General features: G+C 35.5%; 2 protein-coding genes across 2 annotated transcripts; one reads left to right on the forward strand and one right to left on the reverse strand.

Moving 5' to 3' along the window:
- Positions 1-1,318: 1,318 nt before the first annotated feature.
- Positions 1,319-43,802, reverse strand: LOC134686914 (uncharacterized). The gene is made up of 15 exons (XM_063546764.1): positions 43,613-43,802; positions 39,059-39,148; positions 38,097-38,150; positions 37,222-37,446; positions 36,538-36,600; positions 35,798-35,936; positions 33,465-33,565; positions 32,792-32,991; positions 30,570-30,684; positions 29,139-29,278; positions 28,165-28,326; positions 16,352-16,504; positions 6,478-6,648; positions 5,621-5,798; positions 1,319-2,462 (listed from the first exon to the last, which is right to left on the reverse strand). Exons 1-15 carry the CDS (start codon positions 43,632-43,634, stop codon positions 2,329-2,331), a joined length of 1,947 nt encoding a protein of 648 aa, XP_063402834.1. The 5' UTR covers positions 43,635-43,802; the 3' UTR covers positions 1,319-2,328.
- Positions 43,803-43,951: 149 nt separating this feature from the next.
- Positions 43,952-70,959, forward strand: LOC134686915 (uncharacterized). The gene is made up of 6 exons (XM_063546765.1): positions 43,952-44,061; positions 52,366-52,469; positions 57,413-57,728; positions 58,425-58,610; positions 62,682-63,036; positions 70,622-70,959. The coding sequence occupies exons 1-6, from the start codon at positions 44,046-44,048 to the stop codon at positions 70,701-70,703; spliced, it is 1,059 nt and encodes a 352-aa protein (XP_063402835.1). The 5' UTR covers positions 43,952-44,045; the 3' UTR covers positions 70,704-70,959.
- The last annotated feature ends 73,220 nt before the right edge of the window (positions 70,960-144,179 follow it).

Consider the following 144,179-nt stretch of genomic DNA (forward strand, 5'->3'; position numbering starts at 1 on the left):
TCCTAACAAGCCTTTATACATTTTCTTCTGGCAACAAGTTTGTTAATTCTGCCTAAAAACCCTAGGGATTTGGATAATTTGTATGTCAAAATAACAAAAACAAACCTAACTTAGAAATAAAAGTCCCAAATCTCAGTCCAGGGACGATATTAACATTGCACTCAAAATAAATCTTTATTCAGCAGTCAAACTGAAATGCATATGAATGACCAGTAATTGTCCCAACATTAAGTATAATGGACATGAAATTGATTTTTAGACTTAATACAATTAAAAAGCACTAAAGGAGTTAGTATGTGAATTCTGTAGGGACGTAATATGTCCAGCCTGATTGTCTGTGAACTCGATTACTATCACCTTCCATAATGGTTGCTGTATAATATGATTACAATCAAAGCATAGACACTTTGAACAGATTGATACAATTATTCTTGTCAAATCATCAAGTTTAGAATGTAAGTTGAAACTATAAATTGATATTAAATTTTATGGTTGATTATGAAAAAAATTATAAATGACAGCAGAGGTGGAGTAATCATTACTTAGACAGCAACTCAACAACACAAAAATAAAATAAAAACATCTGGAGGGCAACATACAGTCTCCCCTAATACACGACTATACCATGTACAAAATATCAAACTCTATACAATTGAAATGGACCAGGTTTCAAGGAGAAATCTTCTATTGTACACCCATGTGCTAAATATCAAGATATAAAATCAATCATTTAACCTGAAGGTCAAAGATCAAGGTCACATAATGGTCTTGATAAAACAGGATACTGTCTAATGGTTTAACACCTAAGGTCCTTCATGCCAAATAAAGTGGCAATGTCAAAAGATAAATAAATGGGGAATGTGTTTATGCAACAAATACAGTTGTAATAACTCAGAAACTGTAAAAGTGATGCTACCGAACTGTATACTTGATCTGAATTTTGTGGTAATAATTTGTGTATAAGTTTCATAAGATTTGGTTGAAGCAAACTTAAATAAGAAGAACAGAAATAAAAAAAATTAGCAATTTTTCCATTTAAATAGGCATTACTCTTGAAAATTTAGTGACAACCCCAAAATTCGGACTTGATCTGTGTTTTGTGGTTATAAGCCTTGTGTATCAGTTTCATAACATTTGGTTGAGGCAAACTGAAATTAGAGAATGGAAACAAACTTTGGGACGTACTGACGGACAAGGGTAAAACTTAATAAGTGTATCAAAAAAATGTATACTAAGAGTCAAAAGTCGTTAAGATTAAATACTCATTTAAAGCCTTCACACTTTTCTCTGAAATAGGTAGGCCAATAAACAAACGGTATATTCTAAAATTTACATTTAATGACAATGTTTTTATATGCTAAATTCATTTTACACATTTCAATTAATACATAATAACAACATATCTTTTAATAAAAAGTTAACAAGGTATTAAAATATGTCAGTGTACATTATCATAAAAATATCATGGTTCCTCCTCTCTAACATGGACAGACTTTCCCCAATAAATTATTTTCATTAAAGGGTAAGGGTTTTCTAACTTGGACAAACACAATTTGAACTTTGACATGTTAGTTAATATATTAAATGGTACCGTAAAATGTATTTGGATGAGTGGAGATTGTAGAAGAGTAAAATTTACATACATTTACTGCTTACACACTATCAAATCTATAGAAGTATGCAAAATTTATCAAAAATTTATCAAAATGGAAATCACTGTCTGCCCAAGTGCATATATTATCCTAGGCATATCTCTTATAGATTACATAATATCAGAGTTCTAAACTAACATTTGGTTGTGGACATTTTTGCCCTAATATTCATACCCAAATTTCAAAAAAATATCTTTAATATTCGATTTTCTTGCCGTATCTATGTTTGCTTAAGATTGTTATATTCAACTTATATTGTAGATAAAAACATTTCACATCTTAATGTGAGGATCAATCTAACATACTTTCATAACTTGTGCTGTATTGGAAGTTATTTTTTTCTAACATTGATTTCTAATATATGTAATTTCTTTCTACTATAACTCAGTAAACCTGAAACATTTAGCATAGTTTGTTATTTGACTTATATGTATTTTTTTCAACTTTACAATCATTACACCATAAAACTTGTTTTTATAATTAAAAACTGTGAAAGAAATGTTTTGATTGTTAAATCAGTTTATTAGCTGTCTTCTCTTCCAGTTGCTAACTTATTCAATTCCAGGGTTTCTTCTGAGAAAATCAATAAGTCTTGAGCTTATCATTTGATAGCATAAAGCTGGTAATTTCCATCTTATATTGCAAAACTCCCATCTCAATGTCTGATATTGTCTGATCATCTGGTGAACTTTTTATTGCCCACTTGTTTGTAAATTTTACTTTTATTGTGCTGTTTGTTCCTGTTAAACCCTCCTGGTCCTCCACCCCCTCCTCGTCGGCCCATCTTTTCACTCCTGCTACCATGTACATCTTTATACAGTTAAGGCAAATATCAGTGCTTTATTCAGTGTTGAAAACTAAAATCAGTCTGTTGGCTAAGTTTTACTTTGTTGAAATCTATATAAATTAACAAATCTGAACAATCTCAAATGAGAACATAGTGTGAAAATATGTGTACATGTATTTTCAAATGGTTTTAAAAGAGGGGCGAAAGATACCAGAGGAACAGTCAAACTCATAAATCGAAAATAAACTGACAACACCATGGCTAACCAGGTGCCCTGCAGGGCACAGCTTTATACGACCGCAGAAGTCGAACCCTGAACAGTTGGGGCAAGTATGGACACAACATTCAAGCTTGATACAGCTCTGAATTTGGATTGCGATCAAATTTTTGACATAATATGAGTTTCTGATACAAAACAAATGTCAAGATCTTACAAATCTATTGCGCAATATTGTGCAATTAAAGATTTCTTCTTTTAACTTTTCAAAAATTTGGAATTAGAGAAATTTGAAAAAAAAAAAAATTGAAAACAACTACCCCCCCCCCCCCCCCCCCCCCCCCTTTTTTTTGCAATTACAAAACCTGACATTTCTTTATACATAATATACAAGTAGTGTCAGGGAGGTAAATCCAAAACATACCCAACATTTTATGTTAAGTGTTTTAGAATTACCTCCCTTACACTGCTTTTAAATTGTCTTAATTGTCCATTGACCAGAAATACCTAGTTTTTCCCCTTTTTTGCCCCTGATTCCAAAACTTTTTGAGCCATAACCCTCCTAGGTCATTACTAACCATCCCTTCATGGTATGGAAACTTGTTATTTAATTTCAGAGAGATTCATACACTTAAACATAAGTTATTGTTTGAAAACTACAAAATTGATTATTTTGGGCTCCCTTTTTGGCCCCTAATTCCTATACTATTAGGACCATAACCCCCAAAATCAATCCAAACCTTCCTTTAGTAGTATTGAACCTTCTTGTAAAAATTTATAGAGATCCATACACTTAAACAAAAGTTATTGTCTGTAAACTAGAAAAATGCTTCTTTTTGGCCCCTTATTCCTACATATTCAGGAAAATTAAACCCAAACTGAATCCAAGTCTTCCCTGTGTTATATGGAGACTTGTGGTACAAAGTCAGAGAGATCCATACAGTTACACACACGTTATTGTCTTGAAACTAGAAAAATGCTTATTTTTGGCCCTTTTTTCATAGACTAAAATTGAGAATAGAAATGGGGAATGTGTCAAAGAGACAACAACCCGACCAAATAAAAAAACAACAGCAGAAGGTCACCAACAGGTAATGTAGCGAGAATTTCCCGCACCCGGAGGTGTCCTTCAGCTGGCCCCTAAACAAATATATCTAGTTCAGTGATAATGAACTCCATACTAATTTCCAAATTGTACACAAGAAACTAAAATTGAAATAATACAAGACTAACAAAGGCCAGAGGCTCCTGACTTGGGACAGGCGCAAAAAAGCGGTGGGGTTAAACATGTTTGTGAGATCTCAACCCTCCCCCTATACCTATAACCAATGTAGAAAAGTAAACGCATAACAATACACACATTAAAATTCAGTTCAAGAGAAGTCCGAGTCTGATGTCAGAAGATGTAACCAAAGAAAATAAACAAAATGACAATAATACATAAATAACAACAGACTACTAGCAGTTAACTGACATGCCAGCTCCAGACTTCAATTAAACTGACTGAAAGATTATGATTTCATCATATGAACATCAGGCACAATCCTTCCCGTTAGGAGTTTAGTATCATACCATCATAACATATATGAGAAGAACATAACCCGTGTCATGCCAACAACTGTTTTTAGAATAAATGTGTTTAGTTCCGACGCAAAGACCTTATCAGTGACTCAATATTAACGCCAAAATATGCAATCTTTAATGACTTGACAACAGTATCGTAATTATATCCCTTCTTAATAAGTCTATTCAAAGGTTTTGTAAGTTTCTGAGGTGCATACTGACACCTTTGTGCTTTATAAAGAATATTTCCATAAAAAATTGGATGTGAAATACCTGAACGTATAAGAAGTCTGCATGTTGAGCTAAATTTACGAATGATGTCTTTATACCGATGATAAAATTTAGTAAATGTTTTGACTAGTTTGTGATATCGAAAACCCTGGTGTAATAGTTTTTCAGTAATACATAAATTTCTGTTTGCCCAATAACCCTTCAAATAAATTCCAACCTTCTTCTCATGGTATTAAACATTGTGGTACAATTTCAGAACAATTAAAATACTAATACACAACTTTTTTGTCCTGGAACTAGATAAATGCCCTTTTTGGCCCCTTTGGGACCCTTATTCCTTAACCTTTAGGACCATAACCCCCAAAATCAATCCCAAGCTTCCTTTTGTGGTTATAAACATTGTGTTAAAATTTTATTGATTTCTTTTCACTTATTCAAAAGTTATTATCCGGAAACTATCCGTCTTCAGACGGTGCTGACGACGTGATACCAATATACAACCCATTTTAAAAAAAAAAAAATTCGTACAAAAAAAAATTTACTTCTTGATACTATCTTATGAAATATAAACTAGCTTCTGTCCAAGTTTGGTAGAAATCCAGGATAGTTTTAGAAAAATATTAAAATTTCAAAAACTTCAACCACAGAGTGAATATTTGTGGACGCCGCCGCCACCGATGGAATGCAAGATCGCTATGTCACTCTTTTCGACAAAAATGTCCATTCTGGGTACAAAACTGTAGCTTGATTTAATCAAATATAATAGGTACCCATTTCTTCTATCAGTATTGGCACCTCTTAATTTTCCAACCAATACAATCAACTGTATTATTAGTGAAAAACTTGCATTAAGAAAATATGCCCCTTTTTTAAAGTAAACTGATTGAATCAGTATAATAACAAGCTGCACCTCTATTAATCTTGATACAGTTTCTGGACCATGACAGCAAACATGATGTCATTCGCCTTTTCAGAATCTAAAGAAATATGGGTAATCTCATTGTTGGTACACCAAAATGAAAATTATGTTACGTCATTAGGTCAATTTCAATTATTTAGAACGTTTTAACCAATCACAAAGTTTTGGTGTATGCTTTTGAAAATATTACCCAGAATGCATTAGATTCTGAAACAGTGAATTAAACTAGTGAATTCAGTATAAAAGGATACTCAGATCAACAAATGGAGGAACTTGGAAACCAAAAGACAGAGCCACTTTATTCAGGTCTAAGCTGTTTACTTCATAGATGTTCTTCAGACTGTGAGAGGCATAAGCTCTAATGTAGGATTTGTAAGCCTCTTGTGCTGACTTGTGCAAGAAGTAGTTCTTTTCAATTAGCTTCTCTAACTGAAAAAAAAATAAAAATGATGAAATGTAGTGGACAACATTTCTTTCTATGAGAAAAATATCATGAATTATATCTAAGAATACAATATTAGGTCAACAAATTATTTGGCAAATAAGTAGGAAGCATTCCCCTTTGGAAGGACATCAAAGAGTGAATCAAATCGAATGCATATGAATGTGTTGTAGGGTTGCTGTTTCATTGAAGTTGACTGTGATTAAAGTGCTCTCTAGGAATGAACACCTACCAGTATATAAACAAAGTTGAAAAAGGTCAAAGATGTATAAATTTAGGAGTAACAATATAACCAAAAGAGGTCTGTAAATAATGAGCAGTAGTAATTTTTGCTTTAACTAATCAGCACCCATTTTGTACCTGCGGAACCAAACAGATTAAACTTTTACATTTTAATACTTGCAATGATATCAAATATTAGTCTTTTAACTTTTATAGATTTGGTAACTGACAAAAATTGAGAATGGAATGGGGAATGTGTCAAAGAGACAACAGTCCGACCAAAGAGAATAAAACAGCTGAAGGCCACCAATGGGGCTTCTATACAAAGAGAAAATCCCACACCCAGAGGCATGCTTCAGATGGCCCCTAAACAAAAATGTGTATTAGTTCAGTGACAATGGACGTCATACTAAACTCCGAAATATATATATAGTAGTTTTTTACCTGCGGTTGAATATTTGATATTTTACTCCATGAAAATTCAAATTCATTTAGTGGTACTCTGGCCTGCTTGAGGTACCTTAGAAATCCTAACTCCTCTGGTCGGAGACATAACAAAGCATGTCCAATACCACCTTCTCCTCGAGCTGTTCTACCTACTCTGTGGATATACTCCTGCAAAGAAAGTATGTAAGTCAGTAAAATAGGATGATGCAAAAACCTTAATGATCAGGCTCATATTAAAATTGAAGGGAATTTGACAAAGAAAGAATGATCTAGATAACAACATGAGGCTCCTATAAGAGCCTGAATTGCTTTCCAGGCTAAAATAAATCTTGTTTTGCTGATAACTTATGCTGATTACAGTTTCTTTTCAGTTCATATTTGGTCGAAATTGGTCCAGTGGTTTCAAATGAAAATATCTTTTTTAAGTTTAGGACACTACTACATTGTATTGACAATATACAGAAAGTTATGATAATAGCTCACATGGCCTAAAGGGTCAACTTAAAACAAATTTATTGTGCAAAATATGTAACTGCTTATTACAAAAAATATATCTAGTAAATCAGCTTAATATTGCACATTTAGAAATAAAAAAATATAAATATGTCTGTTTTACATCTAATATCAAATTATTTCACTGCTTATCTTGACTTTGCCCAATTTAGAGCTGATATGAATAAGAAGATGTGGTATGAGTGCTAATGAGACAACTCTCCATCAAAAGTCACAATGTATAAAAAGTAAACAATAATGGGTCAAACTACGGCCTTCAACACAGAGCCTTGGCTCACACTGAACAGCAAGTTATAAAGGGCCCCAAAATGACAAGTTTAAAACAATTCAAACGGGAACACCTATGGTCTAATCTATGTGGAAAACAAGAAACGAGAAACACTAATTATTAACCACATAAACAGAAAACAACCACTGAACAATAGGCTCCTGACTGGAGCAGGACAGGTGCAAACAAATGCAGCCGGTTATAAATACATTTTAAAGAAGCATCTATTGAAGACAGTATATTGACTTCCAGTTTTCTTTTAGATTTTGCTGATGTTGGGTTGCTGTCTTATACCAAACATCTCATAGGATAATTACAGTCAAGTATATAATAGATCTTTGATGACGTATCTGTAAGTCTGAGACAGATCACTGATACAAAGTGATGGAAGAAATTAACAATGTTCCAATGTACCATGTGAAGATAAAGCATATTCTTTTCACTCTAGCAGGAATAGGAAATGTAGTTTTGTCATTACCATCAATAATAGGATACAGTTACCATTAGTTATATGAGCTTACCTCACATGAAAGCAATATAAATACTTTCTTTCATACAGAATATATTTACTACTACATTATATTTATAAGTAACACATATGAAGAATGACTTTTGTTTTTGATTATGATTATGTTCCTGGATATTATGATAAAAATAAGTTAATTGAACAAAATAATTAATTGGGAGCTTAAAGATCTGCCATGATACCAAACTATTTATTACTTTGTTGTTTCCACATTGTTTGATGATTTTAGTAGAAACAAATCGTCTAAACTACTTGAACTTAAAACTAAATCCTATCTTCGCAATAGGTACAGGGATTATCTGCATCAAGTGCGTAGAAAAGATACCAACACAAATTCATTTATTTTTTTCCATTTGTAATGAATGTTATATAACTGATTTCTTAAAATACTTTAATTCTACCACTTTATTTCTAAATTGAAATTTATTATTCCTCTTCAATTCAGTTTTAATTTAAATCACAAATAATGCCAACTTTATCAAACCAAAAAATTTATCAAGAAAAAGAAAATACCAGTACTTTTCAAACATTATTGAAGAAAGCAGTTTCTCTTTTATTTAGTATACATTGATCTATAGAAACCATTTTATAATGACCATGGCACATTAAGATATTTTTGACTGCAGTAAAAAAGCTAACGGCACCAGACAGTACATTTCTTATTTGTAATAACAATGATTAAGGATATAAGAACCTTTTTTTTATTTTACATCAGATTACGGACTGTATTACATAAATTTTCCTGGATTTTAATCTGGTTCCCTTACTCACAATCAAAAATCTACAAAATAATCTATCACAGTGTTTGATTATATGAACAACACTTTATGGTAAATATCAACCATTCAGTCTTCAATGTTCATAAGTTTCAAACTCAAATTTATGCCTTTTTGGAAATATTTTAAGAGAAAAGTAAAGGAGTTTTGGCCCATGAAAATAAAATGTTTTTAATAACTTTTTCAAATTGGCACATAATGTTTAGAAATGCATAGAGCAAAAAAATATAAATAAATAACAGGAGCTTTATTATAACTATTGGCATAATCTCACCAAATATAAAGTTGTTTTTTGGGTGCGCACATACTTTTTCAATCTAAAATATACTTATAATTTGATGAAATACAAGGAAAATCAAGAGATTTAATAAAATATGCAAATGAAGTCATGATTTGTTGCCATTGTTACGTGTTCGATGTCAAATTTGTTTTGTTTTTCTCAGTACCTTATACCTAAGTCAAGTTTTCAGTAATTTAAGAATATGTATGATAACTTTTAAATTTGCAGTAATTTTTGGGCCAAATAAGGGCCTTATTGCCCCTACTCCTTTATACTTTAATTTGTCCTTCAAATCTTGATGAATATCTATAATATTTAAAAGAAAGACAGTATAGTTTTGACTTTACACTTATTTATCATTTATTTTTATGCCAAATAACATGATTTTATAATACATAAATGCCAAATAGGATCTCTTTTTAAAAACAAGAACAATACCCAGTCTGAACCTGTGTTGCTTCATGCAATTGATTGAGGTAACATAAATACTGGAGCATAATTGATCACTCCAAGACCAAATATTAAAATCATTCACTTCAATTGGAGCCAAGAAACTTTTGACAATTTTTTTCTTTGAACAATGAGTGTTGTAATATTTCAAACAATTGGCAAACAGGAAGTAACTACACGACAGATGAAAAAATAATTCCGGATGTGTCCCGGATGCTCCCACTTCAATTTACTGTCACTTGCATAAAACATTAATCAAGAAACATAAATCAAGAACAGTAAAAGTGACACTACCTACTGATTTGAGTTTTGTGGTAATAAGCATTTTGTATAAGTTTCATAACATTTGCTTGAGGCAAAATTAAGTAAGAGAACAGAAACCAGAAATTTTCCTTTTGTAAAGGGGCATAACTCTGGAATCATTACAGTGACACAACTAAAATTCAATCTAGATCTGTATTTTTTCATAATAAGCATTGTGTATAGTGTCATAACATTTGGTTGAGGCAAACTAAAGTTAGAGAACAGAAACCAATTTAAAGATGTAAGTACCTATGGACAGACAAGGGTAAAACTTAATACCCCCTCCACTAGGGCGAGGGCATAAGAATCGCTTATTGGCTACAACTTAACATAATGAAGCTGTAGATATACTTTAAATTAGTTCCTTACATAGAAGCCCAGAAAACTTTGACAAAAAGTATTCTTTTGAATAGGAGGACAAAGGGAAGCTGTTACTAACCTGCTTCCATCTTCATCAATGCAGGTAAAAAATAAACCATTCAACATTGAAAATGTGATCAAATGGTATAATTTTTTTTTTATCTAAGTACAAAAATGTACAACTAAATTGTTGGTGTTCATTATATAACTTCAATTTTAATTTCATGTAATTTCTAGATGCTATATAAAATGAAATAAACAGATTGTTATTAATATATTTTTTTTGAATACACTTCCTTTGTAGAAAGCCAATCAAAGTAATGAATTCCTTTATTGCCTCAGTGTAAACACATGTGATAAGGTATACTTGTATATCAGTCTACTTAGAGATGAGAGGATATGAAAGGTAAACAAAAGGTGTTTTATCTTCAGGTGTTAAAAGACAAAGTGCTGTAGCTCACCATTGATAGAAGCTGGTGATGTACAGAGATAAAGTTACAGAGAAACAGTTGTTAGACATGCAACTATTAACAAAACAGATGAAAACAAATAACATCCCTATTGAAGAACAAGCTTTGAAAATTTTTGATATATGAAACCCTTTGAAAGAAGACAGAACTTCAAACTAAATATTTATTTCACAACCCAATAGATATTTCGACAGATTATTAGATATACATGTCATAAACTATAATCGTTATAGAAAGAAGAATTTTTGTCTTTTTCTACAGACAATAAGATTGAGAGGGGTGTGGGTGGAGGGGTTGGACTGGACTCTCCATTTGGTGGAGTTCTTTTATAAATATCTTAGAGAAATGAGAGTGCAAGAGCAAATGCAATGCAATTTGCAATATGAGATATAAAAATTTCAGACAACTCATATCAACTCCAGCAATAATAATTTATACCATGGCCATACCTCACTAAATCTCATATTTTGTTACATAAAAAGCATTGTTTTAACTTGTTTACTTTTTTCCTTAAAAAAATAAAATATAAAGATTCAGGAATTTTGTTTTATTTAAATCCTTTTAACCTAGTTAAACAAACACAATGATTTTATCACTCTCAGATAAAACTCTTTCATTTTCCTTATATTATGTATCTCTAAAATCCATGGGCACATGTAGTCATTTTAGTCATTTGATATCAATATAGTCAGAACCAAAATGATTGAGTGTGTTGCCTGCAAGTCTCCAAAAGATAAAAGCAGAAAATCCATGTTTCTGTATGGGGAAATCTGAAAATCTGAATAACAGATATGTAAATAAATAACAGGTCCTTCATGTCTGTGCATGTTTTGCAAGTTTAGTTAAATTGTTTCTAGCTTTTTTTGAAGGAGTTAGTGTGACGACAACATATCAGAAAACAGAATTGATTCCTGTGTAACCCCTAGTGGCATGCTGTCAGACGCATCAATAAATTACAATTCTCATTCAGTTAATTTCATCTCATCTGATCACAACTCCATAGACATTAACTGCTCTTTGGTCAGTAAAACATATATTTCATCATAACATCTTTCATTTAATCCAACATATTTCTTAGCTGTAGCTCTTTGACATTCTTTTCATTCTGTACTAGATACTTGGTTTTTTTTTTTGCATCAATTTGTATTTTCTATATATACAACAATAAAGCTTTCTAATCTGTTTTTGTTGAGAGAAACAAACATGTAACTGACATCCATTGACAAGTAGATAAATCTACCCAGATAAAGTCAATGACTGCTCTAAGACAGTAACTGTAAATATATTCTCTACAACTGTATTCAATTAATTATAATGTCAGATATTTTGAATTTTAGAACTCAAAATTAAAAGCAGAAAATTTGAAACTAAATATCACAATTACTGAGATTTTGAATTAAATATTCCCTACATATTTGGTGGGAAATCATATGCAAAACTTTAATATGTGTGGTTTATTGGAAATTTATCAGACTGGTCAGAACGTGGTTTACAAAATTAAATAATATCATCTATAAGAGTGCTTGCTAATAAAATGCTTTTTGTGTTGCAGACTGTTCTTATGCAAAGCTCAGATGCAAAGTTTTCAGCTTTTTAAAGTCATGATATTCATTTCACAAGCAGGGTTCAAACTCATAACCTAAGTGTTGACAAATTTATTGATGGCTGTAGACCAATAGACATGAACTATTCATATCACTCAGTCACCAAAACAAATGTTTAAATAGCTCTAGATAAATTTCAAATTGAACTATAGCAAGTTAGGAGAAAACTGGCTAACATCTTATAAGTTTTCATAGTTCTTCTAATAGATATAGTTCAAATGCCAACACCATGAAGTTGCGTCTTTACTGTACTTTAAACTGATGTAAAATAACTAATTAATCTACATAAATTATAAGAAGCAAGCAATTCAAAATTGTTCTGCATAATCGTTCAAGCATTAGATTGAAAACTGTTGTTTTAAGACCGAGTATCTTTTTCGTCATTTATCATTCAACAAAAATAGATCTGCACTAGAAAACAATCTCGTTTTACAAGAAAACTGATGATGGAGATTATAACAAAATATTTACAAATCATTACAAAACCATTAGCTAGGTATAAAAGGAGATGGCTTCCACATTTAACCATCCTCTTTAAAGAATCGGCTCATTAAGTGGAAAAAGAAAATGTGAAGATCTGTTGTCGAAACAGATGATATTCTTGTCTGTAATTAAGATGCTGTTTGTTTTTTCATGAGATACATCCAATACATTTGTCTGTCTGGCATCAGAAAGGAGTTTACAAACCTTAAGACACTTGCTGCAGTATCAATTATCTCAGGGCATGATTTACATACCCAACACATCAGTAAAACCCTCGAAAATTAATGGAACTAATCCTCTGTACAAACATCTACGCATAACCTAAACATATCATTCTCTTTCTGGACAAACATACTTTGTATATTTATGAAACAAGGAACAACATTCATATTAATTAGCAGGAGTTCAAATCTATCATTTTAACAATGCAAATATGTAAATACCAGTAGTAGTAATTATCATCTGTTCAGACTGTATACAATGTCATTGGTGTCATTATGGCTAGTTAATGTCAGATTTTATTTATATACTTTTACCACACATGATTGATTCCCTTACATTATAGAACCATTACCAGGAGTAAGGACATTGTGACATCACTATTACACTGATCTGCTGGATAAGCAATAAACAGCTGCACCATGAGCACATGATAGGGCAAGGCCTGTCACATTTTCAAAGAATAAAGTTCAATAACTTCTCAATGTCATATCAGAAAGTCATGAAAATCTAAAGGGAGGAGGTTATCTTAATAGATATAAACAAGTCACCAAAGTTTCATGATAACTGCTCAAAGCATTGTTTGAAAAATGGAAAATCCTCCCTGTTTTATGAATAAAATCATGCAACTCCCTAACGTGAAATCTAAAATTTATAAAAATCGAAAGGAAGCTTATGTTAATAGATATAAACAATTCACCAAAGTTTCAGAAAAACTGCTGAGAGCATTTATTAGTTATTGTCAGAAAACTGAAAAATCCCCCCTTTTTTAACGAATAAAACCCCATAACTCAGAGACGTTAAATCTAAAATTTATAAAATCGAAAGGGAGCTTAAGTCAATAGATATAAACGTTTCAACCATTTCGTGCAAATTGGTGAAAGTGTTTTTGAGTAATTGTCCAAAAACTCAGAACTCAGAAACTTTAAATCTAAAATTCATAAAAGAGCTCACTTTAAAAGGTATTTACAATTCACCAAAGTTTCATGCAAATTGGTTAAAGCATGAGTTTGTTGACAACAGACTGACGGAAAACAGTATACCATAACACTGGTCCCAAAAATGGGCGTATCAAAACCAAAGCCTCAGAAGAATTTTTCTTTTAATTTCAGGATTGAGCCATTAAATACATGGGAATTCAGGAATAGCTTGTTATTTCAGGGAATTCAGGGTTTCAATCACATTGTAATGTGGAGAAGAACACATTATTTTCAAGGAAATTCAGGACTTCATATTTATTTTCTTTAGAATTCAGTTGAAGACCCCTCCTACCCCCTTTCATAGCATCTGTTATGTATAAGAACCATATGAAAGAAAGAGCCTCAGAGTTATACTCCTGATTCCAGACATTGATGGTTCTCAAAGAAGTTTCTTTTTACATAAAATGGTAGAAAGTACAGTAACATCTGATAATATTAATTGATTAAATTATAATTTCGGAAAATAAATCTCTATTCATGTAGTAAAATATCTATAAAATCAGATACTGTCTTATCATATATATGATGCTTTTATCATCTGTAATTTTCAAACATCTTTAAATGTATTTACAGTCAGACATTAAACATGCAGTTTTCTAGAGGATAATCATTTTAATCACTGCACATTTAATGGTGATGTCTAACGCAAGCTGATTGCTGATGTAAATAAGTCTTATCGTAAACTTCACAAAGATCATTTTATTCTTTTTTATGTCTATTTGTATTTAGTCGGCTTTAATAAACCAAGAAACGGAAGCCCCTTTTGACCCTAGTTCACATGAACAGTGCTTTATATCTCATATTTTACAATTTTGTTGTTGCTGCATGCTGAATACAGTTTATAAATACTTCATGTTATAGCTTGCTGTTTGGTGTGAGCCAAAGCTCTGTGTTGAAGGCCGTACCTTGATCTATAATGGTTTATTTTTTATAAATTGTTACTTGGATGGAGAGTTGTCTCATTGGCACTCATACCATATCTTCCTATATCTATAGTGAACTATACACATGGTATTGAACTACTTTGTTTCAAGCATTAAACAAAAGAAACATTTGAGTTTGAAAATCATTAGACCAAAAACAGTGCTCTATTTTATCAAGAGTGTAGATTTTTTTAGCCAAAAATAAGCTTACCTAACGTAAGGGTACCCAAATTGCACCTAGTACCCAAATTGCACCTATTTAGAAAAAAATAGCAACGGAATTCTTACAATACTTCCTAGAGACTAAACAATTTGTATTTTTAATAATTTGATTCTATGCACGTCTTTCAACATAGGTAAACATAATTAGATATACACAAAACGTTCACAGTATCTACCAACAGATGCACTGTTTACTGAAAAAGCAAAATGTACGAAAACGTCATCATGCGACGTCATCAAAACGTCATCTCTTTAAAATTAGCAAATACAATATATTATAAGTATCCATTTCGTACAATATGAAGTGTAAGCATGGACTAATACCCAATTGTTCAAAATATTTGAAAAAATTAAACAAAAGCTCGGTTATTAGACTTTTGACGATGTGAATTTAAGCATGGATGCAATTTGGGTACTCCTTATTACAGAATCATGGATAGTTTGGAGGTTGATTCAAACATATTTTTTTATGACTCAATATGGATTAAAAATTAAAGTTGGTGTACCTATACAATAAAGAAGGATAGGACTACAAAATAAACACACAAAGGACATTTTTTTCTTGATCATAAAAAAACGTAGGTGAAAAAACTGTCAAAATAGGTGCAATTTGGGTACCGTCACGTTATATACAAAGTGTGATGAATTTAAATTTACATCTGTGTTCCATGTCAATCATAAGTGAACTATAATTAGTTACTAACAAATACATGTAGTAAATTTTAGAATTACAGATAGAAAATGCATAACACTTGAAATACAAGACATTTTAAACATAAACAGGTATCTTGGCATCTTAAATTAAAACAACAAATTTCAACATTAAACTGTACTGTATAATGCACAGATATATCACAACATCTAAACATTAAGCTTTTGATACATGCCATGGATAAACAGAATAAGAACCATATTATCACATGATTCATTTTTAATGTCTTGGTGCCAAAATATAAGAAACTACAAATGTAATATCAAATGGATTATATTTTCATCTTGAGTTATTATCAATTCAATTTCAACCCATATTTTAACCAACCATTCTATAGTAGAAATGTTAAAACACAAGTTAAAAGGATTTTAGTAAATTAACCCATTAACACAAAACATCTTACAGCTCTTCCATAAAAGCATGCAAAGCAAACCTTTAATCAACTTGTTTGCTATGTTTGTTAGAATGTTTGTAAACAACAGGTAGGTAATCTGTTTCAGTTGTTTACTATAATACTGGAATTAGAGTGGACAATAAACATAAACTTCATTTCATATCAATTCAATTCTCTTTTTCCAATCAAATCTCATATATAAAACAGACTGAAACTCCTCTTATCTATTGTTTGCAAACATCCAAGGAAACATAGCAAGCAAGTTGATAAAAGATTTGCTTTGCATGCCTTGATAAAAGAGCTGTAATAAAAAAATATATAGGATAACATATTGTCTTTAGAAAAGTGCTGTTTTTAGATTCCTGAATCATAATCTACATCATTTTACCTTGGGGTCATCTGGAGGGTCATACTGAACTATCCAATCAACTTGTGGAATATCTAGACCTCTAGCAGCCACGTCTGTACATAACAAGATGGATTCCTTGGCATTACAAAACTGGAAGAAAGACTGAGTTCTTTTGGTCTGTTTCTGTTTGCCCTGTAAAAGAAAAGTATTCTCAATCATATACCATTTGGCATTTAAAGTTTTCCAGTATACAAGTAACAACCAATAATGAATATCAGTTGATTTAGAAGCAAGACAAATACAAGGTTAGACATGTGTCTCTGCATGCATGCAACATTCATACTGAAGCATTATTGGTTATTCTCTTTCCTTTTTCCAACAAATTTGCCTTGCATTATGAGCGTTGTAAAATTTCAAACCATCAGTTAACAGGAAGTGGTTGCATTGTTGATGTGAAAAGTGCTAACCCTGGCACTCCAACTCAGCATTATGAAGCTGCAGACGAAATACAATGTTATTCCCTTCCATAGAGGTGAAGAAAAAAAATCACAAAGTTTTGTACCCATGATGGACATACAGATGGACTGACAGAGAAAGTTGCTGCCAGACCTCCATTGGCAATACAGGTATAAAACAATGGATTGATTATTGTTTTCTCAAAACCCAGTGGCAACAAAAACACAAAACCAGTAACCCAATAAGGACAAAAAAAAAATATGCAAAACTTACTATACAATTGAGCAACAGTTCTCATCCAACAAAAAACAAACAAGAATGTGTCCCTAGTACACTGATGCCCCATCCACATTATCATTTTCTATGTTCAGTGAACTGTGAAAATGGGGTGAACACTCTAATTTGGTATAAAAATTAGAAAGATCATATCATAAGGAACATGTATACTAAGTTTCAAGTTGATTGAACTTCAACTTCATCAAAAACTACCTCGACCAAAAACATTAACCTGAAGCGGGACGGTCGAACAAACTAACCAACAAATGAACAGACGAAAGGACGCACAGACCCGAAAACATAATGCCCATAAATGGGGGCATAATAAAAAGTACTTGTTAATTTCTGTGTCATTTGGTCTCTTGTAGAGAGTTGTCTCATTCAAAATCATAGCACATTTTCTTTTTTATATTGTTATCCAACAAAAACAAAATTTGTTTTCTAACAAAAACATAGTTTGCTATCCAACAAAATCATCAAATTCGTCATCCAACAAAAACATCAAATCTTGCTACCCAAAAAAAACCCACCACCTTGCTAATAATCCACCCACAGCAAAATTTTTTATTTCAAGCCTTTGGACACACTGTAAACAGTATCATTTTTGTAAAAACTGAAATTTGTGAATAATATAATGATAATTTTATGTTTTTTGTCATGCAAATTCAAAACTGCTCTCTTTGTTTTACACCTTTTCAAGTTCAGATTAGAAATAAAGTTTTCCTGAAAAGACCAAAGTTGGAAATCTGAAAATTGTATAAACTTATGAATCACAAAAAACACAACATTTCCCAAATAACAAAAAAGTTCAGAAATAACTCATTCAAACTATTGTCCAGAAACCAGAAATCCTAGTTATATGTCTCCTAACTTCTACATGATCTGGGCAATGACCCCTGAAATCGATATTTTTTTGCTGAAGTATGGAATCTTGTGGTAAAATTTCATCGAGATCCATACACTTATACTGAAGTTATTGTCTGTGAACCATAAAATTCGTGTTTTGGCCCTTAATTACTAAAAAGCTACAACAATAACCCTCAAAATAAACCCCATTTAACCTTCCTATTGAGGTGTGGAACCTTGTGTTAAAATTTTACAGAGATCCAGTCAATGTACTTGTAAGTACTTTTTAAAACTAAATTTTCAATTAAATGCCGTCAGATTTCCGTTTGTTTTTACATGAGTGCTTATTTACCAATAAATATAATTAAATTGTGATTAAAATTAGAAGCAAAATAGAAACACTGTCTAACTTTCCATCTAAGATAAATTTTGTGTGATTTATACAACAATAAAATCTAAAATGATCTAAAATGAAATATTGAAGGAATTACGTAAAACATTAGATCAAAAACATAAATTGCTAGTTTGGCAGCATATCTGTGAAAATGAACTGATATTGAATTAAATCTCACCATCCGTATCATACAGATGTTTGATCTAGCTATTACATAAACAAGGTTAATAGAGCACTTACATGCTTTTCACCATTCTTATTTTAGACATCTCAAGAAAAAAGTTAATTCACTCTGTGCTAGAATGAAGTCAAATTAGTGAAGTAATTATCACAGTGCAGACTTCATTAAGGGGAGATTCTATCTGTAGTATTAAAGAGAAACTGCATAAAACATTTAATTTATGTAGTATTTTCAAATGTTTTTTTGTCTTTGAACTTTTCCTTCCTCACAAATTTTCAAGAATATTTAATAATTGAAACCATATGAAGTAAGCCCCACGAGTTCACAATAAAAATAATGGGCAAATAGAAAGTGACTTTAATGCATAAATCATCACAGTAAAAGTTTGAATATTAAACCATTCTCTTAACACTGACAAGAGAAGGTCATAGTTAAAGAAATTTGCTTTTAAAGAAATCTCTAAAAGACATTTTACAAATAAACTTATAATACAAACAAGCAAAACTTATAAATTATAAAATTTCCTCATGATGAGAATATATTGTGAAAACTTAAAGATGGACAAGATCTGCACATCTGATGAGAATTGGTAAATATGTTGACATTATCAAGCTCCACTCCATTCTTTAATGCAGAAACTGTGCAAAGTATCCTATCTTAAGTGTTATTCAATTTCAGGCACCATGAAAGATAAATAGGACTACAGTTAAGTTAATTTATTGTGCATATTCCATGGGCTTTGTCAAAATATTAATAAGCCAAAATGTTCCACTATGTATTTTATTCTTCTTTAATTAATCAACTGGTGAAAGTTTTTGACCATTGCTTTATAATTTATTTTGTAAAAGAAAACATGCAAACAGAAAAGAATACTTCTGTTATCACAGAGATAGGTCTCGCTTGTGCAATCTTATCTATTAAATATGATGCTGCTAAAACAGAAAATACCACACCTAAGTCTTAATTCTGTGACTATTGTGGCAAGTGAGATATAAATAACCATCTCATAAAATTAATAAGTGTTTCTCTATTAAAACTAGAAATGTGAGAGCATGTACAAGAAAATATTATTCCTCTATGAAAATCCTCAGGTAGTGTACTATAACTGTGTACATTTTCATCAATATCCATCTAGCATTGGAGGAGGAATTGTGCTACAAGGCTCATGGAGGAACTAAGAGTGATTCCTATAACCCCCATCTCACGCACTGGCAAGGGTACTTTAAAAAGAAAAGTACAATTCAAATACAAAGATTTACTGCACAAGTATATCAAATATGTCAGTCATCATTGATGTTTGACATTAAATATCCCCAAATTTAGAATTTGTAAATGCCTATTCTCTACGTATTCCTCAATCATGCCAACAATTAGGCTGATGACCTAGACAGTAAAAATAGGAAGCCATTCATCTTTTACTGCTGTCAACTTTGTTTTCTCAACAAGTCTTGTTTATGCATTTCCCATCCCCAAAACTATCTTTTTCTGTATCAAACAATCTAAATTAATGAGAAAACAGCAGAGGAAAGAAAAGGCATTTTCAGCGTAATTACATCTAGCTCTTTTGTTATTTAATGATGTATAACCAATGTTCCAAGGCAACAGCCAGAAAATACAGGAGAACTAACACAGTCCAAATGTTCTTATATGCAATCAGAAACAATAACCTTGTGCTTTATGAATCTGACAAAAAGAAATACATATGGTATCATGTGACCCTTCCCATGGTTCAATGCAAACCCATCTAACCAAGCTGGTTCTGTTCCAAGATAGCTGGCATTCTTTGTTTGAATGTTAACATCGATTAACAAGCATGTCAACAATTGTCTCTAATTAACAAACCAAACGTTCCAAATCAAAAGATTTTCTGCCCTAATGAAGATGTTCTGTTCCTCTTCAATTTTTCTGTCTGTTATTTAACTATTCTTATTTATATAATTAATTCTGGGTGTTTTCAGGTGAACACTTGTGTCTATTGTTTTTATGTTAGTTGTTTTTATGCCTATACCGATCTTTTAAGTAAGTGGGTCTCATTGGGGTCTAAGCTTGACATAGGATTGCCGATTTTTTGTATGCGTGACACGTGAAAATCAAGTTATTGTGCCTTGAAAACGGGAAATGAAGTCTAGCGGGACACAGGAAATTACAAAAAAATATAGAATTGCTTAATATGTACATAGTGTAAGCGGAATCCGTGATCAGAACCCCCAAATGAGACCCCCTACTAAAGCCAGTTGCAACTGATTTTCACAATTTGTTTTTATGTTGTGCTGTAACACCACTGTTTCAGGTTAGTAGAGTAACATGTGCACAATTATGTTGGGGCCTTTTATAGCTGGATATACAATATGGGTTTTTCTTATTGTTGAAGGCTGTATGTTCATCTATTATTGCTTACATTTACTTATTTGAACTCTGATGGATAGATGTTGAATTGGCAATCATATTTGATCTATAAAAAAGAAGTTGTGGTATGATTGCCAATGAGACAACTGTCCTCAAGAGACCAAAATGACACAATGATCGCCTTATTTTATGTAAAATAGAAGAATCTAAACACACTGTCCAAAGTGAAGTTGTTCTTGGAAATGATCACATAGATTGTGAACCAGTGCTTTGTAAAGAATCATCAACAAATGTTCATCACACAACTTCTGTGCTCTGCTGGTTTTTAACTGACTTTAATATCAATTCTCTCTGATTTTCTATGCATGATATTAACTCCAACTGTCATTTAACAATTGAATGCTAATTTTATCAAATTTAATCAATATGTACGCACGTAACATGACATATTTTGCATTAGAAGCGGAAACACTTCTCACTTAACGCTGACCTACATTACTTGCTCTCCTATTGCTTAAAACGCAAAAAAATGGTGTACTTATATTTTGAGTACAACTGTTTAATAATGTATTTAATAGGAAATCTATACTGTAAACATTACCATACATTTAATCTCTTGATTTACCGATTACATAACCTGTGTCTTTGGTGGCAAATGTATAACACATGAACAACGAACATTATATCAAATGTAGAATTACAGTAACTGTCCCCTTTGAGGAGAAAATTATACTCAAGAATGCAGTTTTCACGTAATGTATAACATTTTTTGTACTTATTAACAACTGCAGAATTGGTACATCATAACCAGACATATGTATCTGTCCATTAACATTACTTTCAAAAATATATAGGAAGAAAAGAAAATCACTAAAAATAAATTTATATGTTGTTTTAAAGAAAACCTCTTTTGAAATAGAACCATTGAAGACAAAAATTATGGCCATTTCAACAATTTAGATGAAAAGTTTATAAATGTAGTTTTATATAGTGTAAGTGTTACTATTCCCAGAAGTCCCTGGCAACAATGCTGACAATCATTTATCTTATATTTGTGTTAAAATCTCATTAAACTATAACAAATATTTCTTTGGCTTTTGGCACTTGTCTTATTGTGTTTTTGTGGTATTGGTTATTAATTATAACAGGAACTTCTGCTATAATAGTATTATCATCTTCAACCTGAGTTAAAATTCCATAAAAATTAGTTAAAAGTAAATTTAAGAGTGAAGGAACAGATGGAGGGACATGCAGTGGAATACATAAATAAGTACTGCTAACAATGGATGTAACTATTGAACATAAAATATGGATAGTATGGGTAGTATGGTTGTGGTCCTCTTGAATTCTTGATTTGCAATGCAGTCACAAAAAAGTATAAGGACTACTTCTATGACAAAACCACCAAGCATTGTGCAGATGCCTTATCCCCTTATCTGACAATACTATAGCTGATAAAACTAGAGGCTCTAAAGAGCCTGTGTCGCTCACCTTGGTATATGTGAATTAAACAAAGGAAGCAGACGGATTCATGACAAAATTTTGTTTTGGTGATGGTGATGTGTTTGTACATCTTACTTTACTGAACATTCTTGCTGCTTACAATTATCTCTATCTAAAATGAACTTGGCCCAGTTAGTTTCAGTGGAAAATGATAGTGAAAATTTCCAATTTATGAAAATTGTTAAAAATTGATTATAAAGGACAATAACTCCTTAGGGGGTCAATTGACCATTTTGGTCATGTTGACTTATTTGTAAATCTTACTTTCCTGAACATTTTTGCTGTTTACAGTTTATCTCTATCTATAATAATTTTCAAGATAATAACCAAAAACAGCCAAATTTCCTTAAAATTACCAATTCAGGGGCAGCAACCTAACAACGGGTTGTCCGATTCATCTCAAAATTTCAGAAATTGACCTGATAAACAATTTTATCCCCTGTCAGATTTGCCCTAAATGCTTTGGTTTTTGAGTTATAAGCCAAAAACTGCATTTTACCCCTATGTTCTATATTTAGCCGTGGCGGCCATCTTGGTTGGCTGGCCAGGTCACCGGAAAAACATTTTTTAAACTAGATACCACAATGATAATTTTGGTTAAGTTTGGATTGATTTAGCTCAGTAGTTTCAGAGAAGAAGATTTTTGTAAAAGATAACTAAGATTTACAAAAAATGGTTAAAAATTGGCTATAAAGGGCAATAACTCCTTAAGGGGTCAACTGACCATTTTGGTCATTCTGACTTATTAGTAGGTCTTACTTTGCTGAACATTATTGCTGTTTACAGTTTACATCTATCTATAATAATATTCAAGATAATAACCAAAAACAGCAAAATTTCCTTAAAATTACCAATTCAGGGGCAGCAACCTAACAACGGGTTGTCCGATTCATCTCAAAATTTCAGAAATTGACCTGATAAACAATTTTATCCCCTGTCAGATTTGCCCTAAATGCTTTGGTTTTTGAGTTATAAGCCAAAAACTGCATTTTACCCCTATGTTCTATATTTAGCCGTGGCGGCCATCTTGGTTGGCTGGCCGGGTCACCGGAAAAACATTTTTTAAACTAGATACCCCAATGATGATTTTGGTTAAGTTTGGATTGATTTAGCTCAGTAGTTTCAGAGAAGAAGATTTTTGTAAAAGATAACTAAGATTTACAAAAAATGGTTAAAAATTGGCTATAAAGGGCAATAACTCCTTAAGGGGTCAACTGACCATTTTGGTCATTTTGACTTATTAGTAGGTCTTACTTTGCTGAACATTATTGCTGTTTACAGTTTACATCTATCTATAATAATATTCAAGATAATAACCAAAAACAGCAAAATCGGGTTGTCCGATTCATTTGAAAATTTCAGGGCAGATAGATCTTGACCTGATAAACAATTTTACCCCATGTCAGATTTGCTCTAAATGCTTTGGTTTTTGAGTTATAAGCCAAAAACTGCATTTTACCCCAGTGTTCTATTTTTAGCCATGGCAGCCATCTTGGTTGGTTGGACGGGTCAGGAGAACTTACATGTTGGTGGATATTTCTTTTCATGGTTTTGCTGAAGTCTGCATACATTAGCCTACAGAAACTTTATTAATTCGTTGAACATTTGATTTCGTGGTTCATCTGTACCCACGAAATCCAACGAATAATAATGAATCCACAGTATACAAATTAACATCATTTAGGGAGGAAAAGTAAGGCAATAATAGACTAGTTGTAAGGAGAAGGTTTGCTAGCACTGATTATGGAAAATTAGAAAGCTCATTCTCTTGTGAATTCAGAAGAACCAGTTTTTCAATATCATAATGAGTTATCTAAAAATTACTGTTCTTAAAAGTTGTACTTTACTTCACCCAGACAGTTTCATCCAATTATCAGAAATTTTAATTACTTGCATTCTATCTGGTTAAAAAAAAAGTCATGTAGAATTGCTTTTTACATAATAATGCATTAACCATTCCATTTCCAATGATGTATAGCAATTTTTTTCTCCATCACTGAAAAAACAGCGATAAAATAATCAAGTCTTTACACATAGCCCATCATATCTTTCAAATGAAGTAACACATCAATAAAACTAACTGTGCCAAATTTCATACCACTTTCACACATTTATATAATATGAAAGCTACCAATTATTGTATACAGACACAAAAGTCTTATTGTAAGGTTTTAGCTGACCCATCTGATAACCTTTATTGTAATCAGTCTGTAGCCAATAAATAAGTATGCTCAGCCAATATTGTAAAGTACAAATGTTGTTCCTTAAATGAAGTTTATTATATTATAACTATTGATCATCATTTCTATAAGGAATATCATTCAATAGTCAGGCTGACATAGATTTTCTAAGAAATCATTTACACAGTTTGTCTAAGAAAAGGCTACCCTGAATGATGAAGAATTTGATTGATACTAATTTTATAGACGTAACATCAAATACAACTTAATTGTGTGATTAACCTAAAGAAATTGAGATGTTCAGATAAAGATATAAAGACACAAGCATTTTTTTTTTTTATAAATTCCTAATTGTTACTTTCTGCTTCATTTGTACACATATTTGAACATTCCAAATATTATTACAAAATGCAGAACCAGTAATTTGACTTTTAATATGCTTATTAAATTAATGTTAAGGTTTATAAGCTTTCTCCTTTTCCTTTAATATCGTTTATTTCCTTTTCATATTGTTTAATATGGATTTTTTTTATAGTCAGTTTGAAGTTAGCAGACTTGAAATTATCAACATTCACTTTATATCATTTTGATTTTTTTGTTTATTTTAAATTCAAATGGATTTCACTAACACATCCCTTTTACCTGACAAATGTGCTTTGGGCAGTGAAAAGTAAAATCACAAAAATACTGAACTCCAAGGAAAATTCAATCGGAATGTCCCTAATCACATGGCAAAATCAAATGACAAAACACATCAAACGAATGGACAACAACTGTCATATTCCTGACTTAGTCAAGCATTTTCAAATGAAGAAAATGGAATTGAAACTCACTTATAGAAATAATGTTAATGTAACTTTAAGTTAACAAAAGGGAAATCCCTTAGTTAGAACTTGTTTTACATGCATTATTCAGAATTAAGAAACAACTTGACAAATCCTACAATTTCAAGAAAAGTCAACAGCACTTTATCATATACCATATTCTAAGTATGTATATAGTAACATTACTAAATTGAACTAAATACAAAAATATATAATGGTATTGCCTAATTGCGCTATAAAAGGCCCCCAAAACAGGAAAACAGGAAAACCAACAGCATAATCTATATAAATAAATGGGGAATGTGTCCATGATGCCCCCGCTTGCATATCATTTAAAGTAAAAAAGGGGCATAACTAATGAACAGTAAAAGTGACGCTACCCAAATTTGTACTTGATCTAAGTTTTGTGGTAATAATTATTGTGTATAAGTCTCATAACATGTGGTTGAGGCTAACTTAAGTCTGAGAACAGAGGTGAAAAATTCAGCAATTTTTTCATTTGTAAATAGGTATAACTCTAAAACGGTAAAAGTGACACCACCAAAATTCAAACCTGATCTGGTCCCAGACCACCATTATTTCGTAGTGCATTTCTTTTAGAACATAAATGAAAATAAAAAAAATCGCACCTGCACTTTCTCAAAGAAACTTTTACAGTGTGTTGTACTACTTTTGGGACAAACTATATCAAAATTATAGAAAACTTCATCGGCTCTAACTCAAAGTATGGACAATTTTATGTTTAGGGTGTCTTTAAATCTTTTGACAGCTTCCGAAGTGCTAATTTTAAACCTTTTTCAGCTGGACCAAATCACTGCTTTCTTTTAAAATTCTGGACCCAAATTTTTTTACAGTGTAATTTCAGCCCCCTTCTTGCAATATGAGGCATTAAACATGGAGAAATAAATTTGGAAGGGGTATAAAAAATAATGGCAAGTAACCCACTGTCAACACTAGGGACTAAATTTGTGAACAACGAAAATCAAGGGACGACAATTGTGGTCTGGGACCATCTGTATTTTATGGTATTAAGCACTGTGTATAAGTTACATAATATTTGATTAAAGCAGACTAAAGTTGGAGAATGGAAATGAAAAATTCCAAAAATTGTATGTATATAAAGAAGTATAACTCAAGAACATTTATAGTGATGCCACCCAATTTCAAACTTGATCTGTGTTTTGTGGTAATAAGCATTGTGTATAAGTTTCATTTGGTTGAGGCAAACTAAAGTAAGATATCATAAACCGACTTTGGGAAGTACGTACACACGAACATATAGACTGACAAGGGTAAAACTTAATGCCCCCTCTGCTATGGCTGGGGAATAAAAAGGAGAAACAGGAAACACTTATGAACCACATCAACAAATGACAACCACTGAACAACAGGCAAGTATGCTCTATGTTATCACCTTGCAATTTAACAACTTGACTGTGGTGTTCTGCAGCAGTTGTTTAAAATTATGGATCAGTTGAACACTTTGCTTTGATAAAACAAATTGCAACTGGGTCAGAATTTTTTTATGAACTGCAAAATGTGTAGAGCAACATCACAGTAAAAGGGAGATAAATTAACACTTACAGTTAGGTCATAGTAAAAGGGAGATAAATCAATATTAATCTATTGATACTTTACTGTGTGTATTGCTATGTGTTTCTTTATTCTACATTGGTAAGAGGTATAGGGAAGGGTTGAGATCTCATGAAAAATGATTTTCTCTATGTGTGGAAGACCCATTGGCGGCCCTCAGCTGTTGTCTACTCTTTGGTCGGGTTGACGTCTCTTTGACATATCCCTTATTTCCATTCTCAATTTTAACTATTCAGTAAATAATGATGTGTCAATGATGATGCAAGTAAAAACAAAACATCATTGAATAAACACTTTATATTCCATTTAAACTGACCTAATCACCAACTTTTAACATTTGTAGATGGAATAACAAGCCTAACCTGGCATTCCTGTTACCTTAACATAAGCATGGTAAAGATCAGAAGTCTTAGTTACTTCCACAGTTGTGTGGCAAAAAGTTTTCATTGTCTGGTAGTATAAATATATATAACAAAATAATTCACTTGTTTACCGGGGACAGGATGTCTATATAATTAAGCAAGAGTTGTTTACAGGAAAATGAATAATTTAATCTTTTTGCAAGGGACTCACTCAAACCTAAAAATAATCAAAGTACTTGTAAGCACAGAAGGGTAAAGATTGCATTAATTTATCAGATGAAAGTAAAATAAATATTGCATTGTCAATAAAGCATTGGTTGTAGATGATTAAACTACAATGTGGACAATGGGAGATAACTCTATTTTTTCAAGATGACTTTACACAATGACATCATTTATATTTTTAGAACAGATATTAGATTCCTGCACCTTGCAAAAGTTATGTAATTTTTTTGACAGGTGTAACATCATTCTGTGACTTGAATATCTGAGCATATATTACATAGATAAATTTTTGGAAATTTTCATGGATAGGATGTATAGAATGTTATAATCAATGCAATATATTTTGTGTATCAAAAAGGAAGTGGTAAGCCTTGGAAGATTTAGATATCAAGTCAGTAACATAGGATTTTGATCGCATTTCATGCAATCTTTACCCAAAAATTGCATTACAGAAGTGATCCCTATGTGTAGCTGTAGACTGTTAGGTTACTCAATAATGCAGCAGCAGTATATGATGATAGATAACTTACATGTATACAGGAGACTGGCAGATCTATATAATTTAGCAGTTCATGGTGATATTTAACAGATAACTTACATGTATACAGGAGACTGGCAGATCTATATAATTTAGCAGTTCATGGTGATATTTAACAGATAACTTACATGTATACAGGAGACTGGCAGATCTATATAATTTAGCAGTTCATGGTGATATTTAACAGATTTGCAGGAGCTGAAGAAAACCATCACCTTCTTCTTTCTGTTCTTTTTAAGGAATGTAAATAGTAACAGAAATCTTTTGTCTGACGGACACACTATATAGCCCTGAAAATAGATCATAGCACCATCAGCATCCAGCGTTAATAAAAACAGGTTCAGTTTCAATGTTTGACTTAATAAATATTTATTTCCTTACAATTAATTTATGTTTCAGATTTTTAGAGTCAAACATTTCTTAATTCATAATTTATCTTTCTGTTCCAAATATTAGAAGGTATTGTACACTAGCTAGATATTTTATGAATAAAGGGTTTAAAGAGAAATGATACATTTTGGTAGCAATATTTAAAAAGATGGATACTCCAAAAGTGATATTTTAGTGTAACTGTTGTCAATCTTCAAATCGTTCAAGCCTTACTCTGGAATTAAATTTTGAATTATCACATGCATATTTTTTAAAGTCTTGAACTAGACAATGCAACTGAATAATGTGTTTCAAACATTGCTCTTGTAGGACTTAGATTTGAACATGATTTGACTACTTGAAATGTTTTTGACTGGACGGACTGAAATTACATGGTTCATGTTTTAGTCAACAAAGTAGGAAGGAATGTGTGATGTCAGGAATTAATTTAGTTTTTGTTCAGAATCTCGCCTGTCTGTCAATCACTATCAGGTACTGTAAATTCAGAAATGACTGCGTGCATTTATTATTACGATTTTGTCATTTTAGACTACAATGCGATTTTAATTTTTGCAAATATTCAGAAGAATCCTGTTTGATTCATCACATTCAAAAATTCAAAATGCATGTTTAATTATAGTGATTATAACCCTGTCACATTTTTCGCAATAATTTCTGAATTTACAGTACTTAAGATAAGTTTAGGGAAATAAAACAAATATAAATAACCAACCTGCTCTAATCCTTCAACAGTAGCCTTCTCTCTCTTGTCATCTACTCCTACATATAATGGTTCCTTCTTCAAGGATATACGAGCCAAATCTTCTATCTTTCTGGTCTGTGTAGCAGAGAATAACATGGTCTGTCTTCTCTCTGAAAAACAGTTCACAAGGAAACTGATAATAGCAAATCTATTGTGGATTCCTTATTATTAGTTGGCTACCAATTTTCGTGGATATTTTGTGGGTACAGGTGAACCACAAATTCAAATATTCAACAAATTACAAAGGAGTAGGTTCAGTAAGACCCCATTTTGGCCCTAAAATATATCAGTTTTACAAAATTGTTATAATGTAAACTTTTAGCTATTTATTGGACAGTAGAATACTTCTGCTACATAAATATAATCTGTTTTTGACAATAAAATGCACATATATCAGGTACTAGTACCATTAAGTCATGCTGAATTACTGAAATCTTTACAATTTTAGCATTTGAGTTCATTTTAGACAGTTTTCATCTTAAATGAAAGTGGCCACATTCGTGTTCATTCCTAATATTTAAATGCAAGTTGTATTTGATGGTAGTACCTAACATATATAAAGGTTGAGGATGAGCAAGGATGTGGCGCGGCCACTTTCAATATTGACAAAAACTATCTGAAAAGTGACATATTATGGCATATTTGATAGATTTTCCATTTTTAGCTTGGATATGAGTGTCTGAAATGACTAAATCAGTTCAAATTTTTCACACAACCTAATTAAATCGACTGAAGTGTTTAAAACATGTACAAAATCTTTCACTAGATGAACATGAAAATTGAGGCCAAAATAGGCCCTTACCGGACCTACTCCTTTTGCATAGGCTTTGTATGCAGAGATTGGTAAAACCACAAAATCAAATTTCCATAAAAATGCATGTTTTCCTCAATCAAAACAATTAATATTGGCGAAAATAAACGAATCCACAGTATGTCAATAATAATATTAGTGACAGTGTAAGACTCAAAACTACTCTATAGTAAAAGTAGTCTTCTGGCAATATAATGTGGTATAGCAGGAATAAAACCAAGCCACATGTTGGGCGAAAAATCACAATCTGTGTAAGCTTTAGAACCCCTACAGCAACTGTCCAAGAGGGGTCAATACACGCAAACTCACTTTATTGGTAGCCGCTTATAGTCTTTGACAAACAAATTCAAAACAAAACTTTATCAATTCTTTATTAGCATTTTCAGGAATTATTTTGAGACTCTTGATTTTTTTCTTTCTTTTGGTGACTCACTAACATGTCTAAACACACATATAAATTTGTTTCGTAGCATTCACTTTTTTGTTTTTGTTTCTAAGCATATAAGAAATGCAAGGATGAGTTTTCCACAAAACTAAGTTGAATTCATACTATTCTGAAACACTACTCATGATATGCTTTTCAGACTTACTTGGTAATAATTTGATAATCTGTTTCATTTCTTCCTCAAAACCTATATCTAAAATCCTGTCTGCTTCATCAATGATTAAACATTGTAGATTCTTATACATGAAATTTGCTGTATTCTGAAGTAAAACAATTAATGTTTACAATAGAATTGTTTATATAAAGACAAACAGAAAGCTTTCTTTTTTAGATCTAGTAATAAAAAATACTAAATATAGTTATTTCAGATTTGAAACCCTTTTCAACTGATTTTTTGTTTCCTTTTTTTGTACTGTTACATCAATGCACCACAGGTTAGGCCCAACCCTCCCCAAACATACATTCTGTATGTGCCTGTCCCTAGTCAGGAGCCAGTAATTCAGTGGTTGTCGTCTGTTGATGTATATCATATTAGTATTTTGTTCATTGTTTTTTACATGAATCAGGTCAATAGTTTTCTCACTTAAATTGTTTTACATTTGTTGTATTAGCTGACAATGCAGTATGGATATAGCTCATTGTTCAAGACTGCACGATGACCTATAGTTGTCAACTTCTTTGTCATTTGGTCTCTGGTGGAGAGTTTCTCATTGGCAATTATACAACATCTTTTGATTCTAATTTAAATAGTTAATTCTGCATCAGTGTTCTAGCTAGAAAGTTTGAACAGGTCGCAGCGCCCGCCCTTTTTTTATTGACGCCCTTGCCTTTTTTCTGTCGTTTCTCTGGCGCCCTGCCCTTTTTATAGCAGAAATCTCTGCAATTTCTGCCTTTGGAACCAGCAAATTCTTAATTCTGTCATGAACAGGAAGTTAGGATCAGGATCAGGAAGTTCAGCTGGCTGTGTAAACTGTCCAAAAAGTGACCAAGTAAGTGCATGGCTTCACTTGACAGCTTTGGTGTCAAACACATTGTTAATAAACACCAATTACCTTACCTTTAGGTCATAAATAATATGTGTATCTATCTCAAAAATGTTTGAAAAAAACAAATGAGTTACTTCCCCTTTTTTTTACACCTATCACATTATTCTTGTTAAACCTATGTTTTTATTTTGGAAAAAATATTTAACTTATATCAAATTAAATGCAAATGCATATTAGAATATTACTTTCAATTATTTTTACAATAAAACATCTAAATAATAAATACTTTGAAAACTATTTTATGCATCTTCACTTCCATGAGTTGATTGTTCATATTTAGAAATTATATGAGTTTAAAGAGATAAACATTTTGAAATTTTGGAATATACTTACATGATTCTCTCAAACTTAAATTTAGTTGCTTAAAGGAGAAGGTTTCACGAAGAGTTAAAATTGGCCCTAAATTTTTAATGCTATTTAAAACGGGCCAAACATTTACAAATTTCAAATGGAAATACTTGTATTAATACTGTTAAGGACTAAAATATTCTTTTTTGGCACCTTCCATTAAATTTTTTGAAGCTATGACCCCTTATTTGTATTTTAGGTCAATTTTGTCCAAAATTTTAATTGTTTTGGCATAATTAACCTTGGCTGCCATCCAGGATCCAAAAAGTTTTATTTTGATGAATATTATATCACATTTGGAATCTTTTGGTTACAAAACATTTTGGATCGTAGGTGGCAGGCAAATTTTTTCCTAAAGCTTTTAGGTCTGAAAATTGCCCAAAAGCATCATAATTTGACAAAATGTCCAAAATAGGCCTAATTTGGAGAGTATTATGTACTTTTATGAAAAGAACTGATTTATTGAGCATTAAGACTTTTGAAATACACCCATTTACGAACCAATTCGTGAACTGTTTTGTGTTTTATGAAAAAGTTGATATTTTAGGCTATTTTGGGCCATAAGTGAACTTTGTCCTTAAGTTAAGACAGAGTGAGTACTGCAGCCATATGAAATCCTAAATTTTTAACAGAAGAGATTGTGCAAAAAGTATTGAAAGTATTACTCAATTTGATTATACCATAGTGCCTGAGTCACAAGTATATGCTAACGTATAATTAGGATAAAACAATTACCCTTTTTTCAATGACATTAGCCCGTCAAATTGCCCTTTTCCTAATGACATTTACATGTTAAATTGCCCTTTTTCTGGCTAGCACCCTGCCCTTTTCATATCCTGGCTAGAATACTGTGCAATTTTGAAAAATTTGAAACAATACAAAATCTGTCATGGTTTCAATGGTTGAATGCTTCATGTAAAAACTTGTTCCAAATTGTAATGTATGAAGAGATAAGTATCTATAGTAAACTTGCCTGCAAATGATCTAGTAGTCTCCCTGGTGTTGCAACCAGAAAATTGACTCCTTTGGCAAGCTTCTTTGCCTCATCTTGTCGACTTGTTCCACCCATAATCAATCCAAATGTGTGACAATGATACTTTAATAGCTCTTTCAGTACTCCAAATGTCTGCATGGAGAGTTCTCTAGTAGGCGAGATGACTATACAACCAGTTCCTGTTCACAAAATAAAACAAATAAATGTTAATAATTCAAGTTATTTTCGTATTTCTCATTCAAAACTTTAATCATGTAAAATGTAAAAATCCTTTTGAGATACCTCTAGGGTTAGAAAGAAATAGTGTCCTAACCTTTTTATTAATTTTCTTATTGTGAAGGAGGAGGCTGAATTAAAACATAATCTAGGGCTGTTCAATAAATACATACATGGGACCCAAGGAAGGCACTTCTAAATCTCAACTATGGGTGGCTGTCATCTGTGTTTTTGTATAGTGGAAAGGAAGTGAAATTCTAATGTGCCTCTATAGGTGGCTACCCCATTTTTAAAGTGCCTTCCCTGATGACCATGTATGTTTTATAGAACAACCCTTAGGGTAAGCACTGTATTTCTGATTGACTATCAGCATCAATATTAGTTATATACACATATAATGATATTTGGGTATTCATGTAATTATTATAATATTTACCATTTCTTGGCATAAATTTCAACTTGTACATGAGTTCTACAGCAGGAATTAAGAAGGCTAATGTTTTACCACTTCCCGTTCTAGCAGCACCCATTAAATCCCTAGAAATAAACAACAAATATAATACTTTAAAATTACATTTAGTTTTTTTTTTTTTCTGTAAGAGTTATGTTGCATCGAAATTTTATTACATTAAACAGACTGTTAGAGCCACTTAAAATATTTATGTAATTTATGTAAAATCAAAATTTCCAAAACAAACAACTGATACTGATATCACACAACAATAAAGGAAAAGGTAAAATGATTCCCCAATTTTTACACTTTCAAACTTACAAAAGATGTATCATTTAACAAAACAACATCCTTCAAATGTTTACAAGATATTTGTCTTTCAGATATCAGTATTAATATTTTTTATTTTTGTTTTAGGCTTTGAAAACTACTTACATCTAAGAAATAAGGAATAACCAAATTTCAAAGTATCTTCCTTTGAAATCTTGTCATTAATATTCAAGTATGACCAACAGCCTTATAATACACAATAAAGAAAACTGTTGATAATATTAAATGGTTATTTTTGGGCAAATACGTAATTTTTTATGCATTTATTGTCTCACAGTGACCTCATTTATGTCATTTCTTCACAAAATGGGCTTGAATTGTATCAGACCTGCCAACTTTTGAAAATCTCCATGGGGGATTTAGTGCGCGACCAGATTTTTAAGGGACAATTTTTGCGGCGTTTCTGTGTGCACTGTTTTTTACTCTTAAAATAGTCTCATGCCTCTTCTTTTATCTTTTGGTATACTAATTATGATCTTATAAGCCTTGATTTCTTTTATTTGCATGATCCTTGTACTTATTTTTAAAATTGACAAAATAACTTAAGAATAGAGAAAAATGGCATTTAAAAATTAAGGATACTTAGTGAAAATCCCCCTTTTCCCCCTCCAAAAACCTTCTTATCTTTGGACCATGCCTCAAAAGACCTAAACCTTTATGTCCTAAAGTTAGAAGGATAAATACAGATTTTGATTTAGTCTATCAGTATTAATGAGAAAATGGATAAAAGTTGTGTTATCTTTCTTTGTGTTCGGAGGTGCTCTTACCGGCGGAGGTTTATTCACAGTAGAAAAATACAAAATGGCTTCGATTTTAAATCAACAAACACCTGTCTGATTTCAAAAATTAAATGGATTTCAAGATAAACGATGTTTTTTTAAGAGTTCATTACTGTTCTCATCTTTAAGTTAATTATGATTTCGTTATGGAACTACGGTAAACGTTAAACATGGTGCTCGTATGATAAATTGATTAAAAATGAAAGGCCAACTGACCGACTTTCTGTTTACAAATAATATTAATTAATTTTGAGGATTGTTTTGACCCATCAGGTAATCTGATTACTTGCAACAACAAATTATGACACCTGTTGTGACCGTTGATTAGCGTAATATTGTAAACTTGTCATAATATGACCCCCCGGTAAAATTATAGATTATCAGAAAAATGTCAAAATCGGAAACCAAATAATTATTTCGGGTATATTTTGTGAAAATCAGGATTTTGACTTGTTTTAGAATCCTGATATCGGGATTCAGGTTGAGGGATGAAAATCGGGATGATACCGCGAAAATCGGGATAGTTGGCAGGTCTGTTGTATTCATTTATCAAAAAAAATGTATCAGGACTGATATGTTTTCCCCATGCTTCTTTCTTTCATATGAACATATAAAGGAATTGAGTTGACCAAAAGTTCTTGCCCTTTCTGGAGAATTTGACCTTCTACCTTGTAACAGATGAGGAACGGAGTTGACCTGAACTTTTTACATGTGTGTTAACTAACTTTCCTTACAAGTAATAGATGAGGAATGGAGTTAGCCTGAATTTAAGTCATGTTTGTTACTTACCTCCCTTGTAACAGATGAGGAATGGAGTTAGCCTGAATTTCTGTCATGTTTGTTACTTACCTCCCTTGTAACAGATGAGGAATGGAGTTAGCCTGAATTTCTGTCATGTTTGTTACTTACCTTCCTTGTAACAGATGAGGAATGGAGTTAGCCTGAATTTCTGTCATGTTTGTTACTTACCTCCCTTGTAACAGATGAGGAATGGAGTTAGCCTGAATTTCTGTCATGTTTGTTACTTACCTCCCTTGTAACAGATGAGGAATGGAGTTAGCCTGAATTTCTGTCATGTTTGTTACTTACCTCCCTTGTAACAGATGAGGAATGGAGTTAGCCTGAATTTCTGTCATGTTTGTTACTTACCTCCCTTGTAACAGATGAGGAATGGAGTTAGCCTGAATTTCTGTCATGTTTGTTACTTACCTCCCTTGTAACAGATGAGGAATTGAGTTAGCCTGAATTTCTGTCATGTTTGTAAATCCCATATCCTCTACTCCTTTCTGTGTCAAATCACAGACCTCTAATGATGAAAACATGGACTCTGTCAATATATTTTTAGAACCTAAAATAAAACAACCTCATAATAAAATAGCTTCAAAGATGAAAATCAAATGTTTCCAAAAGTCAGATTGTGTATCTTTAATCAATGAAAGTATTTTGATTTATCAAAGTACAATATAGGCTTATCAAGTTTTAAATTCACCTAGAAGGTATTTCAGAAACAATGGATAGCTGGAACTTATCTTTAAAAATTGAATGTTTTAAATATAGTATTAATCAAACTAGATAGATGATTATAAACAAATGACTTTAAGTATTTTCATTCTTTCATCAAGGTTTCCCCCTCACACTTGCACTGTTTAAAGTTGCAAGAGGTCTCATAGTTAAAGTCGCTGTATACAGAACAATATTGTCGAATTGGTGTCTGGGAAGCCAATAATTCAATTTTCTTTTTAAAACAGTGCATGATAACTTCTTTAAGAGCCATTCAAGCATGGATACATTAAATGTGTTCAACTTTTTTTTCAAATTAGAAGTTTCATGTGACTTTAACATTTTCAACAAAGGGAGACAACTTTACCCTCATCCATCTTATGTCATTAAATAACATTTAGAATTTATCTTAATATCATTCTTCCTATGTTATCATAATATCATCTTACATGTGCTTGTTATATATTTTTCTGTTTTCTCTGTTGAATTTGTTTTCTGTTTTTTCTTTGGACCTGAAAACGAAAATAATAGTTTGTTCATTTGAACATTTCTACCACATTACTATAAATTATGACATCTTCAATAATTTTATAACTGTAAGCCTTCGGCAGAAAATAATCCAGAAGGGTACTTTTAATATTGTTAAAAAATAAACGTTACAAGTTACTCTATCAATATTGTGCTTAAAACATCTTTAAAAATTTATCATCTAGCACTAAAAGAAGTTGCACATAATGTCATGTTAAGCATTTCAACTCAAAATTCAAAGTAATGGAAAACAGGAAGCAGGTATCTGACTGACAGACCCAAAAAGCACTCATACATTAAAATTATTCATTATAAAGCTGTTGAACATACAATTCTCAATCCAATACATTAATAAAATGTACTATAAAAACCAGAACAGAAAAAGAATGAAACAAGCAACAAATTATATTGTATTAAAGAATGCTCGCAATAACTTAAAAGCCTATATAGATGTATAATACTATAAAGCAATCTAAAAGTACTTAACAAGTATCTGACAAAACCCTTCTTAGAATATATGTTTAAACAGATTGACTCACATACAAACATACAAACACTTTCCAATTCACAATGACCCAAAATAGTTGGTTAAAATAATATCTTACTTTCAGATTCCTCCTCCTCATCTTCTTCTTTTTCAACACCATCTTCCTCATTATCTTCGTCCTCTTCTTCATCCATATCTTCATCTGATTGGTCTTCTTCAGCATCCCCTGTATTTAATGGAAGGCCTGTATCTTCAATGTCAGACTGACTCTCTAAATCATCCTCATCATCTTCTTCTTTTTCAACTGTTTCATCATCTTTGTCAGGGACTGTTGGCTGTTTCTCTGAAATTCATCAAGGATACAAGTTTGAAAACATATAAAATGGTACCTTGAGAAAGTGACTAAATAAATTTTGTCACTTAATGTTCAGCAAACAACAATTAATGAATGAGTCAGCAACCTGGCAATAACAAGGACTTAAACCAAGATGTCAATTTAAGAAAAAAACTTTAAAATTAGTTACTTTTTTTCATTTTCTATCTACCCCTCTTCAGGTAAGATGACACTGAGTGAAATTTGATTATAGAGAATTTCTTCTTCCTATCTAATTGCCACCTCATAAATAAACTGTTCACTTAGTATATATATGACTTATTTTATAATTCTGGGAAAATATGGTATTTAATTATAAATTGCATCAATTAACGCATTCACATTAAAAAGTTAAAATGATAACTTTTCATCATCTTAACTTATAAAGATGAAGATTTGTGTATCATTTGGGTTAGAGCATGAGAGATTTATGAATACTGTACTATGTCGTATGACAGCAGATTCATGTACATTTAATAAGTATAACCAATTATTGTCTTTCGACTTCATGTTGTAGTAACAACATAAGGGTTGAAAAGAACAAATATGATAAACTTCGCATATTGTACAGTATATCATTTCTTTGGACATATTAAGAAATTATAAATTCATATACTAACTTTTTTTCTTTTTTCCTATCTTTGAGGCTTCATTAGGTTCAACTTTATATATCTCTAAAATGTATACATATACCACTGAATAAGATTTCTATAACATACGAATAATCAAATTCTAACTCAGTTAATTACAATTTAATAATATGAAAACCAAAACATTCTTTGTAAGGAGATAGAGGTAAACAATTACCTTCCAAATTATGTTTGTTGGGTAGTACTTAAGTTAGGGTTTATCTGTTTGTGAAAACTAGCTGTGTCCCTAGTCAGACATTAGAAAGCTTAAGGAAAGTTTTCCAAACAGCTAAAGAATAATCACAAACTTAGATGATTAAGTTACTAATATTTAATAATTAATGAAGATCCTTTAAAATCAAATAATTACATTAGATGTATGTTTCATTATAATACTTTATTCTGATTGGCTAACTGCACATCACGTGTTATTCCTTAAGCAATTGCATAACTCAATAAAACTTATCATTCATGATAACACGTGGTCCCACAATAAAGTGCACAGGTGAATTAAATAAATACATTATAAAATTCTTATTTTCATGATCATAGCTAAAAAATGCAATTATAAGTATTGAATGCTTCTTTTTGTAACTTCATAGGGTTGTAAAAGCATTGTTGCTTCTGCGCTTCATACAAAATGTACTTCGGTCAACGCTTTTACACCCCAATGAAGTTACAAAAAGAAGCATTCAATTCTTAAATGAATAAGTCATAATGACAGATCAGAAGTAAGAAAATGCAGTTTCACAATGTTTTCCTTAATTCTGTGCACAATGTAATGACTAAATTCTGCAAACGCCACAACATTCCTTTTAAAATTTTAAGGTCAAAGGGTAATGCTGCTTACAAAATGTAATTAAATTTTTTTTAAATCAAAATCATTTCATGCATTTTGTGGTGAAGTTAGTCCGAATTAAATTATAAAATTCAAAAAGACAATAATAGTGAACCTGATTTTTCTGCTGCTTGACCTAATCTGTTTTGTTGCACCTTCATTAACTTTTGTTTCTTCCCTGAATTTTTTAGTTTCTTTAATTTTCCTACAAGAGATAAAGCAAATTATAAATGCAACACATGTGTAATGGGCGCAGGACATTTCAGCAAAAAAATTTCAAATACAAGGGGACATTTGAGCGCCAACATTAGAGCCCATTTAATTTTAGCGCTGGATTAATCCGTTCACCTGAATTTTCGATAGCCCACTTAAGGGAAAACTTACCTGGTTGAATAATACTCACTAAACTTTTGGCAGAAGTTCAGTGTAATTCAAAGTGAACAAATAATGGTCCAGAGTCAATCCATGTCATTATAATGAGCAATGTTTTATAGGTGTCACCCAGCTATTTGAGTTTTTCTCGGTACTGTTACCAAATTGCAAATAACAAAATATATAAAAATACGAAGTATAGACGAATGTGCACCAAAATCTAGACAAGTTAAAGAGAAAGAACAGTTCCTAATGCAATTCAACAGTATTTTACAGAAGGTATATCCAGAGCCCATTTACGTTCTCTGGGATATAAATTCCAGGCTAGAACAAACTTTTAACATTTGATTAAAACTTTTAGACATTTAGTGCTGTATTTTAATGGACATCATATGCTTTAAATTGTGCCGTCTTTCGTCTATTAATTTTTTTTTATTTATCCATGTTATAATGGTTTAAAAATATTTTGCTAAAAAGGGCATTGACAATTTTAATTTTCGCTAAAATGGGTTAAAAATCAGGTGCTAAAATGGGTTCTACTTTGGCGCTTAAACGTCTGATTATTTTCAATCAAATGTCCTATCAATGCGCTAAAATGTCCTTTGCCATACAATACATTACTTTTTGAGTCAGGATCTTACCATGTTACCAATAGCTACCCGCTAAATTCAGGAAAAAAAACTAAAACCTTGTTGCAGAAGTTATAACAATAAGCAAGATACTAGAACAACTTTAGGCATATAAATATAAGAAGTACACATCATTAGTATTTGTAAAGACCCATTGTTGAATATAATTATTTAGATTTAACACTAACATTATTAGAAGTTTTAAAATTCAAATTAAGTAAAAAAAAATAATCCCAGAAGAAGTAATAATGAGCAATAAACAATCTAACATTTTTTTTAAATTAATCATTATCAGATTTCTTTGTTTTATATTTCAAACTAAACTTATTGTAATTAATTTCCCATTGTAGATTTTCATTCTTACTTTTCTAATTTTTTTACAGCTTGTTTTACACAAGATATTAAACATTCATTTGGACAGATAATAAAATACTTTTTTTAATAAATAAAACACATTTATATATTTATGGGTAAATAAAAACATGACAAATACTCTTACGAATTATAATCAATACTTGAATGGAGAGTTGTCTCATTGGCAAATCATGCCACATCTTTTTTATCAAAACATTTAAACCTGCTGCATTTGTTAACACCTGTCCAAAGTCAGGAACCTGATTTTCAGTGGTTTTCGTAGAGGATATACTGTTGGTTTTACAGTTTGCATGGTTTTACACTACACTAGTCATTACAAATTATGACTTGGATCAAGAGTTGTCTCATTGGCAATCATACCACATCTTATATCTAAAAACAGCACAAATTAATACACATTTATAAGTTATAACCATCTCATGTATATATCTAAATATCTTATAAACAACCATGGACCATGTGTCTTCACAAACTGAAAGTATGGTTGAATCATGATGTTGTCCTATGGCCAATACATCCTATGGACATTATAACACAGTATGGCCATTGTGTAAGACATAATAGTGTCCTGTGAAAAAGTGTCCATGTGGACAGTTATTCATTGAAATTTGGTATTTAACACATGTTTAATAATGTCCATTACCATGAAATGGTGTCCCTCAAAAGGACAGATTTTTACTGCCAACAATATGAAATAGTGTCCATTCACAGGACAAATTTTCATAGTACAGTAAAACCTGTATAAACCAGCGGGCTACGGGACTATGAAAAAGGTGCCGGTTTGGACAGTGAGCCGGTTTATTCAGGTTTCCGTTTTGACCAGAAGTTAATGACTTGTGATGTCCAACATTTTGGTTGTAAAAGTTCTCTCTGATTGTAAATTTATATCTGATAAAATAAATTAAAATACTTACTTTGTTTTTCATTGTTTGTATTTGCATCATAATGCTCGCGTTGTTTGGATTGTAAGACGAGAGTTTCGATTTACTCCCATGATCAATAATTTGAAATGTTGGAATGGCTGATTAAAATGCCAGAATATTAGCAAACGTTATTTCATCACTTTCGAAACGTTATCGTACAGTGTACAATATCCATTGATTGTTGTCATCCGGGTGTTTTTCATTATCAACAGTGAAATTGTTGGCTTTTTTCAAAACTACCTCTACCCTTTTTTATTGGGAAAATATGCGTCATTTTCATCAAATTGGGAAATTTAAAATAAACCAAAAATTTGACTGAAACTTCACCTTACAAAAGTCTACCCTTGCTTTGAAGTAATTTTGTCAGTGATTATTCATAAATAGGCCCTAAAATCTGCACATATAGTCATTTCAGGCATGAAAAATGTTTAAATGAGTGTTTTTCAGTTAGTGTTTATGCACAATTACTACTAAGACTGCACTGTTTGGGAAAAAGTTGTCTTTTTGGGAATAATTTTAAGCCATTTTTTTTTCAAATTGGGATTTTTCTCCAGGGGAAAAAGCCTTTATTCTCCACTAATTTAAGGCAAACAATATCACTGATCAAGGTCATTTGTTTAGGGGTTCACAACAGGGAACCCAGGATTTCGAAATCACGATGTGAATTTCTTACTCCGCGATTTTAATTTGTTTATCCAAGTTAAAACGTAAGTTCAATCTGAGATATATTCAGTGTGTCTTTTCGTTTAATTGACACGTTTATAATGTTTTAATAAATAATACAGCTCATTACTGTACGATTGTAGGTTCACAGTTTGACACCTGACTAATTGATTATCAAATATGTTTTGATTGCATATCGATCATTGAAATTAATTAGACAAACCGGTTTTGACAGGTAATAATTAATGTAATTAAGAGTATTGGGACTTCATAATTAGACCGGAATTCGGAATACACAAGGTCCGGTTTACTAAGGGTATTTTAACAAAGACTTTGATTGGAAAAATATGGGACTTTCATTTTCGGCCGAAATGGACAGGAAACTGGTTTATTCAGGGTCCGGTTTAATCAGGTTTGACTGTAGTTGCTATTGAATTGTGTCCTCCAAGGGAAGTAATACAAAGGTCATTACAAAGTTTTATTATACTTGAATTTTAATTAAAATATGAAGGATTGATGAGAAATTGATCAATATACAAATGTAAACAAATAAATAAATAAAGGATGGAAGTGAATATAGAGAAATTTAATTTCTAAAAACTATATTTATTATGTCAGAGAAGAAGGCAATAGAAAATAAATAATGTCCATTGCCATGAAATATTGTCTCCTATGTGGACAGCATTTTACTGGGACCGTTCGCCCTAATAACATGTTCGCCCTGGGTCCGTTTGCCCAGAGTTCGTTCGCCCTTAGAGTCCGTTCGCCCTACTACTAATAATCAGGGCATTGAAGTTGAATAAACTTAATCAGATATATTTCTATGGTATATATTCTTGAAATTTATGGAAACATGGAAATATCTAAAAGTTTATGGCTTGTTAAGGATCATTATAATTTATTGTTTTATGACAAAATAATTCGGATCACTGCTTACGGATTTACAAGTTCATTCATTATAATACTCTGAGACTAGTCTAAGTTATACTGCATACATTAGTGAATGACTGAATACAATTATTTTGTTAACAAATATCAATAAAGATAAATACATTGTATTCCAGTATTCTACTGCAATCAAAGGGAAAATGATGAAATTGATTGCGGCAATATAAATATTCGGTGAATTTTTCAACAAACTTCAACATATTTTGTTCAAATACTTAAAATTATGCCACTAGACAACAATTAGAAAAAAATAAAAATCAGGGCGAATGGACCCTGGGCGAACAGGTATCAGGGCGAACAGGTACTAAGGCGAACGTGAATCAGGGCGTACGGACCCGGATTCATTTTACAGCAGCAGTTATGAAATATGGTGACTGACACATTTGAATAAGTAAATATTGTCAAAATGTGTCCGGTAGACATTTTTTCATGGAGGACATTATTAAATCCTACAATTGTGTACTGCATTGAAAATAATTCATGACAGCTGTAGATGTGCTTTCATTTAAAAATAACAATGTCAATGGGATGAGCATTAAAATTCTCATTTAATCATTCGCTTTAGTTCTGGATAATATAATCGAATATAAATACCAACCCACGGTTAAATGAGAACAAATCTACGACAGCCTGGAATTATTTCTTGATTTTACCAACTTTAAATAATTTTGATTTGATTTTATTTATCAACTCTACAGCTTCTTATGGACTATTTCTTTCGAAAAAAGACATCGTTTGTAGCGAAATTTGTTTGGTTACCTTTATCTGAATTATCTTCCATATTTGCAATTTGTCTTAGTGGTCAAATAATCGACCAATTCTGTAAATTTGCCAAAGACAATTTCCACACGTGCTAATGTTTCTCTTTGGTCAATGTTAACCTTGAACTTCTACATAAGGCGCATATCTTCGTTTATCCAAACACTTCCGTGATCATCAAAAAAATCAAATTAAGTATTTCTTTTTCGACCATAAAAAATATGGATTGATTCCGTAATTGAGATTAAAAAAGTTGCAGCAATATAAATTCCATACTATTTTTATAAAAATAAATTTAATCAATTCAAATAAAGAAACAAACAAACAAATCTGATGATTTATTTTTGAAGTGAATATTTTGTATTCGAATCCTTTCATCGGAAATTTGGGGCATAATTTAACACCTGTAATTTACGAACGACAACCCAAAAATATGGCCGACGAAACAGGTTCGTATCTAATGACGCCAAACAAGTTTTCAATCGTCTCAGTCATTGAGGGATTAAACAAACAAATAAATAGCAGTTTTCTCTACTGAAATATCTTGTTTGACCCTATTTCTTGAACGTTTGGGACAATAACGTTAACTCCCATACTCGATCACCCAGCCTTCCGTCTGACCACAGGGACTATGGTATCTGTTTCGTTCGCGCCCAATAAACTTTCGCACCCTACACGTTCGCACCTCGCACGTTCGCACCTCGCACGTTCGCACCCAATTTCCGTTCGCACTCTACACGTTCGCGCCCAATTTTAAGTCAAATTCCAGTTGAATAATTGGAAAATCATGATTGTTGTTATAAATTGCTTTGGTGTAAGTAAAACATTCAAGATTTTAAATGAAAAACACAAAAGATAATTGTTTTTAACAGCTTGGTCCCTTTGATCTGAAACAGTAAAATAAAGCAATACACTATTATAACCAAAACATGATTAAGAGTTATTCAACACAAAATAAAATGTTGACAGAATCCCACTTTATTTATAAAGGATTTTTTTTTTTAACAATACACTATCCAAAACATGATTAAGATTTATTCAACACAAAAAAAAAATGCTGTCTCACTTTATTTTGAGACAATGCCAACAAATATAAGAATACACTTGCCAAAACTTGATTACAAAGCTATAGTTATTAAACACAAAACCAATTAAAATTGGGCGCGAACATGAAGGGTGCGAACGGACTTTGGGTGCGAACATGTAGGGTGCGAAAGTGAAAGGGGCGAACATGAGTGGGTGCTAACGTGAATGGGCGCGAACGGACCTGGATTCAGGGACTATAGACGTTCTGTCAATAATAATAAAAAGAGCTCTTTTTTTTGGAAAGATTAGAACTTGTTCTAAATCTTTACTTAGGCACTGGCCTCCCTAACAACACGACAGGTTAGCTACTATTACTAAATGTATTCATACTGAAATATAGTTCCTTATTATAGTTCTCATGTATGTGCACATAATACACATATAAACTGAAAAAATGGGTATGTTTTTGGAGCAGTTCATTTAAGAATGTATGCCATTAAGGTGTTGATGTGCAAACTTTTAAAAACATTTTGATTAGGTAATTGAGTATTGATACAATACTAGTATGATTGACAACTATCATTATCAACAAACAATCAGAGACAAGGTAGACCTTTTAATTACAATACCCCACCTCCTAAACTGTCAATCAAATTGACCACATTGCATAAATTTCAACCTCTGTGTTACATAATTATACTCTAATATACAACTCGATCAATATACAAATATGCATATATTAGATTTTTGATATATATAAGGATGCTAGATTTATGTATTGCCTATTTCTTTTGATCTGCATTACATAAAGTGATTCGGTAAATTATGTTTGAAAGATAAATAATGGATTACATATCTTATAAAAAAAAAGAAATATGAATATAAATATGAATATACAAAAGGTATTCAAGTAAGGCCTATAATTTACTTAATAAATTTCCAATAGTCATCTGTAATTAATCAACAATTTAGATTAGTTCACTTATTTTTTTTATCAGGATTTCGCTTGAAACAGTTTTAAAATTTTAAAACTTTTAATTATAACAAACCATTGTTTATTAGTTTTTTCTCTATCAACCATAATGTCTATTTTAGTCATTGAATTTTTATTAGAAGTGAATATATATTTTTGCAAGAATCCACATTTTAATAAAATAAGTTTTTTAATTTGTTTACATTGAAAAAGTACATTTTCAATGCCCTGTGTTGAAAAATACTCTAAAAATTTAGGCACTCTACAACTTTTAATCTTCAATGTCATATAACCTATGTTTCAACTTACAAAATGCCACAAAACATTACAACATTTTTATGGCCCCGCAACATATAGTTTTACCCTTGTCCGTAATTCCGTCATTCCATCATTCTGCAACAAACCATTATACAGAGTTTTTTTCTTAGCACCTTCTGATTTTGGGCTGATATTTGGTATGTGAGTTAACCATGATGAGTTACATATCAAGTTTAAGTTTTGTTCAGCTCAGCTGATTTTTTCCGAAATAACAGGGTTTGGACTGTCATAAATTGTTGAAAATCAGTTATACAGACTTTTTTTCTCAATGCCTTCAAATATTGTACTGATTTTTGCTGTGTGAGTTAACGATGATGAGTTATAGATCAAGTTTAAGTAAGTTCCGCTCTGCTGATTTTTGTCAAAATTAAGGGTTTATGACTTTGAAAATAGTTGAAAATCACAATTATAGCCTTTTTTTCTTTATGCCTTCAAATTTTGAGTTGACTTTTGATATGTGAGACTACATGTACCATCATGTTTGTGTCCACTTGTTTTGTTGAAATTGCAGTTTTTCAACTTTTTGTGTCGTTTTGACACATCTAGTTAGATTATTTTTGTTGACACATTAAGAGAACCATATTATTTAATTTGAGCTCATTTTATCCTCATACTGGAAAAACACTTTTCCTTCTAAAGACCTGCTGTTAATGCAATTTTCTTCAATAGTGCTTTATTAATGTTCATTTCCCCCCACCATACCTTAATATGAAATTATTCAAACTACTCTTTTAATTTTTTCATGAGTGATTTCCATCACTTTGATTTATATACATGTATCCCGGCGAGGGAAGAACCTAAAATTTGCGAAAGCAAATTTACAGATCTAACATTGTTGGGTTGATGTTTAGACGAGTTGTATATACATGTATATATATGGACACTATTTTCTTCCCATTGCAAATATTTTATTACTATTGACAGAACGTCACTATAGTGCCTGTGGTCTGACTCTATGATGAGATTAGTAGCCTGGGTAGTAATGCGTTTACGGTCATGTGTAAAACAGCAATTTTCAGTTCCATTAGTGTCAAATTAATTTTAATTTTACAGTGATTCGTCAAATATATATTTATCGTGATTCAACAGAGGTCTCAAATAATTATCTTTACTGTTATTTTTAGAAAAAAATTAACATGATTTGTCAAAATCATTCCATTTTTATAAGACCGCAAAATTTGAAAAAAATTTCGTCGTATATTGCTATCACGTTGGCGTCGTCGTCTGCGTCGTCGTCTGCGTCGTCGTCGTCCGAATACTTTTAGTTTTCGCACTCTAACTTTAGTAAAAGTAAATAGAAATCTATGAAATTTTAACACAAGGTTTATGACCACAAAAGGAAGGTTGGGATTGATTTTGGGAGTGTTGTTCCAACATTTTAGGAATTAGGGGCCAATAAGGGCCCAAATAAGCATTTTCTTGGTTTTTCGCACAGTAACTTTAGTATAATTTAATAGAAATCTATGAAATTTAAACACAAGGTTTATGACCATAAAAGGAAGGTTGGTATTGATTTTGGGAGTTTTGGTCCCAACAGTTTAGGAATAAGGGGCCCAAAGGGTCCAAAATTAAACTTTGTTTGATTTCATCAATAATTGAATAATTGGGGTTCTTTGATATGCCGAATCTAACTGTGTATGTAGATTCTTAATTTTTGGTCCCGTTTTCAAATTGGTCTACATTAAGGGTGCAATCAACAGTTTTTTTCTATGACGTCATATTTTGAGGGACCATGCATATGTGACCCTTACTGGTGGACTGATTAATAAAGATACTTTTATAAAACTAGATATCACTGGAATCAGAATGTTCTCTAGTTTATAATGAAATAAAAATAATGTGTACTTTGGATATATTATAAAAATTTCATCCAATGTATGAACATGGGGGAAAAAAGGTATAATTTTAACATAAAAAACTTGAAATCAGGTCATGTGCACACCCATGAAGACATGATCCATGCACATTTTTCATAATCAAAACTGTATGAATTTAGTAGGTTTTTACCTGGCCTTTCAAAAAAATCTTGTTTCAGGGTACGGTTTCCTGCTCCGAAAAGAGCTACAGTGGCTGCAAATAAGTTTTCAATTTTCACTGCTAAGAAAACAGTCTGTTTACAGTGTTGTCTCCCCTTGAAACATGTATATTTATTATAATTTTTAAAATTATTTCAATCATTCAACCTGTTTTAATTGACAGCTAATTAACTAATTTTTACAATCAAATACAAAAAACATGATACTTTTTCACCAAGTAAGTAAATAAACAGGGGTTTCCCTCCATGGTTATTTTTAGTTGGGGAATAACCCCTAGTTTTTTATACGAAACTGTTTATAGCACCCTAAGGTCCAAAGGGTCCAAAATTAAACTTGGTTTGATTTTGACAAAAATTGAATCGGTTGGGTTCTTTGATATGCTGAATCTAAAAATGTACTTAGATTTTTGATTATTGGCCCAGTTTTCAAGTTGGTCCAAATCGGGGTCCAAAATTAAACTTTGTTTGATTTCATCAAAAATTGAATTCTTGGGGTTCTTTGATATGCCAAATCTACCTGTGTATGTAGATTCTTAATTTTTGGCCCTGTTTTCAAATTGGTCTACATTAAAGTCCAAAGGGTCCAAAATTAAACTTGGTTTTTGACAAAAATTGAATTCTTGGGGTTCTGTGATATGCTGAATCCAGTCATGTACTTAGATTTTTGATTATGGGCCCAGTTTTCAAGTTGGTCCAAATCAGGATCTAAAATTATTATGTTAAGTATTGTGCAATAGCAAGAAATGTTCAATTGCACAGTACTCAGCAATAACAAGAACTCTTCAATTGCACAGTATTGTGCAATAGCAAGAAATTTTCAATTGCACAATATTGTGCAATAGCAAGAAATCTTCAATTGCACAGAATTGTGCAAGAGCAAGTATTTTCAATTGCACAGTATTGCGCAATAGCAAGAAATATCTAATTGCACAATTTCAATTGGAGTTATCTTTCTTTGTCCAGAATAGTAGTTGAATCAACTTAAATCATTGTTTTATACAATATACAATGTATATTCACTTTTACTACCAACTGATAAATTAAAACAATCTTTACCATTCAGTGATAACAAGCACTTTTTTTACATTTTAATATTTTATGATGTATTTAAATGAGTAATTATTGTTGCAAACTCAATTAGAAATTTGAATTGAATCGGTTTTGGAATAAAGGATAGGGGATTGTGAAAAAAAAATGGGGGGGGGGGGGGGGGGGGGGGGGGGTAAAATAATTTTTATTCTCATTTGAAATTTCATAAATAAAAAGAAAAATTCTTCAAACATTTTTTTGGAGAGGATTAATATTCAACAGCATAGTGAATTGCTCAAAGGCAAAACAAAAATTTTAAGTTCATTAGACTGTGTCACCACATTCATTCTGTGTCAACTATTTATTGATTATTGGTCCAGTTTTCAAGTTGGTCCAAATCGGGGTCCAAAATTAAACTTTGTTTGATTTCATCAAAAAATTGAATAAATGGGGTTCTTTGTTATGCCAAATCTAACTGTGTATGTAGATTCTTAATTTTTGGCCCTGTTTTCAAATTTGTATACATTAAAGTCCAAAGGGTCCAAAATTAAACTTAGTTTGATTTTAACAAAAATTGAATTCTTGGGGTTCTTTGATATGCTGAATCCAAACATGTACCTAGATTTTTGATTATGGGCCCAGTTTACAAGTTGGTCCAAATCAGGATCCAAAATTATTATATTAAGTATTGTGCAATAGCAAGAAATTTTCAATTGCACAGTACTCAGCAATAACAAGAAATCTTCAATTGCACAGTATTGTGCAATAGCAAGAAATTTTCAATTGCACAGTATTGTGCAATAGCAAGTATTTTCAATTGCACAGTATTGCGCAATAGCAAGAAATATCTAATTGCACAATTTCAATTGGAGTTATCTTTGTTTGTCCAGAATAGTAGTTGAATCAACTTAAATCATTGTTTTATACAATATACAATGTATATTCACTTTTACTACCAACTGATAAATTAAAACAATCTTTACCATTCAGTGATAACAAGCACTTTTTTTACATTTTAATATTTTATGATGTATTTAAATGAGTAATTATTGTTGCAAACTCCATTAGAAATTTGAATTGAGATCGGTTTTGGAATAAAGGAAAAGGGGATGTGAAAAAAAAATTGAGGGGTGGGGGGGGGGGGGGGAGTTCAATTTTTCTCATTTGAAATTTCATAAATAAATAGAAAATTTCTTCAAACATTTTTTTGAGAGGATTAATATTCAACAGCATAGTGAATTGCTCAAAGGAAAAACAAAAATTTTAAGTTTATTAGACCACATTCATTCTGTGTCAGAAACCTCTGTTGTGTCAACTATTTAATCACAATCCAAATTTAGAACTGAATCCAGCTTGAATGTTGTGTCCGTACTTGCCCCAACCATTTAGGGTTCAACCTCTGCGGTCGTATAAAGCTGCGCCCTGCGGAGCATCTGGTTTTATCGTCTATTTGAAAGTGCAAATTTTATCGCCATGCACCAAATATTACTGTTATCGTCATTTGGCAATAATTTTTACCATAATTCATCAGGAAGGTACCCACACTACCACCCTCTGTGGTAAACTGATATCATGTGGAACTATTTTCAGAGAGATCCATTTACTTAATATATAAACTAAAGTTATTGTCCTGAAACCAAATGCATCATTGAACAACGACCACATGATAGCATTATACAAATGCTATTTTTTTAAAATTTCTTATGAAAATTACTGTGACCAGTGTGGGTACGTAGGTGTATTGATGCTACAAAATATTTTAGTAAGGACATCCCAGGAAATTTGACAGTTGCAAAACAAAAATGTTAGATGAAAGGGGTAATGAGGCTGAAAATTCCTCCCCAAAAAATGCCAAATACAACTAGAAAAAGCTGAAGAGAAAATTTATAGTGTCATGGGCAAAAAGGTTTCCCTGGGAAATATTATTGACTGTTGTATTGACCCTGAGACGATGATTTGTGAATAATGCTGTTATTTTCTCCATTACACTATTTAAAATTCGACTTTATATGGGGGAACAAACAATATACTTCAAGACCAATGACCATGTTTTTTGTGTTATAAAAATTAAGTTAGAACGACAGATAAAACTGAACAAGTTTATATAACTCATTTACTCATTGAGTCATTGTATCATGCAGAAAAGTTTGAAATTGTAAGTTAAGGCAATTACTTTGGCTAGCAGGTCAGTTTTGATGGGCTAGCAGTGCTTCCAATAGGGCTTGTAAAATCCTGCTACCAATACAGCCTGGGCTGTAGTAAACAAGGTGCACTCATACCACAGCTTCTTATTTTTTTATTGCTTAAGTAACATACAAAATTGGTGTCAGCATTATTCAATATATATGAAAATAAGTATATGGGAAATGCAGGAAAAGATCTATATTAGAATACAATGATTATTTTGTCTTTAAGATGACATATGTGGATTAAGCAATAGCAAACAACTGATTATTTTTTATTGTGTATTCTTATAACTGCTTAATTACAAAGGTACATGTCTGTGTTTTTTCTTTTTATGATATAGTTAATGTTTATTTTCAACTAACCTCTGCAATTGTACTTAGTGTCCTTAAAAATATTGAAAAAAGATCCAAAAAACTATTCTCCCCATGCCTCAAATAAAAATTAAAGAAAGAAAAAGATAAGAAAAAGAAAAAAAAAAAATTGGTGCCAAATGCACTAAAAGCTGTTATGACTTTAAATAGGTGTTGATTTGACTTTTTGTATAGGTGCAAAATTGACCACCATGATGATTTGACTTGTACTCATTGTATCCTATATATCCATAAATGATAAATTTGGCATAATCCTGCAGCTTTCAAAAGAGTCTTTCTGGTCCAAAACCAGTTACCTAGGCAAAAGAAATTCTCAGTTTAACTTTTTGTCAAATAAATTTTTACAGGAAATAAGACAATCTTGTTGAAATATCCTTCTGCTATTTGGTGGCCGCCATCATTTCTGATTATTCTGCCACTTTTGGTCAAACTAAAATATTCACAAAAACAAAATAAACGTTGCTGTACAGATAAAAAATGTGATAGTAAAAACAAACTTATTTACTCATTAGCAAAAAAGGCTGTATCTGGTCAAATAGTGTTGTTAGACATACATAATAAAGAAAGGTGTGGTATGTGTGCCAATGAGACAACTCTTCATCCGAGTCACAATGCGAAAAAGTTAACAATTATGTGTTTAAGTATGGCTTTCAACACAGAGCCTTAACTCACAAGGACACCAAGCTGTAAAGGGCCCCAAAATGACTAGTATAAAACAATTCAAACAGGAAAACCATAATAGAGCTTGAATACAATTATCTTTAAAATTCTTTTTAATGTTGAAATATTAAAGTTATTTTGTTTTTTGTTACAGATGTCCCTCCCTTGGAGGACATGTCTGATATGTTACAGAAAGTTCAGATAATAAAAGAAAAAAGAACAAGGACATCTTCACAGAACCATCGTAAGGAAGAAAAGGTATGACAATTACACAAGCATATTTACGTAGGGATGTTGATGAATTTCATGAAAAAAAATATTTATCTTGGAATGTGAGTAAATTACTTAATTGTCAAATTTGCTCTTTAGTATTTTTGCAAATGCATTTATAATATTTTGCAATGAAATCAACCAAACATCTTTGAAGTCAGTTTAAAAAAAATAAATCAATGTTTATTGAATCTAGTCAAGATTAATAAGTAGATTTTTTTAATATCAATTCTTTATAGTAGTTGATATAAAACAAGACAAAATTGCCTGTTGATTCCCTTTCAATATTATATTTAATAACAGTCCTTTCCTGTTAACCAGTGTGTTTTGTCTGTGACATAAGGTTGTTGACATTTTTTTCAAGGAAAGATTAGATAAAAACTTGAAGATTTTATTCTTTGAATTTAAATTTGAGATTTGATGAAAACTTTGCATTAAAGGTTCCTTATTGCATCCTTTAAAAACTGTTTCTGCTATTATAAACAATACAAATATTTTAGAAATACCTTATCTTTACCTTGGTGGAAAGTTTTGAGATAACACTTTTAGAGAATTTGTCTGATAACCTGGATAGTTTAGTTATGTCCCTTTCAAGATTTATTAGTTACACAGTGTCAGGGTTTCCCCTGGGTCAATTATTTTTTTCGCCACCACTTTTTCCAAAACAATTTATTTTTCGCCACTTTATTATTTTATTTGCCAAGTAATATGAATAAATTGTTTGTTTGAAATTTTCCTTCAAAATAGATTGTTTGTTTGTAATTTTCCTTCTTTTGATCCCCCCCCCCTTCCAAAAAAAAAAAGATGAGTTTGCCCCAATGCTGTCTTTGATTATTCTCTTAAATTAATTTATCTTTTAGTCTGTATTGTAATGAATAAACACTAAGCATTTATTTAAAAAAAATAAACGTTGCCTTTTTTAACTTAAAAAGGGGGGGGGGGGGGGGGGGGTTATGAATTCATCATATTTGGAACAACTTCCCAAAAGAGGAGTCCACTTACTTTTAACTAAATAACACAACATTGTTGGACATGTTTTTACCATATAATACCAGAAAAATGTATAATTCTTTGGGAAAAGTTTTTTCAAATAATTCATTAGGACAGTTTTCTTTTCTGAACCATCGTAAATGAAAAAGTTGAGAAGTAAACTATGCTTGAAACACGTGCAATGCTAGAACGACATTAACAAAACGACCCTCTCAAATCAATTATTTATATCAAAGTCAAGGATAAAGTTTTAAGTCGGAGAATTTTTTTATATGGACATTTTTCATCTTCACAACAGGTTTTTTTCCAGACCATCGATATTTTAAGAAGGAGAGAAGACGTCAAAAGTTTGCTCCAAACACGTGCGTCACTAAGTGGTTAATAAATCCTTTATGTGACTTGTCACTGACGCCATTTAACCATATCATTTTGTCACACAAAACAATTAACAGCTTTATTAATTAGTTTAATAGGAGAAATAGAGGTAGTAATATTGAGATGAAAAAAAAACTAAATTACAGAAATCGCTCAAATTTTACAATAGTTTAGTTTATGTAGAGCTTATATTTTGGAAATAAAAATAAAAAATACAGGTCACCGATGAGTTGAGAGAGATATTTCAATTTTAATGCTAAAAAATGTCATTTTTGCACCAAAGGGAGATAATAAGGAGCTTTTTTAATGATATATAAATTTTAAAGGTCATCTGGGGCCTAAACAGATTATTTTTTTTTAATGATTTTTTTTACCATATGATAAAGTAACAACTAATAAAGTAATATATAAAATGTGTAATGAAAAACAAATGTTTATTTTTTCTGAAATTTTTATACCCTTGAGCCTCCTTAAGGGCATACGATACAGTAGAGATCCCTCGTTGATTTTTTCTTAAAATTTTGATAGAAGGTCAATTTCAATGTGTACTTTTCAAATATGTAAAGAAAAAAGTACCTTCATGACTTACTTTTTGAGATAATTTGGTTTGAAATTTGCATATTTGGAAGAAAATCCCTGAAATTTCATAAATTATGACTTTTAAAGAAAGTAACGATACTTTTGAACGAAAAGTCATAACTCCACCGGGTTTTTTGTAAAATATTCCCTTGATCCAAGGCATCTACATGTTGAAATAAGTTTAAAGTTAAATGAAATCATCATGTTCCGGATATAGAGTGCTATATCCGAAATAAAGAAATTGACCATACTTTTGCGTCATTTCTGAAGTGCAGAAAAAATTTGATCGTTGATTTTTTCCTGAAATTTTGGAGGAGTATTCTTGAAACAGTACTTGATTGATAGCAAAAGAAAAAAAATGGGGTCCATGTGCTTGTTTTTTCAATAAAAGCCATAAACCTTATTGTTTTACGAATTCTGTCAATATGGCGCTAAATTACGTTATATTAAGTTTTAATCGCAACAACGTCGTGTTATCATTCCCGCCGTACACGAGTTCGCTGTCAAGTATATGGGGTGTTTTTCATGACAACATGTGAACCAACTATAAATTAAGAGAGGCGATACTATAAATAGACAACAGTATTACCTTCAACAATGACAAAACCGATACCGTATCGTCAACAGGACTTTAAGAGGTCCCGACGTATTTTGATTTTTTTTTATATTCAAAAGATAATCATCTTCCAAATTTAAATTATAAGCAGTACTTCTGGTTTTATAATAAGAGCTAGTTTAATTTGTACAATTTAACTCGTGCAATTATTGCCTCAATTGACCGAAAATGAGGTTGTAATATAATTGTTCATAGGAAGTACAGCAGCCGGTATAAGAGAATAACATTGTACGATGTCTTTATCAATAGATAAGTTACATAACCTTTTTTACGGCGTATACGTATGAATATTGGCGTACTTGTTTGTCTAGAAGTAGAGCTATATTGAAAGTGGGTCTCATAGGGGTTGAAGCGTGACGCAGGATTGCCATTTTTTTGTAAGCGTGACACGTGAAAGTCAAATTATTGTGTCGTGAAAACGGGAAATGAGGTCTAGCAGGACCAGGGAAATCACCAAAAAATTGAGAATTTCTTACGTACATAGTGTAAGCGGGATATGGGAATCTAACAAAACAATAAGAGGGATCTGGGATAAGAACCTCCCCAATGAAACCCCCTTAAAAACACTTTGTTCGTCTGTCCGATCGTCTTACTATACGACGAGTTTTAACGTGTTTACACTTTCTGATCTGTCTGTCTGCAATGATAGTGTACATTTGCCGATAAATCTATTTTTATCTCTCATTACATTGAAGTACAATAGGGACATACAAATAGGAAGACATGGTATGATTACCTATGAGGCAAATCTTAACCAGGGACCAAATGGCTAAACGACTATAGGACATCGGACAGTCTTCAACAATGAGTAAAACCCATACCGCGTACTAGCTATGAAAGGCCCCCTACATGACAAATGCAAAACAACCCAAACGGGAAACTTACGGTCTGATTTAAGTACAAAACAATGAATAAAATACAAATATGATGAACAATACCAAACGACAACATTTAATTACAAGCCCTTTTAACAGCATATGAACGGGCGTTTTCTTCTTTGGTCTATTACATCCAGTTTCATATACAAAAAGAATAACTGACGTGTGACAATTCTGTATCTATTGGTTATATTTTGCTAAAATTCAAACCAAAAACGCACCAATATTTTTTTTTGAAATCTTTTTAATGGACTTTCATTGACAGTTTTTCTACATACACATGCAATATTATATGTTTTTAGAATATCAATTAAAATCGGCATTTTTTTATGTGCTAATTTCAAGTCAAGAAAAGGATGAGACACTCTCTTCATTTCTTATTTTATTTGTCCACCAATAAGGGTCTCGCACATGCAGTCGGTTTTGTTAATTCATTGCTAGTCTGTTTAATTTGGCTAAAATTTGGAGGCTGCCAAATGCTACACAAAAAAAGAAAAAAAAGACACAAACTTAATTATTTTGATTCCGATGTTTTTTTCAATTCAAGATATTATTATTTACTTCGACTTCATAATCAATATATGAAAATAACTGTTCTCGTCATGAAAAATATTGCACAGCTGTACAACACGCCGTAGTAATGACTTTTGTGTACGGATTTCAACACCAGACCCGATTCGGCCACCCTACGCGCCATATATTTTGTTAAATTTTCTCATTAATCACGGGTTCATACGTTTACTCATTTCTTTAAGTTTCATTAAAATAACATTTGGATGTCATAAATGTGCAATTAAATATTTGCCACTGGACATTAAGCAGGTACATGTACCAATATTCATAATAAACTATTGCAGGTAGTTTTGTTCCGAATTGTGTAATTGGTAAAATGTTTTTCAGCATGTTACAGTTAAAGCAACGAATAGAAATATAGACCCCAATTCCTTGCAATTTTTCTTGCTCTACACTGAGCACTGGGCCGAAATGTTTTGGCAGTTATTCAGTGTCAGACTAAACTGCTCCACAATTATTTTCCCGTCTTTCCATGTTATACTGTCAGTACTCTCTTCTGTGTCTATAAACATTTCTTCAATTTCGTCATGCAAAATTGTATTTGATTTATTTTTGTACATCTCAAGTATTTCCTTTAATCTCACTGCTTTTCGGCGGATTTCTCCGTCGTTTAGAAACTCATGGCCACTTTTTTATCAGGTACTTTTATGAAATTCGCACGATCGAAATTAATGACGTCAGTGAATATTCCGCGAAAATATAACTTCTTTTAAAGCGACGTCACGAAAGGTTACCGTTTTTATTAGAAACATCGCGAAATTACAACGTACTGGTTACCAACGTCGCGAAAACAACACGAACAGTTTTGAAAACGTTATTATCTGCCCCTGCTACTGTATTGTATTCCCTTAAGTGCAGCATATGTAAAATAAATCTAAAATATGTATTAATGATTAAAGAATTATATTTTTATATTTTAGAAAACCGTTTCAAATGGACACTGTACAGTATCAGACAAAAACATAGCTCCTGCCAATAAACCAGCACAAATCCAATCAAAACCTGAAAACACAGAACCAAAACCAAACCCAAAACCATCAGCAGCAGTTTCACAATCATCCTCTGGCTTTGGAGGAATGAAAAAAGGGTTTATGTTTGGTGGAGGCTCATCACAACCCAAACCATCACAAGAAAAAACAAAGAAAGCATCTGTACCCTATGTAAAGAAAAATGAGGAATCATTAAAACTTGATGAAGTACAGCAAGCTATGAGTGATACCATAACAAGCAAGAAAGGTTAGTTTTTGGACATGCTTTACGTTGTGTACTTGTTATTAAGAAGCACATTTATATATGAAACTGTATTTTGTTAACACAGCTTCAAAATATTTTGTTTTTTAGTTACTATCCTGGTATTTCCTTAGTAAGTTTGAAATTTTAATGGTGATCTATCTCATAGTTACTGATAGTGCAAAAGTTTTCTTTTTTCTGAGTTGTAATATAAAATATGCACATTATTTGCTTCATTGTTAAATAAAAAAGACAATATTTTAAAAGATCCAGTGAATTCCATACACCCTTTTGTTTACCATTTCATTGACAATTACAAGATATGTTGAAGCAAGAAGAGAAATCTGACACCAAAGTGCAAAAGTTATTGTTGTTTGATACAATAGGTCAAATGTCACAAAATCTCCTCAATATGTCAAATGTCACAAAATCTCCTCAATAAGTCCAGTGTCACAGAATCACAAATAGATATAAGGTCTTTAAGAGTTCTCCTTAAATAACACAACATTTAAAGTTTTTAAACCTTGCATCTATCCATTTTTAAACTCTATTAAAAATACATGTACAACCCTGTAAAAATTTGACAAATACTTTGAATACATGAGGCATGAATAAAACTTGCAAAATTGTTTTTAGCATTTTAAACTGTATACTATAAATGTATGAATGATCACATCTAATAACTTTATTGTTTATCAACAGATGAATGGATGACAGACGATTTACTAAGTAAGGTAGAAAAAAATGAAACACTTCTAAAGAAACTACAAGATCCTAGATTTATGGAGGCAGTAAATATGTTTCAAACAAACCCTACTGCTGCTATGGAAAGATATAAGAATGATAAGGAAACACAAGAAGCATTTATGCAGTTTTGTGGACTTATGGGTAAGACTTCAGATTGCATTTAATTTACAAAAGGGGTGAGGACTATACATAAATGCCTACTAAACACGGCTGAATACGGTAGCTGACTTTTTTGTTAAAACCTCAACATCATAAGTGCAAAGAGGAAACTTAATTCCAATTCTTGTAAGCCATAAAGGATCAGATTCAATGATCTTGCTAACACAAAGGCATCTTTTACTACTTTTTATTTTGCCCCACCTAAGATAGTAGAGGGGCATTATGTTTTCTGGTCTGTGCCTCTGTTCGTCCGTCTGTTCATCCCTTCGTTCGTCTGTTCGTTGGTCCCACTTCAGGTTAAAGTTTTTGGTCAAGGTAGTTTTTGATGAAGCTGAAGTCCAATCAACTTGAAACTTAGTACACTTGTTGCTTATTATATGATCTTTCTAATTTTAAAGCCACATTAGACTTTTGACCCAAATTTTATGGTCCACTGAACATAGAAAATGAAAGTGCAAGTTTCAGGTTAAAGTTTTTGGTCATCGTAGTTTTTGATGAAGCTGAAGTCTAATCAACTTCAAACTAAGTACACTTGTTGCTTATGATATGATCTTTCTAAATTTAAAGCCAAATTAGACTTTTGACCCCAATTTCATGGTCCACTGAACATAGAAAATGAAAGTGCGAGTTTCAGGTTAAAGTTTTTGGTCAAGGTAGTTTTTGATGAAGCTGAAGTCCAATCAACTTGAAACTTAGTACACTTGTTGCTTCTGATATGATATTTCTAATTTTAAAGCCACATTAGACTTTTGACCCCAATTTCACGGTCTACTGAACATAGAAAATAAAAGTGGGACTTTCAGGTTAAAGTTTTTGGTCAAGGTAGTTTTTGATGAAGTTGAAGACCAAACAACTTGAAACTTAGTACACATGTTCCATATGGTATGATCTTTCTAATTTTAATGCCAAATTAGATTTTTTACCCAATTTCACGGTCCATTGAACAAGGAAACTGATAGTGCGAGTGGGGTATTCGTGTACTTAGGACACATTCTTGTTTAAAACCTATTTTTTCAGTAAAATAAAACTGGTTCTGGTAATGACATTATAAACATGTTCCTGTTAAGTGAGTCACATATTCAATGTTAGAAAATATGCAATATTAGTGTTGACTACCATTTATGAATAACTGATTAATAAATCTGTGAACCAGTTTATGAAACTGTAAATCAGAAATTATTGAGTGCAATTATTATTGCAAATTTGTCATTTTAGACTTAAATGCGATTTAAATTTTTACGATTTTGAGAAAAAATCATGTTGAAGGTGGTTCCTAACACTACAGGGAGATAACTCTGTAAAGTCAGCTAAACGTTTTAATTACATTGTGTTGTAAAAAGAATATTAAGCTTCTCAATGATCAAAATTGGTGTTTGTCAAATTGCTATATAACCAGTGTAATTTTTCTGACAAAACGGTTGGTTGAATTTTTTTAAATTTTTTATGTTTTTGTTAAAGTGTCAAAGAAAATACTTTGACAAAATTATGAAAATTAAACGATCCAAATTAATTTTAGTGAAAGTGTTGGGTACCACCTTAATTCATATAACATATTTCAAAATGCGAGTTTAAATTATTACTTTACAACTCTGATCTAAGACTAAGTCTAGCAGCTGAAATCTTCAGTAGACTTATTACTGATGTTTTGCTCTTTACTGACAATTTTTACCTATTTTTTGAGTGTTTACCTACTGTTCTGTCCTATCCAACTTAAGAGACATTTTTAATAGAGAATTGGAAAAGCAAGACAAGAATTACCAGGGGCGTAGCTACCCTGAGGCACGACAGCACGTGCATCCACGTCGTTTTCACAAAAAAAACAAAAAAAAAATGAAGAGAGAGAGAGAGAAATGACAGCGACGCATGATGCATGTATTATCTTAGACTATTATGATTATAATATTTGTTTAACGTCGGAGACTGTTGGTGTCCCGGATATTAGTTTGACAACCTATAGTTAATACAAGTGTTGATGAAGCTGTTCGAGTCATGCAGAAAAAGATCGTGGCTCCATATACACATTGATTCGGCATGCAAAAAAGAAATGGCAAAATCAAAATTTATAAATTGAATGTTAAAGGAAACAACTTTGTTGTCACCTTTTTAATTAATGAAATATTATTAAATAACGACATTTGGTTTTAAAATAAAAAAAATGACAAGATCAGGAGGTAACTTGTATCTTTTACAAGATTTGAATTTATATTCAGTCTAAGACATGTAGTTTTGGAGAATATTTCACAGTGTGCAGTTCATCAGTTTGGAATTAGATGCACCTATCGGCATTAGAATTATTAGATCCCTTCGATATCGTTGAAAATATGACGAGGCAAGTGGTCGACAGAGTACCGGAGCCAATCACCCTGCAACCACGCCAAAACAGTATTGGAAATTCTTATTATTTTTTGCGTTTTTAGACCATATGATAAGGGAACTGGAAAGAGGAGTCGCTTCAAGTATTATCTTCTTTGCGCTGTATCCGCTTCATCATAATGTAGGAAATATCACAAATCTCAATATTGTCTGAGACATACGAAACTGACCTGTCATGTAATTTTGACAAATTCAATTGGGAAGGTCGCTCGATGCAGGACACGTACACTGGTTTATAACATCTCGCGAGTGCTACCATACCATGATGGAGATCTTTCAGTCACGGTACTACATATGTAATTGAAAACAAATGTACGATCAACAATGAACATCGACAGTTACATAGCATTACTGCGTATTCATTGGGATTTCAGTGTGAATATTGACAAAGTAATAGAGACGTTTCTTTCTTCCAAGACCCAAAGAGCAGATTTTGGACAATTTTGAGTAAAATCTTATCAAAAATATGAGTTGTTTATTTGTAAATCTATTCAAAAGATTTATTTATAGTTTTACATTCATAATTTTTTATCTACATATACATGTAGCTCCTCTTTTAGCCGTCCTATGACCAAAACCGAAAAAAAAACATTTTTCTGCAAAATAGGGTCTCAAAAACTTGCTTCCACGTCGTTTCTTTCTAGCTACGCCCCTGATTACTAAAACAAACATTTAAAATTAATGATTTTTTTACTCTTAGCTTGTTGTCCTTTATAATAGTTAAACTTTATTTTTGTGTTTTTGGCAAAAAACTGAAGAAGATAGTGAGAAATTATCACAATAGGGCTCTTCACGGTTAGTTCGGCTATATTGGTTAGGGGGGCAGATTTTCATTATGGAGGTAAAAATGGTGTGAAAAATACAGGAATTCATCACAAAAACAGAGCAGTTGCTTGGAAACATGCATAGGATTTCCAACACTTTGAAACTATTTCCAACTCATTTAAAAAATCTGCCCCCTATCCAATATGGCCAAACTAACCGTGAAGAGCCCTATTGTATTGCTTGAAAGCATCAATATTTGCTTATTTCATTAAAAATTTATTATTTGCTGGTCTTTGTGATCCAAAAATTAAAAACAAATCCCATATTCTTATTAAAAAAAAACCATAGTATTTGAATAGTATTGTAACAATTTGATTTAAAGAAAGTTTGTTACACAGTTTTAAAATAAATCAAACTTTATCATTGACAAGTTAAAGTTCTCAAAAACTATTAAAAAATGGATTAAATTTTATAAGACTTTTACAAATGGCTTATAATTATACATGAAAAAGATTTGTAAAAAAATGGGGGCCAATTGGCATTGAAATGGATAAAACCAGAGGATTCTGAAATCTGACAAAAAATCCAAAACCTGACAAGTGAACATCCTTAAGACTAAAAGATTATGCCAAAGAATTACAAAATTAACTCCCCTTGAAGTATTTCATTTAACCAATGTCACTTGTCAGAAACTGAATCCAATAATGTAAAACCATTTCCTTTGCCCTGACCAATCAGGCAACCCATTGTTGGGTTGCTCCCCCTGAATTGGTAATTTTTAAGAATATTGTGCAGCTTTTGGTTATTATCTTCAATATTATTATAGATAGAGATAAACCTTTAACAGCAATAATCGCTCTTCAGAGTCTATAGTTTAAATCGTAGTTTTAATTATTTGATGTTTTTATTTTTCAGGAAATCATTTCACAAACATTGCTGACAAAGATGGCGGTAAAACAGAAGAGAAGACACCACCACCACAAAAACCATCACCAAAGATAATAGAGGAAATAGATCCTACAGACAGTAATATATATAACCCTACAAACCCTCCGTCTGCTTCACAAAGGGGGACAATCCTTACAAGACAGTCACAAGGTGGCGCTGACATGTCTGTCAGAAGTTCAACCAATCCAAAACAAGCTACTGCAGAAGATGAGAATAAAATGCAAGATATTTTATCTCAACCAGATGTGATGGACGTTCTAATGGATCCTTGGATACAAAATCTATTTCATGTTTTAAGAAATGACCCAGGGAGTGGACAAAGGTAAAGTGAAATATATTAATTTGATTGACCATTTGGTTTATTTTATTCATTTTTAATTTCTAAAGGAGAGTGAGGAATTAGTCTATGTTTTCCAAACATAACAAGACTAGTATTTGAATAGAACCAAACTTTTTAAGCACTCTACACAGTCTACAATAAACTTTTAACAAGATTTTAGATTCTAGTTATTGTTTCTAGTTTGAATATATGAATAAAGTTTGAAATATGTGAAGCAATGCCAGGGGCTGATCCAGAGGGGTGTTCTTGGGGTCGAGTCCCCCCCCCCCCCCCCCTTATCCCTTCCAAAAAATGGCTGAATATGCTCCTGAATGCTAAGTCAGTATTCGGAAAAATGGGATGATTGTAAAATTTGTCATAAAAAATATACAACTGATGACTGTTTTATTTTGGCAGCCATGAAAATTGTCCATTCAAATTTAGACAATCATCAATGAATTGCACAAAATGACAGTTACAAAAATGTTATCAAGACTTCAATATTACAGTAACATTTAAAAACTAGGAAGATGTGATGTAGAAAAGTATTTCCTCAGTAGCAAATCCAGAATTTCTTAAGAGGGGGCCCACTGACTGCCTAAGAGGGGACCAACTCTGGTCATGCTTCCCTATATAATCAACCAAATTTTTCCCAGAAAAGGGGGGCCAGGGCCCCCCTCTAAATTTGTCTCTGGTCCTTCCTTTTGTTTGTCTGTTCATTCATTCTTCCATCTGCTTCTGTTTAAAGTATTTGGGTAGCAATACACAGTTAGAAGTTTAGTTTCGCATTATGGCCATGGTGAATTTTTAAATATGAAAGTTTTTGTACAATAAAATTGACTTTTAGATTATTGAAGAAAAATTTAGCCTTCTTAGTGGGTTTATATGAACATTTATATTGTTTTTAGCATGTTTTATAGGCCATTTATCTGTTTGACAGTCCATATTTTCCTATCCGTACTGCCCATAGGTCCATAAATTATTATAGTGTTTATCAACAAAGATTTTGCGCTCGATCTTTTCAATTCAATTTTATTGAAATGCATATGATTTTTTTTTTGACCACTTGATAGATATAAACCTATGGTTTCAGGAAAGGTATCACTGTAATTGATTGAAATTTTCCTTTGGACCAAATTTTGGAGACTTTTGTGACATGTTCATCCCCCTTTTTTGCAATATTTTGTTTCAAAGAAATGCAGATTGTTGCCATGGTTACACCCATAAGGGATTATATTTCACCATTATGACCACTAGAAATCAAATCTATGGAAGATTCTCTTTCTATAAATATATACATGCATAACACAAATATTAAGCCTTATTTGTTAGAAAGGAGGGGAAAGAGGGTGTTTAAAAATTATGAGTGTCAATTTTAAGTTTTTTTCCTAACTTGGTCAAGGTAGTTTTTGATGAAGTTGAAGTCCAATCAACTTGAAACTCAAATAGCACACATGATAATTCCCTGTGATATGATCTTTCTAATTTTAATGCCAAATTTTTAAATTTTAGATTATACTTTTCTGAGTTATGAGATTTTATTCATTAAAAAAAGTGGGTTTCCCAGTTTTCAGACAATAAGTCAATAACTCAAAAATGCTTTTAGTAATTTTTATAAAACTTTGGTGAAAAAGTGATGGGCATATCATGTTCTCATTGTGCAGCTGTTTATTGCCATGATGTTGTCAGTTAATAGTCTTAAAAATTTTGAGTTTTAATATCCCATAATGCATTAGTATCCTCCCCTCTATCTTTTATAAATGAAAGATCATAATATTTACTTATATGTAATTTAAGTATTGTTTATACAAACAGAAAAGTTATTTCAGTTTTCAAGTAATTAATTTTATGATAAAGATGCTGACATTATGGATGCAATTAATTAACATACACAGACCACTTGTTAACATTTGACACTTTGAAGTTACAACTGGAATCTCACTAGGAGGCACACTAATCTTGTCTTAATCAGATACATGTCACAAACAATCACTGTGGGAGAGGAAGCAGAATATGATACCAGATCTCTTTAATACTGATTACACAATAATAGTATATTATTTGAGGGTCAGTAGGTCAGTCTCCTCCCCTGGATGTAAGATGTACCCAATCTGTGTGTAAAGCCAATTGCATGGTCTTTGTATAATCAGTTTCTTGGTTCATAGCAGCCTGACTAGTTGATGGAGTTTTACAGTGCTATTATTCAATTTATTCACTGGACTTCATTTGTTTTTTAACTTTTACCATTATTATGTCACAATGTGGCTGCATTATTTTTCAACCGCTACCATACTAATTTTAGATATCTACTTCTCGCGATATGAACTATCTTGTTTATTTCACCTTTGGATCTTATTTACTTATACACAGCTGAGTTTATATTGTTTGCAAACTTGTGTAGTTTTTCATGTGAAGTTTATAACTATGTTACTGTGCTAGAGAGTATTATGTGATCGAGCAGGATCTATATATCATCAGATCCTTATATATTTGTGACCATACAGAGATTTCCATGAGTGTTATATATTGAAGTGGCTTTACATTCTACACAACTGTTCTAGGCAAGTATCTTTTCATTATTATTATCTGAAGGCAATTTAGAGACGAGCTTGAACAAATATTCACTTCTGTAATTTAAATATTATTCAGAAACAGCCACTTGGAATTTTACTTATCCTGATTTTTTTTTTTTTATATTATATTTACTTGCTGTCTTCATATATACCCTGCCTTCATGCATTCTGCAAATAATTATTTAGTAGTTTCATGATCTTAGATAGATAAGATATAAGATACTTTTAGTATATTTTATTCAGTTTTTGAATTATTCTAAATAAGTCAAACTGTTATTTTCTTGTTATACAGTTTACATTTATAGAATTATTACATAAGTTCAGCTTTTGATATTGCCTATTACTGACACCTTTCTTCATTTCTTATATTGCATATTTTAACACTGAGGAAATGGAGACATAGACACATCCTGTATGCACTTTGGTTTCATCAGAATTACAACAAAGGTTTAGACATTATCAACATGATCAAGTTCTTCATTTTACTTTGGATGTGGCATTACAGCTTGACTTACTTGGCATGGATATACTTCCACTCTTGTTTTAAACTTTACATTTATTCAACTGTACCTCAGTCGTACCTACATATTATACAGAGCATGAACATTGCCAGTATTCTTATCATATTCTACCAGCTTATGTGGTTTAAAGCACATTCAGCACTAGTTCTCACTTTTATCAAGTTCAGAAGGTTTTCAAACAGGATTACATTACAGACATGGCAGATATTTAACTTTGAAATGAGACTTAATGCATTTCAACATGGACATAAGTGTATATATCAGTTCCTTTATCTGTGTGGACATATTATTTCTCCAAACCTTTCAATGAGATCATGTAGCACATTAGCTATTGACTAGAAGGCAGTAGTACAGCCTCATCAGTGCCCGTGCAACATTCCAGAAGTATGTTACTGATTGTGAACCAAAATTGTAAACCTACTCCGTAATTGTGATGTATCATAAAGGACAAACTACAGCCTCGTCAGTGCCCAAGCAGTCTAGAAGTATATTATATCGAACCTTATTGTAAACCTACTCCATAACTCGGGATGTAGCTATTCCAGCAATTTGAATTCTTAAAATTGGACAACATACACTTTTTAAATAGACAACTTTACATCTAAAATATGTCAAAACCAAGGATCTTTACAGTTTTCCTATTTATTTAAGATATTATAGAGATTGTTTATATCGTCTTATTGATGTTAAAGATATTTATACTATGGGATATAGTGATATTTTCTGTAGAGTATAATGTATTTTAAACTTTTATTTACTCACATAATGATAAATTGCAGATGGAAGTATACATAGCTTTAATACTACATATACCCTAGAATCTAACAGAACTTTATAGCTGTGAAATTTGACACACCTCTAAAAAATTATTAAATATATAACTGCATATAATAACATCGTATTCAATGATGAGAATTTTTTAGCCCAAAAGTATTATTTTATAATTGCCTTAACTGAACAGAGTGGCATTTTCTTCACAAATTTGTTTAGGAAAATTTATCATGTTTGAATTATGGATCTATAGTTCTCATGCCTGTATGGTAATGTACTAGCACAGGGATATCCCCAAGCATACCTTGCATACAAACACCTACAATGAGACGCCATGTCTCACTCTTCGTGGAGAATCCTCGCTCCACATTCCCTAAACTAGCAGATTGTTATACAGGTAGTTTCTCCCCCACTCTGATTGAAAACTGAATGCATTTCTTATAAGGTTCTAATCTAATCAATCATCAGGTTCAGCTGTTGTATTTCAGAAACTGATACTGACACACTCTATAATTGAAGCATTCTCATCATTGATATACTGAATATTTTTTTTTTTATAGCATTCTCATCATTGAATATACTGAGTATCGTTTTTATAGCATTCTCATCATTGAATATACTGAGTATCGTTTTTATAGCACTCTAATCATTGACTATAATGAATATCATTTTTATAGCATTCTCATCATTGAATATACTGACTATGGTAGTATAATCATGTTTGAATCTTTAAACATATAAAATTTTGAATTAATCTTGTTTGGATACTGGATTGCATTTTTGTATAGCATTTTTTTTTTTTTTTAAATTGGAATACTGAATATCATTTTTTATAACATTTTCAAATTTGGGATATGTTAATAGCATCACTTAATGTTTTGAATACTGGATACCTTTGTTTATAAAATTCTCATGTTTATTTCCAATCAAGTATGCAGTTTTGTTAAGAAATTTTTATCATTAACTTCTAATCTTTAAATACTAAATATCATTAGTAATACATGTACATGTAGTAACATTATTATGAATCAGTATGTAACATATATTTTCATTATTTTTTTTTATTTTTCTCATGACTTTATTGAAGGTATGTGAATAATCCAAACTCCTAAATCCTTGGGGGCACTCATATGTTTCCATCTGAGTTTTTGGACTTTAATGGAATTTTATCACTGGTCATTTCTAAAATTTCATTCATCCCCAAGCATTTCGGGGACAAATTTTATCAAATTTATTCCAGTGCCAGTTTGATAGACCCCTGCTACTTCACGAGTACATGGGCTATCCCCCAGGCAGACCCTTGCACTACCTGGCTGCCGATGAGACGCCTAGTCTCATCACCTAAGTGGAGAACCCTCGCTTCACATTCCCCGGCTGGCGCATTGTCGGGCAGGCAGGTTCTTCCTTACACTGAAGGTTGCAAGCTGACTTGCTCAGGCAGGAACTCAAAATTGCGTTTGTATGCTGAGTGTTTCTCAAGGGCCAAAATTAAATGATTTTTTAATAAATATTATTATTATTCTAACTGTCTTTTTGCTTTAAGCAAGTATGATTTGCTGAGACTATGTTTTGGTTTACACACAGAAACCCCTTATATTTGCCTTGGTTGTAGTTTGTTTTGGAGCAGTTATTTGGTCTTTTTGCTCATTTTAATGTGGGCTAGCTATCATATTGCAATGCTGACTTTATTGAGATTTGCTATATCAGGATCCCTCAACAGTTACACAAACAAAGATTACACAAACAAAAGATTACACAACCTCCTACTGAAACTACAGAAATAATATTTCCATATGAGACTAAAAGAAATAATATTTCCATATGAGACCACAAGAAATATATGATTAAGAGTCTACAAGAAAATACAATAGAACACTACAAGAAAATACAATACAAGACCACAAGAAAATACAATATGAGATACCAGGATACAAACACCTTTGAAGTTTGTATAAATATTTACTTATATGTAATTTAAGTATTGTTTATACAAACAGAAAAGTTATTTCAGTTTTCAAGTAATTAATTTTATGATAAAGATGCTGACATTATGGATGCAATTAATTAACATACACAGACCACTTGTTAACATTTGACACTTTGAAGTTACAACTGGAATCTCACTAGGAGGCACACTAATCTTGTCTTAATCAGATACATGTCACAAACAATCACTGTGGGAGAGGAAGCAGAATATGATACCAGATCTCTTTAATACTGATTACACAATAATAGTATATTATTTGAGGGTCAGTAGGTCAGTCTCCTCCCCTGGATGTAAGATGTACCCAATCTGTGTGTAAAGCCAATTGCATGGTCTTTGTATAATCAGTTTCTTGGTTCATAGCAGCCTGACTAGTTGATGGAGTTTTACAGTGCTATTATTCAATTTACCTCCCACCTTCCCCTTCCTATAACACCTTCAATATTGTTTCATGACTAGAGGAACAACTCAGCTTAAACTAGTGATATATTTTTTCTTTATTTCAGTTTTCCTTAATGGAATTTTATCACTGGTCATTTCTAAAATTTCATTCATCCCCAAGCATTTCGGGGACAAATTTTATCAAATTTATTCCAGTGCCAGTTTGATAGACCCCTGCTACTTCACGAGTACATGGGCTATCCCCCAGGCAGACCCTTGCACTACCTGGCTGCCGATGAGACGCCTAGTCTCATCACCTAAGTGGAGAACCCTCGCTTCACATTCCCCGGCTGGCGCATTGTCGGGCAGGCAGGTTCTTCCTTACACTGAAGGTTGCAAGCTGACTTGCTCAGGCAGGAACTCAAAATTGCGTTTGTATGCTGAGTGTTTCTCAAGGGCCAAAATTAAATGATTTTTTAATAAATATTATTATTATTCTAACTGTCTTTTTGCTTTAAGCAAGTATGATTTGCTGAGACTATGTTTTGGTTTACACACAGAAACCCCTTATATTTGCCTTGGTTGTAGTTTGTTTTGGAGCAGTTATTTGGTCTTTTTGCTCATTTTAATGTGGGCTAGCTATCATATTGCAATGCTGACTTTATTGAGATTTGCTATATCAGGATCCCTCAACAGTTACACAAACAAAGATTACACAAACAAAAGATTACACAACCTCCTACTGAAACTACAGAAATAATATTTCCATATGAGACTAAAAGAAATAATATTTCCATATGAGACCACAAGAAATATATGATTAAGAGTCTACAAGAAAATACAATAGAACACTACAAGAAAATACAATACAAGACCACAAGAAAATACAATATGAGATACCAGGATACAAACACCTTTGAAGTTTGTATAAAGCTAGTTTTATATATATACATTTTAATTTTGGATGTTGCACGTCTTCTGATTGGCTGAAGTTGGTTTGTTTATCAGCCCATAGACATAATTTAGTAATGTGACGGTGACCTCATCAATGTTTTTTCATGGTTTACTCCGGTTTAAAATGGAATTTAGAATTAAATTATAAGTAATGACTGTAATATTTTTTCTGTCTATTCGAAATAACATAAAAAATGTGGTGCACACTGTTAAATAGCACGCTACACTCTTTATTCAGTGTGCACCACATTTTTATCTTTTTTCGAAAAGACAGAAAAAATATTAGTCATTCCTTAAATATTTTTTTGAAAATCTGTACATATGTACATGTATATTAAAAATTTATATTTGTAATGTTTATATAAAAAAATAAAGTTAAACATGTATTTTCTGTTAAATTTCAGGATGTTATTAGATGCTGACGGTGAGAAGAAAAAGAAAATAAAGAAACTTGTTGATGTTGGAATGTTGCAGTTTCAGACATAAAGTGATGCAACCCAAATTTTAAACATTCCATAGACTATTCTATACTGAGACAAATTGTTATGAAATCCATAAAAAGCAATTTATGAGGGGAAAATTTATACATGGACAGTATTCCTAAATATTAACAAAATGATTCATGAAGAAGTGTGTAAAACAGCATTTATTAAAACAATACACATTTTATGCATTTCATGTTAATTAATTTATGTAAACACATTTTTAATGAGTTGTACATTGTATTAAATATTTTAACAATGTTATAATTATATCATTCATCATAACTGCAAAAATCTGGGATTAAATAATCCAAAATTAAATTAAATATTTAAATAAGAAAATGGGATATAATTTCCAATGAGTCAGCTTTCCACCAGACCAAATGACATAGAAGTTAGTAACTATAGGTCGCTGTAATACTATGGCTTTCAACCATGAGCAAATTCCATACAGCATCAGTTAAGTGAATGAACAAACAATTTTATATTAGCATCCATATATCTGAACTATGTCCAGTGCACGATGTTTTGTCGATATTGTCAACATCGCAATGTCAACTTTATAGTGTCGTTATTGTGTTTACATTGTATCCTATCAGTTCTATACCTTTCAGTTTACATCGTCCACATCGCATACATCGCAATGTTAACAACATCGTGTCAACATCGTGTTTATATTGTGTATGTAGAGTCTATACTTTTCTGTTTACATCGTTCACATCGTATACATCGCAATGTTAACAATATCGTAATTATATTGTGTATGTAGAGTCTATACCTTTCTGTTTACATCGTTCACATCGTTTACATCGCAATGTTAACAATATCGTGTCAACATCGTGTTTATATTGTGTATGTAGAGTCTATACTTTTCTGTTTACATCGTTCACATCGTATACATCGCAATGTTGGCAATATCGTGTCAACATCGTGTTTATATTGTATATAAATATATGAAGTATCTACCTTTCTGTTTACATCGTTCACATTGTATACATCGCGATGTTAACAATATCGTGTAAACATAGTGTTTATATTGTATATATATAGTCTTTACCTTTATGTTTACATCGTTCACATCGTATACATCGCAATGTTGACAATATCGTGTCAACATCGTGTTTATATTGTGTAAATATATATATAAAGTATCTACCTTTCTGTTTACATCGTTCACATCGTTTACATCGCGATGTTAACAATATCGTGTCAACATCGTGTTTATATTGTATATATAGAGTCTTTACCTTGATATTTACATCGTTCACATTGTATACATCGCACTTTTAATTTAATTATAACAGTTGTAAAAACATTATATGTTCATTATCAAATTTCTGCTTTAGTTGAACTTCCCTTTGGGCGGCTCGCTATCTTATAAATAAGCAACTCTTACGACGGACTTGAAAACGGCGACGTCATAATAGAGTCACAACACTATAGCGGCATCGAGAACGATGCGTATAGTGTGATTTCCCTTCAACGATGTCAACGATGTAAACAATATATAAGAGTTCAAACAATGTGTCAACATCGTGTCATCGTGTTAACATGTTAACATCGCGATGTTAACGATGTTAACGATGTAAACAATATATAAGGGTTCAAACAATGTAAACGATGTTGACACGACATCGTGTTTACATTGTAAACATCGCGATGTTAACTATGTCAACGATGTAAACAATAAATAAGAGTTCAAACAATGTCAACGATGTTGACTCAACATCGTGTTAACATTGTTAACATCGCGATGTTAACGATGTAAACAATATATAAGGGTTCAAACAATGTAAACGATGTTGACACAACATCGTTTTAACATTGTACACATCGCGATGTCAACGATGTAAACATTATATAAGGGTTCAAACAATGTAAACAATGTTGACACGATATCGTGTTAACATTGCAGATATTGCGATGTCGACAATATTGAATAAACATCCTGCACTGGACATGAATGATATATCTGGCTGTTCTTTATCAAAACCTTCCTCCAATCTAATCAGCTGTTGAGTATTGACAATTTTTTTTATTTTACCTTTTTAATGACATCTTGCACCTTTGACTTTGTTTTTGCTTTTTCATGGCAAAAAGGCCTCTGACCTGTCCCATCTACACACTCCTTAGCCAATGACTGGAGACTTGGGGGAATCTTCAGTACCATAGTCATTTACTATGAGAAACAAAAATGAATTATTGGAATAATTAATTTTTATCCCAAGTGAGCTTTTCTTATCACTTGGCTTCCATCGTCCATCGTCTGTCATTATCGTCTGTCGTCGTTAACTTTTACAAAAATCTTCTCTTCTGAAACTACTGGGCCGAATTTAACCAAACTTGGCCGCAATCATCATTGAGGTATCTTGTTTAAAAAATGTGTCCAGTGACCCGGCCAACCAACCAAGATGGCCGCCATGGCTAGTAATAGAACATAGGGGTAACATGTAGATTTTAGTTTATAACTCTTAAACCATGGAATTTAGAGCAAATCTGACAGGGTAAAATTGTTTATCAGGTCAAGATCTATCTGCCCTGAAATTTTCTGATGAATCAGACAACCTGTTGTTGGGTTGCTACCCCTGAATTGGTAATTTTAAGGAAATTTTGCTGTTTTGGGTTATTATAGATAGAGATAAACTGTTAACAGCAATAATGTTCAGCAAAGTTAGATCTACAAATAAGTCAACATGACCAAAATTTTCAGTTGACCCCTTTAGGAGTTATTGCGCTTTATAGTCAATTTTTAGCTTTTTTTTTTAGCTTTTCTCATCACTTGGCGTATGTTGTCGTCATCGTCCGTCGTCCGTCTTCGTTAACTTTTACAAAAATCTTCTCCTCTGAAACTACTGGGCCAAATATTACCAAACTTGGCCACAATCATCATTGGGGTATCTAGTTTAAAAAATGTGTCCGGTGACCCGGCCAACCAACCAAGATGGCAGCCATGGCTAAAAATAGAACATAGGGGTAAAATGTAGATTTTGGCTTATAACTCTGAAACCAAAGCATTTAGAGCAAATCTGACAGGGGGTAAAATTGTTTATCTAGTGAGATCTATCTGCCATGAAATTATTAGACGAATCCTACAACCTGTTGTTGGGTTGCTGCCCCTGAATTGGCAATTTTAAGGAAAATTTGCCGTTTTGGGTTATTATCTTGAATATTATTATAGATAGAGATAAACTGTAAACAGCAATAATGTTCAGCAAAGTAAGATCTACAAAAAGGTCAACATGACAAAAAAGGAGTTATTGCCTTTTATTGCCTTTTTTACCAATTTTTAGTAAATTTTTGTAATCTTTTACAAAAATCTTCTCCTCTGAAACTACTGGGCCAAATTTAACCATACTTGGCCACAATCATGATTGAGGTATTTAGTATAAAAAATGTGTCCGGTGACCCGGCCTACCAACCAAGATGGCGGCCATGGCTAGAAATAGAACATAGGGGTTAATGTAGATTTTGGCTTATAACTCTGAAACCAAAGCATTTAGAGCAAATCTGACCGTGGTAAAATTGTTTATCAGGTCAAGATCTAATTGCCCTCAAATTTTCAGACAAATCGGACAACCCGTTGTTGGGTTGCTTCCTGAATTGGCAATTTTAAAGAAAATTTTGCTGTTTTTGGTTATTATCTTGAATATTATAATAGATACAGATAAACTGTAAACAGCTTTAATGTTCAGCAAAGTAAGATCTACAAATAAGGCAATATGACCAAAATGGTCAGTTGACCCCTCAAGGAGCTATTGCCCTTTACAGTCAATTTTCACAATTTTCTTGTAAATTTTAACAAAAATTTTCCTCTGTAAATAATGGGCCAAGTTAATTATAGATAGAGATAATTGTAAGTAGCAAGAATGATCAGTAAAGTAAGATCTACAAACACATCACCATCACAAAAACACAATTTTGTCATTAATCCATCTGTGTCTTTTGTTTAATATGCCTATAGACCAAGGTGAGCGACACAGGCTCTAAAGAGCCTCTAGTAAACAATTTTCATAAAATTTTTAAATTTTTGTAAGATTTTATGCCCCATCTATGCCCCACCTAAGATAGTTGAGGGGCATTAGTTTTCTGGTCTGTGCGTCCATCTGTGTTCGTTCGTTCATCTGTTCATTCATTCGTCTGTTTGTATTCTGTCCCGCTTCAGGTTAAAGTTTTTGGTCAAGGTAGTTTTAGATGAAGCTGAAGTGTCAGTCCAATCAACTTGAAACTTAGTACACATGTTCCTTATGATATGATCTTTCTAATTTTAAAGCCAAATTAGACTTTTGACCCCAATTTCATGGTCAACTGAACGTAGAAAATGAAAGTGTGAGTTTCAGGTTAAAGTTTTTGGTCAAGGTAGTTTTTGATGATGTTGAAGTCCAATCAACTTGAAACTTAGTACACATGTTCCTTATGGTATGATCCATGAACTTTGGCCACATTCTTGTTACTTAATAATTTCCTCTGTTGAAATAATGGGCCAAGTTCATTATAGATAGAGATAATTGTAAGTACCGGTAGCAAGAAAGTTCAGTAAAGTAAGAACTTCAAATAAGTCAAACATAATCAAAATGGTCAATTGACCCCCTTATGGAGTTATTGCCCTTTATAGTCAATTTGTAACAATTTTCGTATATTTTGTAAATTTTTGTAAATTTTTACAAAATATTTTCCCCTGTAACTACTGGACCAAGTTCATTATAGATAGAGATAATTGTAAGTAGCAAGATTGTTCAGTAAATTAAGATCTACAAACTTCACCATCACCAAAACACAATTTTGTCATGAATCCATCTGCGTCCTTTGTTAAATATTCACATAGACCAAGGTGAGCGACACAGGCTCTTTTAAAAGAGCCTATAGTTGTTTCTCACAGTAAATATTTTTTCCTGTACAGAAAAACACTATTTTATCCACTTCATTTAAATGAATTTCTCTGAAAACAATTGTTTATCTCGAAATACGATGTTGTTCAGGCTAACATATGATATAACTCCCTTCTAAGAAAACATCAAATGAATAGTTGAAGGGTAAATGTTTGAACTCATCACAAGCTTCCCCTTTGAACATATACCACTGGAACCGATAATGACAATTTGACTTTATATATGTATAAGTAAAATTGAAAATGGAAATGTGGAATGTGTCAAGCAGACAACAACCTTACCAAAGAGTAGAAAACAGCCCAAAGCCACCAATGGGTCTTCAAAACAGCAAGAAAATCCAGCAGCTGGAGGCAGGCTTTAGCTAGCCCCTAAATATAGATATGTACATATTCAGTATATGAATCCGAATGCACCATGCTTGAACTTGTGGAAACTACATATTAGTATAAACCATGGTAAGGAAATTAAGTTGTTATGGTTGCTATTGGTTGTTTTATTTCTTTATTATGATATCAGTACGTTGACGGTGTTGCTTTTTAATTGTTTGACATTTTTTTTCTTCTGATTTCCAAAACAAAATATTCTGTTCGAGTACAGTCAGGACAAAAAATATTCTGAATCCCGATTCCTTCGAATTCAATACCTTAATTATAGTGTTAGATTTGAACAAAACAATTTGAGTGATTATGATATCGTTGAAAAATGAAAGAAAATTGTTTGCACGAAAAAAATCTGATTCAAGCAAACACCATGACCCTCCTTGAAGTTAAATTTATGCTCCCTGACAGTCTAAGGTTTATTTTCAAATTATATTAAATATGACACGAAGCAAATTTTATTAATGTCAATTTTGGTAGAGTCTTACATGAAGAACTGGTTGGGGAAACCCTAAAAAATGCACCCCGAAAACCAGGCGGAACACGCTATAAGCATGATTAAGGTAAGAATACCCTTATTTCCCCAGTATAGCACAACCTATCTTGGATTATTTCCAAAAAATATTATTGTTTGTATTCGTCTATGTTGGTTGTCTTTTTTAATTCAGTACGAAATTGTTATTATAGTTATTTATTTGTAACTAGCATTGTGAAGATCAAGATACTCTTAATTTGCGACACTAAAGTGTAACATTAAATTTAACTGAATATATAATTATGTGTACTAATAAGTTTTTGTATTGTCATTGCAGGAACTAATTGCTAAGAGGGTAATTCCAGCAGATCCGGAAATACCACTACCAGGGACACAGGAGAACATTTAAAATAAACAAAGTTAACGATAATCAAATCTTCACTTTTTGATATAAAGGCATTATTAACTTTTCATAAACTTTTTTTTTATAAAACTTTCATGGCCTGGGTTGGTATGTAGTTACCCAAATATTATATCCAGCAGCCGGTTGTACAAATGTTTCATTAGTCATTAAGTCTTCATTAAACCCTTATGATGCATTACGTTAATGAAGACTTAATGACACATTAGGCTAATGACACTTTCGTGAAAATGCTAAATGAGAAATGTATACTACGATGAAATAAATTAAAAACTAGTATAAAAAAGAAGATGTGGTATGATTGTCAATGAGACTCTCCACAAGAGACCATTCACAGAAATTAACTATAGAGGTCAATATACGGCCTTCAACAATGGGCGATTTACATATCGTATAGGCAGCAATTAAAGATGGGCTAGAAGAGACAGGGGGAACACCCCCTTATAGAGTAACATATATGATAAATGCATATTATTTTTACAAGCACTAACTATCAAGAACTGCATACGAATAGGCAGCGACTCAGCTATGGATGGCCCCATGATTTATTTCTGTTATATCACAATTACTGAAACAGTAACTCGATTAAAGCAAAAAAAAAGATGATGCAGAATATACGAATTCCTTCAGAGAATAGCACAACATGTATCATCTAGAGGTCACTTCATGGTCCCAAATGTATGTATATACTAGTATATGATCATTTTTCGGCCAATTATATAGAATATAAATTACTTCGACATAATGAGATATTAACGTTGTTGTAATATCAGGAATAACGTTGTAAAAACGTAATTTTACGTCACCACAACGTTGATGTATGACGTTGTGACAACATCGACATAACGTGATATAAACGTTGTTGTTATGTCAGGAATAACGTTGTAGTAACGTAATTTTACGTCACCACAACGTTGATGTACGACGTTGTGACAACGTCAAGAAAACCATACACTTTTACGTAAATATAACGTAATAACCTGACGTCAATGCGACGAAAACATGACGTTGTCACGACGTAATTATGACGTAACATTGTTAGCTGGGCGAGAGCCTTATTGAAAATTGGTTTAATCCAAATAAGTTACTCTCTTTAAATAAAGCTATTATTATTATTATTATTATTATTATTATTACAACTACGTATAGTATTTTCTGAAGAAGCAGATAGCCTTTTGAGATACAGCAGATGGCTTGCAGTTTAATTATTTTTAAATTTCATACATAGCACCGTCGTATTAAACGTAAAGGGAGATAGCAACAAAACTATAGTACATATATGTAAACCACCCCTTCTGCAGATTTCGTTTAAAGTGGGCTTTTTGGGGCAGCTGCAGAGCCGGGCAATACCGATTCGTTAGGGACCGCAAAATTTATTGTTTGTCAGTGACACTCAAAATTGAGGATATTAAAATTATATATGTCTTATACATTGGCTAGAGATGAAGGGGAAATGATGGGCGTGAATAAAACCAGTTTAAACCCGCCGCATGTTTGTGTCCGACCTATTTCAGGAACCTTTAGCCTTTGTTGCTCTTGTATATGTTTTAATTTTGGTTCATCTTTATATTCAGCAGCATAGCATGGCGTCTATATTCTTGTTCTATCTAATATTGTGTTTCGGGGCCTGCTCAGGGCTCCCTCTAGGTGTCAGGGGCGTAGCTGAGTTAAAATAAAATGCAAGCATATATCGGCGAGCGGAGCGAGGCGAAATTTTTTTTGGACCATGTTATGATGAAAATGATAAATACCCTATCTGTTTCTTACTATACCATATTTCAAGTAACGATAGTAACATCCTAGTGGGTTTCGTAATTTGGAAACCCGGGAACAGATAAGACACAAAATGACAAGCAAAAATTTCAACATTGAAAACTAACTATTCTACAGATGAAAAACACGGACCCCGAAAAAATGTGGCGACCTCCGGTGCTCCGAAGGTAAGCAGGTCCTGCTTCTTGCAAGACACCCGTGGTGTTTCTCACGAGGGTCATTTTAAAATCAAATTAGAGGTTTCTACAACGGTAGAAGGTCATTTGAAAACACAGATACCCTAGGTGAATCAATAGTCTTTTGGACGAAATGACAATGGGAATACGAAATCGAAAGGCTACTTTTAAGTCTTGACTTATAAGTAAGGGAAATAAATCTAAGATCTTTTCAAGGTGATTTTATTGAGCCTGTATAATTAAATAATAATACTGCATGTAAGACTTAAACTAAAGTATAGACTAGTTAATATCCAAAGTCCATATATCTATTTTTTGCCAAGGCAAATGATCTCAGAACTCTCTCGGTGTCAATATCCATTTCTCTGTGAACATGTATGAGGGCCAACGAAGATAGTCTGTCCTGTACCATGGTTGAACGGAGATAAGTTTTCAGTCGGCGTAATGAACTAAATTACCGTTCGGTAGTTGATGTTTTGACAACTCATCATTTGTTAGGTTAGACATATCAAGATAAGGAGATAAGGGGGTCAAACAATATTATTTTCTTTGCAGTAACGTCTTGTGAAAACGATGTACATGGCTCATTTACATCTTTGCTTGGCGAATTAGATAAAATGTTTTGGCTTTCGTTATCCGCTGCTTTCTTGCTAAACTAAAAATCTAGCTTCTTCATTTATTTTTTTATTTCTACCGGGGTTAAACTTTGTGTCGTGATTGTAGTTGCAAGTACAGACTCCGCCAGACACGATAATCCGGAAAGACAAAAGACTATCCGAAATTCAAATTTTTTTTTGTGAAAAACATGTGCAAGCAAATGATTTTTTGCGTATAATACAGGATGTCGAGACATTTAATTTATATTAAATTCGGAACCTCGGGATTTCATGTTCTTAAGACCCGGATATCGGGATCAGGACCCCTCCCGGGGCGATCCCCCCTTTTATGAATGTTAATAATATACAAATAAGCGCTAAAATTATTCATGTGTCATTAAAGTTAATAGAGAACTAACAAAAAAAGGATTTCTTTTGTGGAAAAAGGAGGAGCTTGGCTAGAAAAACAATTATCCTGTCCCAAATTACCTATGACTTTTGATACCTTTTCTGAAATTCTCCAGTCATTAAGTTGTTTACAAAAAAAGAAGATGAGGTATGAATGTCAATGAGACGGCACTCCGCAAGAGACCAAAATGACACCGAAATTAACATTTAAAAGTCACCTTACAGCCTTCAACAATGTACAAAGCCGATACTGCATAGTCTGATATAAAAGGCCCCGAAATGACAATGTTAAACAATTAAAATAAAGTACTAACAGCCTTATTTATTAATGAAAAAATGAACGAAAAACAAATATATAATACATAAACAAACGACAACCACTGAATTACAGGCCCCTGACTTGAATGTTCATAATATACTACATGTACATGTATGTTCATAATGAAATTAATAGAAAACAAAAAAATAGGAATAGGAAATAAAGAAGGAGTGTTAAAAAAAACCTTTTTCCTGTCCTCAAGTAACTATTACTTCTGATACTTTTCCTGAAATTCACAAGTCAGTAAATCTTTTACAAAATTCCTCCTACAACACTTTACATACTTTCAACCACGCTATAAATGCCCGCGATTTCGCGGGTGTGTTCTAGTAAATATATATTGATATATACATTCGCCTCATCTTGTAATTCAACTTGTGTTTGGTCTTATACCACCGTTCCCCATAGGAATTAGGCCCATAGGTACTAGGGTGAATGGGAATCAGAGTGAATCAACACTGATACCCTGCTTACAATCTGTTTTTAGTGGCTGACTGCTGCAAATAAATGGTATACATTTTTGTTAAGGAGAACGCTGAAGCATGCCTCCAGTTGCGGGAGTTTCTCACTGCATTGAAAACCCATTGGTGGCCTTCGACTGATGTCTGCTCTTTGATGGTTGTTGTCTCTTTGACACCTTCCCTATTTCCATTCTCAATTTTATACTTTATCATATTCATTGTATCTTATAAAAATTAATAGGTTCTAGATAGACCAACGTTTATGATGAGATTGATTTATAACTAGTATGACTCATTAAATGCAAAATCTAAAATAAGGTTAAAGTGGTTTTGACAGTTGTTATCAGACAAAAAGAACCCTAGCCTGCTTACTCGTCCACCGTCTATGCAGGAGGGAATCTTTGATTATTATTGGTGTTAGTATTCTGAGAGTATTATGTAACAAACATAGCTCAGGAGCATGTAATTCAATGGTTGTCGTTTATTTATGTGTTACATATTTGTTTTTTGTTCATTTTTTTTTTATATAAATTAGGCCCTTAGTTTTCTCGTTTGAATTGTTTTACATTGTTATTTCAGGGCCTTTTATAGCTTATATATGCGGTATGGGATTTGCTCATTGTTGAAGGACTTACGATTACCTATAATTTTTCATTTCTGTGTCATTTTGGTCTCTTGTGGAGAGTTGTCTCGTTGGCAATCTTCCCACATCTTCTTTTTTATATAGCTGTACATATCTAATTAAATCCTTTCTACATCCAAACAAAAATGATAAAAAAAATTAAATAAAATTTTTTCTCAGGAGTTTCCTTCTTCAGTATTGACGATTTGTATTTGTAAATTACTGGAAGAATTAAATATATCACGGTGATTATATGTTACCTTCGGAATCTATGACATCTAAAGTATCTTGAAAAATTGTTTAAATTCTGTTTTTAAGATATATCAACACAAATGGCAAAGGACAAATGACCTTACTCGGAACTCTTCAGATTTTATCGTGAGCGTATTCGTAATCAAAGCTCTCAACAAGAAAACACACAATACATTATTGTGTATATGACCTTTGTTTTTCCTGTTTCAAATTTATATTCCGCAAAGATTCAAGATATTTTTGTTTCTTAAATACTAATAATCAAGATAAAGAAATGAAAAGACAAAATTTTTTAAATTCAATAAAACAGATCTATGGAAACTGTGAATATGAATTTCAATCTTTGTTTGTCCATTTCGACCAGCTGAAGCTGGCTAGGCAGTACAAGTAAGTTCTCTCTTGAAAACGAAAAAAAACAACACTAAAAGATTAAGATATTTTAAGTAAGTATATATTAATTTTTGGAATTTAATTTCTTTTCATATTGTTCATCAAAAATATTTCACTGAATAAGGTCTAAAAATGAAGGTAAAGATAGAATTTTAGTGTCAGTTAAAATTTTTAGATGTTCTGGACGTATTTATGTTGAAAATGTCACACACCGCTATATTTTGACCTTCGATAAAATAGTACTACTAGAACTAGTCAAAGCTGCAAAGTCAGCTTGTGCCTTATACAAACAGTCACTTTCTTAAATTGTGTTTGAACTAATGTTTAACAATGTTTAGTGCTCTTGCTCTTGTAAAAACTGTGCTTTATATGTTCATTTAAAATCATATTCTCTTGTGATATTTAAACAAGTGTGCTTAAACTGTTGTGTAAATAACTTAGTGATTTAGTGCTTTAGTGTAAACATTATAAGAAACATTCAACATAGGGAATATTGTTCGAAATTTTATATTGTTCTGTTATTGTAACTTGTTTATTTTACATATCTTAAAATATATATGATGAATAAAAATTTGAAAACCCCTTATCTTCTATTATTATCAAGTAAAAATGGCTATACAGGTGTCTGAAGGTATGGAATCCGTTCTTTTAACAAAACAAAGGAAGATATACAGTTTCAACACACAAAAACATTGGATACGCCAAAAAAAGTCCAGTTATGAGACCCAAACTGTTGTGGCTTGACAACTCCGTCACATGTCTCTAGAAGTGCATATACATTTTCCTTTCTGGGATGTTATTTTTCAAGAAACTTCCTAGTAAAAGTGTCAGTTTTAGGTGCAAAGGTCCAAGTTCCTATGGCAAATTGCATTGTCTATATTTACAGAATTGCAACCTACAATTTCTAAAAAAAAAAAGGCTTAACCAAGAAAATGAAAATTGACCAATGAACCATGAAAATGAGGTCAAGCTCAGATGAAACATGTCAGGCAGACATGTACAGCTTACATTCCTTCCTTGCAACAAATATATCAGACCTATTGCTAAGAAAAACAGACCAAACCACAAAAACCTAACACTGAGTAATGAGCTGTGAAAATGATGTCAAGGTCAAATAAAACCTGTGATACTGACATGTACATCATAAAATATTTCCATACACCAAATATAGTTGACTATTGCATATACAGTAGTAGTATTAGAAAAAAACTCAAAAACTTAAACCAGTAGGCCAAAATCATCCCTTACCGGACCTACCCTTTGACCAATGAAACATGAAAATGATGTCAAGGTAAAATGACACTGCCAGCCAGCTAGACATATACACCTTGCGATTATTCCATGCACCAAATATGATAGAACTTAGTCACTATAATAATTGCATAAAGTATAAGAAAAACAGACCAAAACACAAAAATTTAACTATAACCACTGAACTAAGGAAATGAGGTCAAGTTCAGATGACACCTGTCAGTTGGACATGCACACCTTACAATCCATCCATACACTGAATATACTAGACCTATTAGTTATAGAATCTGAGATATGGACTTGACCTCCAAAACTAAACCTTGTTCACTGAAGCATGAACTGAGGTCAGGGTCAAGAGAAAAAAGTTTGACAGGCATGATGACCTTGCTAGATACACACATTCCAAATATAGTTATCCTATATCTCATAATAAAAGACAAACTAACACTATAAAAAACTTAGCTTTTTTTCAAGTAGTCACTGAACCATGAAAAAGAGGTCAAGGACAATGGACATGCAAAAGAGGGGAAATTCTTAACATAAGACATCTATAAACAAAGTATGAAGCATCCAGGTCTTCCACCTTCGAAAATATAAAGCTAACGCTACCCAGATCACTATACCTATGTCGAGCTTTCTGCGACAGAAGTCTACAAAAACCATAAAAAATAGACCTTAAACTGCACTCGATGATCCACAAGTGTATACAATTTCAAAGGATTGGATCAAAGTAAAATCACAAAAACCACAAGTGGGGCTATTGCCCAGAAATATATGAAATACCATTTTCAAAGGCAAGCCACAACTCTTGAACAATTATTGTAAAAAAAATCTTGACTTGTTAGACCAGTATTTTTAAGCGCCTATTATAGCGTTGCTACATTTGTTTGCACCTGTCCATAGTCAGGAACCTGATGTTCATTATTTGTTGATGTGGTTCATAAGTGTTCTCATTTCTCGTTTTTTATATAAATTAGACAGTTGGGTTTCCTGTTTGAATGGTTTTACAGTATCCATCTTTGAGGCCCTTTATAGTTGCTGTTGAGTGTGAGGCAAGGCTCTATGTTGAAGGCTGTACTTTGAGCTATAATAATGGTTTACTTTTACAAATCGTGACTTGGATGGAGAGTTGACTCTTGTTTCATTGGCACTCATACTACATCTTCTTATATCAAGTTACTATAACTTCTACCCCTAAAATATTTAGGCTTAAACAAATCAAATAATATAATAAACAATCTTTATTGCCATATAAACAAATCAAACAATATAATAAACAATCTTTATTGCCATATAAACAAATGAAACATGTTTGTGACAAACTAAAACATAAAAAACCTAATGTACACTCATGCATATGTATATATACTAGTATATATGGATTCCAAGTTTTTTCATTCTTCTAACCATTCAAAAGTAACCTACATCATTGCTCATATGAGCTTTTTCAAAATGACATGCCCAGTCATGAACTTCCTGTAAATTCAAATTCAAAGCATGCAATAATTGGAGGGAGATGGATATGAAAAATGTTAAGCCATATTTTGTGCTATTTGAAGAAAATGGCATTGTTAAAATCTGATAAAACCAGTGTGGCTGTGGTTAAATATTTGTAAGTTATCATTTCTATTTCATTATGTTCATTTTTGTGTCAGATTCTGAAATATATTACATTTTTAGTCCTTAAATATTTAATAGAGTATTATTTGGCAGATTGCTTCAAATAGGTATAACATGTATATAGATAATTCCTTTTGAAACTTTCTGAAATACAGTACTTAATCAAAGATATTCAATTTTGGAAATAATTAGATAACAAAATCAAAGGGTTCAACTAATATTCACGTGTGCAACATGTGAGCAGATGCTCATATGAGCAATCTGTTAAAATGCACATTTGAAACAAAAGCTCATATGAGCATTTGCGCGTGAGGTTTTTAACATGCAAATTAGGTTAGTTTCATATGTGCAATTTTTTTGCTCACAAAATGCTCACCTAATTTGCATGTTAAAAACCTCATGTGCAATCATGTTATTTCTAACGTTAGCATCTTATGTGCAACATGTTAGCATGTTTTGGTAAGAGTGATTAAAGAAATACCTCTGTAGTTGCCAGGATGGCATTTATCTCCAGATTTGAATCTTAATATAATAAAAGATGAATTCCAGTGTTTGGAATAATGACCAGTTTTTAAAATAAGATTAAAAAGTTTAACATAAGATTTTAATGTAACTGGACTACTGTATTTAATGACTTCATATACTATTTTATCAGAACCAGAGGCTTTACTTTACTGAGTGTTGTGTTTTTAAAGTCGTTCAGTATATATCAACACTTAAGTTTGTAAAATTCCTATAAAGATGTAATACAAAAAAGAAGTAAAAGAATAATGACTTGATTTCAACTGCACAAAAATCTCAATAATTTACTGAGTTATCTCTTATTGTTGCTACATAGAAATGGAAAGTTCACAATTGGGAGGCTGAAATCATCTCTTTTGTCGTAAAGTTTTGTTTTCAACCAACTCTCTTTGTCAATTTCTAGATGTAAGTCAAGATATGAGGCAGACGTAATAGTATCTGCTGTATCCTTTATATGTAGTTCAATGGAATAGATGCTTTCAACTTAATCACCACATTTTGAGTTATTTAGTGTAAGATCATCATCAACTAACTCTTGAAATCCCCAGGTTCCTTAAAAGGATAACAGTCAAAACTAACCAAAATTTAAACTTAGATTTAAAACTACTTGGTTCAATAATTCTAATTGTTTGCAATTCTTGAAAACTGTTGGGAGTCTTAAAAAGGATCCCTGTAATAATGAAAGCATTCAAATTACTTTGGACTCTTATGGACTCTTATAGACTCATGGGAAACTACTTGAACTAAAGTATGATCCCTATTAAAAGTATGGCAATCAGATTTCTATTGGATTGGCCAGCAATTTCATGTATTGCTAAATGGTATTTAAAATATAATAAACTCATCATAGATACCAGGTTCAAAATTTTATATTTATACAAGACCACGTTTTGTCTAAAAAAGACTCATCAGTGACGCTCGAATCAAACAATGTTTATAAGGCCCAATAGAGAACAAAGGTAATCTATTCCTGAGGAAGAAAAGCCTTAGTTTTTCAAAAATTCAAAGTTTTGTTAACAGTTAATGACACTTTAAAAATACCTTGAGACCAAATATCCTTATACTTGTCTAGCGGCTTAAAAAAATTAACAGTCCCTCAAGTTATAACTGATATTTTTGGCAAATACCCCCATAATGTGATATATGTGCTCACAATTTTTATGTTTTTTTTTTTTTAAACAGCAATATTTGATCAAACAGGAAATTCTTGAAAAGAAAAGCCTCAATTTTACAAACCCTGCCTATAAAAGTTAAAAGTGATATTATAACAGGTCAATCTAATACATGCAAGCTGTTCTTAATAATGTTCCAATAATAATTAACAACACTTTTAAGAAAAGACATTTTCATTCGACCAAGTAGGTCAACCTTTTGGGTTTTTTCTGTTACCTGTTGTACCCCTCAGTTTCAGAATTGACTAAGCTCTCCATCAGGATATTTATATGTAATCCATCAAGGTATTTATTATATTACAAATTTGCTTTAAATAATGATGGAAAGGTTATAAATATTAGTCACAACAGGTTTTCTTTCCAGTTCTGTAAAAAATTTTGAAAAAAATTCCCTTTGACCAATGCAGACAATTAGCACACCCCTCACTACCTTCACACCAAAATTGTATCATTTTTCTGGAATGGAATTTTCATTTCCCTCAAAATACCTTCTATATTTAACCGTCTATATTTAAATGCTCATAACTTTTTTATTAGTCAAAGTTTTTGGAAAAACTAAAGTGTTTGTGTAATTAAGGTTACTTTCTAAATCCATTTAAAATCACATAAATTCCTACCCAGAATATTTGAGAAAAATCAATGAAAAATTCAAAATTCAACCTAAAGTTTTCAGAATTACATCCTTAGGCTGTCATAACATTACTATCCTACAAATGGATGAAAAAGACAAGTTGTTACTACAAGAGATCTTGAGAATGAAGCTTAGCGAAGATGCAATTAATAGTATGAAGCTTTACAACACCACCAACAAGAATGAAGCTGTGCACATGTGATATACCTGACTTAGGTTTGGGGGACTAAAGACGAAGTATATATATTGCAAATAAAAAGAAGAACTTTCAAATTATCATCCTTTACTTTGGATTCAAACGCCAAAAGAGGCTGATACATGTAATCATCACAACAATCATGGTTAAGACAATACAACGTTTCCGGAAAGTACGGATTCAACATACAGATATATAACACACAGGTCTTTGAGTGTGAATTTACCTAAGAATGTATGTAATCTTCTCAAGAGGCATGGAGGCCAGATTGGCATCTAGAATTCACAGAAACAACAACATGCCAGGAACCTCAGCAAAGCATGGACAAACAGTTTACCTACAAGCAAGACTATGGAAAAAAACTGAAGTTAAACATAGATGTCTTACACATTATTACACAGAGTGGGGAAAAAATAGTGCAACATAGAGAGGCCAAGCTAAAAAGTAAAGAGCAAGATGTTTACAGAAAAGGACAGTTGGACCCAGTGCCAGTGCCTTTCTTAGCCATAGTACTAACTACAAGAGAAAACTACTACCAGCACCATAGATGAGAAGGCAACCCAGCAACTCAACCAAAGGTCCTTTTAGGACCGCCCAAATCCTTCAAAAAGATATGTGAAATTGGTGTTTACACCAATTAAATAAAGTAAACATTTAATTTAATATTATTTAGGAGCAGTTTTTTCTTGCAATTTTGCTGAATATTTTGTAATAAGTCCTTTCAATGAAATATTTCTTTTCAGAATGAGTAGGAATTTGCTCAAAACAGAAAAATTATGAGCACCTGATTTGAGATTTGCCGCAAAAGTTTCAACATATAAACTTAACAACCCCAAAATATGGTAAAATAAGCATCAACAATTATTTTCCAATCATTTACTATAAATTTACAATAAAATATCTTTGCATTTCAAATTTGAAGCAAATGGTGCAAATCAGGAGACCAAAACGTCCATTGTCCTCTTTAAATAGGCCGGAGAACACAGTTATTTTCCCTTATTTGTCTATCAAAACATAATGACAATTGAAAAAAATCCACCTGCTCTTTTCCGATAAGATTTGGTGTGCATGAAGTTTGACTTTTATCCCAAAATATACCAAAAATTCAGAAAACTCTAGCTGCTCATTTTCAAACATAAAGACACCGGTATGGATAAAGCCAGAGAGCTTCCAAAAAGGAGAAATTCCACCTTTATTTTTATTAGGGCAAGGTTCCGGTGCAAAAAGTTGACATGCAGTTTGTGTCCGGACACATGGACGCAACGAATTACAAATATTGAAGTCTTATCTTTCACCTAAATACAAACAAATATTGAAAAAAAGTAAAGGAAAAAAATTAAGAAAGAAAACATTCCAGGATAGTCCAAATGCAACAGATATAGGGACCCCCCTCAATTTTACTGATAAACGAGGGGGGATAGGACCTTTATCGGGACTCCGGGATCGGGTGTTTTTAAGCTCGGGATTTCGGGATTGACGCTTTCGGGATCCGGGAATTCTTGTTTTCGAATTTCGGGACGTCGGGATTTACTTTATTTAAATTCGGGACCTCGGGATTTTGTGTTTTTAAGCCCGGGATTTCGGGATCAGGACCCCTCCTACCCCCCCCCCCCCCCTCATAAACAAGTGTAGAAAAAATATATTTGTCTTTCTGTAAGTATATCCTCGGAACAAGAAAATCTTCATCAAACATAGCTATGAGAACAGAGCTAGGGAGATACACCTTATCGCTATTTGGTCGCCATTACTGGATATCACACAGGTTCCGATTTGCAGGTTCCCGTAAAATTTTGACGTCATCAAACAAAATATCTGACGCCATGATGAAAAAATATAACACATATCATAAAACAATTAAAACTATAATGTACTAAAATATTACTATACACAATACCTTCTTCGATAAAACATTTGATATAAAGTTTTAGCTAAAAATGGTTGAATGGCATCATTTGACATTAAAAAAAAAATTTGTCCTGTAAATCAAGATCGTTAAGGTTCATCATAACAAATGGACAAATATGGCCGTATTTTCACCTTAAAATTTATTCTATGTACAGACTTACCTGTGCTGTTTGGAAAGTTTTAAGGCCTAGCATCCACTAGATATATAAAAGTTAAATCCATTTTGTGTTTAAGAAAGCTAAAATCTTTTCTGGTTTTTGATGGGCATTTTTTTTCCCTTTCTGCAGAAGGTGTAAAAATAAACAAACACCTGAATTACTTTGATATTGTCCACTCAGCATGCTCAGACAAACTCTTTAACTGACCTATAGTTGAGAAGATACCTACTGTCCATGTCAATTAAGGACAATCTAAACAATACAAACCTGTTTTTACCTGAGGGAGCATCTCAAAGTTGTTCCACAACTTAGTTAATTTTCCCACCTAATGCATGAAGGAAAAAAAATGCCCATTAAAATTCAAAAAAGATTTCATCTTTCTGATATGCAAAATACATTTAACTTTTATATATCTAGTGGATGCTAGGCCTTAAAACTTTCCAAACTGCACAGGTAAGTCTGCACACAGAGTAATTTTTGAGTTAAAAATTCGGCCATATTTGTCCATTTGTTATGATGAACCTTAAAAGAATCACAAATATCACCAGATTTTTTCATTAAATCATATCCTTAATCTGCATAAAAATCGCACCCTAATAAAAAATGTTTTTCATCCTCAACACAATTATCTGTACAATATATACAAGTACGCTCATTTAAAGGAATTTTTGGCTTGGTGTATCTACCCGTTTCAACTGCCAGTGGTAAACAGCCACTTCTAAAATTTGACAAAACACGTCTATGCTGCCTGTTACAAACTAATTTTACATAAGAACTAAATTCTAAAACATGTTTATACTCTCCATAAATACGTAATTTATTACCATTACATTGATTTCTGTTATTAAACAATTTTTCAACCCACTCATTTTTATCTTTTTCACTTAGTTTAGATTTGATCTCTTGCAGTTTATGTTTGATGGAAAAAGTATCATTAATAACATTTTCAATACCTAAAATTTGTGCTTTCTTTATACAGTTTTTATCCCAAGACCTAGAACAATCCTTACTCCACACATGAACCTTATATGTAAGTCTTGTCTCGTTAGTTTTGCTCACCAAATATAAACCAAAACATGATAAAATTTATTCAACTCACAAAAAAAAACTAAGTCAGAATCTAACTTCATTTTGAAAGAAGTCAATGAAACAAAGTTATACACTAAACAAAAAATGATTAAATTTTTATTCAACACAAAATAAAACGATGACAGAATGCCACTTAAACAGAAAACATACCTGCGATTCCACCAGCAACGCGCCCTGCCAGAAAAAAAGAAAACATGACATTAGACATACCCAAAGGTCTTAACAGAAAACATACCTGCGATTCCATCAGCGACGCGCCCTGCCAGAAAAAAAGAAAACATGACATTAGATATACACAAAGGTCTTAACAGAAAACATACCTGCAATTCCATCAGCGACGCGCCCTGCCAGAAAAAAAGAAAACATGACATTAGACATACACAAGGTCTTAACAGAAAACATACCTGCGATTCCATCAGCGACGCGCCCTGCCAGAAAAAAAAGAAAAAGGCATCATTAGACATACACAAAGGTCTTAACAGAAAACATACCAGCGATTCCATCAGCGACGCGCCCTGCCAGAAAAAAAAAGAAAAAGGCATCATTAGACATACACAAAGGTCTTAACAGAAAACATACCTGCAATTCCATCAGCGACGCGCCCTGCCAGAAAAAAAGAAAACATGACATTAGACATACACAAAGGTCTTAACAGATAACATACCCTCAAATGTCCTGTAGGCCACACGACCTAAAGAAAAAAAAAGAAAAAGGCATCATTAGACATACACAAAGGTCTTAACAGAAAACATACCTGCGATTCCATCAGAGACGCGCCCTGCCAGAAAAAAAAAGAAAAAGGCATCATTTGACATACACAAAGGTCTTAACAGAAAACATACCTGCGATTCCATCAGCGACGCGCCCTGCCAGAAAAAAAAGAAAAAGGCATCATTAGACATACACAAAGGTCTTAACAGAAAACATACCAGCGATTCCATCAGCGACGCGCCCTGCCAGAAAAAAAAAGAAAAAGGCATCATTAGACATACACAAAGGTCTTAACAGAAAACATACCTGCGATTCCATCAGCGACGCGCCCTGCCAGAAAAAAAAGAAAAAGGCATCATTAGACATACACAAAGGTCTTAACAGAAAACATACCTGCGATTCCATCAGCGACGTGCCCTGCCAGAAAAAAAGAAAACATGACATTAGACATACACAAAGGTCTTAACAGAAAACATACCTGCGATTCCATCAGCGACGCGCCCTGCCAGAAAAAAAGAAAACATGACATTAGACATACACAAAGGTCTTAACAGAAAACATACCTGCGATTCCTCCAGCGACGCGCCCTGCCAGAAAAAAAAAGAAAAAGGCATCATTAGACATACACAAAGGTCTTAACAGAAAACATACCTGCGATTCCTCCAGCGACGCGCCCTGCAAGAAAAAAAAGAAAAAGGCATCATTAGACATACACAAAGGTCTTAACAGAAAACATACCTGCGATTCCATCAGCGACACGCCCTGCCAGAAAAAAAAAGAAAAAGGCATCATTAGACATACACAAAGGTCTTAACAGAAAACATACCTGCGATTCCATCAGCGACGCGCCCTGCCAGAAAAAAAGAAAGCATGACATTAGACATACACAAAGGTCTTAACAGATAACATACCTGCGATTCCATCAGCAACGCGCCCTGCCAGAAAAAAAGAAAACATGACATTAGACATACACAAAGGTCTTAACAGAAAACATACCTGCGATTCCATCAGTGACGCGCCCTGCCAGAAAAAAAGAAAGAAAAAGGCATCATTAGACATACACAAAGGTCTTAACAGAAAACATACCTGCGATTCCATCAGCGACGCGCCCTGCCAGAAAAAAAGAAAACATGACATTAGACATACACAAAGGTATTAACAGAAAACATACCTGCGATTCCATCAGTGACGCGCCCTGCCAGAAAAAAAAAAGAAAAAGGCATCATTAGACATACACAAAGGTCTTAACAGAAAACATACCTGCGATTCCATCAGCGACGTGCCCTGCCAGAAAAAAAGAAAACATGACATTAGACATACACAAAGGTCTTAACAGAAAACATACCTGCGATTCCATCAGCGACGCGCCCTGCCAGAAAAAAAAAGAAAAAAGCATCATTACACATACACAAAGGTCTTAACAGAAAACATACCTGCGATTCCATCAGCGACGCGCCCTGCCAGAAAAAAAAAGAAAAAGGCATCATTAGACATACACAAAGGTCTTAACAGAAAACATACCTGCGATTCCATCAGCGACGCGCCCTGCCAGAAAAAAAAGGAAAAGGCATCATTAGACATACACAAAGGTCTTAACAGAAAACATACCTGCGATTCCATCAGCGACGCGCCCTGCCAGAAAAAAAAAGAAAAAGGCATCATTAGACATACACAAAGGTCTTAACAGAAAACATACCTGCGATTCCATCAGCGACGCGCCCTGCCAGAAAAAAAGAAAGCATGACATTAGACATACACAAAGGTCTTAACAGAAAACATACCTGCGATTCCATCAGCGACACGCCCTGCCAGAAAAAAAGAAAACATGACATTAGACATACACAAAGGTCTTAACAGAAAACATACCTGCGATTCCATCAGCGACGCGCCCTGCCAGAAAAAAAGAAAACATGACATTAGACATACACAAAGGTATTAACAGAAAACATACCTGCGATTCCATCAGTGACGCGCCCTGCCAGAAAAAAAAAAGAAAAAGGCATCATTAGACATACACAAAGGTCTTAACAGAAAACATACCTGCGATTCCATCAGCGACGTGCCCTGCCAGAAAAAAAGAAAACATGACATTAGACATACACAAAGGTCTTAACAGAAAACATACCTGCGATTCCATCAGCGACGCGCCCTGCCAGAAAAAAAGAAAACATGACATTAGACATACACAAAGGTCTTAACAGAAAACATACCTGCGATTCCATCAGCGACGCGCCCTGCCAGAAAAAAAGAAAACATGACATTAGACATACACAAAGGTCTTAACAGAAAACATACCTGCGATTCCATCAGCGACGCGCCCTGCCAGAAAAAAAGAAAGCATGACATTAGACATACACAAAGGTCTTAACAGAAAACATACCTGCGATTCCATCAGCGACACGCCCTGCCAGAAAAAAAGAAAACATGACATTAGACATACACAAAGGTCTTAACAGAAAACATACCTGCGATTCCTCCAGCGACGCGCCCTGCCAGAAAAAAAAAGAAAAAGGCATCATTAGACATACACAAAGGTCTTAACAGAAAACATACCTGCGATTCCTCCAGCGACGCGCCCTGCAAGAAAAAAAAGAAAAAGGCATCATTAGACATACACAAAGGTCTTAACAGAAAACATACCTGCGATTCCATCAGCGACACGCCCTGCCAGAAAAAAAAAGAAAAAGGCATCATTAGACATACACAAAGGTCTTAACAGAAAACATACCTGCGATTCCATCAGCGACGCGCCCTGCCAGAAAAAAAGAAAGCATGACATTAGACATACACAAAGGTCTTAACAGATAACATACCTGCGATTCCATCAGCAACGCGCCCTGCCAGAAAAAAAGAAAACATGACATTAGACATACACAAAGGTCTTAACAGAAAACATACCTGCGATTCCATCAGTGACGCGCCCTGCCAGAAAAAAAGAAAGAAAAAGGCATCATTAGACATACACAAAGGTCTTAACAGAAAACATACCTGCGATTCCATCAGCGACGCGCCCTGCCAGAAAAAAAGAAAACATGACATTAGACATACACAAAGGTATTAACAGAAAACATACCTGCGATTCCATCAGTGACGCGCCCTGCCAGAAAAAAAAAAGAAAAAGGCATCATTAGACATACACAAAGGTCTTAACAGAAAACATACCTGCGATTCCATCAGCGACGTGCCCTGCCAGAAAAAAAGAAAACATGACATTAGACATACACAAAGGTCTTAACAGAAAACATACCTGCGATTCCATCAGCGACGCGCCCTGCCAGAAAAAAAAAGAAAAAAGCATCATTACACATACACAAAGGTCTTAACAGAAAACATACCTGCGATTCCATCAGCGACGCGCCCTGCCAGAAAAAAAAAGAAAAAGGCATCATTAGACATACACAAAGGTCTTAACAGAAAACATACCTGCGATTCCATCAGCGACGCGCCCTGCCAGAAAAAAAAGGAAAAGGCATCATTAGACATACACAAAGGTCTTAACAGAAAACATACCTGCGATTCCATCAGCGACGCGCCCTGCCAGAAAAAAAAAGAAAAAGGCATCATTAGACATACACAAAGGTCTTAACAGAAAACATACCTGCGATTCCATCAGCGACGCGCCCTGCCAGAAAAAAAGAAAGCATGACATTAGACATACACAAAGGTCTTAACAGAAAACATACCTGCGATTCCATCAGCGACACGCCCTGCCAGAAAAAAAGAAAACATGACATTAGACATACACAAAGGTCTTAACAGAAAACATACCTGCGATTCCATCAGCGACGCGCCCTGCCAGAAAAAAAGAAAACATGACATTAGACATACACAAAGGTATTAACAGAAAACATACCTGCGATTCCATCAGTGACGCGCCCTGCCAGAAAAAAAAAAGAAAAAGGCATCATTAGACATACACAAAGGTCTTAACAGAAAACATACCTGCGATTCCATCAGCGACGTGCCCTGCCAGAAAAAAAGAAAACATGACATTAGACATACACAAAGGTCTTAACAGAAAACATACCTGCGATTCCATCAGCGACGCGCCCTGCCAGAAAAAAAGAAAACATGACATTAGACATACACAAAGGTCTTAACAGAAAACATACCTGCGATTCCATCAGCGACGCGCCCTGCCAGAAAAAAAGAAAACATGACATTAGACATACACAAAGGTCTTAACAGAAAACATACCTGCGATTCCATCAGCGACGCGCCCTGCCAGAAAAAAAGAAAGCATGACATTAGACATACACAAAGGTCTTAACAGAAAACATACCTGCGATTCCATCAGCGACACGCCCTGCCAGAAAAAAAGAAAACATGACATTAGACATACACAAAGGTCTTAACAGAAAACATACCTGCGATTCCATCAGCGACGCGCCCTGCCAGAAAAAAAGAAAACATGACATTAGACATACACAAAGGTCTTAACAGAAAACATACCTGCGATTCCATCAGCGACGCGCCCTGCCAGAAAAAAAAAGAAAAAGGCATCATTAGACATACACAAAGGTCTTAACAGAAAACATACCTGCGATTCCATCAGCTACGCGCCCTGCCAGAAAAAAAGAAGAAAAAGGCATCATTAGACATACACAAAGGTCTTAACAGAAAACATACCTGCGATTCCATCAGCGACGCGCCCTGCCAGAAAAAAGAAAACATGATATTAGACATACACAAAGGTCTTAACAGAAAACATACCTGCGTTTCCATCAGCGACGCGCCCTGCCAGAAAAAAAAAGAAAAAGGCATCATTAGACATACACAAAGGTCTTAACAGAAAACATACCTGCGATTCCATCAGCGACGCGCCCTGCCAGAAAAAAAAAGAAAAAGGCATCATTAGACATACACAAAGGTCTTAACAGAAAACATACCTGCGATTCCATCAGCAACGCGCCCTGCCAGAAAAAAAAAGAAAAAGGCATCATTAGACATACACAAAGGTCTTAACAGAAAACATACCTGCGATTCCATCAGCGACGCGCCCTGCCAGAAAAAAAAAGAAAAAGGCATCATTAGACATACACAAAGGTCTTAACCGAAAACATACCTGCTATTCCATCAGCGACGCGCCCTGCCAGAAAAAAAAAAGAAAAAGGCATCATTAGACATACACAAAGGTCTTAACAGAAAACATACCTGCGATTCCATCAGCGACGCGCCCTGCCAGAAAAAAAGAAAACATGACATTAGACATACACAAAGGTCTTAACAGAAAACATACCTGCGATTCCATCAGCGACGCGCCCTGCCAGAAAAAAAGAAAACATGACATTAGACATACATAAAGGTCTTAACAGAAAACATACCTGCGTTTCCATCAGCGACGCGCCCTGCCAGAAAAAAAAAGAAAAAGGCATCATTAGACATACACAAAGGTCTTAACAGAAAACATACCTGCGATTCCATCAGCGACGCGCCCTGCCAGAAAAAAAAAGAAAAAGGCATCATTAGACATACACAAAGGTCTTAACAGAAAACATACCTGCGATTCCATCAGCAATGCGCCCTGCCAGAAAAAAAAAGAAAAAGGCATCATTAGACATACACAAAGGTCTTAACAGAAAACATACCTGCGATTCCATCAGCGACGCGCCCTGCCAGAAAAAAAAGAAAAAGGCATCATTAGACATACACAAAGGTCTTAACAGAAAACATACCTGCGATTCCATCAGCGACGTGCCCTGCCAGAAAAAAAGAAAACATGACATTAGACATACACAAAGGTCTTAACAGAAAACATACCTGCGATTCCATCAGCGACGCGCCCTGCCAGAAAAAAAGAAAACATGACATTAGACATACACAAAGGTCTTAACAGAAAACATACCTGCGATTCCTCCAGCGACGCGCCCTGCCAGAAAAAAAAAGAAAAAGGCATCATTAGACATACACAAAGGTCTTAACAGAAAACATACCTGCGATTCCTCCAGCGACGCGCCCTGCAAGAAAAAAAAGAAAAAGGCATCATTAGACATACACAAAGGTCTTAACAGAAAACATACCTGCGATTCCATCAGCGACACGCCCTGCCAGAAAAAAAAAGAAAAAGGCATCATTAGACATACACAAAGGTCTTAACAGAAAACATACCTGCGATTCCATCAGCGACGCGCCCTGCCAGAAAAAAAGAAAGCATGACATTAGACATACACAAAGGTCTTAACAGATAACATACCTGCGATTCCATCAGCAACGCGCCCTGCCAGAAAAAAAGAAAACATGACATTAGACATACACAAAGGTCTTAACAGAAAACATACCTGCGATTCCATCAGTGACGCGCCCTGCCAGAAAAAAAGAAAGAAAAAGGCATCATTAGACATACACAAAGGTCTTAACAGAAAACATACCTGCGATTCCATCAGCGACGCGCCCTGCCAGAAAAAAAGAAAACATGACATTAGACATACACAAAGGTATTAACAGAAAACATACCTGCGATTCCATCAGTGACGCGCCCTGCCAGAAAAAAAAAAGAAAAAGGCATCATTAGACATACACAAAGGTCTTAACAGAAAACATACCTGCGATTCCATCAGCGACGTGCCCTGCCAGAAAAAAAGAAAACATGACACTAGACATACACAAAGGTCTTAACAGAAAACATACCTGCGATTCCATCAGCGACGCGCCCTGCCAGAAAAAAAAAGAAAAAAGCATCATTACACATACACAAAGGTCTTAACAGAAAACATACCTGCGATTCCATCAGCGACGCGCCCTGCCAGAAAAAAAAAGAAAAAGGCATCATTAGACATACACAAAGGTCTTAACAGAAAACATACCTGCGATTCCATCAGCGACGCGCCCTGCCAGAAAAAAAAGGAAAAGGCATCATTAGACATACACAAAGGTCTTAACAGAAAACATACCTGCGATTCCATCAGCGACGCGCCCTGCCAGAAAAAAAAAGAAAAAGGCATCATTAGACATACACAAAGGTCTTAACAGAAAACATACCTGCGATTCCATCAGCGACGCGCCCTGCCAGAAAAAAAGAAAGCATGACATTAGACATACACAAAGGTCTTAACAGAAAACATACCTGCGATTCCATCAGCGACACGCCCTGCCAGAAAAAAAGAAAACATGACATTAGACATACACAAAGGTCTTAACAGAAAACATACCTGCGATTCCATCAGCGACGCGCCCTGCCAGAAAAAAAGAAAACATGACATTAGACATACACAAAGGTATTAACAGAAAACATACCTGCGATTCCATCAGTGACGCGCCCTGCCAGAAAAAAAAAAGAAAAAGGCATCATTAGACATACACAAAGGTCTTAACAGAAAACATACCTGCGATTCCATCAGCGACGTGCCCTGCCAGAAAAAAAGAAAACATGACATTAGACATACACAAAGGTCTTAACAGAAAACATACCTGCGATTCCATCAGCGACGCGCCCTGCCAGAAAAAAAGAAAACATGACATTAGACATACACAAAGGTCTTAACAGAAAACATACCTGCGATTCCATCAGCGACGCGCCCTGCCAGAAAAAAAGAAAACATGACATTAGACATACACAAAGGTCTTAACAGAAAACATACCTGCGATTCCATCAGCGACGCGCCCTGCCAGAAAAAAAGAAAGCATGACATTAGACATACACAAAGGTCTTAACAGAAAACATACCTGCGATTCCATCAGCGACACGCCCTGCCAGAAAAAAAGAAAACATGACATTAGACATACACAAAGGTCTTAACAGAAAACATACCTGCGATTCCATCAGCGACGCGCCCTGCCAGAAAAAAAGAAAACATGACATTAGACATACACAAAGGTCTTAACAGAAAACATACCTGCGATTCCATCAGCGACGCGCCCTGCCAGAAAAAAAAAGAAAAAGGCATCATTAGACATACACAAAGGTCTTAACAGAAAACATACCTGCGATTCCATCAGCTACGCGCCCTGCCAGAAAAAAAGAAGAAAAAGGCATCATTAGACATACACAAAGGTCTTAACAGAAAACATACCTGCGATTCCATCAGCGACGCGCCCTGCCAGAAAAAAGAAAACATGATATTAGACATACACAAAGGTCTTAACAGAAAACATACCTGCGTTTCCATCAGCGACGCGCCCTGCCAGAAAAAAAAAGAAAAAGGCATCATTAGACATACACAAAGGTCTTAACAGAAAACATACCTGCGATTCCATCAGCGACGCGCCCTGCCAGAAAAAAAAAGAAAAAGGCATCATTAGACATACACAAAGGTCTTAACAGAAAACATACCTGCGATTCCATCAGCAACGCGCCCTGCCAGAAAAAAAAAGAAAAAGGCATCATTAGACATACACAAAGGTCTTAACAGAAAACATACCTGCGATTCCATCAGCGACGCGCCCTGCCAGAAAAAAAAAGAAAAAGGCATCATTAGACATACACAAAGGTCTTAACCGAAAACATACCTGCTATTCCATCAGCGACGCGCCCTGCCAGAAAAAAAAAAGAAAAAGGCATCATTAGACATACACAAAGGTCTTAACAGAAAACATACCTGCGATTCCATCAGCGACGCGCCCTGCCAGAAAAAAAGAAAACATGACATTAGACATACACAAAGGTCTTAACAGAAAACATACCTGCGATTCCATCAGCGACGCGCCCTGCCAGAAAAAAAGAAAACATGACATTAGACATACATAAAGGTCTTAACAGAAAACATACCTGCGTTTCCATCAGCGACGCGCCCTGCCAGAAAAAAAAAGAAAAAGGCATCATTAGACATACACAAAGGTCTTCACAGAAAACATACCTGCGATTCCACGCCCTGCCAGAAAAAAAGAAGAAAAGGCATCATTAGACATACACAAAGGTCTTAACAGAAAACATACCTGCGATTCCATCAGCGACGCGCCCTGCCAGAAAAAAAGAAAACATGACATTAGACATACACAAAGGTCTTAACAGAAAACATACCTGCGATTCCATCAGCGACGCGCCCTGCCAGAAAAAAAAGAAAAAGGCATTATTAGACATACACAAAGGTCTTAACAGAAAACATACCTGCGATTCCATCAGTGACGCGCCCTGCCAGAAAAAAAAAGAAAAAGGCATCATTAGACATACACAAAGGTCTTAACAGAAAACATACCTGCGATTCCATCAGTGACGCGCCCTGCCAGAAAAAAAAAGAAAAAGGCATCATTAGACATACACAAAGGTCTTAATAGAAAACATACCTGCGGTTCCAACAGCGACGCGCCCTGCCAGAAAAAAAAAGAAAAAGGCATCATTAGACATACACAAAGGTCTTAACAGAAAACATACCTGCGATTCCATCAGCGACGCGCCCTGCCAGAAAAAAAAAGAAAAAAGGCATCATTAGACATACACAAAGGTCTTAACAGAAAACATACCTGCGATTCCACGCCCTGCCAGAAAAAAAGAAGAAAAAGGCATCATTAGACATACACAAAGGTCTTAACAGAAAACATACCTGCGATTCCATCAGCGACGCGCTCTGCCAGAAAAAAAGAAAACATGACATTAGACATACACAAAGGTCTTAACAGATAACATACCCTCAAATGTCCTGTAGGCCACACGACCTAAAGAAAAAAAAAGAAAAAGGCATCATTAGACATACACAAAGGTCTTAACAGAAAACATACTTGCGATTCCATCAGCGACGCGCCCTGCCATAAAAAAAGAAAACATGACATTAGACATACACAAAGGTCTTAACAGAAAACATACCTGCGATTCCATCAGCGACGCGCCCTGCCAGAAAAAAAAAAGAAAAAGGCATCATTAGACATATACAAAGGTCTTAACAGAAAACATACCTGCGATTCCATCAGCGACGCGCCCTGCCAGAAAAAAAGAAAACATGACATTAGACATACACAAAGGTCTTAACAGAAAACATACCTGCGATTCCATCAGCGACACGCCCTGCCAGAAAAAAAGAAAACATGACATTAGACATACACAAAGGTCTTAACAGAAAACATACCTGCGATTCCATCAGCGACGCGCCCTGCCAGAAAAAAAGAAAACATGACATTAGACATACACAAAGGTCTTAACAGAAAACATACCTGCGATTCCATCAGCGACGCGCCCTGCCAGAAAAAAAAAGAAAAAGGCATCATTAGACATACACAAAGGTCTTAACAGAAAACATACCTGCGATTCCATCAGCTACGCGCCCTGCCAGAAAAAAAGAAGAAAAAGGCATCATTAGACATACACAAAGGTCTTAACAGAAAACATACCTGCGATTCCATCAGCGACGCGCCCTGCCAGAAAAAAGAAAACATGATATTAGACATACACAAAGGTCTTAACAGAAAACATACCTGCGTTTCCATCAGCGACGCGCCCTGCCAGAAAAAAAAAGAAAAAGGCATCATTAGACATACACAAAGGTCTTAACAGAAAACATACCTGCGTTTCCATCAGCGATGCGCCCTGCCAGAAAAAAAAAGAAAAAGGCATCATTAGACATACACAAAGGTCTTAACAGAAAACATACCTGCGATTCCATCAGCAACGCGCCCTGCCAGAAAAAAAAAGAAAAAGGCATCATTAGACATACACAAAGGTCTTAACAGAAAACATACCTGCGATTCCATCAGCGACGCGCCCTGCCAGAAAAAAAAAAAAAAGGCATCATTAGACATACACAAAGGTCTTAACCGAAAACATACCTGCTATTCCATCAGCGACGCGCCCTGCCAGAAAAAAAAAAGAAAAAGGCATCATTAGACATACACAAAGGTCTTAACAGAAAACATACCTGCGATTCCATCAGCGACGCGCCCTGCCAGAAAAAAAGAAAACATGACATTAGACATACACAAAGGTCTTAACAGAAAACATACCTGCGATTCCATCAGCGACGCGCCCTGCCAGAAAAAAAGAAAACATGAGATTAGACATACATAAAGGTCTTAACAGAAAACATACCTGCGATTCCATCAGCGACGCGCCCTGCCAGAAAAAAAGAAAACATGACATTAGACATACACAAAGGTCTTAACAGATAAAATACCCTCAAATGTCCTGTAGGCCACACGACCTAAAGAAAAAAAAAGAAAAAGGCATCATTAGACATACACAAAGGTCTTAACAGAAAACATACTTGCGATTCCATCAGCGACGCGCCCTGCCATAAAAAAAGAAAACATGACATTAGACATACACAAAGGTCTTAACAGAAAACATACCTGCGATTCCATCAGCGACATGCCCTGCCAGAAAAAAAAAAGAAAAAGGCATCATTAGACATACACAAAGGTCTTAACAGAAAACATACCTGCGATTCCATCAGCGACGCGCCCTGCCAGAAAAAAAGAAAACATGACATTAGACATACACAAAGGTCTTAACAGATAACATACCCTCAAATGTCCTGTAGGCCACACGACCTAAAGAAAAAAAAAGAAAAAGGCATCATTAGACATACACAAAGGTCTTAACAGAAAACATACCTGCGATTCCATCAGCGACGCGCCCTGCCAGAATAAAAGAAAACATGACATTAGACATACACAAAGGTCTTAACAGAAAACATACCTGCGATTCCATCAGCGACGCGCCCTGCCAGAAAAAAAAGAAAAAGGCATTATTAGACATACACAAAGGTCTTAACAGAAAACATACCTGCGATTCCATCAGCGACGCGCCCTGCCAGAAAAAAAAAGAAAAAGGCATCATTAGACATACACAAAGGTCTTAACAGAAAACATACCTGCGATTCCATCAGCGACGCGCCCTGCCAGAAAAAAAAGAAAAAGGCATCATTAGACATACACAAAGGTCTTAACAGAAAACATACCTGCGATTCCATCAGCGACGCGCCCTGCCAGAAAAAAAAAGAAAAAGGCATCATTAGACATACACAAAGGTCTTAACAGAAAACATACCTGCGATTCCACGCCCTGCCAGAAAAAAAGAAGAAAAAGGCATCATTAGACATACACAAAGGTCTTAACAGAAAACATACCTGCGATTCCATCAGCGCCGCGCCCTGCCAGAAAAAAAGAAAACATGACATTAGACATACACAAAGGTCTTAACAGAAAACATACCTGCGATTCCATCAGCGACGCGCCCTGCCAGAAAAAAAGAAAACATGACATTAGACATACACAAAGGTCCTGACAGATAACATACCCTCAAATGTCCTGTAGGCCACACGACCTAAAGAAAAAAAAAGAAAAAGGCATCATTAGACATACACAAAGGTCTTAACAGAAAACATACCTGCGATTCCATCAGCGACGCGCCCTGCCAGAAAAAAAGAAAACATGACATTAGACATACACAAAGGTCTTAACAGAAAACATACCTGCGATTCCATCAGCGACGCGCCCTGCCAGAAAAAAAGAAAACATGACATTAGACATACATAAAGGTCTTAACAGAAAACATACCTGCGTTTCCATCAGCGACGCGCCCTGCCAGAAAAAAAAAGAAAAAGGCATCATTAGACATACACAAAGGTCTTCACAGAAAACATACCTGCGATTCCACGCCCTGCCAGAAAAAAAGAAGAAAAAGGCATCATTAGACATACACAAAGGTCTTAACAGAAAACATACCTGCGATTCCATCAGCGACGCGCCCTGCCAGAAAAAAAGAAAACATGACATTAGACATACACAAAGGTCTTAACAGATAAAATACCCTCAAATGTCCTGTAGGCCACACGACCTAAAGAAAAAAAAAGAAAAAGGCATCATTAGACATACACAAAGGTCTTAACAGAAAACATACTTGCGATTCCATCAGCGACGCGCCCTGCCATAAAAAAAGAAAACATGACATTAGACATACACAAAGGTCTTAACAGAAAACATACCTGCGATTCCATCAGCGACACGCCCTGCCAGAAAAAAAAAAGAAAAAGGCATCATTAGACATACACAAAGGTCTTAACAGAAAACATACCTGCGATTCCATCAGCGACGCGCCCTGCCAGAAAAAAAGAAAACATGACATTAGACATACACAAAGGTCTTAACAGATAACATACCCTCAAATGTCCTGTAGGCCACACGACCTAAAGAAAAAAAAAGAAAAAGGCATCATTAGACATACACAAAGGTCTTAACAGAAAACATACCTGCGATTCCATCAGCGACGCGCCCTGCCAGAAAAAAAGAAAACATGACATTAGACATACACAAAGGTCTTAACAGAAAACATACCTGCGATTCCATCAGCGACGCGCCCTGCCAGAAAAAAAGAAAACATGACATTAGACATACATAAAGGTCTTAACAGAAAACATACCTGCGTTTCCATCAGCGACGCGCCCTGCCAGAAAAAAAAAGAAAAAGGCATCATTAGACATACACAAAGGTCTTAATAGAAAACATACCTGCGATTCCATCAGCGACGCGCCCTGCCAGAAAAAAAAGAAAAGGCATCATTAGACATACACAAAGGTCTTAACAGAAAACATACCTGCGATTCCATCAGCGACGCGCCCTGCCAGAAAAAAAAAGAAAAAGGCATCATTAGACATACACAAAGGTCTTAACAGAAAACATACCTGCGATTCCACGCCCTGCCAGAAAAAAAGAAGAAAAAGGCATCATTAGACATACACAAAGGTCTTAACAGAAAACATACCTGCGATTCCATCAGCGACGCGCCCTGCCAGAAAAAAAGAAAACATGACATTAGACATACACAAAGGTCTTAACAGAAAACATACCTGCGATTCCATCAGCGACGCGCCCTGCCAGAAAAAAAGAAAACATGACATTAGACATACACAAAGGTCTTAACAGAAAACATACCTGCGATTCCATCAGCGACGCGCCCTGCCAGAAAAAAAAGAAAAAGGCATTATTAGACATACACAAAGGTCTTAACAGAAAACATACCTGCGATTCCATCAGTGACGCGCCCTGCCAGAAAAAAAAAGAAAAAGGCATCATTAGACATACACAAAGGTCTTAACAGAAAAAATACCTGCGGTTCCAACAGCGACGCGCCCTGCCAGAAAAAAAAAGAAAAAGGCATCATTAGACATACACAAAGGTCTTAACAGAAAACATACCTGCGATTCCATCAGCGACGCGCCCTGCCAGAAAAAAAAAGAAAAAAGGCATCATTAGACATACACAAAGGTCTTAACAGAAAACATACCTGCGATTCCACGCCCTGCCAGAAAAAAAGAAGAAAAAGGCATCATTAGACATACACAAAGGTCTTAACAGAAAACATACCTGCGATTCCATCAGCGACGCGCTCTGCCAGAAAAAAAGAAAACATGACATTAGACATACACAAAGGTCTTAACAGATAACATACCCTCAAATGTCCTGTAGGCCACACGACCTAAAGAAAAAAAAAGAAAAAGGCATCATTAGACATACACAAAGGTCTTAACAGAAAACATACTTGCGATTCCATCAGCGACGCGCCCTGCCATAAAAAAAGAAAACATGACATTAGACATACACAAAGGTCTTAACAGAAAACATACCTGCGATTCCATCAGCGACGCGCCCTGCCAGAAAAAAAAAAGAAAAAGGCATCATTAGACATATACAAAGGTCTTAACAGAAAACATACCTGCGATTCCATCAGCGACGCGCCCTGCCAGAAAAAAAGAAAACATGACATTAGACATACACAAAGGTCTTAACAGAAAACATACCTGCGATTCCATCAGCGACACGCCCTGCCAGAAAAAAAGAAAACATGACATTAGACATACACAAAGGTCTTAACAGAAAACATACCTGCGATTCCATCAGCGACGCGCCCTGCCAGAAAAAAAGAAAACATGACATTAGACATACACAAAGGTCTTAACAGAAAACATACCTGCGATTCCATCAGCGACGCGCCCTGCCAGAAAAAAAAAGAAAAAGGCATCATTAGACATACACAAAGGTCTTAACAGAAAACATACCTGCGATTCCATCAGCTACGCGCCCTGCCAGAAAAAAAGAAGAAAAAGGCATCATTAGACATACACAAAGGTCTTAACAGAAAACATACCTGCGATTCCATCAGCGACGCGCCCTGCCAGAAAAAAGAAAACATGATATTAGACATACACAAAGGTCTTAACAGAAAACATACCTGCGTTTCCATCAGCGACGCGCCCTGCCAGAAAAAAAAAGAAAAAGGCATCATTAGACATACACAAAGGTCTTAACAGAAAACATACCTGCGTTTCCATCAGCGATGCGCCCTGCCAGAAAAAAAAAGAAAAAGGCATCATTAGACATACACAAAGGTCTTAACAGAAAACATACCTGCGATTCCATCAGCAACGCGCCCTGCCAGAAAAAAAAAGAAAAAGGCATCATTAGACATACACAAAGGTCTTAACAGAAAACATACCTGCGATTCCATCAGCGACGCGCCCTGCCAGAAAAAAAAAAAAAAAGGCATCATTAGACATACACAAAGGTCTTAACCGAAAACATACCTGCTATTCCATCAGCGACGCGCCCTGCCAGAAAAAAAAAAGAAAAAGGCATCATTAGACATACACAAAGGTCTTAACAGAAAACATACCTGCGATTCCATCAGCGACGCGCCCTGCCAGAAAAAAAGAAAACATGACATTAGACATACACAAAGGTCTTAACAGAAAACATACCTGCGATTCCATCAGCGACGCGCCCTGCCAGAAAAAAAGAAAACATGAGATTAGACATACATAAAGGTCTTAACAGAAAACATACCTGCGATTCCATCAGCGACGCGCCCTGCCAGAAAAAAAGAAAACATGACATTAGACATACACAAAGGTCTTAACAGATAAAATACCCTCAAATGTCCTGTAGGCCACACGACCTAAAGAAAAAAAAAGAAAAAGGCATCATTAGACATACACAAAGGTCTTAACAGAAAACATACTTGCGATTCCATCAGCGACGTGCCCTGCCATAAAAAAAGAAAACATGACATTAGACATACACAAAGGTCTTAACAGAAAACATACCTGCGATTCCATCAGCGACATGCCCTGCCAGAAAAAAAAAAGAAAAAGGCATCATTAGACATACACAAAGGTCTTAACAGAAAACATACCTGCGATTCCATCAGCGACGCGCCCTGCCAGAAAAAAAGAAAACATGACATTAGACATACACAAAGGTCTTAACAGATAACATACCCTCAAATGTCCTGTAGGCCACACGACCTAAAGAAAAAAAAAGAAAAAGGCATCATTAGACATACACAAAGGTCTTAACAGAAAACATACCTGCGATTCCATCAGCGACGCGCCCTGCCAGAATAAAAGAAAACATGACATTAGACATACACAAAGGTCTTAACAGAAAACATACCTGCGATTCCATCAGCGACGCGCCCTGCCAGAAAAAAAAGAAAAAGGCATTATTAGACATACACAAAGGTCTTAACAGAAAACATACCTGCGATTCCATCAGCGACGCGCCCTGCCAGAAAAAAAAAGAAAAAGGCATCATTAGACATACACAAAGGTCTTAACAGAAAACATACCTGCGATTCCATCAGCGACGCGCCCTGCCAGAAAAAAAAGAAAAAGGCATCATTAGACATACACAAAGGTCTTAACAGAAAACATACCTGCGATTCCATCAGCGACGCGCCCTGCCAGAAAAAAAAAGAAAAAGGCATCATTAGACATACACAAAGGTCTTAACAGAAAACATACCTGCGATTCCACGCCCTGCCAGAAAAAAAGAAGAAAAAGGCATCATTAGACATACACAAAGGTCTTAACAGAAAACATACCTGCGATTCCATCAGCGCCGCGCCCTGCCAGAAAAAAAGAAAACATGACATTAGACATACACAAAGGTCTTAACAGAAAACATACCTGCGATTCCATCAGCGACGCGCCCTGCCAGAAAAAAAGAAAACATGACATTAGACATACACAAAGGTCCTGACAGATAACATACCCTCAAATGTCCTGTAGGCCACACGACCTAAAGAAAAAAAAAGAAAAAGGCATCATTAGACATACACAAAGGTCTTAACAGAAAACATACCTGCGATTCCATCAGCGACGCGCCCTGCCAGAAAAAAAGAAAACATGACATTAGACATACACAAAGGTCTTAACAGAAAACATACCTGCGATTCCATCAGCGACGCGCCCTGCCAGAAAAAAAAGAAAAAGGCATTATTAGACATACACAAAGGTCTTAACAGAAAACATACCTGCGATTCCATCAGTGACGCGCCCTGCCAGAAAAAAAAAGAAAAAGGCATCATTAGACATACACAAAGGTCTTAACAGAAAAAATACCTGCGGTTCCAACAGCGACGCGCCCTGCCAGAAAAAAAAAGAAAAAGGCATCATTAGACATACACAAAGGTCTTAACAGAAAACATACCTGCGATTCCATCAGCGACGCGCCCTGCCAGAAAAAAAAAGAAAAAAGGCATCATTAGACATACACAAAGGTCTTAACAGAAAACATACCTGCGATTCCACGCCCTGCCAGAAAAAAAGAAGAAAAAGGCATTATTAGACATACACAAAGGTCTTAACAGAAAACATACCTGCGATTCCATCAGCGACACGCCCTGCCAGAAAAAAAAAGAAAAAGGCATCATTAGACATACACAAAGGTCTTAACAGAAAACATACCTGCGATTCCATCAGCGACGCGCCCTGCCAGAAAAAAAAAGAAAAAGGCATTATTAGACATACACAAAGGTCTTAACAGAAAACATACCTGCGATTCCATCAGCGACGCGCCCTGCCAGAAAAAAAGAAAACATGACATTAGACATACACAAAGGTCTTAACAGAAAACATACCTGCGATTCCATCAGCGACGCGCCCTGCCAGAAAAAAAAGAAAACATGACATTAGACATACACAAAGGTCTTAACAGAAAACATACCTGCGATTCCATCAGCAACGCGCCCTGCCAGAAAAAAAAAAGAAAAAGGCATCATTAGACATACACAAAGGTCTAAACAGAAAACATACCTGCGATTCCATCAGCGACGCGCCCTGCCAGAAAAAAAGAAAACATGACATTAGACATACACAAAGGTCTTAACAGAAAACATACCTGCGATTCCATCAGCAACGCGCCCTGCCAGAAAAAAAAAGAAAAAGGCATCATTAGACATACACAAAGGTCTTAACAGAAAACATACCTGCGATTCCATCAGCGATGCGCCCTGCCAGAAAAAAAAAGAAAAAGGCATCATTAGACATACAAAAAGGTCTTAACAGAAAACATACCTGCGATTCCATCAGTGATGCGCCCTGCCAGAAAAAAAAAGAAAAAGGCATCATTAGACATACAAAAAGGTCTTAACAGAAAACATACCTGCGATTCCATCAGCGACGCACCTGCCAGAAAAAAAGAAGAAAAAGGCATCATTAGACATACACAAAGGTCTTAACAGAAAACATACCTGCGCTTCCATGAGCGACGCGCCCTGCCAGAAAAAAAAAAGAAAAAGGCATCATTAGACATACACAAAGGTCTTAACAGAAAACATACCTGCGATTCCATCAGCGACGCGCCCTGCCAGAAAAAAAAAAGAAAAAGGCATCATTAGACATACACAAAGGTCTTAACAGAAAACATACCTGCGATTCCATCAGCAACGCGCCCTGCCAGAAAAAAAAAGAAAAAGGCATCATTAGACATACACAAAGGTCTTAACAGAAAACATACCTGCGATTCCATCAGCGACGCGCCCTGCCAGAAAAAAAAGAAAACATGACATTAGACATACACAAAGGTCTTAACAGAAAACATACCTGCGATTCCATCAGCGACGCGCCCTGCCAGAAAAAAAAAAGAAAAAGGCATCATTAGACATACACAAAGGTCTTAACAGAAAACATACCTGCGATTCCATCAGCGACGCGCCCTGCCAGAAAAAAAGAAAACATGACATTAGACATACACAAAGGTCTTAACAGAAAACATACCTGCGATTCCATCAGCAACGCGCCCTGCCAGAAAAAAAAAGAAAAAGGCATCATTAGACATACACAAAGGTCTTAACAGAAAACATACCTGCGATTCCATCAGCGACGCGCCCTGCCAGAAAAAAAAAGAAAAAGGCATCATTAGACATACAAAAAGGTCTTAACAGAAAACATACCTGCGATTCCATCAGCGATGCGCCCTGCCAGAAAAAAAAAAGGAAAACATGACATTAGACATACACAAAGGTCTTAACAGAAAACATACCTGCGTTTCCATCAGCGACGCGCCCTGCCAGAAAAAAAAAAGAAAAAGGCATCATTAGACATACACAAAGGTCTTAACAGAAAACATACCTGCGTTTCCATCAGCGACGCGCCCTGCCAGAAAAAAAAAGAAAAAGGCATCATTAGACATACACAAAGGTCTTAACAGAAAACATACCTGCGATTCCATCAGCGACGCGCCCTGCCAGAAAAAAAAGAAGAAAAAGGCATCATTAGACATACACAAAGGTCTTAACAGAAAACATACCTGCGATTCCATCAGCGACGCACCTGCCAGAAAAAAAGAAAAAAAGGCATCATTAGACATACACAAAGGTCTTAACAGAAAACATACCTGCGCTTCCATGAACACGCGCCCTGCCAGAAAAAAAAAAGAAAAAGGCATCATTAGACATACACAAAGGTCTTAACAGAAAACATACCTGCGATTCCATCAGCGACGCGCCCTGCCAGAAAAAAAAAAGAAAAAGGCATCATTAGACATACACAAAGGTCTTAACAGAAAACATACCTGCGATTCCATCAGCGACGCACCTGCCAGAAAAAAAGAAGAAAAAGGCATCATTAGACATACACAAAGGTCTTAACAGAAAAAATACCTGCGATTCCATCAGCGACGCGCCCTGCCAGAAAAAAAAAGAAAAAGGCATCATTAGACATACACAAAGGTCTTAACAGAAAACATACCTGCGATTCCATCAGCGACGCGCCCTGCCAGAAAAAAAAAGAAAAAGGCATCATTAGACATACACAAAGGTCTTAACAGAAAACATACCTGCGACTCATCAGCGACGCGCCCTGCCAGAAAAAAAGAAAACATGACATTAGACATACACAAAGGTCTTAACAGAAAACATACCTGCGATTCCATCAGCGACGCGCCCTGCCAGAAAAAAAAAGAAAAAGGCATCATTAGACATACACAAAGGTCTTAACAGAAAACATACCTGCGATTCCATCAGCGACGCGCCCTGCCAGAAAAAAAAAGAAAAAGGCATCATTAGACATACACAAAGGTCTTAACAGAAAATATACCTGCGATTCCATCAGCGACGCGCCCTGCCAGAAAAAAAGAAAACATGACATTAGACATACACAAAGGTCTTAACAGAAAACATACCTGCGATTCCATCAGCGACGCGCCCTGCCAGAAAAAAAAAAGAAAAAGGCATCATTAGACATACACAAAGGTCTTAACAGAAAACATACCTGCGATTCCATCAGCGACGCGCCCTGCCAGAAAAAAAAAGAAAAAGGCATCATTAGACATACAAAGGTCTTAACAGAAAACATACCTGCGATTCCATCAGCGACGCGCCCTGCCAGAAAAAAAAGAAAACATGACATTAGACATACACAAAGGTCTTAACAGAAAACATACCTGCGATTCCATCAGCGACGCGCCCTGCCAGAAAAAAAAAAGAAAAAGGCATCATTAGACATACACAAAGGTCTTAACAGAAAACATACCTGCGATTCCATCAGCGACGCGCCCTGCCAGAAAAAAAGAAAACATGACATTAGACATACACAAAGGTCTTAACAGAAAACATACCTGCGATTCCATCAGCAACGCGCCCTGCCAGAAAAAAAAAGAAAAAGGCATCATTAGACATACACAAAGGTCTTAACAGAAAACATACCTGCGATTCCATCAGCGACGCGCCCTGCCAGAAAAAAAAAGAAAAAGGCATCATTAGACATACAAAAAGGTCTTAACAGAAAACATACCTGCGATTCCATCAGCGATGCGCCCTGCCAGAAAAAAAAAAGGAAAACATGACATTAGACATACACAAAGGTCTTAACAGAAAACATACCTGCGTTTCCATCAGCGACGCGCCCTGCCAGAAAAAAAAAAGAAAAAGGCATCATTAGACATACACAAAGGTCTTAACAGAAAACATACCTGCGTTTCCATCAGCGACGCGCCCTGCCAGAAAAAAAAAGAAAAAGGCATCATTAGACATACACAAAGGTCTTAACAGAAAACATACCTGCGATTCCATCAGCGACGCGCCCTGCCAGAAAAAAAAGAAGAAAAAGGCATCATTAGACATACACAAAGGTCTTAACAGAAAACATACCTGCGATTCCATCAGCGACGCACCTGCCAGAAAAAAAGAAAAAAAGGCATCATTAGACATACACAAAGGTCTTAACAGAAAACATACCTGCGCTTCCATGAACACGCGCCCTGCCAGAAAAAAAAAAGAAAAAGGCATCATTAGACATACACAAAGGTCTTAACAGAAAACATACCTGCGATTCCATCAGCGACGCGCCCTGCCAGAAAAAAAAAAGAAAAAGGCATCATTAGACATACACAAAGGTCTTAACAGAAAACATACCTGCGATTCCATCAGCGACGCACCTGCCAGAAAAAAAGAAGAAAAAGGCATCATTAGACATACACAAAGGTCTTAACAGAAAAAATACCTGCGATTCCATCAGCGACGCGCCCTGCCAGAAAAAAAAAGAAAAAGGCATCATTAGACATACACAAAGGTCTTAACAGAAAACATACCTGCGATTCCATCAGCGACGCGCCCTGCCAGAAAAAAAAAGAAAAAGGCATCATTAGACATACACAAAGGTCTTAACAGAAAACATACCTGCGACTCATCAGCGACGCGCCCTGCCAGAAAAAAAGAAAACATGACATTAGACATACACAAAGGTCTTAACAGAAAACATACCTGCGATTCCATCAGCGACGCGCCCTGCCAGAAAAAAAAAGAAAAAGGCATCATTAGACATACACAAAGGTCTTAACAGAAAACATACCTGCGATTCCATCAGCGACGCGCCCTGCCAGAAAAAAAAAGAAAAAGGCATCATTAGACATACACAAAGGTCTTAACAGAAAATATACCTGCGATTCCATCAGCGACGCGCCCTGCCAGAAAAAAAGAAAACATGACATTAGACATACACAAAGGTCTTAACAGAAAACATACCTGCGATTCCATCAGCGACGCGCCCTGCCAGAAAAAAAAAAGAAAAAGGCATCATTAGACATACACAAAGGTCTTAACAGAAAACATACCTGCGATTCCATCAGCGACGCGCCCTGCCAGAAAAAAAAAGAAAAAGGCATCATTAGACATACACAAAGGTCATAACAGAAAACATACCTGCGATTCCATTAGCGACGCGCCCTGCCAGAAAAAAAAAGAAAAAGGCATCATTAGACATACACAAAGGTCTTAACAGAAAACATACCTGCGTTTCCATCAGCTACGCGCCCTGCCAGAAAAAAAAAAGAAAAAGGCATCATTAGACATACACAAAGGTCTTAACAGAAAACATACCTGCGATTCCATCAGCGACGCGCCCTGCCAGAAAAAAAAAGAAAAAGGCATCATTAGACATACACAAAGGTCATAACAGAAAACATACCTGCGATTCCATTAGCGACGCGCCCTGCCAGAAAAAAAAAGAAAAAGGCATCATTAGACATACACAAAGGTCTTAACAGAAAACATACCTGCGATTCCATCAGCTACGCGCCCTACCAGAAAAAAAAAAGAAAAAGGCATCATTAGACATACACAAAGGTCTTAACAGAAAACATACCTGCGATTCCATCAGCTACGCGCCCTGCCAGAAAAAAAAAAGAAAAAGGCATCATTAGACATACACAAAGGTCTTAACAGAAAACATACCTGCGATTCCATCAGCGACGCGCCCTGCCAGAAAAAAAAAGAAAAAGGCATCATTAGACATACACAAAGGTCTTAACAGAAAAAATACCTGCGATTCCATCAGCGACGCGCCCTGCCAGAAAAAAAAAGAAAAAGGCATCATTAGACATACACAAAGGTCTTAACAGAAAACATACCTGCGATTCCATCAGCGACGCGCCCTGCCAGAAAAAAAAAGAAAAAGGCATCATTAGACATACACAAAGGTCTTAACAGAAAACATACCTGCGACTCATCAGCGACGCGCCCTGCCAGAAAAAAAGAAAACATGACATTAGACATACACAAAGGTCTTAACAGAAAACATACCTGCGATTCCATCAGCGACGCGCCCTGCCAGAAAAAAAAAGAAAAAGGCATCATTAGACATACACAAAGGTCTTAACAGAAAACATACCTGCGATTCCATCAGCGACGCGCCCTGCCAGAAAAAAAAAGAAAAAGGCATCATTAGACATACACAAAGGTCTTAACAGAAAATATACCTGCGATTCCATCAGCGACGCGCCCTGCCAGAAAAAAAGAAAACATGACATTAGACATACACAAAGGTCTTAACAGAAAACATACCTGCGATTCCATCAGCGACGCGCCCTGCCAGAAAAAAAAAAGAAAAAGGCATCATTAGACATACACAAAGGTCTTAACAGAAAACATACCTGCGATTCCATCAGCGACGCGCCCTGCCAGAAAAAAAAAGAAAAAGGCATCATTAGACATACAAAGGTCTTAACAGAAAACATACCTGCGATTCCATCAGCGACGCGCCCTGCCAGAAAAAAAAGAAAACATGACATTAGACATACACAAAGGTCTTAACAGAAAACATACCTGCGATTCCATCAGCGACGCGCCCTGCCAGAAAAAAAAAAGAAAAAGGCATCATTAGACATACACAAAGGTCTTAACAGAAAACATACCTGCGATTCCATCAGCGACGCGCCCTGCCAGAAAAAAAGAAAACATGACATTAGACATACACAAAGGTCTTAACAGAAAACATACCTGCGATTCCATCAGCAACGCGCCCTGCCAGAAAAAAAAAGAAAAAGGCATCATTAGACATACACAAAGGTCTTAACAGAAAACATACCTGCGATTCCATCAGCGACGCGCCCTGCCAGAAAAAAAAAGAAAAAGGCATCATTAGACATACAAAAAGGTCTTAACAGAAAACATACCTGCGATTCCATCAGCGATGCGCCCTGCCAGAAAAAAAAAAGGAAAACATGACATTAGACATACACAAAGGTCTTAACAGAAAACATACCTGCGTTTCCATCAGCGACGCGCCCTGCCAGAAAAAAAAAAGAAAAAGGCATCATTAGACATACACAAAGGTCTTAACAGAAAACATACCTGCGTTTCCATCAGCGACGCGCCCTGCCAGAAAAAAAAAGAAAAAGGCATCATTAGACATACACAAAGGTCTTAACAGAAAACATACCTGCGATTCCATCAGCGACGCGCCCTGCCAGAAAAAAAAGAAGAAAAAGGCATCATTAGACATACACAAAGGTCTTAACAGAAAACATACCTGCGATTCCATCAGCGACGCACCTGCCAGAAAAAAAGAAAAAAAGGCATCATTAGACATACACAAAGGTCTTAACAGAAAACATACCTGCGCTTCCATGAACACGCGCCCTGCCAGAAAAAAAAAAGAAAAAGGCATCATTAGACATACACAAAGGTCTTAACAGAAAACATACCTGCGATTCCATCAGCGACGCGCCCTGCCAGAAAAAAAAAAGAAAAAGGCATCATTAGACATACACAAAGGTCTTAACAGAAAACATACCTGCGATTCCATCAGCGACGCACCTGCCAGAAAAAAAGAAGAAAAAGGCATCATTAGACATACACAAAGGTCTTAACAGAAAAAATACCTGCGATTCCATCAGCGACGCGCCCTGCCAGAAAAAAAAAGAAAAAGGCATCATTAGACATACACAAAGGTCTTAACAGAAAACATACCTGCGATTCCATCAGCGACGCGCCCTGCCAGAAAAAAAAAGAAAAAGGCATCATTAGACATACACAAAGGTCTTAACAGAAAACATACCTGCGACTCATCAGCGACGCGCCCTGCCAGAAAAAAAGAAAACATGACATTAGACATACACAAAGGTCTTAACAGAAAACATACCTGCGATTCCATCAGCGACGCGCCCTGCCAGAAAAAAAAAGAAAAAGGCATCATTAGACATACACAAAGGTCTTAACAGAAAACATACCTGCGATTCCATCAGCGACGCGCCCTGCCAGAAAAAAAAAGAAAAAGGCATCATTAGACATACACAAAGGTCTTAACAGAAAATATACCTGCGATTCCATCAGCGACGCGCCCTGCCAGAAAAAAAGAAAACATGACATTAGACATACACAAAGGTCTTAACAGAAAACATACCTGCGATTCCATCAGCGACGCGCCCTGCCAGAAAAAAAAAAGAAAAAGGCATCATTAGACATACACAAAGGTCTTAACAGAAAACATACCTGCGATTCCATCAGCGACGCGCCCTGCCAGAAAAAAAAAGAAAAAGGCATCATTAGACATACACAAAGGTCATAACAGAAAACATACCTGCGATTCCATTAGCGACGCGCCCTGCCAGAAAAAAAAAGAAAAAGGCATCATTAGACATACACAAAGGTCTTAACAGAAAACATACCTGCGTTTCCATCAGCTACGCGCCCTGCCAGAAAAAAAAAAGAAAAAGGCATCATTAGACATACACAAAGGTCTTAACAGAAAACATACCTGCGATTCCATCAGCGACGCGCCCTGCCAGAAAAAAAAAGAAAAAGGCATCATTAGACATACACAAAGGTCATAACAGAAAACATACCTGCGATTCCATTAGCGACGCGCCCTGCCAGAAAAAAAAAGAAAAAGGCATCATTAGACATACACAAAGGTCTTAACAGAAAACATACCTGCGATTCCATCAGCTACGCGCCCTACCAGAAAAAAAAAAGAAAAAGGCATCATTAGACATACACAAAGGTCTTAACAGAAAACATACCTGCGATTCCATCAGCTACGCGCCCTGCCAGAAAAAAAAAAGAAAAAGGCATCATTAGACATACACAAAGGTCTTAACAGAAAACATACCTGCGATTCCATCAGCGACGCGCCCTGCCAGAAAAAAAAAGAAAAAGGCATCATTAGACATACACAAAGGTCTTAACAGAAAACATACCTGCGACTCATCAGCGACGCGCCCTGCCAGAAAAAAAGAAAACATGACATTAGACATACACAAAGGTCTTAACAGAAAACATACCTGCGATTCCATCAGCGACGCGCCCTGCCAGAAAAAAAAAGAAAAAGGCATCATTAGACATACACAAAGGTCTTAACAGAAAACATACCTGCGATTCCATCAGCGACGCGCCCTGCCAGAAAAAAAAAGAAAAAGGCATCATTAGACATACACAAAGGTCTTAACAGAAAACATACCTGCGATTCCATCAGCGACGCGCCCTGCCAGAAAAAAAAAGAAAAAGGCATCATTAGACATACACAAAGGTCTTAACAGAAAACATACCTGCGACTCATCAGCGACGCGCCCTGCCAGAAAAAAAGAAAACATGACATTAGACATACACAAAGGTCTTAACAGAAAACATACCTGCGATTCCATCAGCGACGCGCCCTGCCAGAAAAAAAAAGAAAAAGGCATCATTAGACATACAAAGGTCTTAACAGAAAACATACCTGCGATTCCATCAGCGACGCGCCCTGCCAGAAAAAAAGAAAACATGACATTAGACATACACAAAGGTCTTAACAGAAAACATACCTGCAATTCCATCAGCTACGCGCCCTGCCAGAAAAAAAAAAAGAAAAAGGCATCATTAGACATACACAAAGGTCTTAACAGAAAACATACCTGCGATTCCATCAGCGACGTGCCCTGCCAGAAAAAAAAAGAAAAAGGCATCATTAGACATACACAAAGGTCTTAACAGAAAACATACCTGGGATTCCATCAGCGTCGCGCCCTGCCAGAAAAAAAAAGAAAAAGGCATCATTAGACATACACAAAGGTCTTAACAGAAAACATACCTGGGATTCCATCAGCGTCGCGCCCTGCCAGAAAAAAAAAGAAAAAGGCATCATTAGACATACACAAAGGTCTTAACAGAAAACATACCTGCGATTCCATCAGCGACGCGCCCTGCCAGAAAAAAAAAGAAAAAGGCATCATTAGACATACACAAAGGTCTTAACAGAAAACATACCTGCGACTCATCAGCGACGCGCCCTTTCAGAAAAAAAGAAAACATGACATTAGACATACACAAAGGTCTTAACAGAAAACATACCTGCGATTCCATCAGCGACGCGCCCTGCCAGAAAAAAAAAGAAAAAGGCATCATTAGACATACACAAAGGTCTTAACAGAAAACATACCTGCGATTCCATCAGCGACGCGCCCTGCCAGAAAAAAAAAGAAAAAGGCATCATTAGACATACACAAAGGTCTTAACAGAAAACATACCTGCGATTCCATCAGCGACGCGCCCTGCCAGAAAAAAAAAGGAAAAGGCATCATTAGACATACACAAAGGTCTTAACAGAAAACATACCTGCGATTCCATCAGCGATGCGCCCTGCCAGAAAAAAAGAAAACATGACATTAGACATACACAAAGGTCTTAACAGAAAACATACCTGCGATTCCATCAGCGACGCGCCCTGCCAGAAAAAAAAAGAAAAAGGCATCATTAGACATACACAAAGATCTTAACAGAAAACATACCTGCGATTCCATCAGCGACGCGCCCTGCCAGAAAAAAAAAAAAAGGCATCATTAGACATACACAAAGGTCTTAACAGAAAACATACCTGCGATTCCATCAGCGACGCGCCCTGCCAGAAAAAAAAAGAAAAAGGCATCATTAGACATACACAAAGATCTTAACAGAAAACATACCTGCGATTCCATCAGCGACGCGCCCTGCCAGAAAAAAAAAAAAAGGCATCATTAGACATACACAAAGGTCTTAACAGAAAACATACCTGCGATTCCATCAGCGACGCGCCCTGCCAGAAAAAAAAAGAAAAAGGCATCATTAGACATACACAAAGGTCTTAACAGAAAACATACCTGCGATTCCATCAGCGACGCGCCCTGCCAGAAAAAAAAAGAAAAAGGCATCATTAGACATACACAAAGGTCTTAACAAAAAACATACCTGCGATTCCATCAGCGACGCGCCCTGCCAGAAAAAAAAAGAAAAAGGCATCATTAGACATACACAAAGGTCTCAACAGAAAACATACCTGCGATTCCATCAGCGACGCGCCCTGCCAGAAAAAAAAAGAAAAAGGCATCATTAGACATACACAAAGGTCTTAACAGAAAACATACCTGTGATTCCATCAGCTACGCGCCCTGCCAGAAAAAAAAAAGAAAAAGGCATCATTAGACATACACAAAGGTCTTAACAGAAAACATACCTGCGATTCCATCAGCGATGCGCCCTGCCAGAAAAAAAGAAAACATGACATTAGACATACACAAAGGTCTTAACAGAAAACATACCTGCGATTCCATCAGCGACGCGCCCTGCCAGAAAAAAAAAAAAAAAGGCATCATTAGACATACACAAAGGTCTTAACAGAAAACATACCTGCGACTCATCAGCGACGCGCCCTGCCAGAAAAAAAGAAAACATGACATTAGACATACACAAAGGTCTTAACAGAAAACATACCTGCGATTCCATCAGCGACGCGCCCTGCCAGAAAAAAAAAGAAAAAGGCATCATTAGACATACACAAAGGTCTTAACAGAAAATATACCTGCGATTCCATCAGCGACGCGCCCTGCCAGAAAAAAAAAGAAAAAGGCATCATTAGACATACACAAAGGTCTTAACAGAAAACATACCTGCGATTCCATCAGCGATGCGCCCTGCCAGAAAAAAAGAAAACATGACATTAGACATACACAAAGGTCTTAACAGAAAACATACCTGCGATTCCATCAGCGACGCGCCCTGCCAGAAAAAAAAAAGAAAAAGGCATCATTAGACATACACAAAGGTCTTAACAGAAAACATACCTGCGATTCCATCAGCGACGCACCTGCCAGAAAAAAAGAAGAAAAAGGCATCATTAGACATACACAAAGGTCTTAACAGAAAACATACCTGCGATTCCATCAGTGACGCGCCCTGCCAGAAAAAAAAGAAAACATGACATTAGACATACACAAAGGTCTTAACAGAAAACATACCTGCGATTCCATCAGCGACGCGCCCTGCCAGAAAAAAAAAAGAAAAAGGCATCATTAGACATACACAAAGGTCTTAACAGAAAACATACCTGCGATTCCATCAGCGACGCGCCCTGCCAGAAAAAAAGAAAACATGACATTAGACATACACAAAGGTCTTAACAGAAAACATACCTGCGATTCCATCAGCAACGCGCCCTGCCAGAAAAAAAAAGAAAAAGGCATCATTAGACATACACAAAGGTCTTAACAGAAAACATACCTGCGATTCCATCAGCGACGCGCCCTGCCAGAAAAAAAAAGAAAAAGGCATCATTAGACATACAAAAAGGTCTTAACAGAAAACATACCTGCGATTCCATCAGCGATGCGCCCTGCCAGAAAAAAAAAAGGAAAACATGACATTAGACATACACAAAGGTCTTAACAGAAAACATACCTGCGTTTCCATCAGCGACGCGCCCTGCCAGAAAAAAAAAAGAAAAAGGCATCATTAGACATACACAAAGGTCTTAACAGAAAACATACCTGCGTTTCCATCAGCGACGCGCCCTGCCAGAAAAAAAAAGAAAAAGGCATCATTAGACATACACAAAGGTCTTAACAGAAAACATACCTGCGATTCCATCAGCGACGCGCCCTGCCAGAAAAAAAAGAAGAAAAAGGCATCATTAGACATACACAAAGGTCTTAACAGAAAACATACCTGCGATTCCATCAGCGACGCACCTGCCAGAAAAAAAGAAAAAAAGGCATCATTAGACATACACAAAGGTCTTAACAGAAAACATACCTGCGCTTCCATGAACACGCGCCCTGCCAGAAAAAAAAAAGAAAAAGGCATCATTAGACATACACAAAGGTCTTAACAGAAAACATACCTGCGATTCCATCAGCGACGCGCCCTGCCAGAAAAAAAAAGAAAAAGGCATCATTAGACATACACAAAGGTCTTAACAGAAAACATACCTGCGATTCCATCAGCGACGCGCCCTGCCAGAAAAAAAAAGAAAAAGGCATCATTAGACATACACAAAGGTCTTAACAGAAAACATACCTGCGATTCCATCAGCGACGCGCCCTGCCAGAAAAAAAAAGGAAAAGGCATCATTAGACATACACAAAGGTCTTAACAGAAAACATACCTGCGATTCCATCAGCGATGCGCCCTGCCAGAAAAAAAGAAAACATGACATTAGACATACACAAAGGTCTTAACAGAAAACATACCTGCGATTCCATCAGCGACGCGCCCTGCCAGAAAAAAAAAGAAAAAGGCATCATTAGACATACACAAAGATCTTAACAGAAAACATACCTGCGATTCCATCAGCGACGCGCCCTGCCAGAAAAAAAAAAAAAGGCATCATTAGACATACACAAAGGTCTTAACAGAAAACATACCTGCGATTCCATCAGCGACGCGCCCTGCCAGAAAAAAAAAGAAAAAGGCATCATTAGACATACACAAAGATCTTAACAGAAAACATACCTGCGATTCCATCAGCGACGCGCCCTGCCAGAAAAAAAAAAAAAGGCATCATTAGACATACACAAAGGTCTTAACAGAAAACATACCTGCGATTCCATCAGCGACGCGCCCTGCCAGAAAAAAAAAGAAAAAGGCATCATTAGACATACACAAAGGTCTTAACAGAAAACATACCTGCGATTCCATCAGCGACGCGCCCTGCCAGAAAAAAAAAGAAAAAGGCATCATTAGACATACACAAAGGTCTTAACAAAAAACATACCTGCGATTCCATCAGCGACGCGCCCTGCCAGAAAAAAAAAGAAAAAGGCATCATTAGACATACACAAAGGTCTCAACAGAAAACATACCTGCGATTCCATCAGCGACGCGCCCTGCCAGAAAAAAAAAGAAAAAGGCATCATTAGACATACACAAAGGTCTTAACAGAAAACATACCTGCGACTCATCAGCGACGCGCCCTGCCAGAAAAAAAGAAAACATGACATTAGACATACACAAAGGTCTTAACAGAAAACATACCTGCGATTCCATCAGCGACGCGCCCTGCCAGAAAAAAAGAAAACATGACATTAGACATACACAAAGGTCTTAACAGAAAACATACCTGTGATTCCATCAGCGACGCGCCCTGCCAGAAAAAAAGAAAGAAAAAGGCATCATTAGACATACACAAAGGTCTTAACAGAAAACATACCTGCGATTCCATCAGCGACGCGCCCTGCCAGAAAAAAAAGAAAAAGGCATCATTAGACATACACAAAGGTCATAACAGAAAACATACCTGCGATTCCATTAGCGACGCGCCCTGCCAGAAAAAAAAAGAAAAAGGCATCATTAGACATACACAAAGGTCTTAACAGAAAACATACCTGCGATTCCATCAGCGACGCGCCCTGCCAGAAAAAAAAAGAAAAAGGCATCATTAGACATACACAAAGGTCTTAACAGAAAACATACCTGTGATTCCATCAGCTACGCGCCCTGCCAGAAAAAAAAAAGAAAAAGGCATCATTAGACATACACAAAGGTCTTAACAGAAAACATACCTGCGATTCCATCAGCGATGCGCCCTGCCAGAAAAAAAGAAAACATGACATTAGACATACACAAAGGTCTTAACAGAAAACATACCTGCGATTCCATCAGCGACGCGCCCTGCCAGAAAAAAAAAGAAAAAGGCATCATTAGACATACACAAAGGTCTTAACAGAAAACATACCTGCGATTCCATCAGCGATGCGCCCTGCCAGAAAAAAAGAAAACATGACATTAGACATACACAAAGGTCTTAACAGAAAACATACCTGCGATTCCATCAGCGACGCGCCCTGCCAGAAAAAAAAAAGAAAAAGGCATCATTAGACATACACAAAGGTCTTAACAGAAAACATACCTGCGATTCCATCAGCGACGCACCTGCCAGAAAAAAAGAAGAAAAAGGCATCATTAGACATACACAAAGGTCTTAACAGAAAACATACCTGCGATTCCATCAGTGACGCGCCCTGCCAGAAAAAAAAGAAAACATGACATTAGACATACACAAAGGTCTTAACAGAAAACATACCTGCGATTCCATCAGCGACGCGCCCTGCCAGAAAAAAAAAAGAAAAAGGCATCATTAGACATACACAAAGGTCTTAACAGAAAACATACCTGCGATTCCATCAGCGACGCGCCCTGCCAGAAAAAAAGAAAACATGACATTAGACATACACAAAGGTCTTAACAGAAAACATACCTGCGATTCCATCAGCAACGCGCCCTGCCAGAAAAAAAAAGAAAAAGGCATCATTAGACATACACAAAGGTCTTAACAGAAAACATACCTGCGATTCCATCAGCGACGCGCCCTGCCAGAAAAAAAAAGAAAAAGGCATCATTAGACATACAAAAAGGTCTTAACAGAAAACATACCTGCGATTCCATCAGCGATGCGCCCTGCCAGAAAAAAAAAAGGAAAACATGACATTAGACATACACAAAGGTCTTAACAGAAAACATACCTGCGTTTCCATCAGCGACGCGCCCTGCCAGAAAAAAAAAAGAAAAAGGCATCATTAGACATACACAAAGGTCTTAACAGAAAACATACCTGCGTTTCCATCAGCGACGCGCCCTGCCAGAAAAAAAAAGAAAAAGGCATCATTAGACATACACAAAGGTCTTAACAGAAAACATACCTGCGATTCCATCAGCGACGCGCCCTGCCAGAAAAAAAAGAAGAAAAAGGCATCATTAGACATACACAAAGGTCTTAACAGAAAACATACCTGCGATTCCATCAGCGACGCACCTGCCAGAAAAAAAGAAAAAAAGGCATCATTAGACATACACAAAGGTCTTAACAGAAAACATACCTGCGCTTCCATGAACACGCGCCCTGCCAGAAAAAAAAAAGAAAAAGGCATCATTAGACATACACAAAGGTCTTAACAGAAAACATACCTGCGATTCCATCAGCGACGCGCCCTGCCAGAAAAAAAAAAGAAAAAGGCATCATTAGACATACACAAAGGTCTTAACAGAAAACATACCTGCGATTCCATCAGCGACGCACCTGCCAGAAAAAAAGAAGAAAAAGGCATCATTAGACATACACAAAGGTCTTAACAGAAAAAATACCTGCGATTCCATCAGCGACGCGCCCTGCCAGAAAAAAAAAGAAAAAGGCATCATTAGACATACACAAAGGTCTTAACAGAAAACATACCTGCGATTCCATCAGCGACGCGCCCTGCCAGAAAAAAAAAGAAAAAGGCATCATTAGACATACACAAAGGTCTTAACAGAAAACATACCTGCGACTCATCAGCGACGCGCCCTGCCAGAAAAAAAGAAAACATGACATTAGACATACACAAAGGTCTTAACAGAAAACATACCTGCGATTCCATCAGCGACGCGCCCTGCCAGAAAAAAAAAGAAAAAGGCATCATTAGACATACACAAAGGTCTTAACAGAAAACATACCTGCGATTCCATCAGCGACGCGCCCTGCCAGAAAAAAAGAAAACATGACATTAGACATACACAAAGGTCTTAACAGAAAACATACCTGTGATTCCATCAGCGACGCGCCCTGCCAGAAAAAAAGAAAGAAAAAGGCATCATTAGACATACACAAAGGTCTTAACAGAAAACATACCTGCGATTCCATCAGCGACGCGCCCTGCCAGAAAAAAAAGAAAAAGGCATCATTAGACATACACAAAGGTCATAACAGAAAACATACCTGCGATTCCATTAGCGACGCGCCCTGCCAGAAAAAAAAAGAAAAAGGCATCATTAGACATACACAAAGGTCTTAACAGAAAACATACCTGCGATTCCATCAGCGACGCGCCCTGCCAGAAAAAAAAAAGAAAAAGGCATCATTAGACATACACAAAGGTCTTAACAGAAAACATACCTGCGATTCCATCAGCGACGCACCTGCCAGAAAAAAAGAAGAAAAAGGCATCATTAGACATACACAAAGGTCTTAACAGAAAAAATACCTGCGATTCCATCAGCGACGCGCCCTGCCAGAAAAAAAAAGAAAAAGGCATCATTAGACATACACAAAGGTCTTAACAGAAAACATACCTGCGATTCCATCAGCGACGCGCCCTGCCAGAAAAAAAAAGAAAAAGGCATCATTAGACATACACAAAGGTCTTAACAGAAAACATACCTGCGACTCATCAGCGACGCGCCCTGCCAGAAAAAAAGAAAACATGACATTAGACATACACAAAGGTCTTAACAGAAAACATACCTGCGATTCCATCAGCGACGCGCCCTGCCAGAAAAAAAAAGAAAAAGGCATCATTAGACATACACAAAGGTCTTAACAGAAAACATACCTGCGATTCCATCAGCGACGCGCCCTGCCAGAAAAAAAGAAAACATGACATTAGACATACACAAAGGTCTTAACAGAAAACATACCTGTGATTCCATCAGCGACGCGCCCTGCCAGAAAAAAAGAAAGAAAAAGGCATCATTAGACATACACAAAGGTCTTAACAGAAAACATACCTGCGATTCCATCAGCGACGCGCCCTGCCAGAAAAAAAAGAAAAAGGCATCATTAGACATACACAAAGGTCATAACAGAAAACATACCTGCGATTCCATTAGCGACGCGCCCTGCCAGAAAAAAAAAGAAAAAGGCATCATTAGACATACACAAAGGTCTTAACAGAAAACATACCTGCGATTCCATCAGCGACGCGCCCTGCCAGAAAAAAAAAGAAAAAGGCATCATTAGACATACACAAAGGTCTTAACAGAAAACATACCTGTGATTCCATCAGCTACGCGCCCTGCCAGAAAAAAAAAAGAAAAAGGCATCATTAGACATACACAAAGGTCTTAACAGAAAACATACCTGCGATTCCATCAGCGATGCGCCCTGCCAGAAAAAAAGAAAACATGACATTAGACATACACAAAGGTCTTAACAGAAAACATACCTGCGATTCCATCAGCGACGCGCCCTGCCAGAAAAAAAAAAAAAAAGGCATCATTAGACATACACAAAGGTCTTAACAGAAAACATACCTGCGACTCATCAGCGACGCGCCCTGCCAGAAAAAAAGAAAACATGACATTAGACATACACAAAGGTCTTAACAGAAAACATACCTGCGATTCCATCAGCGACGCGCCCTGCCAGAAAAAAAAAGAAAAAGGCATCATTAGACATACACAAAGGTCTTAACAGAAAACATACCTGCGATTCCATCAGCGACGCGCCCTGCCAGAAAAAAAAAGAAAAAGGCATCATTAGACATACACAAAGGTCTTAACAGAAAACATACCTGCGATTCCATCAGCGATGCGCCCTGCCAGAAAAAAAGAAAACATGACATTAGACATACACAAAGGTCTTAACAGAAAACATACCTGCGATTCCATCAGCGACGCGCCCTGCCAGAAAAAAAAAAGAAAAAGGCATCATTAGACATACACAAAGGTCTTAACAGAAAACATACCTGCGATTCCAGCGACGCACCTGCCAGAAAAAAAGAAGAAAAAGGCATCATTAGACATACACAAAGGTCTTAACAGAAAACATACCTGCGATTCCATCAGTGACGCGCCCTGCCAGAAAAAAAAGAAAACATGACATTAGACATACACAAAGGTCTTAACAGAAAACATACCTGCGATTCCATCAGCGACGCGCCCTGCCAGAAAAAAAAAAGAAAAAGGCATCATTAGACATACACAAAGGTCTTAACAGAAAACATACCTGCGATTCCATCAGCGACGCGCCCTGCCAGAAAAAAAAGAAGAAAAAGGCATCATTAGACATACACAAAGGTCTTAACAGAAAACATACCTGCGATTCCATCAGCGACGCACCTGCCAGAAAAAAAGAAAAAAAGGCATCATTAGACATACACAAAGGTCTTAACAGAAAACATACCTGCGCTTCCATGAACACGCGCCCTGCCAGAAAAAAAAAAGAAAAAGGCATCATTAGACATACACAAAGGTCTTAACAGAAAACATACCTGCGATTCCATCAGCGACGCGCCCTGCCAGAAAAAAAAAAGAAAAAGGCATCATTAGACATACACAAAGGTCTTAACAGAAAACATACCTGCGATTCCATCAGCGACGCACCTGCCAGAAAAAAAGAAGAAAAAGGCATCATTAGACATACACAAAGGTCTTAACAGAAAAAATACCTGCGATTCCATCAGCGACGCGCCCTGCCAGAAAAAAAAAGAAAAAGGCATCATTAGACATACACAAAGGTCTTAACAGAAAACATACCTGCGATTCCATCAGCGACGCGCCCTGCCAGAAAAAAAAAGAAAAAGGCATCATTAGACATACACAAAGGTCTTAACAGAAAACATACCTGCGACTCATCAGCGACGCGCCCTGCCAGAAAAAAAGAAAACATGACATTAGACATACACAAAGGTCTTAACAGAAAACATACCTGCGATTCCATCAGCGACGCGCCCTGCCAGAAAAAAAAAGAAAAAGGCATCATTAGACATACACAAAGGTCTTAACAGAAAACATACCTGCGATTCCATCAGCGACGCGCCCTGCCAGAAAAAAAAAGAAAAAGGCATCATTAGACATACACAAAGGTCTTAACAGAAAATATACCTGCGATTCCATCAGCGACGCGCCCTGCCAGAAAAAAAGAAAACATGACATTAGACATACACAAAGGTCTTAACAGAAAACATACCTGCGATTCCATCAGCGACGCGCCCTGCCAGAAAAAAAAAAGAAAAAGGCATCATTAGACATACACAAAGGTCTTAACAGAAAACATACCTGCGATTCCATCAGCGACGCGCCCTGCCAGAAAAAAAAAGAAAAAGGCATCATTAGACATACACAAAGGTCATAACAGAAAACATACCTGCGATTCCATTAGCGACGCGCCCTGCCAGAAAAAAAAAGAAAAAGGCATCATTAGACATACACAAAGGTCTTAACAGAAAACATACCTGCGTTTCCATCAGCTACGCGCCCTGCCAGAAAAAAAAAAGAAAAAGGCATCATTAGACATACACAAAGGTCTTAACAGAAAACATACCTGCGATTCCATCAGCGACGCGCCCTGCCAGAAAAAAAAAGAAAAAGGCATCATTAGACATACACAAAGGTCATAACAGAAAACATACCTGCGATTCCATTAGCGACGCGCCCTGCCAGAAAAAAAAAGAAAAAGGCATCATTAGACATACACAAAGGTCTTAACAGAAAACATACCTGCGATTCCATCAGCTACGCGCCCTACCAGAAAAAAAAAAGAAAAAGGCATCATTAGACATACACAAAGGTCTTAACAGAAAACATACCTGCGATTCCATCAGCTACGCGCCCTGCCAGAAAAAAAAAAGAAAAAGGCATCATTAGACATACACAAAGGTCTTAACAGAAAACATACCTGCGATTCCATCAGCGACGCGCCCTGCCAGAAAAAAAAAGAAAAAGGCATCATTAGACATACACAAAGGTCTTAACAGAAAACATACCTGCGACTCATCAGCGACGCGCCCTGCCAGAAAAAAAGAAAACATGACATTAGACATACACAAAGGTCTTAACAGAAAACATACCTGCGATTCCATCAGCGACGCGCCCTGCCAGAAAAAAAAAGAAAAAGGCATCATTAGACATACACAAAGGTCTTAACAGAAAACATACCTGCGATTCCATCAGCGACGCGCCCTGCCAGAAAAAAAAAGAAAAAGGCATCATTAGACATACACAAAGGTCTTAACAGAAAACATACCTGCGATTCCATCAGCGACGCGCCCTGCCAGAAAAAAAAAGAAAAAGGCATCATTAGACATACACAAAGGTCTTAACAGAAAACATACCTGCGACTCATCAGCGACGCGCCCTGCCAGAAAAAAAGAAAACATGACATTAGACATACACAAAGGTCTTAACAGAAAACATACCTGCGATTCCATCAGCGACGCGCCCTGCCAGAAAAAAAAAGAAAAAGGCATCATTAGACATACAAAGGTCTTAACAGAAAACATACCTGCGATTCCATCAGCGACGCGCCCTGCCAGAAAAAAAGAAAACATGACATTAGACATACACAAAGGTCTTAACAGAAAACATACCTGCAATTCCATCAGCTACGCGCCCTGCCAGAAAAAAAAAAAGAAAAAGGCATCATTAGACATACACAAAGGTCTTAACAGAAAACATACCTGCGATTCCATCAGCGACGCGCCCTGCCAGAAAAAAAAAGAAAAAGGCATCATTAGACATACACAAAGGTCTTAACAGAAAACATACCTGCGATTCCATCAGCGACGCGCCCTGCCAGAAAAAAAAAGAAAAAGGCATCATTAGACATACACAAAGGTCTTAACAGAAAACATACCTGGGATTCCATCAGCGTCGCGCCCTGCCAGAAAAAAAAAGAAAAAGGCATCATTAGACATACACAAAGGTCTTAACAGAAAACATACCTGGGATTCCATCAGCGTCGCGCCCTGCCAGAAAAAAAAAGAAAAAGGCATCATTAGACATACACAAAGGTCTTAACAGAAAACATACCTGCGATTCCATCAGCGACGCGCCCTGCCAGAAAAAAAAAGAAAAAGGCATCATTAGACATACACAAAGGTCTTAACAGAAAACATACCTGCGACTCATCAGCGACGCGCCCTTTCAGAAAAAAAGAAAACATGACATTAGACATACACAAAGGTCTTAACAGAAAACATACCTGCGATTCCATCAGCGACGCGCCCTGCCAGAAAAAAAAAGAAAAAGGCATCATTAGACATACACAAAGGTCTTAACAGAAAACATACCTGCGATTCCATCAGCGACGCGCCCTGCCAGAAAAAAAAAGAAAAAGGCATCATTAGACATACACAAAGGTCTTAACAGAAAACATACCTGCGATTCCATCAGCGACGCGCCCTGCCAGAAAAAAAAAGGAAAAGGCATCATTAGACATACACAAAGGTCTTAACAGAAAACATACCTGCGATTCCATCAGCGATGCGCCCTGCCAGAAAAAAAGAAAACATGACATTAGACATACACAAAGGTCTTAACAGAAAACATACCTGCGATTCCATCAGCGACGCGCCCTGCCAGAAAAAAAAAGAAAAAGGCATCATTAGACATACACAAAGATCTTAACAGAAAACATACCTGCGATTCCATCAGCGACGCGCCCTGCCAGAAAAAAAAAAAAAGGCATCATTAGACATACACAAAGGTCTTAACAGAAAACATACCTGCGATTCCATCAGCGACGCGCCCTGCCAGAAAAAAAAAGAAAAAGGCATCATTAGACATACACAAAGATCTTAACAGAAAACATACCTGCGATTCCATCAGCGACGCGCCCTGCCAGAAAAAAAAAAAAAGGCATCATTAGACATACACAAAGGTCTTAACAGAAAACATACCTGCGATTCCATCAGCGACGCGCCCTGCCAGAAAAAAAAAGAAAAAGGCATCATTAGACATACACAAAGGTCTTAACAGAAAACATACCTGCGATTCCATCAGCGACGCGCCCTGCCAGAAAAAAAAAGAAAAAGGCATCATTAGACATACACAAAGGTCTTAACAAAAAACATACCTGCGATTCCATCAGCGACGCGCCCTGCCAGAAAAAAAAAGAAAAAGGCATCATTAGACATACACAAAGGTCTCAACAGAAAACATACCTGCGATTCCATCAGCGACGCGCCCTGCCAGAAAAAAAAAGAAAAAGGCATCATTAGACATACACAAAGGTCTTAACAGAAAACATACCTGTGATTCCATCAGCTACGCGCCCTGCCAGAAAAAAAAAAGAAAAAGGCATCATTAGACATACACAAAGGTCTTAACAGAAAACATACCTGCGATTCCATCAGCGATGCGCCCTGCCAGAAAAAAAGAAAACATGACATTAGACATACACAAAGGTCTTAACAGAAAACATACCTGCGATTCCATCAGCGACGCGCCCTGCCAGAAAAAAAAAAAAAAAGGCATCATTAGACATACACAAAGGTCTTAACAGAAAACATACCTGCGACTCATCAGCGACGCGCCCTGCCAGAAAAAAAGAAAACATGACATTAGACATACACAAAGGTCTTAACAGAAAACATACCTGCGATTCCATCAGCGACGCGCCCTGCCAGAAAAAAAAAGAAAAAGGCATCATTAGACATACACAAAGGTCTTAACAGAAAATATACCTGCGATTCCATCAGCGACGCGCCCTGCCAGAAAAAAAAAGAAAAAGGCATCATTAGACATACACAAAGGTCTTAACAGAAAACATACCTGCGATTCCATCAGCGATGCGCCCTGCCAGAAAAAAAGAAAACATGACATTAGACATACACAAAGGTCTTAACAGAAAACATACCTGCGATTCCATCAGCGACGCGCCCTGCCAGAAAAAAAAAAGAAAAAGGCATCATTAGACATACACAAAGGTCTTAACAGAAAACATACCTGCGATTCCATCAGCGACGCACCTGCCAGAAAAAAAGAAGAAAAAGGCATCATTAGACATACACAAAGGTCTTAACAGAAAACATACCTGCGATTCCATCAGTGACGCGCCCTGCCAGAAAAAAAAGAAAACATGACATTAGACATACACAAAGGTCTTAACAGAAAACATACCTGCGATTCCATCAGCGACGCGCCCTGCCAGAAAAAAAAAAGAAAAAGGCATCATTAGACATACACAAAGGTCTTAACAGAAAACATACCTGCGATTCCATCAGCGACGCGCCCTGCCAGAAAAAAAGAAAACATGACATTAGACATACACAAAGGTCTTAACAGAAAACATACCTGCGATTCCATCAGCAACGCGCCCTGCCAGAAAAAAAAAGAAAAAGGCATCATTAGACATACACAAAGGTCTTAACAGAAAACATACCTGCGATTCCATCAGCGACGCGCCCTGCCAGAAAAAAAAAGAAAAAGGCATCATTAGACATACAAAAAGGTCTTAACAGAAAACATACCTGCGATTCCATCAGCGATGCGCCCTGCCAGAAAAAAAAAAGGAAAACATGACATTAGACATACACAAAGGTCTTAACAGAAAACATACCTGCGTTTCCATCAGCGACGCGCCCTGCCAGAAAAAAAAAAGAAAAAGGCATCATTAGACATACACAAAGGTCTTAACAGAAAACATACCTGCGTTTCCATCAGCGACGCGCCCTGCCAGAAAAAAAAAGAAAAAGGCATCATTAGACATACACAAAGGTCTTAACAGAAAACATACCTGCGATTCCATCAGCGACGCGCCCTGCCAGAAAAAAAAGAAGAAAAAGGCATCATTAGACATACACAAAGGTCTTAACAGAAAACATACCTGCGATTCCATCAGCGACGCACCTGCCAGAAAAAAAGAAAAAAAGGCATCATTAGACATACACAAAGGTCTTAACAGAAAACATACCTGCGCTTCCATGAACACGCGCCCTGCCAGAAAAAAAAAAGAAAAAGGCATCATTAGACATACACAAAGGTCTTAACAGAAAACATACCTGCGATTCCATCAGCGACGCGCCCTGCCAGAAAAAAAAAGAAAAAGGCATCATTAGACATACACAAAGGTCTTAACAGAAAACATACCTGCGATTCCATCAGCGACGCGCCCTGCCAGAAAAAAAAAGAAAAAGGCATCATTAGACATACACAAAGGTCTTAACAGAAAACATACCTGCGATTCCATCAGCGACGCGCCCTGCCAGAAAAAAAAAGGAAAAGGCATCATTAGACATACACAAAGGTCTTAACAGAAAACATACCTGCGATTCCATCAGCGATGCGCCCTGCCAGAAAAAAAGAAAACATGACATTAGACATACACAAAGGTCTTAACAGAAAACATACCTGCGATTCCATCAGCGACGCGCCCTGCCAGAAAAAAAAAGAAAAAGGCATCATTAGACATACACAAAGATCTTAACAGAAAACATACCTGCGATTCCATCAGCGACGCGCCCTGCCAGAAAAAAAAAAAAAGGCATCATTAGACATACACAAAGGTCTTAACAGAAAACATACCTGCGATTCCATCAGCGACGCGCCCTGCCAGAAAAAAAAAGAAAAAGGCATCATTAGACATACACAAAGATCTTAACAGAAAACATACCTGCGATTCCATCAGCGACGCGCCCTGCCAGAAAAAAAAAAAAAGGCATCATTAGACATACACAAAGGTCTTAACAGAAAACATACCTGCGATTCCATCAGCGACGCGCCCTGCCAGAAAAAAAAAGAAAAAGGCATCATTAGACATACACAAAGGTCTTAACAGAAAACATACCTGCGATTCCATCAGCGACGCGCCCTGCCAGAAAAAAAAAGAAAAAGGCATCATTAGACATACACAAAGGTCTTAACAAAAAACATACCTGCGATTCCATCAGCGACGCGCCCTGCCAGAAAAAAAAAGAAAAAGGCATCATTAGACATACACAAAGGTCTCAACAGAAAACATACCTGCGATTCCATCAGCGACGCGCCCTGCCAGAAAAAAAAAGAAAAAGGCATCATTAGACATACACAAAGGTCTTAACAGAAAACATACCTGCGACTCATCAGCGACGCGCCCTGCCAGAAAAAAAGAAAACATGACATTAGACATACACAAAGGTCTTAACAGAAAACATACCTGCGATTCCATCAGCGACGCGCCCTGCCAGAAAAAAAGAAAACATGACATTAGACATACACAAAGGTCTTAACAGAAAACATACCTGTGATTCCATCAGCGACGCGCCCTGCCAGAAAAAAAGAAAGAAAAAGGCATCATTAGACATACACAAAGGTCTTAACAGAAAACATACCTGCGATTCCATCAGCGACGCGCCCTGCCAGAAAAAAAAGAAAAAGGCATCATTAGACATACACAAAGGTCATAACAGAAAACATACCTGCGATTCCATTAGCGACGCGCCCTGCCAGAAAAAAAAAGAAAAAGGCATCATTAGACATACACAAAGGTCTTAACAGAAAACATACCTGCGATTCCATCAGCGACGCGCCCTGCCAGAAAAAAAAAGAAAAAGGCATCATTAGACATACACAAAGGTCTTAACAGAAAACATACCTGTGATTCCATCAGCTACGCGCCCTGCCAGAAAAAAAAAAGAAAAAGGCATCATTAGACATACACAAAGGTCTTAACAGAAAACATACCTGCGATTCCATCAGCGATGCGCCCTGCCAGAAAAAAAGAAAACATGACATTAGACATACACAAAGGTCTTAACAGAAAACATACCTGCGATTCCATCAGCGACGCGCCCTGCCAGAAAAAAAAAGAAAAAGGCATCATTAGACATACACAAAGGTCTTAACAGAAAACATACCTGCGATTCCATCAGCGATGCGCCCTGCCAGAAAAAAAGAAAACATGACATTAGACATACACAAAGGTCTTAACAGAAAACATACCTGCGATTCCATCAGCGACGCGCCCTGCCAGAAAAAAAAAAGAAAAAGGCATCATTAGACATACACAAAGGTCTTAACAGAAAACATACCTGCGATTCCATCAGCGACGCACCTGCCAGAAAAAAAGAAGAAAAAGGCATCATTAGACATACACAAAGGTCTTAACAGAAAACATACCTGCGATTCCATCAGTGACGCGCCCTGCCAGAAAAAAAAGAAAACATGACATTAGACATACACAAAGGTCTTAACAGAAAACATACCTGCGATTCCATCAGCGACGCGCCCTGCCAGAAAAAAAAAAGAAAAAGGCATCATTAGACATACACAAAGGTCTTAACAGAAAACATACCTGCGATTCCATCAGCGACGCGCCCTGCCAGAAAAAAAGAAAACATGACATTAGACATACACAAAGGTCTTAACAGAAAACATACCTGCGATTCCATCAGCAACGCGCCCTGCCAGAAAAAAAAAGAAAAAGGCATCATTAGACATACACAAAGGTCTTAACAGAAAACATACCTGCGATTCCATCAGCGACGCGCCCTGCCAGAAAAAAAAAGAAAAAGGCATCATTAGACATACAAAAAGGTCTTAACAGAAAACATACCTGCGATTCCATCAGCGATGCGCCCTGCCAGAAAAAAAAAAGGAAAACATGACATTAGACATACACAAAGGTCTTAACAGAAAACATACCTGCGTTTCCATCAGCGACGCGCCCTGCCAGAAAAAAAAAAGAAAAAGGCATCATTAGACATACACAAAGGTCTTAACAGAAAACATACCTGCGTTTCCATCAGCGACGCGCCCTGCCAGAAAAAAAAAGAAAAAGGCATCATTAGACATACACAAAGGTCTTAACAGAAAACATACCTGCGATTCCATCAGCGACGCGCCCTGCCAGAAAAAAAAGAAGAAAAAGGCATCATTAGACATACACAAAGGTCTTAACAGAAAACATACCTGCGATTCCATCAGCGACGCACCTGCCAGAAAAAAAGAAAAAAAGGCATCATTAGACATACACAAAGGTCTTAACAGAAAACATACCTGCGCTTCCATGAACACGCGCCCTGCCAGAAAAAAAAAAGAAAAAGGCATCATTAGACATACACAAAGGTCTTAACAGAAAACATACCTGCGATTCCATCAGCGACGCGCCCTGCCAGAAAAAAAAAAGAAAAAGGCATCATTAGACATACACAAAGGTCTTAACAGAAAACATACCTGCGATTCCATCAGCGACGCACCTGCCAGAAAAAAAGAAGAAAAAGGCATCATTAGACATACACAAAGGTCTTAACAGAAAAAATACCTGCGATTCCATCAGCGACGCGCCCTGCCAGAAAAAAAAAGAAAAAGGCATCATTAGACATACACAAAGGTCTTAACAGAAAACATACCTGCGATTCCATCAGCGACGCGCCCTGCCAGAAAAAAAAAGAAAAAGGCATCATTAGACATACACAAAGGTCTTAACAGAAAACATACCTGCGACTCATCAGCGACGCGCCCTGCCAGAAAAAAAGAAAACATGACATTAGACATACACAAAGGTCTTAACAGAAAACATACCTGCGATTCCATCAGCGACGCGCCCTGCCAGAAAAAAAAAGAAAAAGGCATCATTAGACATACACAAAGATCTCAACAGAAAACATACCTGCGATTCCATCAGCGACGCGCCCTGCCAGAAAAAAAAAGAAAAAGGCATCATTAGACATACACAAAGGTCTTAACAGAAAACATACCTGCGATTCCATCAGCGACGCGCCCTGCCAGAAAAAAAAAGAAAAAGGCATCATTAGACATACACAAAGGTCTTAACAGAAAACATACCTGCGATTCCATCAGCGACGCGCCCTGCCAGAAAAAAAGAAAACATGACATTAGACATACACAAAGGTCTTAACAGAAAACATACCTGTGATTCCATCAGCGACGCGCCCTGCCAGAAAAAAAGAAAGAAAAAGGCATCATTAGACATACACAAAGGTCTTAACAGAAAACATACCTGCGATTCCATCAGCGACGCGCCCTGCCAGAAAAAAAAGAAAAAGGCATCATTAGACATACACAAAGGTCATAACAGAAAACATACCTGCGATTCCATTAGCGACGCGCCCTGCCAGAAAAAAAAAGAAAAAGGCATCATTAGACATACACAAAGGTCTTAACAGAAAACATACCTGCGATTCCATCAGCGACGCGCCCTGCCAGAAAAAAAAAGAAAAAGGCATCATTAGACATACACAAAGGTCTTAACAGAAAACATACCTGTGATTCCATCAGCTACGCGCCCTGCCAGAAAAAAAAAAGAAAAAGGCATCATTAGACATACACAAAGGTCTTAACAGAAAACATACCTGCGATTCCATCAGCGATGCGCCCTGCCAGAAAAAAAGAAAACATGACATTAGACATACACAAAGGTCTTAACAGAAAACATACCTGCGATTCCATCAGCGACGCGCCCTGCCAGAAAAAAAAAAAAAAAGGCATCATTAGACATACACAAAGGTCTTAACAGAAAACATACCTGCGACTCATCAGCGACGCGCCCTGCCAGAAAAAAAGAAAACATGACATTAGACATACACAAAGGTCTTAACAGAAAACATACCTGCGATTCCATCAGCGACGCGCCCTGCCAGAAAAAAAAAGAAAAAGGCATCATTAGACATACACAAAGGTCTTAACAGAAAACATACCTGCGATTCCATCAGCGACGCGCCCTGCCAGAAAAAAAAAGAAAAAGGCATCATTAGACATACACAAAGGTCTTAACAGAAAACATACCTGCGATTCCATCAGCGATGCGCCCTGCCAGAAAAAAAGAAAACATGACATTAGACATACACAAAGGTCTTAACAGAAAACATACCTGCGATTCCATCAGCGACGCGCCCTGCCAGAAAAAAAAAAGAAAAAGGCATCATTAGACATACACAAAGGTCTTAACAGAAAACATACCTGCGATTCCAGCGACGCACCTGCCAGAAAAAAAGAAGAAAAAGGCATCATTAGACATACACAAAGGTCTTAACAGAAAACATACCTGCGATTCCATCAGTGACGCGCCCTGCCAGAAAAAAAAGAAAACATGACATTAGACATACACAAAGGTCTTAACAGAAAACATACCTGCGATTCCATCAGCGACGCGCCCTGCCAGAAAAAAAAAAGAAAAAGGCATCATTAGACATACACAAAGGTCTTAACAGAAAACATACCTGCGATTCCATCAGCGACGCGCCCTGCCAGAAAAAAAGAAAACATGACATTAGACATACACAAAGGTCTTAACAGAAAACATACCTGCGATTCCATCAGCAACGCGCCCTGCCAGAAAAAAAAAGAAAAAGGCATCATTAGACATACACAAAGGTCTTAACAGAAAACATACCTGCGATTCCATCAGCGACGCGCCCTGCCAGAAAAAAAAAGAAAAAGGCATCATTAGACATACAAAAAGGTCTTAACAGAAAACATACCTGCGATTCCATCAGCGATGCGCCCTGCCAGAAAAAAAAAAGGAAAACATGACATTAGACATACACAAAGGTCTTAACAGAAAACATACCTGCGTTTCCATCAGCGACGCGCCCTGCCAGAAAAAAAAAAGAAAAAGGCATCATTAGACATACACAAAGGTCTTAACAGAAAACATACCTGCGTTTCCATCAGCGACGCGCCCTGCCAGAAAAAAAAAGAAAAAGGCATCATTAGACATACACAAAGGTCTTAACAGAAAACATACCTGCGATTCCATCAGCGACGCGCCCTGCCAGAAAAAAAAGAAGAAAAAGGCATCATTAGACATACACAAAGGTCTTAACAGAAAACATACCTGCGATTCCATCAGCTACGCGCCCTACCAGAAAAAAAAAAGAAAAAGGCATCATTAGACATACACAAAGGTCTTAACAGAAAACATACCTGCGATTCCATCAGCTACGCGCCCTGCCAGAAAAAAAAAAGAAAAAGGCATCATTAGACATACACAAAGGTCTTAACAGAAAACATACCTGCGATTCCATCAGCGACGCGCCCTGCCAGAAAAAAAAAGAAAAAGGCATCATTAGACATACACAAAGGTCTTAACAGAAAACATACCTGGGATTCCATCAGCGTCGCGCCCTGCCAGAAAAAAAAAGAAAAAGGCATCATTAGACATACACAAAGGTCTTAACAGAAAACATACCTGGGATTCCATCAGCGTCGCGCCCTGCCAGAAAAAAAAAGAAAAAGGCATCATTAGACATACACAAAGGTCTTAACAGAAAACATACCTGCGATTCCATCAGCGACGCGCCCTGCCAGAAAAAAAAAGAAAAAGGCATCATTAGACATACACAAAGGTCTTAACAGAAAACATACCTGCGACTCATCAGCGACGCGCCCTTTCAGAAAAAAAGAAAACATGACATTAGACATACACAAAGGTCTTAACAGAAAACATACCTGCGATTCCATCAGCGACGCGCCCTGCCAGAAAAAAAAAGAAAAAGGCATCATTAGACATACACAAAGGTCTTAACAGAAAACATACCTGCGATTCCATCAGCGACGCGCCCTGCCAGAAAAAAAAAGAAAAAGGCATCATTAGACATACACAAAGGTCTTAACAGAAAACATACCTGCGATTCCATCAGCGACGCGCCCTGCCAGAAAAAAAAAGGAAAAGGCATCATTAGACATACACAAAGGTCTTAACAGAAAACATACCTGCGATTCCATCAGCGATGCGCCCTGCCAGAAAAAAAGAAAACATGACATTAGACATACACAAAGGTCTTAACAGAAAACATACCTGCGATTCCATCAGCGACGCGCCCTGCCAGAAAAAAAAAGAAAAAGGCATCATTAGACATACACAAAGATCTTAACAGAAAACATACCTGCGATTCCATCAGCGACGCGCCCTGCCAGAAAAAAAAAAAAAGGCATCATTAGACATACACAAAGGTCTTAACAGAAAACATACCTGCGATTCCATCAGCGACGCGCCCTGCCAGAAAAAAAAAGAAAAAGGCATCATTAGACATACACAAAGATCTTAACAGAAAACATACCTGCGATTCCATCAGCGACGCGCCCTGCCAGAAAAAAAAAAAAAGGCATCATTAGACATACACAAAGGTCTTAACAGAAAACATACCTGCGATTCCATCAGCGACGCGCCCTGCCAGAAAAAAAAAGAAAAAGGCATCATTAGACATACACAAAGGTCTTAACAGAAAACATACCTGCGATTCCATCAGCGACGCGCCCTGCCAGAAAAAAAAAGAAAAAGGCATCATTAGACATACACAAAGGTCTTAACAAAAAACATACCTGCGATTCCATCAGCGACGCGCCCTGCCAGAAAAAAAAAGAAAAAGGCATCATTAGACATACACAAAGGTCTCAACAGAAAACATACCTGCGATTCCATCAGCGACGCGCCCTGCCAGAAAAAAAAAGAAAAAGGCATCATTAGACATACACAAAGGTCTTAACAGAAAACATACCTGCGACTCATCAGCGACGCGCCCTGCCAGAAAAAAAGAAAACATGACATTAGACATACACAAAGGTCTTAACAGAAAACATACCTGCGATTCCATCAGCGACGCGCCCTGCCAGAAAAAAAAAGAAAAAGGCATCATTAGACATACACAAAGATCTCAACAGAAAACATACCTGCGATTCCATCAGCGACGCGCCCTGCCAGAAAAAAAAAGAAAAAGGCATCATTAGACATACACAAAGGTCTTAACAGAAAACATACCTGCGATTCCATCAGCGACGCGCCCTGCCAGAAAAAAAAAGAAAAAGGCATCATTAGACATACACAAAGGTCTTAACAGAAAACATACCTGCGATTCCATCAGCGACGCGCCCTGCCAGAAAAAAAGAAAACATGACATTAGAGATTACACAAAGGTCTTAACAGAAAACATACCTGTGATTCCATCAGCGACGCGCCCTGCCAGAAAAAAAGAAAGAAAAAGGCATCATTAGACATACACAAAGGTCTTAACAGAAAACATACCTGCGATTCCATCAGCGACGCGCCCTGCCAGAAAAAAAAGAAAAAGGCATCATTAGACATACACAAAGGTCATAACAGAAAACATACCTGCGATTCCATTAGCGACGCGCCCTGCCAGAAAAAAAAAGAAAAAGGCATCATTAGACATACACAAAGGTCTTAACAGAAAACATACCTGCGATTCCATCAGCGACGCGCCCTGCCAGAAAAAAAAAGAAAAAGGCATCATTAGACATACACAAAGGTCTTAACAGAAAACATACCTGTGATTCCATCAGCTACGCGCCCTGCCAGAAAAAAAAAAGAAAAAGGCATCATTAGACATACACAAAGGTCTTAACAGAAAACATACCTGCGATTCCATCAGCGATGCGCCCTGCCAGAAAAAAAGAAAACATGACATTAGACATACACAAAGGTCTTAACAGAAAACATACCTGCGATTCCATCAGCGACGCGCCCTGCCAGAAAAAAAAAAAAAAAGGCATCATTAGACATACACAAAGGTCTTAACAGAAAACATACCTGCGACTCATCAGCGACGCGCCCTGCCAGAAAAAAAGAAAACATGACATTAGACATACACAAAGGTCTTAACAGAAAACATACCTGCGATTCCATCAGCGACGCGCCCTGCCAGAAAAAAAAAGAAAAAGGCATCATTAGACATACACAAAGGTCTTAACAGAAAACATACCTGCGATTCCATCAGCGACGCGCCCTGCCAGAAAAAAAAAGAAAAAGGCATCATTAGACATACACAAAGGTCTTAACAGAAAACATACCTGCGATTCCATCAGCGATGCGCCCTGCCAGAAAAAAAGAAAACATGACATTAGACATACACAAAGGTCTTAACAGAAAACATACCTGCGATTCCATCAGCGACGCGCCCTGCCAGAAAAAAAAAGAAAAAGGCATCATTAAACATACACAAAGGTCTTAACAGAAAACATACCTGCGATTCCATTAGCGACGCGCCCTGCCAGAAAAAAAAAGAAAAAGGCATCATTAGACATACACAAAGGTCTTAACAGAAAACATACCTGCGATTCCATCAGCGACGCGCCCTGCCAGAAAAAAAAAGAAAAAGGCATCATTAGACATACACAAAGGTCTTAACAGAAAACATACCTGCGATTCCATCAGCGACGCGCCCTGCCAGAAAAAAAGAAAACATGACATTAGACATACACAAAGGTCTTGACAGATAACATACCCTCAAATGTCCTGTAGGCCACACGACCTAAAGAAAAAAAAAAGAAAAAGGCATCATTAAACATACACAAAGGTCTTAACAGAAAACATACCTGCGATTCCATTAGCGACGCGCCCTGCCAGAAAAAAAAAGAAAAAGGCATCATTAGACATACACAAAGGTCTTAACAGAAAACATACCTGCAATTCCAACAGCGACGCGCCCTGCCAGAAAAAAAAAGAAAAAGGCATCATTAGACATACACAAAGGTCTTAACAGAAAACATACCTGCGATTCCATTAGCGACGCGCCCTGCCAGAAAAAAAAAGAAAAAGGCATCATTAGACATACACAAAGGTCTTAACAGAAAACATACCTGCGATTCCATCAGCGACGCGCCCTGCCAGAAAAAAAAAGAAAAAGGCATCATTAGACATACACAAAGGTCTTAACAGAATACATACCTGCGATTCCATCAGCTACGCGCCCTGCCAGAAAAAAAGAAAACATGACATTAGACATACACAAAGGTCTTAACAGAAAACATACCTGCGATTCCATCAGCGACGCGCCCTGCCAGAAAAAAAAAGAAAAAGGCATCATTAGACATACACAAAGGTCTTAACAGAAAACATACCTGCGATTCCATCAGCGACACGCCCTGCCAGAAAAAAAAAGAAAAAGGCATCATTAGACATACACAAAGGTCTTAACAGAAAACATACCTGCGATTCCATCAGCGACGCGCCCTGCCAGAAAAAAAGAAAACATGACATTAGACATACACAAAGGTCTTGACAGATAACATACCCTCAAATGTCCTGTAGGCCACACGACCTAAAGAAAAAAAAAGAAAAAGGCATCATTAAACATACACAAAGGTCTTAACAGAAAACATACCTGCGATTCCATTAGCGACGCGCCCTGCCAGAAAAAAAAAGAAAAAGGCATCATTAGACATACACAAAGGTCTTAACAGAAAACATACCTGCAATTCCAACAGCGACGCGCCCTGCCAGAAAAAAAAAGAAAAAGGCATCATTAGACATACACAAAGGTCTTAACAGAAAACATACCTGCGATTCCATTAGCGACGCGCCCTGCCAGAAAAAAAAAGAAAAAGGCATCATTAGACATACACAAAGGTCTTAACAGAAAACATACCTGCGATTCCATCAGCGACGCGCCCTGCCAGAAAAAAAAAAGAAAAAGGCATCATTAGACATACACAAAGGTCTTAACAGAATACATACCTGCGATTCCATCAGCTACGCGCCCTGCCAGAAAAAAAAAAGAAAAAGGCATCATTAGACATACACAAAGGTCTTAACAGAAAACATACCTGCGATTCCATCAGCGATGCGCCCTGCCAGAAAAAAAAAAGGAAAACATGACATTAGACATACACAAAGGTCTTAACAGAAAACATACCTGCGTTTCCATCAGCGACGCGCCCTGCCAGAAAAAAAAAAGAAAAAGGCATCATTAGACATACACAAAGGTCTTAACAGAAAACATACCTGCGTTTCCATCAGCGACGCGCCCTGCCAGAAAAAAAAAGAAAAAGGCATCATTAGACATACACAAAGGTCTTAACAGAAAACATACCTGCGATTCCATCAGCGACGCGCCCTGCCAGAAAAAAAAGAAGAAAAAGGCATCATTAGACATACACAAAGGTCTTAACAGAAAACATACCTGCGATTCCATCAGCGACGCACCTGCCAGAAAAAAAGAAAAAAAGGCATCATTAGACATACACAAAGGTCTTAACAGAAAACATACCTGCGCTTCCATGAACACGCGCCCTGCCAGAAAAAAAAAAGAAAAAGGCATCATTAGACATACACAAAGGTCTTAACAGAAAACATACCTGCGTTTCCATCAGCGACGCGCCCTGCCAGAAAAAAGAAGAAAAAGGCATCATTAGACATACACAAAGGTCTTAACAGAAAAAATACCTGCGATTCCATCAGCGACGCGCCCTGCCAGAAAAAAAAAGAAAAAGGCATCATTAGACATACACAAAGGTCTTAACAGAAAACATACCTGCGATTCCATCAGCGACGCGCCCTGCCAGAAAAAAAAAGAAAAAGGCATCATTAGACATACACAAAGGTCTTAACCGAAAACATACCTGCGACTCATCAGCGACGCGCCCTGCCAGAAAAAAAGAAAACATGACATTAGACATACACAAAGGTCTTAACAGAAAACATACCTGCGATTCCATC

The sequence above is a fragment of the Mytilus trossulus genome, chromosome 10 (assembly GCF_036588685.1).
Source record: "Mytilus trossulus isolate FHL-02 chromosome 10, PNRI_Mtr1.1.1.hap1, whole genome shotgun sequence".
Lineage (NCBI taxonomy): Eukaryota > Metazoa > Mollusca > Bivalvia > Mytilida > Mytilidae > Mytilus > Mytilus trossulus.

Excerpts from the sequence above, each read along its gene's own strand:
- LOC134686914 (XM_063546764.1), bottom strand. The coding sequence starts at position 43,634 with ATGGAAGATAATTCAGATAAAG. Across the intron at positions 32,992-33,464 it reads GAAATTTATGCCAAGAAATG|GAACTGGTTGTATAGTCATC; the intron begins GTAAATATTATA and ends TTTTGTGAACAG. Across the intron at positions 6,649-16,351 it reads ACCCTCCAGATGACCCCAAG|GAGTATATCCACAGAGTAGG; the intron begins GTAAAATGATGT and ends CTTTCTTTGCAG.
- LOC134686915 (XM_063546765.1), top strand. Across the intron at positions 52,470-57,412 it reads ACCATCGTAAGGAAGAAAAG|AAAACCGTTTCAAATGGACA; the intron begins GTATGACAATTA and ends TTTATATTTTAG. Across the intron at positions 63,037-70,621 it reads GACCCAGGGAGTGGACAAAG|GATGTTATTAGATGCTGACG; the intron begins GTAAAGTGAAAT and ends GTTAAATTTCAG.